General features: G+C 43.0%; 3 protein-coding genes across 6 annotated transcripts; 2 read left to right on the top strand and 1 right to left on the bottom strand.

The window, feature by feature from the left end:
• Window positions 1–49,664: 49,664 nt before the first annotated feature.
• ANGPTL5 (angiopoietin like 5) lies at window positions 49,665–66,955 on the bottom strand. Of its 2 annotated transcripts, none has more exons than XM_081002279.1 (8): window positions 66,031–66,955; window positions 62,851–62,998; window positions 61,022–61,125; window positions 60,171–60,264; window positions 59,378–59,478; window positions 54,424–54,544; window positions 52,987–53,172; window positions 49,665–51,415 (listed from the first exon to the last, which is right to left on the bottom strand). In XM_081002279.1, exons 1-8 carry the CDS (start codon window positions 66,118–66,120, stop codon window positions 51,105–51,107), a joined length of 1,155 nt encoding a protein of 384 aa, XP_080858405.1. In that variant the 5' UTR covers window positions 66,121–66,955; the 3' UTR covers window positions 49,665–51,104. The 2 variants fall into 2 exon arrangements, with proteins under 2 accessions (XP_080858405.1, XP_080858404.1); XM_081002278.1 differs by lacking the exon at window positions 66,031–66,955 and adding an exon at window positions 65,137–65,697.
• Window positions 66,956–67,590: 635 nt separating this feature from the next.
• Window positions 67,591–92,884, top strand: CEP126 (centrosomal protein 126). 3 transcript variants are annotated; one of them, XM_081001817.1, is made up of 12 exons: window positions 67,606–68,214; window positions 68,849–68,968; window positions 72,043–72,191; window positions 77,489–77,579; window positions 78,180–78,372; window positions 80,677–82,684; window positions 84,981–85,142; window positions 87,003–87,127; window positions 87,677–87,764; window positions 88,736–88,945; window positions 90,298–90,362; window positions 92,654–92,884. In XM_081001817.1, exons 1-12 carry the CDS (start codon window positions 67,982–67,984, stop codon window positions 92,747–92,749), a joined length of 3,540 nt encoding a protein of 1,179 aa, XP_080857943.1. In that variant the 5' UTR covers window positions 67,606–67,981; the 3' UTR covers window positions 92,750–92,884. The 3 variants fall into 3 exon arrangements, with proteins under 3 accessions (XP_080857945.1, XP_080857944.1, XP_080857943.1); XM_081001818.1 differs by lacking the exon at window positions 88,736–88,945 and having other exon boundaries at window positions 67,603–68,214; XM_081001819.1 differs by lacking the exons at window positions 78,180–78,372; window positions 84,981–85,142; window positions 87,003–87,127; ... (2 more) ...; window positions 90,298–90,362; window positions 92,654–92,884 and having other exon boundaries at window positions 67,591–68,214; window positions 80,677–80,875.
• Window positions 92,885–103,727: 10,843 nt separating this feature from the next.
• Window positions 103,728–115,619, top strand: CFAP300 (cilia and flagella associated protein 300). Its single transcript, XM_081002399.1, has 7 exons — window positions 103,728–103,885; window positions 104,240–104,321; window positions 105,407–105,479; window positions 106,778–106,944; window positions 109,308–109,480; window positions 110,262–110,328; window positions 115,444–115,619. Exons 1-7 carry the CDS (start codon window positions 103,773–103,775, stop codon window positions 115,573–115,575), a joined length of 807 nt encoding a protein of 268 aa, XP_080858525.1. The 5' UTR covers window positions 103,728–103,772; the 3' UTR covers window positions 115,576–115,619.
• The last annotated feature ends 835 nt before the right edge of the window (window positions 115,620–116,454 follow it).

Genomic DNA, 116,454 nt, shown 5'->3' on the forward strand with positions numbered 1-116,454 from the left:
AGGGCTTGTCCACACTTCTCCCTGTCCTAGAATCCTAAAATCATAGAATTGTAGAGTTGGAACTCTGAAGATCATCTAGTCCAACCCCCTGCAATGCAGGAATATGCAGTTGTCCTATACAGGAATCGAACCTGCAGCCTTGGCATTATCCAGCACCACACTCTAATCAACTGAGCTACCCAGCTTCTAGAAAGCAGGAGTCTGAGCAGTTTTCCACTTGCCCCATGCTTTCTAGGCATGGGTCTGAGCAGTTTTGCCTTTTCCCTACTGCTTCCTCCCCCCCCCCTGAAAAACCTACTCTTTAGTTCTAAATTGGAGCAAATGGCAATTTGCAGAAAACCCAATTGCCTTTTGTTCTGATTCAGCAGTAAACTGCGAGTTTTCCCAGGGGAAAGCAGCAGGGCAAATGGAGGTGTGGAAAAGCCCTGGCTGCTTCTCCCGGGTTTCAGGCGGGGGACATTCCCAGCCCTAGCTGGAGATGTCAAGACTAAACCAAGGAACTTCTGCATTGAAAACATGTGCTACCAGCAGTGGTGTAGCATGGGGTGGGTGGCCACGGGGCGGTTTCTCTAGGCGCAAAATTCTTAAGGGCGTAAAATTTAGACACCCGGTGCTACCTCAATACAGTAGAACACTTCCGTTGCTGGGCTTTATTGAAAACAGCTTCTCCATGCAGACCAGGAAGTGAAGTCTCCATAGAACAGAACATCTTTTCTTATCTCTGCAGCTGCGATCTCCTGAGGGAGGGAGGACAGCGGTTGTGTGTGCATGCTGCTGTGCTTGAGGGCAGCCATGAGGCCTATTAGGCAGAGCAGCCCCAGTTGTGGGGCCGCTTCTCAGGTGGTGGAGAGGTTTCCTCCTGGCCGCTCCTCTTAACACCTTCAAATGCAGCACATGGACCATGGGTTAGGGGATACAATACTTGCCTTGCCCTGGGCTCTGGCAACCCACGTTACACCACTGGCTACCAAAGAACTGCATCATTTCCCGAAATTTCTAGTCATTTTCTCTCTCTCTCTCTCCTAATCTCTCTCCCTCTTTTCTCCTCTTTCTTGCATTCTTCAGGACCATTCCCTGTTGCTATCATGCGATCCAAGGCCTCCGCTGCCTGCTCTTTTCCTAAGTCTCTGCTTGCTCTGCTCCTCTTTGCCCTGGTCCTTCTGCCTCTCCCTAAATTTTGCGGAGCTCCATTTGCGACAGAGACAGGGACCCTGTTGCTGGGGAACAGAAGCAACTGAGGGCTACTGTGCTCACGTCCTGCTTGTGGCCTTCTCAGAGATATTTGGCTGGCCACTGTGGGAAACAGGATTCTCGCCTGGGAAGTCCTTTGATCTGATCCAGATGGGCTCATCTTGTGAGACAGCTCAGCCAATGGAAGAGAGCAGCTCAGCTCAGTGGAATCCAGAGGCCTTCTGACTGACTGACTCCTTTGTGATAGGCAGGGTGCTAAGTCAATCAGTTCAATTCTCATCACTGCCGCTACAGCCGTTAGTGCATTGCAATACAGATTATTAATTTAGCATCACGGATACTCCCTTAGGGTGCGGAGGGATGAGAAAGCATGTCAAGTAATAGCCAGCATCTTGATTAAGCATGCATTTGATCTGTCAAACTGAACAATGGGCAGCATTGTACAGCGCTATGAATGACAATTAATTGCATGGCTTTAATTCCTAGATGTAACTATCCTGTAAATCACATTGACATTCACTCCCCAAAAAGCTTTTAATTTTCAAGAGTTACTTACATTATTTAAAGGGAAACCCGATATATGCCCAAAGGAGGGGGAAGTTTTCAAAGGCGGAATAAATTTACTTCTGAGCACCAGGCACTGTTAACAAGAACAAGCTTACAAAGGCACCACATTCATACCCAGTTTGTGGGAGTTTTGACTTTTGTGTCTCAGGAAAGCCTTTTTTTTTTTTTTTAATGCTGATAGGTCTTTGCCACTATTTATTTTTTTATTAGCCAGTCACCTTAACGATTATCTGTATTTTTGTACAGATATTTTGTGGTAGAGCATATAGAAATACTTTTAATAAATACTGCTAGGAGGGCAGGAGAGGAGGGAGCCCCCTTCTAATGGGAGGGTCCAGCATGGATTCAGTTCTGGGAATAGCCAGGCTAGCTTCCCGATGAGGTAATGGCTCTCTAAACACGGGCCATTAAGGTAACAAAGGAAGTGGTTCCGTGCCAGACAGCAAATGGGCAGGCCTCCCTCTCTCAACTTGCTGGCAGTTAGAAAGACAAAAGCCAGGGTGGATAATTATGTGAGCTAGAAGTTGGCAGCTGGCAAGGCTGTGGGCTGGGCAGCTGGGAGAGAGAGTCATGCCTGAGGAATGCAGTGGTGATTAGGTGACCTAGGTGAAAGAGGTTGCAGTCTGTTAAATGCGGCAAGCTGGAGCAGAGGGCCATGGCTGATTTCTGCTAGCATCTAAGCCTGTTGCTGTGAGAAAAGCAAGACCCTTCTGGGGTGTTAATGCTCTGAACCCCTCCACCATAGACTCAGGTTTCGATGTGTGCAAATAAACCATATATTCTGAAGAAACCACAGTCTCTGCTGTCCTTCATTCCAAAGGCAACATGAACCCTGGGTAAGCAGCTGGAACCCCTGAAATCTCGCACCATTTGGAGATTGGGGTGGCTCGCAACAATACAAACAAGCAAATGAACATTAGTCTAGGGTTCTGTTTGAAACAGAATAATGCTCTCATTACTGGAATCCAGCGCCAGCATCAGAGACTGGCATCTGCCAAGATCTCCTCTCCAACGTATCCACTTGGGACCTGGGCTCATAGACCCAAATTTGCCATTGCTGTTTTTTATTTATTTTATTCTTTTTGTATATAGATGCAAATTTAGAATTCAAATGTCACAGAAGGGAAGCCAAATAATTTCCAGTCCAAATCATTCCAGACAAATTAAATTCAATTTGTATCGCGCCCCAGATCACTCCAGATCAGTTCCTCCTTGATTTGTTTATGCACAATTTATTTCGCTGCAGATCTTGCTCCAGATCTATCCTGTCTCCCTTTAATTACTCCCATCCGTTACCCCCAAATCATCTCTAGATAAAGTCAGGGAGTTTTTGCTATTTGGAAGAACGTGTGCAGCAGGCTTTGGGCCAAATTCCTTTGCTACATACTCTTTGCAAGTTTGCCTTTGACAATTGTCTGGAAAACTGGTTCATCTATGCAAAAAAAACACCAAACAAAAAACCAGGGATCGAGGCGATTTTCCTAATTGCTTAGGAAAACAAAACTGCCTAGAACTGCTATATATTTTCTTGAAATGCTTAATATATTTTAAAACAGCTTCTTTAAAGAGGCTTTGTTGGTAGGACGAATAAAAATAAATTCTTTCTCATTTGGGTTTCCTGCCTGCCACTTTTTAAACAAAGAAGATGTGATGCCTTTATATGCAAGGCTGCTGATCAAAGTGTGTGTGTTTAAATCATGACCTAAGTATTTACTTAACTCCAAGGGAAACAATGGGTTCACCTTCATTCATAATCGACCCTATTATTGGGTTCTATAACTGGAATCATTTAGGACTACTTTCCTTTATGTTCCGCATCTGAAAAGTTAGGCCAATGTACAAAGACCTCCTTCCTTCGCTACTAAGTCCATATAATTATGACAAGGGGGGAAATGACTCAATTATATGGACAGGATTCAATCAATTTTTATTTTCTATCTTTCTCTGCCATGGCAGGTGGGTGATATTGATTTGTTCTCGGTCCCAGGGAACACCTTCCCATGCAATAGTGCCGAAATCCAGTGTACAAACTCACCGAGATACTAGAGCAATACCCAATTCTCAACAAAGGGGAACTGTTAGAGGGGAAGAATTTGCGAGCTGTTCTAACGCCCCAAATCTTTGTTACACGTCAGAGCAGGAAAGCCTACTATTTTCACAGCCGGCTTAAGTAAACGTTTTATTTGCTTTGGGGAAACGGCAGCTTCGGTCATGCAAGAATGCAGCAGGGACGTCCCCCTCACAAAACCCATTGAATCGGACCAAACTTGAGCAACCTGTACCGCTGTGCTCTTACGCAAGTCCCATTCATTTCAAAGGGTTTTGTGTAGGAGAGGTTGCCAGGGGAGTCTAGAAAGTGTTGCTCACTTTCTGAACTTGGACTTGAAATAGAACTTCGCTTGTCAGCCCACTTATTCTTTTGTGGTACCTTAAAACTTTGGCAAACTTTTTGGCATTTACACCTGACCCAGGGGTACCAACTTGAATAAAATATTGTGGAGGCTGAGGTAAGCCCTGCCCCACATAATAATAATAATAATAATAATAATAATAATAATAATAATAATAATTTATTTATATCCTGCCCTCCCCAGCCGAAGCCGGGCTCAGGGCAGCTAACAACAATAAAATAATACAACATTCTAAAATCATTTCATTATAAAATTAATTCAAATCAAATTGATGGCAACCATTGGGCTAGAGTTCTGTGAAGATTGCCAAAGGAGGGAGTCAGGCTGTGCCCTGGCCAAAGTCTTGGTGGAACAGCACTGTCTTGCAGGCCCTGCGGACAGATGTCAAGTCCCGCAGGGCCCTAGTCTCTTGTGACAGAGCGTTCCAGCAGATCGGGGCCACGGCCGAAAAAGCCCTGGCTCTAGTTGAGGCCAGCCTAACCTCTCTGTGGCCTGGGACCTCCAAGGAGTTTTTGTTTGAAGATTGTAAGTTCCTCTGTGGGACATACCAGGAGAGGTGGTCCCGTAGGTACGAGGGTCCTAGGCCGTATAGGGCTTTAAAGGTTAAAACCAGCACCTTAAACCTGATCCTGTACTCCACTGGGAGCCAGTGCAGCAGGTATAGCACCGGGTGAATGTGATCTCGCAGCGATAATCGATCACATCATGCAATGCACACACATCATTTGAATGGGAATGCCCATAAACTTTGGGAGGGGCCAGCTCCCTCAGATATTTTATTGTGGGAGCCAAAAACCCCACAGCCCCTAGGAGTTGGCTCCTATGACCTTCTATACATCACATTTCAAGTATACAGAACATTTCACATAAATCTTCTCATCCTTGCATCACTTACCTCTCATGGGCTTTGAGTCTGGAACAAGAAGATCCATTTGTATGGAAGTGGTAGCCTGTATTAGTTGGCCTGGGAAAGTTTGTATGGGTGGTCATATTAAAGAAGAACCATTTGTTTATCCAAGACAGTTGTTTACAATGGATGTCTTTCCCTCTTAATTTTTATATGCAAACTCAAAGCCCATGGGTGATTATCAGCTTGCTATTTTTCATTCTAGAGGCCCTGATCCGTTAGTGTTTTTAACTTTTACAAATCTGTCAGGTTTAGTGATGAAGACAGAATTTTTCCTGTTATGGATTTATTATTGGCGTGGTTGCATTCTATGATAATTATTTTGCTGTAACAGCAAATTATCATTTGTTTTATTCATTTTCCCATTTACTCTGGTTCGGGTTTAGTTTGGGACGCGGGTGGTGCTGTGGGTTAAACCACAGAGCCCAGGACTTGCTGATCAGAAGGTCGGTGGTTCGAATCCCCGCGATGGGGTGAGCTCCCGTTGCTCGGTCCCTGCTCCTGCCAACCTAGCAGTTCGAAAGCATGTCAAAGTGCAAGTAGATAAATAGGTACCACTCCAGTGGGAAGGTAAACGGCGTTTCTGTGGGCTGCTCTGGTTTGCCAGAAGTGACTTAGTCATGCTGGCAACATGACCCGGAAGCTGTACGCCGGCTCCCTCGGCCAATAAAGCGAGATGAGCGCAGCAACCCCAGAGTCGGCCATGACCGGACCTAATGGTCAGGGGTCCCTTTACCTTTACCTTTACCTTTAAGGTGAGATTGCTTAAAAATCATATAGATAGATACCCGAAAGCAAGAGTTCTAACTAAACAGTTAGGACTAACATTGAATATAACCCTTAGTGCCTGGCAGCCTATTTAATTTTGGTGTTTCAGGACCAGAGAGGAAGGCAGATAGCTAGATAGACAAATCAGATAGCAGTTGCAGCAAGGTATTTATTTGCCTTTTCTGCAGTGGCTCCCCCTTTGTGAAATGCTCTCCCCAGGGAGGCTCGCCAGGCACCTTCATTACAGTGGTACCTCGGGTTACATACACTGCAGTTTACATACGCTTCAGGTTACAGACTCTTCTAACCCAGAAATAGTACCTCAGGTTAAGAACTTTGCTTCAGGATGAGAACAGAAATTGTACTCCGGCGGTGCAGCAGCAGCGGGAGGTCCCGTTAGCTAAAGTGGTGCTTCAGGTTAAGAACAGTTTCAGGTTAAGAATGGGCCTCCGGAATGAATTAAGTACTTAACCCGAGGTACCACTGTACATATCTTTAGACACCAGGTAAAATGTTTCTCTTTAAAGTCACCTTTGGCTGATTAACACTCCATGTCCTTTTAAATATTTTTTGTGGGGGGGGGGGTTATTGGTTTGTTTTTGTTCTTGCTGTTGTTTTTATATATTTTGTGTTCCCATTTTGTATTATTACGTTATGAACCACCCTGTGATCTTCCGATGTAGGGTGATATACAAATTTAATTTAATTTAATTTAACTTAATACAACAACAACAACAGGTAGACAAAGTCAAAGGCAGGATTATGTCCAGATGGGATCAACCTTTATCAAGACTCACACAACCACCTGTGGAGGGGCATACATTTAAAGCACATTACTTTCCCCAAAGCATCCTGAGAATCATAGTTTGTTAAGGGTACTGGGAGTTGTAGCTCTTTGAGGGGGGGACTACACTTCCCAGGATTCTGTGTTGGATGTGCTTCAAAGGAACAGTGTGGATCTTCAGTTGCCGAAGCAAGTTGTACCCCCTTGAGGAGACCTGCCTTAGAATTTGAGAATCAGATGGACCAGGGGTTAATTGACTGCTTTCCATCATACAGATAAAGACTGCTATTATGTTTTGGGAACTGCAAAGTGTCAAAGGCTTTAAATCCTACTGATAGTTTGGCTCCAGATTACATTCCTTCCCCCCCCCCCCCGATGTGTTCTTTTTATATAGAAGTTTGATTTATCTAGAAGTCCAAAACTGTTCCTAAATTATTTTTAGCTCTGCTATCACAAAAAACAGTTGCTATATCGGTCATACCATATCTACTGTTAGTGAAATAAATCTTCCCTCCCTTACTCCATGTGGCTTTTGATGGATAGAAGTGGTCAGATTGTGCCTCTCTCACAGTTACTCCCTGAGATATATCTTTTGGCTACATACGGCAACTTCTGATGTGTTTATATATGAACAAGGTTTTAGAGCAATTCGTCTGATATTATTTCCCTGTTTATTTTTAAAACTGGGTGCTAACATTTTAAAAAACCCACATGGAATCAGAAAACATACCGGTATATGGTGTGATGGCAAGTTGATGCTACGGAGATGTCTTCTATGTATCAAGTCAAAGTGAAAGAATCTTAGACCATGATAAAATGATATTTAATTTTTAAAGTATTCAGGGTTGCACAAAGCACTAAATTAAAGTCACCTAGCAATGTGTGTGTTCTCCATTTTGTATGTTGCTGTGTGTTTAGAGAAGTGCTTAGTCGCAATCAATTGGGACTAATTTCTTTATAGAATAGTTCTAGTTGTTATGTAACCTAAGCCTGCCTTCAGGGATAGGTCTGTGAACCTGAATGAATCTGTGAGTAAACTACTTTTATATTAACGTTAATCAGATTCTTGGGTTTATTCTTTTTAAGAGGGATTAGAAGGGATTTTACCAGGAAGGAATCTTTAATAGTAAGACTCAGATGAGTCAGCAACAAGCTGATCGCTGTGTAATTTAAAAAGGGGGATGTTTGGAACTCTGTGAGAATATGGAACTTGCTAGCGCAAGTTAGGAAGGATATCATTAAATAATATATCCTCTCCTGCCTCCCTAATCATCCCCCCACAAATAAGCAAGTTGTGGGTGACTCCCCCCCCCCCCCCGCAATAGACGGTGGCCTCTGTTGCACAATGAATTCCTACTAAAGCAAATGTTGCGCTGGATCCCTCTGAACCAGTGTTTCTCAACCTGTGGGTCCCCAGATGTTGTTGGACTACAACTCCCATCATGCCTAGCCAGCATCATCCGTAGTCAGGGATGATGGGAGTTGTAGTCCAACAACATCTGGGGACCCACAGGTTGAGAACTGCTGCGTCTGAAGCATCAGATTCGGAACTGCACAATGGATCTCCCTGACCCCCTCCCCAACTGTTCCCTCCACCCTCATAAGTCCCCTAGATCTGTTCTAGGGGTCCCCCCCAACCCTCTGGAGCAGTTTGACAGTGGGCACAAAAGAAGAGGAGAAGGTTGGGAAATTCCATTTCGCAGCCAAAATACCTTTGTTTAGTTGGCACCACCTTTCATATGTTTTTTATGGTATTGTATGTTTTCTGAGTGCATGGCTGTACAGCGCCTTGCCATTTTGTAGGAGCAGGCAGTTTATCAATATCTTTATCAATAACAAATAAATGAACATCAAATAAAATGAGCACACGGGGAAGACCTGCTATTCATGGGCAAGACTCCAAGAAGGCTCACTGCCATGCGTGGAGAGTTCGCCTCCCCCTTCGGTAACTTCACAGATAAGAATTAAGGAGCGGTTTGTATTTTATAGTCCTTTTATTCAGGCATCAGGTTGCAAGCAAAAATCCACATCCCTCCCCAAGGAGAGCAGTTGACTACGCTATATCCTCCTCCTTCCATCTTTCACAGCAGCCGAGGTGCCAATGGGAAGTTCTTCGTCCTCTTCTCTGCATCCATTGTTCTCTAATAGAGAGCCAATGTGGTGTAGTGATTCAGAGCGGTGGACTCGTAATCTGGGGAACCGGGTTCGATTCCCCGCTCCTCCACATGCAGCTGCTGGGTGACCTTGGGCCAGTCACACTCAGCCCCACTCACCTCACAGAGTGTTTGTTGTGGCAGAGGAAGGGAAAGGAGATTGTTAGCCGCTTTGAGACTCCTTAGGGTAGTGATAAAGCGGGATATCAAATCCAAACTCTTCTTCTTCTTCTTCTTCTTCTAATATGGTGGGATCACCCCCTAGTTCATGAGGACAGAGGGTCCCCCACACCCTGTAATGACGTCTCTGCTATCTGCCCCCTTCCTTCTGTTTCCCTTGCCATTATCTCATAGGTAGGTAACTCCTGCCTAAGCTGTTCTGTGTCTGTCTCTGCTGAGACAGCTGTAGGCAATGGGACAAATCTTTCCTCTCCAGCTCCTCTTCTGAGAGAAGCTGCTCTGCCTGGGAATGCATTCCCCACTCCTCTGCTTCAGATCATTCCCTGGCACTCACTTACATTTCAGTCCAGTAGTGGTTGGCGTCTGTAAGTGGAGCCAAAGCCAGGGCCCAGCAGAGCCAACTAATCCTGGTTTTGTCCCCATCCTTCTTCCTGCTTAATTCAAAAAGGGCAACACTGAAACCAAAGAGGAGGAAGATGGCAAACAGTGCCAAAACCTCCCCCCCCCAGACTGGTTGTAGGTAAGATGGCAGGTGGGGCTGGCTGAGGACAGGCTGAGGTTGGTGGTAAAGGTAAAGGGACCCCTGACCGTTAGGTCCAGTCGCGGACGACTCTGGGGTTGCAGCACTCATTTCACTTTACTGGCCGAGGGAGTCGGTGTTTGTCCACAGACAGCTTCTGGGTCAGGTGGCCAGCATAGAATCATAGAATCATAGAATCATAGAGTTGGAAGAGACCACAAGGGCCATCGAGTCCAACCCCCTGCCAAGCAGGAAACACCATCAGAGCACTCCTGACATATGGTTGTCAAGCCTCTGCTTAAAGACCTGCTTAAAGACTAAGCCGCTTCTGGAGAACCAGAGCAGCACATGGAAACACCGTTTACCTTTCTGCGGGAGCGGTACCTATTTATCTACTTGCACTTTGACATGCTTTCGATCTGCTAGGTTGGCAGAAGCAGGGACCAAGCAATGGGAGCTCACCCCGTCGCAGGGATTCGAACCGCCGACCTTCGGATCGGGAAGCCCTAGGCTCTGTGGTTGGTGGGGCAAGCCCCTATTCACCCTAATGGAGCAGACTCCACTGTCTGAATCCCTGTGCTATATATTCAGGGAAATGTCAATATATAGACACGCTTATATATTTATTATATAATATTATATAATAATTATATATACACACACATCTATATATAATACATATAGAAATGTGAATATAACAGACACATCATGCCCAGAATGCAGTTTATTTTGAAAACAGGGCATCAGTCCTGCAAAAACAAGTCTCTGAAAACTCAATTAGAAAGCTAAATAGGAAGACATGTAATTTCTTGTTTCAGAGTTGTCACACAGTGCCACAGTTCTCTCTCTTTAAGAATAAATCAATCTGGCAGCATATTCCACGACAGAGTTTTCAAAAGCTTTCAGACAGAACGAGGAGAAATGAGTGGTGCAGTATCATTTATATAACATCTTCATATTATGGGTTTAGAGACCTGAAATCCCGACTTCCGCCATGATTCAGTAGAATTGCAACATCACAATAACCCAGACATACCTAAATTGTGGCATGGAAAGATTGAGCTCTGACGGTGACATATTGGCACTTGACATAACCCTCTCTATATTTCAGAAAGCGGAGGTTGCCTTGCACTTCCAAGAAGATGCATTCCGTCCCTGATTTCTGAGCAAGCGTGTGTGTGTCAAATATTATTGGTTATTAAAAAAAACCCCATCCAGGTTCGTTTCCTGGAATTCTCCTTCCCCAACGGAGAGTATGAAATGCTTGACATTGTAAAAGTTAATGAACAGCAGAGGACAGAAACAGGAAATTAATTTTGATCTTGTAATTTTTCAGTATGTCAGCAACCTAGATTCTGAGAAAAAATGGGGAGGGGGGGAAATCAATTCAAGTAATGCCACCTGTCTCAAACAATTTGTTATAGGAGATGGACATGGACGTAAGCACTTCACAATTTTTTTGAGGAGGGGGATGCGTTAGAGTCTGAAGATCTGCGTCACATACCCAACTCTCCACCAACGACCCAAAACAGCCACTTCATTCATTCCAATGAAGAAACGCAGACAGCTGCTTCATACTGACTCAAACCATTAGTCCTTCTAGCTCAATACTACACTGACCGGCAGTGTCTCTCCAGGATTTCAGGCAAGGTCTCATGGCTACTGGAGCTGCCAAGGATTGAACTTTCTGCATGTAGACATTGAATTCCCCCTGCTCTGGTGGAGAAGGAAGGAGATACAGTATCCCCCCTCTCCCCCCAGCATCTCCTGGTCATATGTCTATTTAGGGTTTTTAAAAATCCTAATTAAACATTAGCTCTGCCTCTCAAACTAACTTGGGACTGGATCTGACGTAGGGTGGGTGGTCCCCAGAGTGAGTCAGCATGATTTGGGAGGTCCAGATTGGAGCAGGAGTGTGCAGCCCTAATGCCCACAAGGGGTTAGTATTGTTTGGAAGAACAATACTTAAGGTGTATCTGCATAATATTTGGGTTAATCTGCATGCAAGGGGATCACAGTTTTAAATACTCCAACACCGTATCCACTACCACCCATGAGATACTCAGAGAAAGGTTCTCAGCACCCCAAGATGCTTTCTAAAGCTCAACACTTTGCTGAGTGCATCCCTCTGGGTGACTGAGCCTGGAAAACAACTAGAAAATATACGGAACGGGTGGGTGGGTGGACTCTAAACAAGCTGCAAAACTGAGAGCATGAGCTTTCCTCAAATCTGAAGTAGTGCTATGATGACAATCAGCCCTTGCCAGTTTATGATGCTCATTAGCAGACCAATTCACGGTCTTAACAATATAGATGGATTTTAGGCCAGAATAGCAGCGAGGATTTGAAGCTCATTTGGCCATCCGAGAATTGCCCATGTGGACACAATATACTCACGGGCAGAATGGTGACACCGGTATTTATAAAATGGGAATGCCAATAAACAATGAAGTAAAGAAAACAGTAAATATTTGTGATGTACTCCGCAAAGATTGTTAGTCTTTTTAGCTTGACATTAGTATCAGTTTGAGAACCAGTGTGGAATAGCATAGGCAGACATCACAGTCTCAGTTTCCTATCCACAATTAGAAGACAGCAAGCATGACATCGGCTGGGGGCCAAACATGGTATATAATAATAATAATAATAATAATAATAATAATTTATTATTTATACCCCGCCCATCTGGCTGAGTTTCCCCAGCCACTCTGGGCGGTTCCCAATCAAGTATTAAAAACAATACAGCGTTAAATGTTAAAAACTTCCCTGAACAGGGCTGCCTTCAGATGTCTTTTAAAGATAGGATAGCTACTTATTTCCTTCACATCTGAAGGGTGGGCGCCACTACCAAGAAGGCCCTCTGTCTGGTTCCCTGTAACTGCACTTCTCGCAATGAGGGAACCACCAGTAGGCCCTTGGAGCTGGACCTCAGTGTCCGGGCAGAACGATGGGGGTGGAGACGCTCCTTCAGGTATACTGGGCCGAGGCCGTTTAGGGCTTTAAAGGTCAGCACCAGCACTTTGAATTGTGCTCGGAAACGTACTGGGAGCCAATGTAGGTCTTTCAAGACCGGTGTTATGTGGTCTCAGTGGCCTCTCCCAGTCACCAGTCTAGCGGCCACATTCTGGATTAATTGTAGTATTCGGGTCACCTTCAAAGGTAGCCCCACGTAGAGCGCATTGCAGTAGTCCAAACGGGAGATAACTAGAGCATGCACCACTCTGGGAAGACAGTCCGCGGGCAGGTATAATAAGAATCAGAAAACATGGAAATGAGTGCTAGGCTTTCTCTGGTGACTGCTAGTTTTCCAGAAACGGCTTATGTGAAAGATCACACACATTGTGGAAATTATCAGAAATGGAAATTTTGGGGAAACAAAATAAAGTGTTGTCTGAATGCAGCCATTGTTTGTGGTGGCTGACTCATCCGTCTCATGTATCCAGCCTGTGATCCTATAAGGCAAAAACGTTCATGGAAGTTTGGCCAGAAGTGGCAATGGTTAGTATTATCTCTTTTCCTAACAGAGAGCTTAGCTGCTACCAACTCTCGGGGAGCAAGACAGTTCAGACAAGACATCCATTTGCACATAAAATAATTACCCGATTCAACCAGCCATTTTGAAAGCTTTATTACATTGTGCCTTTCTAATAAAGATCAGATTGACTATCATTTTGTACTAATTGTGAGCAATTATTGGATCTATTGAACGTGCTCTGCATATAAATCTACCATGGTATGTGGTTTGCTCAAAGTGTAGAAATTACCAGTAATGCACATAATAGTAGCAATCTGATTTTCATTAGACTCTAATATTTGGGTTGGGCTTTTTGGCTTTTTTAATGGAAAAGTACCCCAGCCTTGGGAAACTGAAAGCTTTCCCATGGAATCTCATTGAGTGCTACTGAAACCACACACCGTGCCGAACTGGAGAAAATCTGTTTTCTCCAGTAACTTCCCCAAATTTGTGAGCTGTATCCCCAGACCTTAAAACATCCTCCAGACTCTTGTGGTCACTAAAGTGTGTGTTTTGTAAGGTTTTCTGTTATTATTTAATTTTATAAAGTATATAATACAGAACAATTATAATAACAGACAAAAGTTAAAAGATGAAAAACAAACTATGAAATAGACAAGTAGACTGAGTACATAGTTGCACATGAGTTCAAATAACAAAGTCAAAGTAAAGACTATCAATGTGATCACATCATCAAGTATGGTTTCAGATCTGCCAGGGTTATCTCAAAAATGATGAAATAAATAAACAAATGAAAAAATTGTCCAACACAGCTACCTACTTGAATCGAAAACGATGGTTCTGCTGTATAGGTTATAAAGGAATGCCAAATCATTCAAAAAGTGTCAGGAGGTTGTAGTCCTTATTGAAATCTCAAATTATATGTGATTTCTCCATTATACCTCGGGTTACATACACTTCAGGTTACATACGCTTCAGGTTACAGACTCCGCTAACCCAGAAATATTACCTCGGGTTAAGAACTTTGCTTCAGGATGAGAACAGAAATTGCGCGGCGGTGGCAGTGGGAGGCCCCATTAGCTAAAGTGGTGCTTCGGGTTAAGAACAGTTTCAGGTTAAGAATGGACCTCCAGAACGAATTAAGTACTTAACCCGAAGTACCACTGTAGCTATATTCCAGAGTGAGTGATACTAAGCATCCAGTTTAAGATTTTGGGCTGTTTTCCATTGAGTTGCAATTATTATTCATGCATATATAAGACCAGTTCTTTTGTAATAAAATTGTGGGTGCCAGAGTTTGTGGGTGAAAAATACCCATAATCCCTGGATTTAGTAAATATTAGAATTTAATCAGTGCCCATCTGGCCCAGGGCAGGGCCTGACAGGCCTCATAAGGACTGTTGCCACTGCTGCTGCTACCCAAGAGGACTTCCTTGCTGTGAGTGCCTGCATGTCCTGTCCCTGCCTCTTACCATCTGGCCCAGGGCAGGGCCTGCCCAGGAGATCTCAGAACAGCGCAAAATCATTTTTGCAGATAAAGTCGCTCAGATTCTGGAAGAGGTAGATTCCATCAAAACAAGAACCATAGGGGAGGTGAAGAGCCATTAAGGAAGCCATTAAGAAGGCATCGGTTGTGCCAGACAGCAATGTGGTGAAGCCCCTCCTTCCACTGAGAGATTGTGGGCAGAGATAAGGCAGAGTCGGGTTTAGGATTGCAGTGGTGAATATGTGACCTAGGTAAAAGAGGTTGCAATCTGTTAAATGCGGCAAGCTGGAGCAGAGGGCCATGGCTGATTTCTGCTGGCATCCAAGCCTGTGGCTGTGAGGAAAGCAAGAACCTCTTGGGGTGTTAATGCTCTGAACCCCTCCATCATAGGCTCAGGTTGAATATATGTATAAATAAACCACATATCATAAAGACACCACAATCTCTACTGTGCCTCATTTCCAAAGGAAACATGAACCCTGGGTAAGCAGCTGGACCCCTGAGTGCACCTCTACACATTCTGTGATCAGAGATGCATTGCATCCCTCAGCTAAACATACACAGGATAGGAATCACCCAGAGCTAGGACTGGATGAGGACAGCCTTTGCTCTCATCCCAACAGAGTTTCCAAGTGTTGCAACATTAGCCTATAGGAGCCAGTGTCAACCATTCACTTATATGAATGGTTGCACTATGTGACACAATGTTTCCTGCTCCATATATTTCCTACCTCTGAGCATCAATCCTACATGGCCAGTCTAGAAAGCCTTAGCTCCTCATCCGCCTCACCCTACCCATAGTTCTGTTACTCAGAATCGCACCAGAATGTGACGCAGAGTTTTGAGTGATGCCTCTTAGAAAGACAGGGAGGCGATAAACATACTGCTTCTCTTGAGATGAATAGCTTCCTTTTCTGGCAGACATATTTGACAGCCCCCTTCTCCATCTGTTCCTCCTTCCATGTCCAATCTCAAGGTGCCAATCTTTGGGGCAGTTCGAGCCCAGATTTCAATTTCCAATTCAAATTAACCCATACGGTCATAAAGCCATTCGGTCTGTCGTGATTACACTAATTAAACTGGCAAACGAAAGGGGCCTTTTTGTAGTAGCGTTTGTAAGCTACCCTTTTCATCCACGGCGGCTCCAGGCTCTGCTCCTGCTAAACCTTTCTACTTGTGTATGCTACCTTTTTAATGACTTAGCTGTGAACTCTTCCCTGGGGAAAAATATCCCAGAGTCCTTTGCTTAGTGTGTACCTTGGACTCAGCTACATTAATCAAAAGAACAGTGATTGGATGCATTATAAACATGGAACACCAGATGGTGCCAGAGAGCAAAGAAAAATTATACGCAATTTTCCATAGTTGTTTTTTTAACTTTTGTTACAATGATCTAATTTCTGACTTATTTACCGTGTTTTTCCCCTGTGCGTAGATCTACCCCAAGTGCTCTGTGCCTACTTACACTCTTGCCCACTGGTCTTCAGATGGTGGGTTCCACAAAGTGGGTTGCCACAGGAACACTAGCACCATGCAATTATGTGGTAAAAGATCAAGAAATGGGTCCCCAAATGTACGCTGGTGGGTCCTGGGTTTGAAAAGGCCAAAGATACGTGCTCCAGCCTAATATCTTCCCATTCTAACTCCTATGGTAGTAAATGGATTATCTGCTGGAGGTTCCAAACATTCGTAAAGTTTTCAGACTCTCAGAAATATGTGCTGATTCACATGCACATACATTAATCGAGAGCAATTGATAATACGTCACTTGATGGCTCACAGCTGAATGCACAAATTGTCTCCATTTGAAAGTAGCTTCAATAAGCTACAGAGTTTTGTAGTTTCGTTCCCTAATGAGAGTCTGGTTCATCTCATCATTGGCAGCAGTCTGTCTTGGGAGACAACGGAGTATGCCTTCAGGAGTGAGGTCAAGCTGTTGGAAGGTTGCAGCGCCTGCTGAGGCTGTGGAGACCGATATGGGAGAGACATGTTTTGTTGCAACTGGAGCAGATGAAGGCGTCCAGTTGTGCTGCTGCAGATGCACCATGGCGTTCCTTCTCTCTGCGCTCCTCCCAGCGACCATTCCTCCTCTGTTCACTGCTACAAATGCACAACCTGACAGTCTGTCTCCAGGCACTGTGGTCGTCTGCAAGGAATTCCCACAAGGCAGGGTTGATGCCGCCAGCCTTCATGTCATGTTTGCAGGCAACTTTGGAATGCAGAGCCAATGGGCCTGCTGCCTAAAGTCAGCTCCCTGTGGCGCACATCCTTGGGGATCCTGCCGTCTTCCATTCTGCGGACGTGACCAAGCCAGTGTAGAGGTTTCCTGAGTCAGGAGTACGAACATGCTGGGAATGTAGGCTTGGGAGAGCACATCTTTGTTTGAAACTCTGTCCTGCCATGTGCTTTATGGAAGCGAGTCGTGGGCAACTGACAACTCGGCCTGTGTACTAGCCAGGAATTGTGAAAATAAAGACCTTTGGAGATCCGTTTATGGATCTTCCACGTAACATACAACTCAGCTCAGCTGAGTCATTCTCAGGTCGCTCTATTTCTCTAGAGAACTCTGTGTTCCACCAACTGCTGAATGGCAGAAATTGTTGTTCTGCTACTGGTGACTTAAATATTAACTCTGGAGCTGCTGTCCTAAATGTATTTACCAGATAAATCTAAGGCTGAACTGTGGAACTTGCTGCTTTCTTGGCATCAAGCGTAGGATAAGCAAAAGTCAGGAAGAGCAATCCAAACTATAGGAAGACAGGATAATTTACATTGGTGTAAATTACACCAGTGTAACTTACCCCGATTCCAAACTCCGTTCAGGAGTGGGGCTGCCCAAGCCTGGGAAAGGAAAAAGCAAGCCTTTAAAATATAGAGTTTGACTTACGCCACCTATTTTGCCAATGGAATGGCTTTTGGAACAGGAATAAGTCCACTCTACCCAATGACCCTCCTGCTACATCCCAGGCATGCCCCTTTTCCAGGACATTCTCCAGGTTCAACCAGCTGAAGCCCAGCTAATTATTTTTTTATTATTATTATTATTATTATTATTATTATTATTATTACTACTACTACTACTACTATTAATTATTTATACCCCACCCATCTGGCTGGGTTTCCCCAGCCGCACTGGGCGGCTTCCAACAAAATATTAAAATACAATAGTCTGTTAAACATTAAAAGCTTCCCTAAACAGGGCTGCCTTCAAATGTCTTCTAAAAGTCTGGTAGATGTTTTTCTCTTTGACATCTGGTGGGACGGCATTCCACAGGGCGGGCGCCACTACCGAGAAGGCCCTCTGCCTGTTTCCCTGTAACCTGGCTTCTTGCAGCGAGGGAACCGCCAGAAGGCCCTCGGTGCTAGACCTCAGTGTCCTGGCTGAATGATGAGGGTGGAGACGTTCCTTCAGGTATACTGAACCAAGGCCGTTTAGTTGGGATGGGGAACTTACGCTGTTGTAACTTTGATTGAGGTGGAATGAGGGACTTCAGCTGGAGATCTGCCAATTCCAGCTCCACTCATCCCCACAGATCTTGGGTTTGGGCTTCTCCCCAACTCTCCTGAAATTCTATTATTGTGGTTATTAATATTGCACATATGAAAGCAACAGGATGAATAAAAAGTGAATCCTCTTGGAAAAGAATTGTCCAGTCCAAAAAAATATGGTTCATAAGATTTACTAACAGAACTTGTTCCAAAACAGACACTCAAAACAATAATGCTACATCCAACTAGTTGCATAATACCTCTTCTGGAGAGAATCATTAGCACATACCCTTTCTTCTCTGGTGCTTCAAAGAGAGAACAAAGACTAACTCACACATGCCCTGCTTGGCAGGGGGTTGGACTCGATGGCCCTTGTGGTCTCTTCCAACTCTATGATTCTATGAAAATGGAGATTTGCAACTGAATACCTTTCTCATGTGATCTAAGTTAAACACCACATGAGAGCTAGTGGAGATACACCAACAGCTAATTATTAATCTGTTAGGCACTCTGACAGCTTTAGTATAACTCAATGGAATTTTTCAGCATTAAACCTCTAGCAATGCTCAGAGTTATTTTCCATTTCAATGTACAATTAAACATTTATACTTAACACCTATTTGGTTTAAAATATTGCCTGTTCAGAATCACAGCACCTAGCAGTTACATCACAAAACACAGCTATTGCAATTTTGTGCAGTTTGATGAAATCAGTGTCTTGGGGATTTCATTTCCATTTCATGGTGTAAGCACTAGGGTGATTTAATTAATCTATGGCTACCCACTTAACACTGAAGACATGGTATTGCAAAAGAGATTTGTTATTGTCTGCATTATCTCCTGGACAATCAGAACTGCATTTATACAACTTCCATGAGAAAGGAAAACACAGGCTTCTCTAAAACTGTCTTCAAGTCGTTACCACAGAAATTCTGATGGTAATCTCCTAAACCTAAAGGTCATTGTATGAGTATATCCTAATATAGTGTAACATTTCAAATATCCCCATGCAATTAAAATAATATTTTACAGGGTCTAAAAGGGTCTATCTTTGCCTCCTCCTGAATCACTGTCTAAAAACTGAGAGGATGGAAAGGCAACTGTTTACCTCAGGAAGAATCTCACCCTCCACAGTGTTCCTTCTCCTGTTGCAAATGTGTAAGAGAAAAAGGCTATTTCCCCTGATTTAGGAAAACTTTGGTGCCATCATGATTTTCTTTTTTTCAAAAAAAATAAATATTCATTTTATAACACAAATAAAAAAACACAAACAGAAAAGACAAACAATACAAAAAAATTATTGCCATATCCTTATTTTTCTAAACATTGTTAAGTGGGCTTCCCCAAGTCCCACCTATCTGATTTTCATTTTACTTCATCTTTAGCAGTTTACATATATCATAATTTCTAACCATCTTTTCTTTTTAATCACACTTAAAACAACTTCACATTTTATCACTTACAAATAATACTATTTTAAAATACCCTATCTTCGACTTCTATCCCTACAGCCTATATCCACTTCCAAAGCTATTCTAAGGTTTAAATATTAACATATTTTTTCAAATATTCCTTAAACTTCTTCCAGTCTTCTTCCACGGTCTCTTCTCTCTGGTCTCAGAGTCTCCCGGGCAGTTCAGCAAGTTCCATATAGTCTATCATTTTCATCTGCCATTCTTCGATAGTTGGTAAATCTTGTTTCTTCCAATTCTTCGCTAACAATATTCTCGCAGCTGTTGTGGCATACAGAAAAAAGTAACATCCTTTTTGGGGATTTCACCCCCCCCCCCACTATACCAAGTAAAAGGCTTCTGGTTTTTTAATAAATGTGTTTTTCAACACTTTTTTCAATTCATTATAAATCCTTTCCCAGAAGTCTTTTACCTTGGGGCACGTCCACCACATGTGATAAAAGGTTCCTTCTTTTTCTCTACATTACCATCATGATTTTCTTAATGGCTCATCTCCCAAGCAATTACCTGTCGCGGAGGCTAACCTGGCTTATATTTTAACACTTGCTGAACCCACGGGTTCAGTGTCTGGCACCCAGCTGAACACGACAAGCCTTGATAAGATTCTATCACTTCCTGGAATTATAGGTGCCTGGCACCCACCCCAAACACATAGCACTATTGTAAATCATGGGTAGGAAAGCTTTTCCACACTAAGGGCCACATTCCTTCACAGCCAGCCTTCTGGGGGCCACGTGCCACTGGTGGGTGGAGTTAAAAATAATAGCAGCCAGTGGGGTGAAGCGGAATTGCTCACCTGGCTTCCCAGTGCTGAAGAGGCAAACGGAGCAGGGAGTTTGTAGGCACAGTGCCAGGAGCATCGGACTGATTCCATCCGCACTGGGCCAACATCAATGATGCCCTGCTGCTCTCCCTGATAAGCAAAGGCTCCCCACTCTGCCTCACTCTGCCTCACTGCTATTGGCTGAAGGCCAGATTGGGAGCAGCAACAGGAGCAACTCTTCCTTCAGTAAAGTACATTGCAGCTGTGCAGAAATCAGATCTTTCTTCTTCTTTTTTGAAACCATTTTTATTTGTTCTTCCAAGTGTAAAGTTACAACAATACCAAATACAGTGGTACCTCGGGTTATATACGCTTCAGGTTACATACGCTTCAGGTTACAGACTCCGCTAACCCAGAAATAGTGCTTCAGGTTAAGAACTTTGCTTCAGGATGAGAACAGAAATGGTGCTCCGGCCGCGCAGCGGCAGCAGGAGGCCCCATTAGCTAAAGTGGTGCTTCAGGTTAAGAACAGTTTCAGGTTAAGAACGGACCTCCGAAACAAATTAAGTACTTAACCCGAGGTACCACTGTACATGCTCATGTTTAGGGAGTTGTCTGAATCTCTAGACTTCCCACCATCCCCTCCCTGGGTCCTATTGTCAACATTTTCAACTGCATAATATTTCATCATCCACATTTTATATCTCTCCATATTGTCTATAGTCAACAGTTACATGACAAGTATTATTAGAATCCTGCTGATTTTTTTCATCTGCTTACAGCGGTCTCCCAAATAAATTATAAATCTTTCCCATTCTTTCTTGAAGTTTTTGTCTTCTTGGTTCCTGAGCCTTCTGGTCAGTTTTGCCATGTCGGCGTATTCCAACAGCTTAATTTGCCATTTTTCTCTGGTAGGGACTTTATCTACATTCCATCTCTGGGCTAGTAACATCCGTGCATCAGTCGTTCCATACATGAAAAGTCTTTTCTGCTCCTTTGGGATCTTGGTACCTACAATTCCTTTTTTTAAAAAAAAGCTTCTAGTTTCTTCAGAAAAGTTATTTTAAACTTTATTTTCATTTCATTATATATCATTTCCCAGATCTTTCCACACACACACACACACACACACACACACACACACACCTGGATGGAGATTCTGGTAAGCAAGAGGCTTTATCACAGTCCAAGGACACGATCCAAGCAAGCAAAAGCATTTGAGAAAAACCATAGAGCAGGATCAGGGAGGAGGGTGCCCTAGAGAGGGGGCATGGCCTGAGGGCCAGGTAGCGTGTTCTCGAGGGCCACATTCGATCCCAAGACCTAAGGTCTCCCACCCTTCCTGTAAATGAACCAATATCTCTTTCTGGTTTTGTACATGAACTTTTTTTGTATTGTTTTTGGCCTTAGATGCTTACGTTAAAAAAACCCTCAGAATAATTGCTGACAGTATAAAAATAAATAATGTGCATCAAAAGGTTTTTCAAAGAAGTTGAAAAGGAGCCAGCGTGCAGAGCATTAAAAGGAATTTGGAATAGATCTCTGAGGAACACAGAAGAACAACCTTTCTCATTCCTTTAAGTTATCCATCACTATTAATACTGAAAAGAATACAACACATATCTTTACTTCCCTTTTGCAGTCCAGGCTGTTGCCTGCAAGGACTACCTTTTTCTCCCCCGTACTTTCAATTCATTGAGTGCAGCTGCATGCCTAATATACCTTTAAAGCATATTTGAAGCACATCCTGCTCCCCTCAAAGAATTCTGGGTACTGTAGTTTGTAAAGGGTTGCTGGGAATTGTAACTGTGTGAGGGGTGAACTAAGGTGCAGAGAATTCTTTGAGGGAAAGAATGTGTTTCAAAGGCATAGTGTTCATGCAGCTGTGGTGATGGCATATTTAAAACTCACATGGCATGTGTGTACATCAAAGAAGCCAAAATGAGCCCATGAGAAGCAAGATGGGAAGGTATGAGCACACAAAGGAAAGCCCAAAATTTACAGAACAAGAAAAGCCTAACAGGGGAATACTATACACATTTTAAAAGACAGTCTAATGGGAACTGGACAAAATTATTATTATTACTACTACTACTACTAAATTTATAACCCACCCTTTCTTCCAAAGAAGCCCAGGGTGGTAAACACATAAATAACAAAATCTTAAAAAACATTCTGAAAACAGTTTTAAAGCAGTTAAAAACAATCACATTATCTCGTTCAGTGATTTCACGTTTGCTAGGATCAGTATTTTTCAGACATGAAATGCCTGGATAAAGAGGAACGTTTTAAAATTCCACCTGAATGTCAATAATGAGGGAGACATATGCACCTCATGAGGTAAGGCATTCCACAAATGGGGAGCCACCAATGAGAAGGCCCTGTCACGAGTCAACACCAACCAGGCAGCTCCAAGTGGTGGCACCACCACCAAGGCCTCACCTGCTGATCACAGAGCCCAATATGTTTGATACTGAGGAAGGTGGTCTTTCAGAAACTCGAATGTGCTAACACCTTGAACTGGACCTGGTATTTTACTTGGAGCCAATGCAGCACTTTTGGAACAGAATTTTGGGAAGCGAAACAGGAAAGAACATATCTGTGTCATCAACTATTCTGATGACTGGATAGGAGCAATGTTAGAAGTCAGGATATGCTGTAACATTTTGTTGCTGGCCCATTTGCTGCTTTATTTTGTTTAATGCCATCTAGAGAGGCACATAACAACACGGAGAAAAAACATTGCACATGGTGCTGGGTGGGAAGGATGAAATCATCCCATTGTTTTCTTAGGAAACAAATGCGATCCTTTGAGCAATTAAGCCACACTTTCCTACTCTGCCTCCTAACCATAACAATTTTCTCAAATGCACTAGCACTGACATTAGTTACTGAACTGGTCATTTGCAAATTTCAGGACTGGGACCCTAGTGAGTTTGCATGCAGTGTATAAAAACCACTGCCTTAAGTCTTTGTGGACTGCAGCCAAGGAGCGAGGAACTCATGAGGAGACTGAGCAGCGAAGGTTTCCATTTTCAAAAGAAAATGAGTGAATAAGGCTTAACACATCCCGAATTTGGCACACAAACAATCAAACCATTTGGCAGAGGTGAGACAGCGCAGGACCAAAAACTGCTCGAGGAATTCTCTCCTTGTAAGGTAGCTGGTTAATGGCCTTCAACGCAGAAACTGTTAGAGAGGCTAGTAAATCGCTCCGAGAATCACAAGACCGTTCTCTGGAGATGAAATCTTCAACCCCTGGGCTGTTCTACTGATGTTTAATAGGACCAACTGTAAGTAAACAAGTTGTGGATTTCAGTATAATAACATTGAAGGGAGCAGGGGGGTGGAGGCAGAACCAATAATTGGAAGGATGAACCCTTATATGAGGCAGATAATTCTTGATTGGTCTAATAATTCATTTTTAAAACCTTTTGAAGTCTTTTATCTGTAGTCTCAGGGGCAACTGAGTTACCTTAAGGACTTCCAGAGTCCTTCTATCCAAGAACGATCACTGAGATCATCCAGAGGAGTGCTGTTAGTTGTTCCCCATGTCACAGAGACCCAATTGACCTCCACCACAAGCCAGGCATTAAGTGTTGACAGTCACACATTGTGGGCTCTCTCTTCTAGCAGAGATTTGGCAGGCGTGCTTTAATTTGTCTCTGGAAGATCTTTTTATGTAGGCAGGCCTAGCCAGTTGTTTAAACTTTCCTTGAGTAGCTAGTCATTTTAATGACTGCTCTGTACTGCTTTTAACAGTGCTTTGTGATTTAACAGACCCTCCAAGTTTCCCACTTTACCAGGGCTAGACCCAGATTTACCTAAACCATCCCAGTTTCTGATTTGATCCCGGAATGTCCCACTTCTCCTTATGATGTCCCTATTTTCATCGGAGAAATGTTGGAGGGTATGGGGTTATGTTAGAGGGACGCGGGTGGTGCTGTGGGTTAAACCTGAGCCTAGGACTTGCTGATCAGAAGGTCGGCAGTTCGAATCCCCACAACGGGGTGAGCTCCCGTTGCTTAGTCCCTGCTCCTGCCAACCTAGCAGTTCGAAAGCACCTCAAAGTGCAAGTAGATAAATAGGTACTGCTCCGGCGGGAAGGTAAACGGCATTTCCGTGTGTTGCTCTGGTTCGCCAGAAGCGGCTTAGTCATGCTGGCCACATGACCCGGAAGCTGTACGCCGCTGCCTCGGCCAATAAAGCGAGATGAGCGCCGCAACCCCAGAGTCGGACCTAATGGTCCGATTGGACCTAATGGTCAGGGGTCCCTTTACCTTTACCTTATGGAGTTATGTGACACCCCCCCCCCCGAGCTGAGGATTTCAGTAACTATTCAACCTTTAGAAGACATCCAAAGACATGTACAGGGAAGGTTTTTTTAATGTTTCATTGTGTTTTTATGGGGTATAAATATTATTATTGCTATTATTAAATTGGATGTCCCTATTTTCATCAGAGAAATGTTGGAGACTTGCTTCCGAGTAGACATGCACAGGGAAGAGACGGCAGTAGGGCTGTTTCATTATATTTCTCCAAACTGAATTGCCATCTTTATGTGTCATCCTTTAATGTGGCTTCTGCAGCTGAGCACTTTGCCTTCGACAGGAATCCAATTTTGACCGAGTATTGAGAAGAAGCTGTCCTGCACCTGCTTTATCAATTCTGAGGAGAGATCCAAGACGCTTTTCATATTCTCTCAAGGTCAGCTCAGATTTATTTTCCTATCTTCAGTAGAAACTTTGTAAAGAAATGGTTTAAAAAGCAGGATATGTTTGGTCCTGTCAGCAGTGGACATATCTTCCTATATACATAAAAAAGGAGGGCTGTCATCACGCTGTAATTAGTGTGGCTGCCAACAGGTGACCATGCCAACTCCAGAAGACTGAACAGCAGCCAGGGAGGTGAGCAAGCAAGCAGTGCGAGTGGAAGGCATCCTAAGTCAGCTGCTTAAGGAAAGGGAAGTTCTGTGAGCCTCTTCCCCCTCTCCGTTAAATGTGCCCGCAGTGAGGCTAAATGGAGTGGGAGAGGTGGATGACATAGATACAAAGAGCTAGAAAAAGTTCAGAAAAGGGCAACCTGTTCTGCCAGGCCTTTGGGCAGGATGCAGTTTGACTTCTTTTCCTTTGTATAAAACAAGCCCGAAGGAGGCCCCCAACCTGCTCATAGGTCCTTGTATGATCAGTGGAAACAGTTGGTCCTGGCAATTATCAACCACTCTCAGTTCCACTCTGATAATTGCCACCTGCCCGGATTTTAACTTGTCTGAATTTTAAGATGTATTTTAATTAATTGATGTCTGTTTTCATGCTTATTGTGTTGTTTTTACGATGTTAACCGCTCGGAGCCTAGCATTGGCTGGGGAGGGCGAGATACAAATAAAATGATGTTGTTGTTGTTGTTGTTGTTGTTAACCTACCTATCTTTCCAAATGGCAGGAAAATGGTGTCATTAGCATCCATGTTGGTATCTAAATTCCTGTTTGAGTCAGGCAGGATCTTGCAACACCAGTTAAAACACGGATGGAAAAAGCAGTGACATACACCCCCAATGCATTTGTACTATACCTGTTACCAGCACTAGCCACAACGGCCAGTGATTGAGGGGAACTGAAGTACAACGAATTCTGGAAGTCATGACCTTTGAATTCAAAAAGTGGTTTTAAGAGATAGTTTGGTTACTTGTAAAGAGCATTAAAGGAGTCACGGGTCATTGTATTCCACTGTGAACTTTAGTTAGTACATTGAAGTACCACAGTATTTACATTTCCTTTGGTTTCCAGGACTTATTTACACGGTGAGAAAGTGCAACAGGATTATGAAGAATCCCTTTAGATCTTAATTTGTTGAATACAATGAATAAAAGCAGTTTCATGTATTCCTCCCTCTACTATGATAGTTTTGAAGTGGAATCATTGCTTATTAATGAGATGTTATTCAAGTACTATTTTTTGGCTTTGGGTTATGTGCCCCTTACGTATTTGCTGTATGGGAAATGATGTTCTTAGACTGTAACCCTATAAAAACTCGCATGGGAGTTAGTCTCATTAAGCTCAATGGGACTACTTCTGAGTATACATGTATAGGGTTGCATTGGTAAGAAACTGTAGTCCTGTTACTTTTTCCTACCAAACAAATTTACATTATACTTTTTTTTTAACTGCAACCGTTGGGAGCAAAATCATTTTTCCCTTTGCTAGAACATAGCACAGAATTGCATTTTTCTAGTACAGATGTCTCCCTCTATTTTCAAAAATTAATAATGCATTCAATGCAATTAATAACACTTCCCCTAATTTAATGCGTTCAATTCCCTTGTTCTTTGCATCTCCAATACGGTCTTCGATCTTCATGCCCATAATTCTGTGTAGGTTACAAGCCTCAGAACTCGTGACTATAGTGAAACAAAGTAAAATGAAGACTGAAGTCAGAGTCTGCTCAGTTGGTCAAGGCCTGGTGTCAGCACCAGACTGGCAGTCAAAATGTCCTGCAACACTGCTTGATGGGGCAGCATCTTCCACTATGCAGTGTAGGAATCTCAACCAAAGTATCCAGGACAGATGACCATCCAACCTCTGCTTAAAAGCCTCCTAGAAAGTAGTGCCAGAGCAAGCCGATCGGGCGCCTGTAGAAAGTAACCAAACAAACAAACCCCTGTGTTGCAAACAGAACGTCAGCAATGTCTAGGCAACACGATGACCATATACATATGTAATAGACAATCTTTATAGAACTCCTTCAAACCATAACAAGTACAAAATGAAATCTTTAGTGTCAAAGTCTCTGAAAATCTTTAAATGAAGCGAGGTACCAAACTTTGTACGACGAAAGACAAGCTGTGAAGCTTTGTGTATTCAGCAAATATGATGTCCAACACTGAACAGTGACTCTGGATATTGACTACTGTTTCGTAGAATTCTTTGTCAGCGTGGTGAGAGGATATAGAATTGCTTCACAAACTGAAAATAAAATTTTACAGACGATGACCTGAATGACGTATCACTTTACAAAAATTATAAACTATAATACAAACAGTAATGAAAAAGAGTACATACCCCAACAAATGCGGGCACCTGGGGCAGAGCACATACCCTGCGCCCAGGGGCAGGGCCAGCCACCCGTGGCGGGGGGGGGCGAGCTGGGGCAGAACGCTCCGTGGGGCCTCCAAGGAGTCTGCCTGCCTCCTCCCACTCAGCCGCCCTACAGCTGAGGAGGAGGTGGCGGGTGGACCGTTTGGGGCAGCGCAGAGCCTGCGGGCACCCCAGCCACCACGTCACCCCCAGGAGAGATGTGTGGCTCAGGCGCGCTGCAGGCCCTGCGGTAAGTGCCGCCCGGCATTTTGTCACCCCCTCAGTAGTGACACCCAGGGCATCCGCCCCCACCACATACCCCTTCCTCTGCCCCTGCTAGGAAGGAGAGTCCACAGTCTCCCCAGGGAGTCCATCTCACCGTTCAACAGCTCTTACTGTCAGAAAGTTCTTTGTGATCTTTAGTCGGAATCTCCTCTCTTGTAACTTGAAGCCGTTGGTTGAAGCCCTACCCTCCAGAGCAGGAGAAAACAAGCTTGCTCCATCTTCCATGGGACAGCCCTTGAGATACTGAGCCTCTTCTACTGAGCTACTGCCCTTACAAGAGATTGGATCCTAAAATAAGCCCGCCCACTGAAAGGGTGTTTCAGAGGTGTGGTGGGAGCAGGAGCATAGGGGAGGAGATGACGACTTGGGCCGGATCCTAAGCCCGCTCAGTCAATAGTGAAGGGATGGGGTGGCTTTACACCACCTTCTTAGAAGCATAGAATCGTAGAATTGGAAAGGACCTTGAGGATCATCTAGTTCTAGTGTCACGGTCCGGTTCACAGACGATCGATGTCCCGGCAGGGGACGTCAGGACCGGGGGCAAGATGGCGGGGTGGGAGCAGGAACGGGGGTCCAGAAGTCAGGAGTCAGAAAGCCAGGAGTCCGAGGGTCAGAGAGCCGGGAGTCAAGAAGCGAAGGGTCCGAGGGTCAGGAAGCAAGGAGTCACGAAGTCAAAGGTCCGAGGATCAAGAAGCAAGGAGTCATGAAGGCAGGGGTCCGAGGATCAAGAAGCAGGGAGTCAAGAAGCCAAGGTTCAAGGATCAGGAAGCAAGAAGCCAAACACAGCAAGGCAGGGAGCATGTTGCTATCAGAGCCGAAGTGAAATGCTGACCTTATATCCCTTCCCGGCTCTTGCCACCAGGTGCTGTGAGTTACCAATCGGCCTTGCCTCTTCAGAACAAACTTAGGAAGGCCCCAGTCCTGCAAAGTCCTATTGGTCACAGGGCCTGGCTCCTACATCCACGCCTGACATCTAGTCCAACTCCCTGCAGTGCAGGAATCTGCCGCTGTCCCTTATGGGGCTCGAACCTGCAGCCTTGGCGATATCAGCACCATGCTCTAACCAACTGTGCTATTGGGGGGGGGGGGAGAGAGAGAGAGAGAGAGAGAGAGAGAGAGAGAGAGAGAGAGAGAGAAGCTCCCTAAGAGTAATACCTGATACCAGTTACATTGAGACTAGGGAAAGAAGCCTTCTTGGTAGTTTCCTCTAGGCTCCCCTGGGAGTAGATCACCTCCCCCCCCCCTCTCTCCCTGTCTTTTGTTGTCTGCTGAACTCCTCTTTTAAAAGAGCATTGGAATAAGCCCTGCTTCAAGCCGCCTGTTAATTATCCTGCTACTCTTCTTGCTGCCGTTGCTTTTATGGAATAGTGGATATGCCCACAGCGCAATGTGATTCTACCTCTCTGTTTTAGGGCCTTTAAAATGAGCTTTGAATTTTAATTCCCTTTTATTGCCGCTGCGTTTTTTTTAATATATATATATAATTTTGTGTTGTAAAGCTGTCTCGCCTTGGGAGCATTTTTCAGGAAAGGCGGGATGCAGTTTCTATGTAAAGCTGCAGAATAGGCTTGGTGTTCATGCTTAGCCACCCAGACATGCAAAGAAGTCAGAAATAGGCTCGGTAACATGGAAGCTTTTTAATGGTTGGTGTTCTATTGCATTTATCATATTTTGTTGGGAGCTGTCCAGAGTGGCTGGGGCAATCCAGTCAGATCGGTGGCATATACAGTAATTATTATTATTATTATTATTATTATTATTCTATTTTGTCGAGGCAAGGAAAATTCCCAACAGGTAACAAATGGTTTGGAATTTCTTTGGATAATTCCCCAAATGGCAATATGAATGTACAATTGAAAGGAGGGGGGACACAGGAGACTGGGCAAGTGGGAGCTGTAACAAAATGTTGCAGTATAGAGTGCTCCTGTTCAGGATTCCATTCGCCCTTGACTTTGCATTCCATGGCCACTGAGCATGCTCAGTCTTCCTTGGGCTTTTTTTTTTTTGAGGGGAGTGCTCATTTATTTATTTTTTGTACTTCTGCCAACCTATGAGGATCCCCAAACTGTTGGAATTCTGCCTGGGTCAGAGGAATGTGCCACAGCGTAGGCACCGGCAGATATTCCTGTCGACCTCCCCGCGTCTCCACTCTGCTGATAAGCAGGCGAGGTCCGGCGATTCTTCTCAGATGTATGAGAGGAACACACCGTTCTTCCTCTCTCCCCTTTGGTGTCCCCAGGGAGGGGAAAGAAGCAGACAGAAAACTATTTACATCATTTATTTCTGCCTCTTACATCAGTACAGAGAATCATGTCTGCACTCAACAACAGCAAGAAGAAACTCCTCCCAAGTACATCCAGTACGGGTCATATGACACACACACACTGAGCTAACATCCGGTGCTCAGTACAGAATGGACTGCCCCTTTGTTCCCATGGCAACAGTCACAAACATCCTGTCTGGCTTTCCAGCCACAAGCAGCTGGCTGAGCTGCTAGAGCCTTTGCTTGCTGCAGCATTGGTGCTTTATGGTAACATACTCCCCCTAAAGTATCAATGTGTGCTGCGAGCAAAGCGTCATCCAGAGAAGAAAACAAACAGTTGTTATATTTATAACATTCCCCTGTTGTTTCAGTTCCACCCTTGGAACTACCCGCCACTGGTTTAACCAATGTACCTCTCTGGTTGTGTGACTTCGCATTACCTCGGTTAACAACTCTCTGTTGTGCCTTTGTCTCTGACTCAGACACAGCTTCAATCTGTCCTTGGTCGTTCACAACAGCAACATATGCAAGGTTAGCAAACTCCTTTGAATACCTCTTGGGTGGTACACCCTTTGTAACTCTCTCGGACCTGCGTATGAGGTTCTGATCCTCTGTGCTCACTGGTTCAACCTCTGGACTCTGTTGAGAACCAGTAGCAATCAGTGGTTCTTCCTTCACCTGTGAAGGTCTATCCATTGTGTGAGATTTCCTCTCAATGACTATTACAACTGAACTCTCTGAGCTATCACTGTCATCGTCAGTACCACTGTAATCTGTGACATCAGAAAAATCATCATCATCATCTGAATCGTTTCCTGTGGGAAATGTCTGTACTATCCGCTCTTGCTTTGGAGCACTCTCTAGGAACTTTGTGAGAATCACCTGACCAGATTCAGACAAAAGTACTCTGTAGAGACCTTTTTCATATCCCACAAAAATGCCTCTGGCATTCTTTACTCCACCTGGAGCTTCTGTTCTCACATGAGACCCGAAAACCTTGAAATAGGCAACAGAAGGTTTTCTATTGAACAGCTTCTCAAAAGGAGAACATCCCAACTCTGTTGAGACTTTTCTCAGCCACACATGAAGATAGGACGCTAACGATTCGGCCCAATATTCATGTGGTAAATGTGAACTCAGCAATTGCGCATTCATCCCCTTTTGCAATTCTTTGTTCACCCTCACACAGACCCCCCTGTTCCACGCTTCTTGCGAAACTGCAACTTTGTGGTCTATCCCTTTTCCATCCAGGAACTTCTGAAACTTCTGTAACAGAAAAACTTGTTTGTCATCTGTGAAAAGACAATCAATGTTAGCATCATGCATAATTTTAACCTTGTCACAAAACTCCTGAAACTTTTCTAAAGTTTCTTGCGGTTTCTCCATCAAATAAACCCAAGAATAATTAGTGAAACAATCCACACACACAAGGTAAAACTTTGCACCGCCTCTAGATGGTTCTAGAGGACCAATCACATCAGCATACACCCGCTGAAATGCTCTGTCGACCTTCTTGGTCTTGGTGCTCACACTGGTCACACCTGCAAGAGAGATTTTGTTAGAAACAGAAGAATTACATTTCATGTAATCACTTTGATCAAAAGTCAACAAATACAGTCCATCTTTCTCTTTGGCAGTAAGAAACAGTTCTCCATCTTTGTAGATCTTGCAGCTTTTAGCATCATAGGACAGTTTCAGTCCTTTCTTTGCAATCTGCGACACGCTCAGCAGATTAAATCTCAGTTCTGGAACCAGGTAAACATCATTTATAGTCAAGTTCAGACTCTCAAGATACACAGTCCCAATTCCGGTTGCTTCCAACTCTTGACCGTTGGCCTGTTTCACAGTGAAGCTTTGCTTCTTCAACGTCGAAAACAGTCCTCTGTGCGGGCACAAATGTTTTGTACAGCCCGTGTCGATTATGAATGCGTTCCCAACATCTGGCGTGGTTCCTTTCGCCATCATAGCCTTTGCAGGTTTCACTTGGCACTTGGTACGGCTTTTGCCTGACGCCTGAGGCTTCGTAGAGCTGCTCTTTGCTCCTCTTGACTGGCGCGGCTTCTTACAGTTTCGCTGTAGATGCCCAGTCTGTCCACAATTGTAGCATCGGACAGCACTCAATGCTACACCATGCTCCCCAGTAGCATCAGCAGTGGGGGAATTAGAACTCTGTTCTTCCCTCCCCCTGTCTTTTTCTTCCAGTGCAGCAAGTCTGTCGTGTTCATTCAGGACCACAGCACAAACTCTCTCCGCGGTCAGCTGCGCGGCCGGTAGGGAACCAAGCTGACTGGCAACAACCTTGTAGGTGCGGCTAAGGCTGTTTATCATCATGAAGCAAAACACTTCCTCCTGAAGACGGAAATTGCGTTCCACCATCTGTTGACGCAGAAACTTCATTTCTGTCAGGTGCGCTTGAACATCTCCATCAGGCACAAGTCTCAGATTGGTCAATTTCTCAAAATACAGCAACGCTGAAGAACCAGCATCTCTCTGATGCGTTGTACGCAGCGTGTCCCAAACCTCTTTCGCATTTTCTAAATGCTGAACATGCACCAACTGATCATCTGAGACACACAGAATTATAGCAGTCCTGGCCCTTACATTCTGTGACTCCCAACCTCTGGTTGGTGCTGCAGGGATGGGGTTTCAATTACATCAAAAAGCCTCTGGTTCTGCAGCAGGGCCTTCATCTTTACAGACCAAGATGAATAATTGTCATTGGTTAAGGGAGGTGGGCAAGGCAAACCTCCCCCTTTCTTGGCATCCATCTTGAAGCCAAGCCTCCAGCTCACAATGTCAAACAAACTGTAAAATCCAACAGTTGTTTTTTCCTTTCTCACGCAGCAAAACTGCAAGTTGTTTGTGCTTTTTGCACCTGGCAGCTAAACTCAGGCTGCTATTGAAAAGTCCCTTCGAAGAGCTCGTAAACCTTGTAGCCAAAACATTCTCTGGTTTTGTTTCGCTTTCCCAGGCTTACACGCAGAGTCCAGCCCCTTTGCCAGTAACTTTCCAGGACCGTTACCTAGCAACAATGCATTTCAATAAGACATCTTATCTACCACAAAAATTTGTGGAATGCAGGCTTCAGCCTTCAAGCTGCAGGCCTCTTCTCCCGGAGCTCTTGTTTTCTTTGAAACGCAGCTCCGTGAACCAGGGAATTAATCTTCCTGCGTTCACACTTTTAGCCCGAAATGCAGCATACCTTGAACTTTGTTGCTCTGGAAAACACCTCTTCTTTCCATCAGCTGTCTGTGGAGCCTCTGGCTTCTTTCAGACGCTTCTCTTCCTCCTTGGAGCAGAGGAGGACAATCCACCAGCCTCTCATGCAGATGTCCGATGAATCGCAACCATCCGAAGGCTGCCACTGTTGGAATTCTGCCTGGGTCAGAGGAATGTGCCACAGCGTAGGCACCGGCAGATATTCCTGTCGACCTCCCCGCGTCTCCACTCTGCTGATAAGCAGGCGAGGTCCGGCGATTCTTCTCAGATGTATGAGAGGAACACACCGTTCTTCCTCTCTCCCCTTTGGTGTCCCCAGGGAGGGGAAAGAAGCAGACAGAAAACTATTTACATCATTTATTTCTGCCTCTTACATCAGTACAGAGAATCATGTCTGCACTCAACAACAGCAAGAAGAAACTCCTCCCAAGTACATCCAGTACGGGTCATATGACACACACACACTGAGCTAACATCCGGTGCTCAGTACAGAATGGACTGCCCCTTTGTTCCCATGGCAACAGTCACAAACATCCTGTCTGGCTTTCCAGCCACAAGCAGCTGGCTGAGCTGCTAGAGCCTTTGCTTGCTGCAGCATTGGTGCTTTGTTGATCCCTCGTTTCTTTGATAAACATTTTGGTTCACCTTATTTGAATAGGAGCCCATTATTTTAATACGAGCCTGTATTTTAATAGGAGCCCATTATTCAAACACAAAATATTGCTTTACTATGATATGAAGATTTTGAAACCAGGTTGTGTCCATGGCATACATTTAAAGCAAATGGCTTTCCCCCAAATTATCCTGGGAACTCTTATTTTGTCAAGCGTGCTGGAAATTGTAGCTCTGTGAGTGGGGAAAACTACAGTTCCCATGATTGTTTTTTTGGGGGGGAGGGGAGCCATGTGGTTTAAATTTATGGTAAATATGTGACTGAAAATACAACAAAAAATTTTATCAAGAATGGTGAGCAGGAACCCAGACATCTCTTTTATTTTCTGGCAATCGGCCCAAAAGGAATTCATCCAGACTTTGTGTTGAGGTGAGGGGAGAGTTAGTTAGCAATCCTCTCTAATACTACTGCCAAGGGTGCTGTGCAGACCAGGGAACTGGAGGGAGAGCAGCTGGGAGTGTCTTGCTTTGCTCCAGGCACCGTTGAACATGCTTCAGGAGCAGCTGAGACAAGGCAGCAATGCACTGTTGACAGAGAGGAGAGCCCTGTGCTCTAATAGAGTCGTTCTTTTGCTGCCTGGAACTATTGCTTTTCCTGCACGGTAGTTGCCACTGGAGCTTTAAGCCCTTCCTTTTCCTTGCAGACAGCAGAGGAGGACAGACACGGAGGAGGAGATCCTAATGGCTTGACAGATCCCAATGCTTGACTCTCTCCTTCTGTCTCTTCCTGCAACTCTTCCTCCCTCCCCTCTGTCATCCCCGCCTCTTCCTCTTCCCCCAGCCCCTGTGGATACCACAGACACTCGCCCCTTCCTCTCCAGCCTCCTTGCCTCCTCTACACAACCCTCAGAGTCCTGCCTGTCCTCAACATTGGGGTAGCTTTCCACCTCATACCACTTCTTCTGTGGATCCCAAGGCACGCTGGATGCCTTCCTTGTCCCCACAGCCTGTTCTGACTGTCCCTCTATGACTTGCCTGGACAGCCCATCCACCGCCTCTCATTGCACTGCAGCTTGCAGCGCCATCTTTCTGTGGTCACGCAAACTGCAGGATGACGACACTCTTATATGCTTATTATATATGTAAGAAAAACAGTTTGGAATAGCCAAACTTTTAATGCCTGTTTGATCCCAACCAGAGAAGAAGCTGGACATACCTCGTGTGAACAAATACTTTCTTTTGTCTGCCAGTCAAGCTCCATTTGCTTGATGGTTACAGCAAGTGAAGCACATTTCTCAATGCTTCCCGAGTTTGGTTTATTTTAATAGCATGTTGATATTTTCAAAGCATGTACAGTACAGATATTTCCCACAGCATGCTTCCCTGTTTCCTGTTTCAAAACCTGTGACCTTTATTCCTGAGAACCTCTTTAAATAGATTCCAGAGAAGGGTCTGAGCTGATGTTTTATCATCAAGGGAAATATGTGAAGACAGCCCACACATGACATAGGAACTGGCAGTGGAGGAGGAATGTTCCCATTACCCCAACATGATAAACAATTGCGGCATTTTCTTTTAAAGTTTGCACAGTGTTAGCTTTCATGTGAAAAGGAAGCAAATTCCTCGTTTTCACAACACTGTACGCTGCTGCATCATCTGACGTCAGTCTGCTAATATCCAGAACTAGCGTGTGTCTTTCTGGTATGCACTCATCCTCGGAGCAAAGAGCTTTCAGAAATAGATGTCAGCAGGTTAATCAAACATCACCTAGAACCAGTTGGTTTCAATCCCAGCAATGCCAGGGCTCCTAAACCACTGGACATTCCTTACTCATTGATGGAGACCATAAGTCAGGCTGGTATTTATTCTATGAAAGATGAGTCAGTGCCGGGAACTACTGGGTTCTTTTTTAAAGCACATTTATTCGTTGAGTATATCTGGAAAAACCAAGCCGGGGTGATCAATAAAGCCCCAAAGGGATAGACCGGTGAACCAAATAAACAATTCAACCAGTAAAGCAGCCCGTGGGCCTTCCCTCGCTCACTTCCAGGCAGCAGCCCCAAGCAAGGGAAGGCCAATCAATTTATTTATTTACTTCACGGTGAAGAAGAAGAAAAAGAAGAGTTTGGATTTGATATCCCGCCTTTCACTCCCCTTCAGGAGTCTCAAAGCGGCTAACAATCTCCTTTCGCTTCCTCCCCCACAACAAACACTCTGTGAGGTGAGTGGGGCTGAGAGACTTCAAAGAAGTGTGACTGGCCCAAGGTCACCCAGCAGCTGCATGTGGAGGAGCGGAGACGCGAACCCAGTTCCCCAGATTACGAGACTACCGCTCTTAACCACTACACCACACTGGTGATCCACATAAATGCAGTCACGCACGAGTGGAATGTGCATAAGGCAGGGTTGCTCGTACAGTGGTACCTCAGGTTACAGACACTTCAGGTTACAGACTCCACTAACCCAGAAATAGTACCTCGGGTTAAGAACTTTGCTTCAGGATGAGAACAGAAATTGTGCTGCGGCAGCAGGAGGCCCCATTAGCTAAAGTGGTACCTCAGGTTAAGTACAGTTTCAGGTTAAGAACGGAACTCCAGAACAAATTAAGTTCTTAACCTGAGGTACCACTGTATTGGACATAGGAGCTATCCTCGTAGTGTTTGTTGGCATCCGTCTTTCTTGGGAGATAATGGAAGAGTCCGCCTTTGGGGTGCGGTAGTTCGGTCCGCTTGTCAAGTGATACAGTGGTACCTTGGTTGTTGAACTTAATCCGTTCCAGGAGTCCGTTCAAAAACCAAGGCGCTGCTTCCGGTTGGTTGCAGAAGCTTCCTGCACTCAATTGGAAGCCGCAGAAGCCGCGTCGGACGTTTGGCTTCTGAAAAACGTTTGCAAACCGGAACACTCACTTCTGGGTTTGCGGCGTTCAGGAGCCGATTTGTTCAGAAGCCAAGCCGTTTGACAACCAAGGTACCACTGTACTCTAGTTCCAAGCACCCATTGAAGCAGGCAGACAGCGGTTCATTGACCACCAGTTGCCCAGCTTAAGGCGGGCGGTAGCTGACCAGGGAGACACAATGAACTCTCCCACCAAGGAAGGCAAACCATAGCGCTCGTACCTGATGCCGATCAGGTTGAGTGCATAACTCATAACTGCTGGCCCCCTCGTGCTGTTTTTGCTGTGTTAGCATCACCAAAGTGACCTCTCTGGGGCGCAAGCCTAGTCAGTGTGTATGGAGGTCCTGGGCTGCCCAGACGACAAGACTCCCCTCTGGGCCACGCTGATGTGGTCCAAAGGAAAGGAAAGCAGCACGTGTCGTGTATTTTTATTTATTTATACCCCATCTTTCCACAGAGGAGTTTTGAGATGGCATACATGGTTCTTCCCCTCCTCAATTTATCCCTGCAACAACCATGTGTGGTAGGTTAGGTTGAGATATAACTGCTGGCCAAAGTTCACCCAGTAAGCTTCAAAGGTCTTAGTCCAATACTCTAACCACTACACCATACTGTTTCTCCTTATCTCTAGTCCTAGCGTAAAGGGTATATAGGTTCTGTGAATCTCATGGGCGGCCATTTTGATAAGAGCATTAATCTCTTATTCATTCTTGTGCTTCTAAGTTTTTCCTAAGAGTTTTTCTTCTTGATTCTCATGATCTACCCTTTGCTTAAGAAAAATAAATCGTTAAACTACACGTATTCACCCTTACAACAGAAAGCTAGAGGAAAGGGTCAAGCAAAGCCCTTGGGTTTACACAGGAAACTTCTCCTTAGCTGCCCAGATCTAAATAAGAAACATGAATTTTCCCAGCATGGATAATTTTAGACATGGCAATCTCCACTTAAGAAAACCAAATGTGATTGAAATCTTTCAGCATGCAAAACTGTACACTTGGCATGCTACGGATCTGGATAAGCTCTGTTTATCAGGGACATACATTTTTCATTGCTTGTGATAATGAGTTTTCCACTTGGCACTCCCAAGAAAAAAAGATGCCTTCTCAATCTGCTTAATAATAATAATAATAATATTCAGCAATATTCCTTTTGAGTCAAAACATTGCATTCCCCATAGAATGAACAGGACCTGGCCTTGCTTGCTGACAAAGTTATGCAGCTCTTTTTAAAAGGGGAGCCATGGGGGTTTTAAAACAATGTTGTTATGATGTCTGTGCTTTGTACACTACCTTGTGAGAGCAATTGCCTTGTAAGGCGGTTTATAAATCTTTTCAGAAATAAACAAGCTGCCCTGAGCTCTTTCGAAGGAAGGGCAGGAGATAAATGTACTAGGATATAATAAATAACAATAGTAAATTTTCTTTTCTTCCTCCTGCTCCTCCCTCTTGTTTTCCCCTCCTACCTACAGCTTTTTAGCTTTTTTTCTCAAGAGGTTTCCTCCACACACATCCCCCAGTTAGGGTTGTTGTTTGTTATGCACACATATTTATTTTTTTAAAAAGCTTTAAAGCTTTCCTTCATATTCTGGAGAAAGAAGACTGCTGTGGAGTTGGCCTCAAGTGCAATCAATCCACACATTTATTCTTTTCCTTTGCCTGAGCAGTTATTTTGGTTTTCGATGACGGTGTGCGTGTTAGACTGGCCTTCATGAAACCCCACTTGATATATGTGCTTGTCTTTCATAAAACGCCTAAACTCCACAAATTGTCTTGTCAAAACTTATATGCTGCCTGTCATACCTTCGACTGATTAATGTCCCAGAGACACTGCATTCATAAACCTATTCAAGGTCTTTGTGTGTGTGTGTGTGTGTGTGTGTGTGTGTGTGCGCAACATTCTGGGAAGGTGGTTTCAACACGTTGTCAACCTGCAGGCTTTGGGCTGTCTGTCTCTCGGGTTTATATCTTGCAGAGGAGGGGAAAGAAGAAAAGTCTGGCTGGAAGATGCTATGACTTCATTTCCATAGGCAATTAGGGGAAGAAAATAACGGGGACATCTCTGGCTTAAGGCTTATCACTGGCAAGTACTGCAAGGAAAAGATGTTCCTTCACTTGTTCATCCATTGAGGGCATGAAGATAATGTTATGAGAACTGAGCTTCTCATAGCCAAAGGAATTTATAAAGTCTTTTTTAAAAAAGAAAAAAACAGGTGGGTTTTATTAATTTTTTTAATGCTGTCCTAAGCCAGGTATGGGGGAATCTATGGTCATCCAGATATTATTCAACCACATGGAACAGGGGCCCTGAGCTAGGCCAAAATTTGGCAGGCTCTCTCTCTCAGACACACACACACCAATCCTTGCGCTATGCTGGGCTTTGAGAAGGAGGCATGAGGGCTTTGACAGGGTCCTACACCCATTCTACCTCCTTCCCAAGACTGGACAAGTGCTAACTAGGCTTTTGGAAGGAGGAGGGAAGACTCTAGGGCCCTGTCAGAGCCCTCACGCCTCCTTCCTGTAGCTGGGTACCTGCTCCACTTCGTGCCCAGTGAAAATGGTTGCGCTGCCCTCAAATTGCCTCTGCACAGAACAGTTCTGCCAGAGGTCTCCCTGAAGATGCAATGGAGGCAGTGAAGTAGGATCTCTTCTCTGCCCTCACCGCCATGCGGTAGGCCCAGTTATGAGCCGGAACATGTACTCATTCAGCTCCTGAGCAAGGTATACACCACTTATGTCCCAGTCCTTGCCCAGTCCATCGACCACAGATTCTCAGTACAGTGGTACCTCTGGTTAAGAACTTAATTCGTTCTGGAGGTCCGTTCTTAACCTGAAACCGTTCTTAACCTGAAGCACCACTTTAGCTAATGGGGCCTCCCACTGCCGCCGCACGATTTCTGTTCTCATCCTGAAGCAAAGTTCTTAACCCGAGGTACAATTTCTGGGTTAGCGGAGTCTGAAACCTGAAGCATCTGTAACCTGAAGCGTATGTAACCCAACGTACCATTGTATACCAAGGAGCGAAATGGACTCCACAGCACTGGAGTGATCGTGTCAATGGCCCTATGAGTTCCACAGTCCCATAGTGAACCTGGGGCCTCAACAGGATCACTTGCTTCATCCACTGGAAACTCCCCCAGAGCAGTTAGGGATCCATCTGATTCCAGTCTCCAGAATATGATGACCATCCTAGCTGGTCTCTCAGCCTTTCAAGGGAGAATCATCACTACAAGTCCAAACCTCACCAGGAAGTGGTTGGACCATGCTCATGGGGTGATAGTCAACCCCACCCCTCATTTACAGACCACCGTCTCCTTTAGGGATGCGGGTGGCACTGTGGGTTAAACCACAGAGCCTAGGACTTGCCGATCAGAAGGTCGGCGGTTCGAATCCCCACGACGGGCTGAGCTCCCATTGTTCGGTCCCTGCTCCTGCCAACCTAGCAGTTTGAAAGCACGTCAAAGTGCAAGTAGATAAATAGGTACCGCTCCAGCAGGAAGGTAAACAGCGTTTTCGTGCGCTGCTCTGGTTCTCCAGATGTGGCTTAATCATGCTGGACATATGACCTGGAAGCTGTACACCGGCTCCCTCGGCCAATAAAGCGAGATGAGTGCCACAATCCCAGAGTCGGCCACGACTGGACCTAATGGTCAGGGGTCCCTTTACCTTTACCTTTTACCCCTCCTTGCAAGGAGCAAAAGCTATATCCTGCTCTAACTATTTGAGACAGGCCCACAGTTGCCACGGAGGCCATGAACTCTTGAGCCAGACCTGAGACATCCTTGGCATGTATGTTGAAGTAACTCCAAACGACAATTCTGGGTCCCTCCAACATCACACTTGAGACAACCGGGTACCCAGGTGGGCAGAGATGAGTCAAATCTGACCCGCTCTGTGATGCTTGTACTTCTGCAAAATTGTCTTAGGCTGCTTTTTACTACATATTAAGCAAGATGACTCGCAGCCTGAAGTTAGGAAACTGAACACTTGAGTGCTTATGCACATAAGGTATTTGGCTTAGCCTGCTATAAAGTCAAATCACGTTTAAAGTTTTGCTTTGGCCCTTAGAATAAAATCTAAGTGCAATCAATTTTTTTCTTCCTGTCCTTTTCAACCTTGCAGAATAAAAATATCTACACTTGTGACTCAGATTAAGATGTAAAGATTTCCACTACTTGACATAATCCAAAATGGCAAATTGCAAAACACATTTCTATTTTTAGTGTACCATAAATAGCTTCTGAATATTATCGTTTTTAAAAATGTCTTTATATTCATTCTGGATCCCTTGCTACATTCCTCAGCTAGAAGTGCACCTCAAATAAACTCCCTAGAACATATGTCCTGCTGAACGCAAAGAGACTAACTTTCTAGCAAACATGAAGTGAATTACACTGTAAAAGTTAAACCCTGAATTGCTGAGACTCGGCTGGAAACAAACCTACCTAAATTTGCATTTCCTGAAACAACACACAAACCAAAACACCACCATCCTTTGAAATTTGCTGTTACAGTAAAAAAACAACAACTTGTCAATGCCTTAAATGAGACTTTTTGAGGAATAAACACTCAGGATTATTAAGGCTACAATCATAGCTTCACCTACCTGGGAGTAAAGGACCGACTTTTGAGTAGGGATGGGTGAATCTATCCATTACGGTTTCTCTCAGCTTCTAATTTTTTCTATCTTAAGTCCAGTCCTGTGCATTTCCACATCAGCTTGTGATTTTGATATATATATATATCTTTAAGGTACTTGTGAAAACTCATCTGCATTTTAGTGCAAATATCTCTTAATATACACATGTCTGTTTGCATTCTGGCCTAATATACATAATTTTGCAAAATAGTTATTCCACAATATAATGCATTTTGTACATTATTGTCGCCAATATTTGCATTTTTATCGATACTTTGCCCCAGTATATGCATTTTCGTACACATTACTTGGTGGGAGAACTGCACATTTCTCAGCACTGTAATGGGAGGACAGGACATCTTTTGACATTTTTTAACTCACTCAACTGAAATTAATTCTGATGGCTTGCAATCCCCTTTAAACAAACCAGAACGACAAGGCTTTGTCCGGGGACTTTGTGCTGGGATCGTTGTGGGGAGGATGGAGAGAATTCTAGAATTGCAGAGTCAGAAGAAACTCTAAGGGTCATTCAGTCCAACCCTTTGCAAGGCAGGAATTTCAACTAAAGGAATCTACCCCTCTGTTGGCCTTGCCCCTTTCCCCCGGGGAAACTTTAGAGCTGAATGAGAACGAACAGCAACTGGGTTTTCTGCAGGTTGCAATTTGTTCAATATTAGCGCTAAAGAGTGGGTTTTCTGGGGGGAAGCAGTGGGGCAAAGGCTTGGGCCCGTGTCTAGAAAGCACAGATCAAGTGGGAAACTTCCTAGACTCATGCTTTCTAGCCACAGGGCAAGGGGAAGTGGGGACGAGATCCTAATTTCATATGCATGAGAAGCCATCTGTATGGATATCAGCTGGTTGTTGTATTTGCTAATGGGACGTGGGTGGCGTTGTGGTCTAAACCACTGAGCCTCTTGGGCTTGCCAATAAGAAGGCCAGCGGTTCAAATCCCCACAAGGAGTGAGCTCCCGTTGCTCTGTCCCAGCTCCTGCCCACTTAGCAGTTAGAAAGCACACCAGTGTACCGCTGCAGCAGGAATGTAAACGGCGTTTCTGTGCACTCTGGTTTCCGTCACAGTGTTCTGTTGTGCCAGAAGTGGTTTAGTCATGCTGGCCACACGACCTGGAAAGCTGTCTGTGGACAAACGCCGGCTCCCTCGGCCTGAAATTGAGATGAGCGCCGCAACCCCAGAGTCACCTTTGACTGACCTTAACTGTCCAGTGGTCCTTCACCTTTACCCGCTTCACTCGATACTGAAATATGCATGTGATGGTTGGAGTGACTGTTATGTGGCTCTGAAAATCTAGTGGGCAAGAACTTCAGGATACAAATATCAGAAGTGATATTGATACACACGACAGTAATAGGATAGGGACTCCAGTGCCAGAGGGAAGAACATTCTGGCCTCTGTCACTGAGCAGAGTCACCGGGATGTTGCACTCACTGACTCCCTGGAAGAAGGTTATGCCAAGGGGAAGACCAATCTGGGCCTCATACATTGGCCAGAGAAGAAGGAGCAGCTGGGTGAAGTGGCAGACCAGACCAGCTTCATTCATCAGCTGAAGAAGAAGGAGCAGCTGCAGGAAAGGAGAGACCAGGCTGGCCTCATCTATCAGAGGAGGAGAAGCTGCACAAAGCTGGAGACCAGGCTGATCTCATTTGAAATATACTCGGAGTCAAGAGTGGATTTCATGCTCTTTATTCAGCTCATAGTAGTGAGGAGGAATGGAAGTTCCCCCAGAATGTCTGCTTTATATACATTATTTATACAATGGGCCCCACGTGATTGGCTAATTCCGGGATTCTCCTGTAGGCCAATCAGGTTGCGGATTCACTTCCACCTGGAGCTGGATTGGGTGGCTCCTGTGGACCAATCAGACTGCTGCATTCTGAATCCTGTTGTTCTAGGACCAATCAGACTGCTGCCTTTTGGATCCTATTCAACTCAGTACATAACATCATTCATCAGCCAAGATGCTCCCATTCCACACACACAGCCCTAAACAGGGGGCAAACCTCTCAGGTTCCAACGGGATGGAAAGTTTTTTTTTCAAGGAAAAAAAAATCACGTCCCCCACCCCACCTTCTTCCTGTCAGCACAAGCCATGATTTTTGGATTTCACAAGAAGGTAGAATTGTTTGCTTTTGGGGGTTTTTTTAATGTTCTTTCAGGCACAGCGATATCCTACATATTACAGTCTGGGAGCCAGTCCTTCTGAGCAGCTCAGTGCAGCTTATGAAATGTTCCCACCATCAAAGTATTAACAGACTCCCATCCGCAAAGCTTAAGCAAAGCGGCTGCAACGTACGCCCGCAAAGCCCTCGGCCACCGAAAACTTTGAAATCAATCCCCGTGTGCCGCGCTAGATGCAAATCGCCCGAACATAGGGATGCTAACCATCAAAACTTCGATATTTCATGTTTAGTGTTATTGGGAACAGCCAATTATGGTTTCCATCCAAACACCTAAAGAGCCGCAATGATCCAGAACTCTCTGCATTGCATTTACAAAGGGCCCCACCCTGCACACTAATAAGAACTCAGGTGTGTAGATCCCTATCCAAAGCAGCCCAATCTCTATGCAAAAGGGGTGTTTGGGAAGCCGCAAGGGTAACCCCAAAGTTTGCAGCGCTGCAATAAGACCTCAACTTGCTTGGTAGTTCTGCCAGCTTCAGAAGTGCATGGAAGGGCAGCTGGACCAGGAGAGGGGTTTCTCAGCAGCAGCCCCTAAATTGTGAGCTCTCCACACAGGTGTATCTTGCATCTCCATTGTCTGGCTTTCGGTGCGATGCTGAATTTGCATCTCTTTACCCTAGCAGTTGAGAGTCCAGTTGACCTGTGATCAATTCGTATAAAGCACTTGGTTTCTTTGCTTGGGCTGCCACCTGGTGGCTCAAATTATTACAAGCGTTTGGCAGACAACTAGAGAGGGAAGCCACAAACTCTAACTGAGATGTTAAAAGCTTGCTTCTCATATGAGGCGATTAAACCCCCAGATTTAACCCCCAAACCAGGCTTGGGAGAACTTTGCCCGGTTCTCTGGTTTATCTGTTGTAGCTGAAATGGCTGTCTGGTGGCAGCTTAAAGCTAACCAGCCTGCAGAGCTCAGTTGGTTAGACTAGCATAGTGCTACTGATGCCAAGGTTGCAGGTTTGATCCCCATATGGGACAACTGCATATTCCTGCATTGCAGGGGGTTGGACTAGATGATCCTCGGGGTCCCCTTCCAACTCTATGATATAGATGGAGACAATTTATTTTGCCGTAACTGGGCAAAACTTAGTTTGGCAGCTATGGCACATTGAACTTCAGGCTTAAGACAACATTTGAAATTGTTCAGACATCTTACTTTCTTATGTTTTTAAAATTCCCAAGACTTTAAAATATTGCCAGCTTTAATGAATTGGTGAAGAATCTATCCACATGATGCTGACACAAAAACCCTGCACATACACTACGTAAATGAATGGAAGTTTTCTATTCTCCTTCGTTTTTCTCCCCCATTCTCTCCCCCCACCTCTCTTCTGCCCCAGCCTCATGCTGCCTATAACAGGGGTGTCTCCTACTGAATGTACAGTGGTACCTTGGGTTACAGACTTCAGGTTACAGACGCTTCAGGTTACAGACTCCGCTAACCGAGAAATAGTACCTCGGGTTAAGAACTTTGCTTCAGGATGAGAACAGAAATCGTGCTCCAGCAGCGCAGCAGCAGCGGGAGGCCCCATTAGCTAAAATGGTGCTTCGGGTTAAGAACAGTTTCAGGTTAAGAACGGACCTTCAGAACAAATTAAGTTCTTAACCCGAGGTACCACTGTAACTGATCTGTAGAAAGGACTCTATGAATTGAAAACGGAGGTGTCCTGTGTACTTTTGTACACTGTTATGTACCATAGCTGTCAACTTACAGATTTGAAAATAAGGGACCAGCTGCCTCGAAAATAAGGGATCAGCAGCCAAAATAAGGGATTTTAGTCAACCAGCTGAAATGCGAAGTTAAAAGGGACAAGATAATTTTGGAGAGCAGCATCGGTTTTTAGCCCTTCGTTTCCAGAGGTTGCTGCTCAAGACACCAGCTGATGAAACACTGCAATTAAATAAGTACAAGCAGCAACCACTTTTCGCACAAAACGAAGTCCAAGCTACGAAGATGCTGCTGCAGTTCTGTATCTTTTCTCTCGTGCTCCATCTGCAGCTCTCAGTTCCATCAGGCGGGGCGGGAGGAAGGGGGGGAAATAGCGCCCGAATTAAACCCACAGATCAGACCATCTATGCTAGTCTACCACTACAAATCTATGGGAGAAGCGCTTGTGGTCCTTCCTCCGCTTTCCCCCTCTATGGTTAGCCCTTGGAACACCTGCCCGCGCCTCCGCCTCCTCCTCCTCTCTCTGAACTGCTTTCTCTATGGTTGCCCTCGCTCTCCTCTCAAGGCTCCTCAGCAATTCATAGGCCGCGCCAGGCTGCCCATCTCATCTGGGTCCTTTGGCGGTGCAGCCGCACTACAACCTAGCAGTGGCGGCAGTGGCGGCAGCGGGCAGACGGGAGGCCCCAGGCAGTGATGCTCAGTTCAGCGTCCGCGAGGAGGATAGCGGCGGAAGGGCCCGAGGCTCCCGCCAGTCCTATGGGGGAGGGGATCCTGGGGGCTGAGGCTGGTGAGAGGAGGCTGGAGCAACACAATTGGAGCCTCCCTCCTCCCTGGCCGGCAGGGAGGGAGGGAGGGAGAGGAGCTGCTTCCTTTGAAACCCGGAAAATTTAAGGGACATCATCAATAAGGGACAGCAGTGGGACACGGCGCTGGGATAAGGGAGTTTCCCCCCAAATAAGGGACGGTTGACAGCTATGTTATGTACTTGGCTTGGATCCTAGAACAATAAGCAGGTAGGATCCTAGAATGCAGCAACCTGATTGGTCTGCAGGAGCCGCCCGATCCAGCTCCAGGAGGAAGTGAATCAGCCTATTACTAGAACAATAGGCAGAAGGCAGCAACCTGATTGGCCGGCAGGAGCAGCCCAATAAGGCTCCAGGAGGGGAGTTGAATCAGCCAATCACGTGGGACCCATTGTGTAAATAATGTATATATCTCCAGAGGTTTGGGGGGGGGGATTCATTCGCTGTTTACTATGAGCTGAAATAAAGAGCATGAAATCAATATTCTACTCCAAATATATTTCATACATGCAAGCTCTTACTGCTGTGTGGCTGGAACATGTCCCACTGAACAAAGGTAAGAGTCTCATCCCTTTTGCGCGTAAGGGAATGTGACTCTCTGGCTGAAAAACGTTCTTCCATTCCTGCAGCATAGGTTTGACTAATGCTGATATTCCCAGAGCACATGCCTCTCTGCTTCTGGAGCAGGAATATCCCAAGGAAGCCTATAGACCGCTGTCCTCAAGGATACTTTCTCACTCCCTGGTTATGTGCTGATTCTGGATTTGGGGGAGCCAGGGGTGCCAACTTGAATAAAATAGGGCGGGAGGGAAGTCCCATCCTGCATAATTGATCACAAGATGCAGTGCACACACACCATTTGGGATCCCACAGCTAATTCTCCCCTGGTCTCCTAGCTGGCCCAAAAAGGACTAATTTAGCCAGCTAGCCCTGGTGATCATCTAATGTTTATTGGATAGATTTCCCCCCTAAATTGATTTTTGAATTCTGAATTTATTGTTAGTCACGTTTTATACTGTATTTTATGCTGTTTTTTGATGCATCAATTAAGTGTTTTAAATTTGTTGTTAGCCACTCTGAGCCTGGTTTTCTGAACCAGGAAGGGTGGGGTATAAATAAATATTTATTATTATTATTATTATGGCAATTCCCATCAACTTTACAGAGGGTTTCCCCCTCAAAATATTTTTATGGAGGGGGAGTCAAAGGACTTCAGCCCCTAGGAGTTGGCTCCTATGGGGGGAGCATCCGTTTCTTCTTTTTCTTCCAGAATTAAAATTCACCATAATGTCTAATCGTCTCAGGGTCATGGGTTCGAGACACACATTGGGCAAAAGACTACTGCATTGCAGGGGGTTGGACTAGATGACCCACGAGGTTCCTTCCAACTCAACAACTCTGTGATCTTTGATATCAAGTATCCGCTCCTTAACCTGGTACAGTGCAAATGCACGAACAATTAAGTGTACGTCAATACATTTTACAGGGAGGAATTCAGCTAACTCTATTTATAACGCAGATGGGCACAAACACGAGTCCTTTTGAGTACATTTGCAGAGACTGTGCAGCCCAGACAAAAGAGTTTTCGGAGCAAAAAGGAAACTCCTTGGACGAAAAGACTCTGTTCTTTCCAGATGTTTAACACATTGAGTGTCTGCTGCCACGTCGGATGGAGTCTGGCTGCACACTTTCCCACTTGCTTCAGAAACATTTTTTTCCGCTGCTCAGTGACACTAAAAGACATCTTGTATCCGAGACTTTTCACATGCAAAGTTTCCAGTCTAGCATGTGTTAGGACTGAGAAAAGGCACTCGTGAAGGAGGCTGCAGGAATGGAAGATTTTCATTATATTTCATAGTTGCAGTCCTTCTGTCGCCCATTACCCACTTCTGATCCTGTGCTCACTCTACTCCAGCTACTGATGCAGGAATATATATATATTTTTACAAGAAAATACCAATTTTCACTTTCAAAAATGACTTGTGACCCCCATATGCAGCCATCCTTCAAAATCTCCACTTCCGAAATCTGACTTTTGTGATGCACGTCTCCTAGCAAATCCACAAAAATGCGTATGTTATGGGAAATAGTGTCTAGAAATGCATATATTCCTGAAAATAAAATAGTATTCTACCAAGGAAAATGTGTGTATGGGGGAGGCACAAAAATGCTGGTGAACTTTCGTTAGGACCTTTTACAATACAGTGGTAACTCAGGTTACATACGCTTCAGGTTACAGACTCCACTAACCCAGAAATAGTACCTCGGGTTAAGAACTTTGCTTCAGGATGAGAACAGAAATCATGCTCCGGCAGTGCGGCAGCAGCGGGAGGCCCCATTAGCTAAAGTGGTGCTTCAGGTTAAGAACACTTTCAGGTTAAGAACAGACCTCCGGAATGAATTAAGTACTTAACCCGAGGTACTACTGTAATAATAAGCACAAACTGATGTGGAAATGTGGAGAACTAAAACGATTAGAAAGATGAGAAACTGCAACAGGTAGATTTATCTGTTCTTACATCCAGTCATCTTTCTTCTCAGTCTTCCTCTATTCCATGAAAGAAGTGGTAATTTTGATGTGTTTAGTATTTTGACTTTTGTGTGTTTTAAAATACAGCTGTGAATTTTTCTAGGTTTTACTGTTTTATCTTATTGTAACCCACTTTGAGAGGGTGTGTGTGTAATCAAGCAGCATATAAATTTCTCCAGCTAAGTCATACTCAGAGTAGAACTAATGATATAAATGGGCTTAAGTTATGACTAATGTGGGATATTACACACAGTTCCTGCTAACAATCAAGTGATTAAGCAAGAAAACAGATCCTGCTCTCCCTAAACAAGAAAGCCAGGATACCCACCACTGTGATGGTAGCAAATTACACTGGTGGCTACACCTATGCAGGTTGTTGGCATCCGTCTGATTTGAGAGACAATGAAGTGCACCTCCGGGTGTGAAGTTAAACCGCTAGAGAATCACAGTACCTGCAGCTGCAGAGACTGGTACCTTGTAACTGCTACCTCCTGCGTTGTTTTTGCTGCACTTGCAGCACCCAAGTGACCTCTCTGGGGTGCAAGCCTAGTCAGTGTGTATGAAGGGCCTGGGCTGCCCAGACGAAAATAACCTGCTCTCTGCCTTGCTGATGTGGTCCAACGGAAAGCAGAGCAATACGTTTGGCACCAGCTTGGCTGGAGTTGCCAGAAGGAGGCATACATGGCGCCATCCAACTGTGAGGGAATGCACTCTGGAATTGTGTAGGGTTTACTCCTTAGCCTTTTCTTCTTCCAAAGATGTCCAGCAAGGCAGAGGGTACATATTTACCCCATAGCCTTTTCTTCTCCAGAAGATATATCCCACAAGGCAGCAGAGGTTGAGGATCAGAGTTTTCTTCTCCTAGATGGGATACCTTCCCAGGTTGAAGAGCCCCATCTGCCTCTCATTTCTCTCTACAGAATGTGCAGAAACTGCCTTCTTGACCATTGGACCCACTATTGACTATGTCCGCTCAATTCACCTGTCTTTGCATGCAGGGGAAGTCCCTAACTCATGGAGGGTTTGAGACCCATCTGCTACCCTCACCTGGTTTAGCCGGCCAGCCAAAGCCATTTCAGAGGGTGTGTCCACTGTCTCATGCTGACAGCTTCTAAGAGCCACAGGTGAGAGGTGAGTGGCAGGATGGGGACCAAGGGTGGACAAGCTACCCCTGAAGGAGCACAATGTGTTCCCCACCAGAGGTACTACCCCTCTGTTAACACCCCATACCCACAGAGAAATTTCCCCACAAATTTTGGTCAAACGTGGGTTATGTGACTCAACACTGCCCAGAGAGTGGGGGAAGAGAAGAAACAGGAACATATGCTATATTACTTTATTATTATTGTTAAGATTTTCACAAAACAGAAGTTTCAAACACAAAAAACCATTTATTTTTTTAAAGAAAGACATTGGGAACAATGTTAATATGCCTTCCTGCTGGAAAACATTCAATCAAACCCCAGCAAGTTGTTTTATACTTCAGAAAATAATGATGTGAAAAGCAAGCCCTATCATTTTGCATAATTATATAAAATAACAGCGTGGTGGCTTAGCACTGTGTATGAACCCTATCAGTGCTCCTAACTTCAATTATTATTTTTTTTAAAAACCACCATCTGATTTATTCATATATCTCAGGGGCAAAAATCCTAAACAAATTGGTGGTACCTTTTGGAAGATAAGAGACATAATTTTATGGATATAAGCGAGTACCTGATCATTTTAAACAATGAACTAATATTCATGTTCTGTCAATACTCAGAAAAAGTGTGCCCATTTTAGCCGTATATCTTTGAAAAGTGCTTCAGAAATCTTTGCGAAGGAAATTTTATGATGCAGAATAAAAAAATACCCTCCACCACCCCTTAAGTGATTCCTTTTTATTTTCTTTCCAGAAGAAATAGCCTTATTGGTTTCCTTTCCCGGGGCTGAAATTAGCCCCAAAGGGGCCAATTAAGGCACATTTCCTATTATCTGAGTCTATCTGGCACAATGGTAAAACAAGTGTGGTACCAGCAAACAGATTTCTTTTCTGTGAATAAATATGCATGTACCTGATATGCCATCTCAGAAGAAAAGCGGCTTCTTCCCAACTCACACCTCATTCTCCCTGCTGCCTCACTGCCTGAGGAAAACAGGCACATATCACTCTTCAGTGGGTAAGATTCCCTTCCAAATCAGATCCCTAAATGCCAGCAGTCAGGTTTGGATATACCAAGAAGACAGGAAGCTGCATTATAACCCAGTCTGAGCACTGGTCCATGCCGTTCAGTATTGTCTAAACTTCCTGGCAGTAGCTCTCCAGGGTTTCAGGCAGAGAGGCTTTTCCAGTCCCACCTGAGATGACAAGGATTGAACAGGGGACCTTCTGCATGCAAAGCAGATGCTCTCCTTCTGCCTCCCCCTTTCTTCCAAACTTTTCCCCTTAGGATGACATCCCAGATGTTAAGTTATGTTGACTCATTTTAAAGATAAAGAAGGCTCAATTGGCAACACCGACCAAGATGGAATTGTAGAGATTGATGCTTAAGGCATTGGCTTAAGCCAATAATGGCATCCAGGTTAGTGAAAATATTAGAAATGAAGCTACAACATAGTGGGATTATAATTATGTTGTGCTGGAAAGTGCTGTTGCAAAGTAAGGTGTGCAAAATGCCTCTAACATTTCTAGAAATGGACTGCTAAACTAAAACTTTGCCTGCTACAGTCTGAAATGAGCTACCAGACAGCCTAATTTCAGAAAGTCATGCATTGTTCCGTTATTTGAAATATGTTCTTCTGATTTTCATTGAAACCGATCTAATTTTGACTGGTTTGTCATTCACTGTCCAGGTTTCCCACCGAATCCCCGTTGCCAGCATCCTCCTTGTGACCCGGTGAACACCATTGAGATTTGCAAGACCGCACTGGCTGAACCACCAGCCTGTTTTCTCACTAAAGTTACTGCAGCTCTTCACGGGCTGCTCCTGGAGAGAGCAGGCTGGATTGCAGCCATCATTGTCCATATCAAATGTACTAAAAGGTAACGTGTTCTGGTTGTCTTGTTTTCTGTATCCCCGAAATGCATCACCTAAATTATAGGAACAAAAAAATAGGGGAAAGTAATTAAACACATCTGAATTAAGAATTTAACAGTGCAGGTCCTGACTAACTTGGGCCCTACATACTTACTAGCTAGTAACCATGAAGGCAGTAATGCTTCTGAATACCAATTGCTGGAAACTGCAGATGGGCAGAGTGCTGTTGCGCCCAGGTCCTGCTTGTGGGCTTCCCCTAGGCATCTTGGCCACTGTGAGAGCAGGATGCTGGACTAGATGGGCCATTGGCCCAGTCCAGAACACTCTTATGATGATCTTGAGTTATGCTCCTACATAAATTGTCATTCTCCTGCACTTCTTCTGCACGTCACAGATTCAGGCAGAGGATGAGAAACAGTCTCTGCTAATTATATTACACGTAAATAGACACAACAGGAAGTGCTTCATTCATGAATTGCTCCTAGCAGCAATATCTGGAAGCAGATTTATAGGGCAACTTTCTTTTCTGTGGCCTGTTGAATTATCTAACACTGACTTTTACTTCTGCTGTGAGCAAAGTATGTGTGATGTCACCGAAAAGAAACATCTACCTAATACTCTTCTACTGAAGGACTCCCACAGCCTAAGCAGGAACTTCTTCCAGAATTCACACACTACCCTTGTAGTATGAGCTGGCTTTCTGTGGCTAAGTATCAAAATATACACAGCTTGACTTTGACTGCCTTGTCATGTTTGCTCTAGTCTCCCAGCAACACCTATGGCTTCTAGACTGGCCCAAAAACATCATCAGTGGAGTCTTTAACGAAGACTTTAAGTAAACTCTTCACTTGCCTTGAAATCATTCTGCCTATTAACCAAACTGTGTGTAAGGTTTTGACTTAGATTATTCTGAAATAGCTGGCCTAATACATTGCCTTACCACCTAGCTCCGTGCTATCAGTAAAATCTCAGTTATCTTTTCCTCTAAGAAACAAACAAGGGATTAGTAATGGTGGCTGAATCCTAGTTTTAGCAATTGCTTGCAACACAGCTTGCCCCAATTCTTGGTCTATATTAGTTTTCCACAACCTGGCACCCTTTAAATGCTAACTCCCATCAGCCCCAGCCACGTGGCCAATGATCAGCAGGAATGATGAAAGCTGTAGTCCAAAACATCTGGATAACGTCAGGCTGGCAAAGGCTGTCCTACATTATGGATGCTCACAATTGTGTATATACACATGTAGTCTTAGATTACTAGAAAGACATACAGTAAACTGTGTGGGGGTTCTCATGCAATCCCTTCCAGTGTCTCTAGTGTCGATTAAATTACTCCCTTTACAGATTTACACACCATCTCTCAGCAAAAGGTTCCCAAGGCAGTTCACATAAGCAGCCATAACGTGTAATATGGAGCTGAGTACCTTGGCCATGACAACGTCGGTGATCTCAGAGCTTGGAAAATATGCCTCTGAAATCATGATACTTGCTCCAGCCAAGACACAGGAGCTCCTGGCAGATGTTCTATAGTTTATTGTCTATATTTGTTGACTTGCCACCCTATTTTCACATTTGCAGAGCCTATCATTTTAAAGCTAGACTGCTGTTCCCGTCTGAGTCTTACCGGCATTTCCAGAGTAACGTCCTAAATGTATTTTAAAAGAGCACGCTTCATCCTCTAACCAAAAACTGTCATACGATGCGTATGCATACGTGTCATCTTCAGCCTCCAAGCCCACATAAAGCATGAAGCTGGCTGTTTTCTGGTTTGCTATGTGGAAAATATTTCGGAGGCCGAGCCAAAATTCCCCTGTAAACAGAATTAAAATAAAACTCTAAAAGAACAGAAGTGAATATTTATCCCTCCCCCCCCCCACACCTTCAATCTGTTTGCTATTAATCCTGAACCAGTTAAAGGAAGCTATGTTTAATTATTGATTTATACCCTGGCTTTTTCCTCTGACACACACACACACAAGGCAGCTTACTGATAAAAATGGGAACCGTTAAAAACACAGAAAAAACTATTATTAAAACAATCATTAAAAACAATTATATATTGATAGAATTAAACTAGCTACATAATCAATCTGATCCATTTAGTTTTTCTACCATAACAAAACAATGATCTGAAACTTCACGTATAGGTTCAGCTGAACAACAATCTGCTCCCTCAGTCACCCCAGAAGTAGGAAATGCTCAGTACACGCAGTGGTAAATATCAGTGTATTGTGCTTGATATGGTTCCATTAGGATGCTCTGCCCTTGGAGGCCAGTGGATCCATTGAGTTTCAAAGCAGCTTGGGGGGGGGGGGATTTTCCAGGTGATATGACAGGCGTTCCTGTCGGAGCCCTGGCTCCCGCCCATTATAAATTATACCCCACTTCCCACAGGTATACAGCTCAGGACCTCCACTCTTATTAACTCTCAGACGTGTTGGGTTTCTATTCATCTCACTGTGCAGATATTGTGTAGGATTGGTTCATCACATGTCTGTGTTATGCATTCCAGCACCGACTGTTGGAATCACGGGAGTGGGTGTTTACTGTACTCTGTTTCCGTTTGTTGTTGCTTTCATTTCTGACTTCTCTCCGAGGAAGATCAGAGAGAGGAGACATGTTTTCTTTGGTTCTGCCTTATGCTTAATAAAGGAGCTTCGTGTTCACAACCCCAGCCTAGCTCTGACTGTGTTTTATCTCTGCTGGACTCTGGATGTGTGCTCAGTGTCTCCAAGACGTGAGTCACTATAAATTGTCGGGGAAGGCTGTCGGAACTCCCTAGAGCTGCACGCTGATGGGAGGGACAGGCTGGAAACGTTCCTGTTGTTCGCGTGGGGGTCGTCCATGCCCCTAGCCGACCCAATAAGAAGAATCTACCTCACAGGGTTGTTGAAAGGATAAAATGGGAAGGGGACAACCATGTGTGTCACCTTGAGCTCCTTGGAGGAAAGGGAGGGATATAAATATAATAACAAAAACAAACATGGACGCACCAAATTTGTATGTCCCTAGCTGGGCTGGAGTAACCAGAAAAAAGTCCTAACAAATAACAAATTGCTACCTTCAAGGTCACCAAATCCATTCAAATAGTCAGACCATGTCCTTTGAAATTCAACGAGCCCCTCAGTTCTCTTCTGGATCACTGTCCAGCCCCCTCCTCGAAAATCCATCTCACACAATACCTGAAACGTATATAGATGATGGTGGTGAAATCTTTTTGTAAAGAAGCTGGCAAATTCCCACCGCACGCACACACACACCCTGGCCAAATTAAGGAAACACTAACATTTGTACACAATATGGATTTCTACAAAGATTGGCTTTCAGTTTTTCACAGTGAGTTCACTAATTCTTCTCATTTTCCCTTCCCTTTAAAGAGGTCTTGGAAAAATTCTTGGAAATAATTTGTTCAAGCTAGGTGCAGCAATGTTATCAACACAGGACACACACACACACACGTATTTATATGTATGTATATGTATATGTATATGCATATGTATGAAAGAAAATAGTTTTTCTGAAGCTTGCAGGGATTACACCTTTGGCATGCATACCTGGGTCCTAGAGCCAAATTATTAGTCAATGAGTGTATAGATTCAAAGCTAAATTCTTTATTTTCCTTTTTAGATGTCCTCTGTCGATAACATTGCTATAGTTATATATAAATGGAGCAAGGGTATTTTAACAGTGTGTGAGAGAAAGAGAAAGAGAGAGATGTTTGGACCAAATCCAGCCCTCTCCCAAACAGCTTAGTGGGTGGATATCAGCTTTTGCAAAGGTACACAGTCCTGATAACTAGACCAACCAGAAATGAGGGACATACATGTGGCACCCATTTGTGTATGCTGTTTCCAATTGAATTAGGTGTGCTTTCCATGTGAATGGACTCTAGCAGGCAACTGCTTTTCCTTTTTTGCAATTTAAGTTCTATTCAAGAGTGAGCCGTCAGACTTTTCTGCACCTCTCCCTTCTCTGTTCTGAAGTGTCTTCATCTGGCCCCCTCTGAAATTCAAAATCCTAATTTTATTTTCAGTTTTAACCTCCTCCTTAGTTGCTACACATCCTATAACCATGTTTTTCCATTAGTTCTTGATCTCTGGCCAGTGTCATAAGCAAACATTTTTACTTATTTGATGACTTCAACTTCTGTAGACATTGGCAGTCATTCCTAAACACTGGAAAGGTTTTTATTTTTTTAAAAAAGGAAATATGGAAGTTAATTATCTTAGTTATTTCAAAAGTATCCTCCAGTGCATGCTAAACTATTTCATGATTTATATATTTAACTCCTGCAAGCACAAAATTGGAGTAAGGATTTAAAAAAACAAAACACCATGGGAATGATACTGTCAATGTTATGCATTTTCTTTTCAGGCCACAATGTTAGACTGAATTGGGGGTGAGGAACCAAGCCTGGGGGCCAGATGTGGGACTCCTCTTAGACTAAACCCTCTCCTTACCCACACCCGCTCTTCTCAGGCCATGCCCTTTATCATCTCTGTTCACACCCTCCTTGAATGTTTTTCCTGGCTGTAATGTGTCCTTGAAGCCCAATACTGCCTCTTGCTTCCCTGGATGGAAGATAAAGATATGTGTGTGTATATATGTGTGTGTAAAACTAGTCTACTGTACCAAAGTAAAATTTATATTTGTCGCTCTGTCCACTTTTGCTTCCTGAGTGCAATACGCCTACAAAGTTGGGAGGGAGTAGAATTGATGCTTTTGAATTATGGTGCTGGAGGAGACTCTTGAGAGTCCCATGGACTGCAAGAAGATCAAACGTATCCATTCTTAAGGAAATCAGCCCTGAGTGCTCACTGGAAGGACAGATCGTGAAGCTGAGGCTCCAATACTTTGGCCACCTCATGAGAAGAGAAGACTCCCTGGAAAAGACCCTGATGTTGGGAAAGATGGAGGGCACAAGGAGAAGGGGACGACAGAGGATGAGATGGTTGGATGGTGTTCTTGAAGCTACCAGCATGAGTTTGATCAAACTGCGGGAGGCAGTGGAGGACAGAAGTGCCTGGCGTGCTCTGGTCCATGGGGTCACGAAGAGTCGGACACGACTAAATGACTAAACAACAACAACAAAGACTGGTTTGACAACCTGTTGCTCACTCAATATGTCCTGACTACAGCCTAGGTGGCAAAGCAAGAGGTGTGGGGGTGAGCTCCCCGCTTCTCCCCACCTTGCTTGCTTCCAGGACACCCACAATGGCAACTTCACCAACATCAGGGCACCATAATTTGCCCTAGGATGCAGTTGTGAGAGAAGAACTCTGCCCCCCCCCAAGCTCCTAGAGGACTATCTTAGTATCTGCTTCAAAAAGCTTTAGATTGGTTGTGACTAGGGATGGAGGAGAAATTTGATTCAGTGTGCATTTAAACCCAAATCTACCAAATTTGCACTTTCTGGAATAATATGTGAATCAAAACACAGCTATCATTCAAAATTTGCACTTATCCGAATTTTGCAATTCAACCTAGCAATGTGAACAAAAAACATATATGGATATTTTAACTATAGTGTGCATTTGATTGGCATCCTATGCTCTTTTAAAATGAGCTTTGGGGGTATTGGGTTGTTGTTTTTATTTTGATTATGTATTTTGTGGTTTTATATTTTGATTTTATTCCGTGAACCACCCTGAGACCTCTGGGTATAGGGCGGTATATAAATTCAATAAATAATAGAATATCACTGAAAATAACATACTAAAATACATTGCTTGCAAAAATATGTACATTAGTCAAAACTGAATATAAAACAGAAACAGAAACAGAGAGAACCAGAACTGACAGAACCTTCCATCCCTGATTGTGACACTGCCACTAGAATGGCCAAGGGAAAGAGACCACCCCCGTTCTTGTGGCAGGACTTTCTTTTCAGCCTGCCCTTTATAGTGCCAGGTTTATACCAATGAGAAGTTAGCTAGAGTTTCTGAAAAGAGACCTTTTAAAAGTTCAGTTAATTGTGAGTTCTGAATAATAGTTGTAACTCTGCAGGTACTCCTTTAGCCTGTAAACACTTGCCCACCTTTTATTCCTTGTGTTCTCGCTACACAGTCCTCTGATTAAAGATCTGGAGTGCACAATCAAAAGCACATTTTCTTAAGTCTTTATTAGTCACACAAGGCTGATCTGGCAAAAGCAACAATCCCAAGACTGATCCCAAGAGGGAGCGTTTGTTTGGCAGGTCAGTTCAGATCTCTGGAACAGCATTCTGTGCACTGCTGTGACTACATTCTTAGTTTTCAAAATCATAGTGCAGCTAAGAAGCAAAGCCCCATGTTAAACCCTTTTTTCTCTCTCCCATAGGGGTTGAGGAGAAATTCAATTCTGTTAATTCGCACTTTCCAAAACGCTATGAGAAGTAAAACACGGTTATCCTTCAAAATCTGCACTTCTTAGAATTTTGCAATGCAGTTCTCCTGCCAAGTAATCTGTACAAAAATTCATATGTGCATATAAATGCATATATAAGTGAAAACAAAATACAAAAACACATATTAAGGGAAATTGCTTTGCAAAAATGTGTGTATTAGGCAAAGCTGCAGATAAAAATGTGCATATCAGCAGAAATCCACACTAAAAATGCTGGTGAATTTCCATGAGAACTTTTTTTGGGGGAGGGGGATCAAAAAACTGATGTGTAAATGTGGAGAAGCAAATTTAAGAATGGAAAAATGAGAAACCAAAACTGACATGTTTATCCATCCTGGGGATGTGAACGCAGCCTTTGCAGCCACTTTATCTTTACTGTTAAAGTGTCATATAAAAAATATGTCACATTGGTATTTATGATCTTTCTTGTCGACTACACAAAAGGAGAGACAGAGCTTCGCGCTGTGACAAATGGATGTTCTGTCTTGTTGGCATTTGTAAATGAAATCAGCGTTTTCTTACAAGCATCACTAGTATTTCATTTACTGTTATTCTGCAATTCAGTGAAAGATCAGCAAGCTTATATCATAGTTAAATAATTAAGCCCCCTCAATTTCGAAGAGACTAATTTACACAATGCATTTCTTGCTCCCATAAGCAGACCTAGTCTTCCCCTATATTTGTGTGGGCAAATGAGATAGGGTCATACAGTAAAAGGCTGGAGTTCTGTGGCAGAACACCTGCTTTGCATGCAAAAGTTCAATCCTGCACATCTCCTGGAAGGACCTGGAAAGACTCCTGTCTGAAACCCTGCAGAACCAATACCAACTGGGTAGTCACTCAGGACTAAACTACATGGACAAATGATTCAGTATAAGTCAGTTAGTGAACGTAGAGGAAGTCAAAGACTGCTCCTTGGGGTAGTTGTGTGTTACTCCTAGGTATTCCTGGGACCCCTATATCTGTTCTTCCACCTACTGCTAGTGATAGCTCTGAGCCCTTGGAATACTGCTCAAAGAAAAACAAGTTGGCATAGCTAATGAGCTGTCAGTCTCACAAGGTAAGCTTTTCATCTGTAGGAAAGCGGCAGTTCTCCCTTCACCCAGGCTAAACCATGATGCTCAAATGGTACAGCCATCTATGCTTCCCAAGAGCCGTAGTCTCTCGGGGTGTTTGCTAGCTGGGAAAAATTACAAGCAAGAGGATTGACTAAGACTTTGAGGACTGCTGACATGCTATAAAAATTTTTATACTTAGTGCCAACATTGCTATTCTTTCCTATGGGAGCTGAACCACACTATGGGAGTTGAACCACACCTGCTAGTTTTTAGTTTTTGGGGGAAAGGGTACTTGAAATGCCTATGAAAAATAGTGAATCAGCCGCATTGTACTCATCTGCTTTCCAATGTTTCATGCTACAGTCAGTACATTTCAGTGACTATGTTTCCTCTCCTCTAAGTTACAGTACTTCCAGTTGAACAAACTGACCCCCCATATCAGATTTAAAAGTGTTAAAAAGTGTTGGAAAGTGTTAAAACTACTGCTAAAGTGACAGGGACTGCTTTAATGCAGCCATAAGAAGAGGGGGAAAACAATCTAAGCAAACAGTAAAAATGAAAAATCTGTATTACCTCAAAGGGATAACTTGATCCTTCTGGATGGATTATGTAGAGACCGCTTGGAGTTTTTGTAACAGAGCCAATGGTATCTTTAATATCGCTGCAATCCAAACCTGGCAGACAACATTACCAGAGGAAGTTCAGGTTCAACTTTGTAAAAAGGAAACAGAGTTAACCTTTTCTCTGACAGTCACTTTCCCCCTGAACTGCCTCCCCCTGGCTTTGACTCTCTGCCAAGGTTTCGGACCCATGTGAATATAAACAAGAACATGGAACGCAGGCTTCTAGGCAAAGTGACTGGTAGGTAAAGGTTAAGCATGCACACACATTAGTTGCACCTGATTGTAGTGCAACATGTCTTTTTACCCATAGATTATTGTACCATTCCAAAGAATTAGTTTACCCACATTTGAGCATAATGTAGCTGTTAATCTGCATTTTCCCATTTGCATTAGATTTGAGTAGTCCACATTGGCATGTATTTGAATACAAGGAGCGACTTCTGTCTTTCCCTTTCATATCCAATCAGATGGATGGCAAAGAAAAATAATTTATTACTTCTGATTAATTATTATTGCTATTATTTCATAAAATTTATATACCGTTTATTTAAAAAAACTCTCAAAGCAACTTACAAAAAGAATACAACAATGAAATGATCAATAAACACTTTTGTTTTTGCAAAATTAGTAATGGCAAACCACTCCCCCACCCCCAATCTTTCTTATTTGTACCACTGCCGTACCAGGAGGAGATACGGAGCAAGAAGAGAAATGGGAAAAGTCAGAAAGCAAAAAGTATTTACCGTGAGACTGAACAGCTCGATGAGGAAATACATCAATTGGTTTTCTAGATAGTTCTGTGTTTAAAATCATAACCCGACTCATCAGTTCATTGACCTGTGTGATCACAAGAAAAACCTTAAACCATTCTTAATGTTCAGGGGAGCCCAGCATTGCCTCTTTTCTTTTCTTTTATTCATAACCTTGAAACAAACATTAACATGGGATGTAATTCAGCCCAAATTAGGTGCTTCTACAATCCCAAGAAAAATTACTAAATGGGGCTTAATTCTGAATAAATATACTGAATATACTGAATATACATCTGGTGGCACACCCCATTGATTTTGGTCGATTAAGCATGTTTTATGTAGAGCAATCCTAAGAAAAACTTCTCAGAAGGAAGTAACACTGAGCTCAGCAGGAGTTAGAAATTAAGCTGAAGACAATAACCTAAGTATCTCCTAGTAAAATCAATATGACTGAAGAATGCTTAACTTCGGCTAGCTCATACACACGGATTATAATTCATATTTTTAAGAATACAGCTGCCATTTCCCACTTATTCACTGACTCATACAGAATAAATCTGAGGAGGGTCCTACATAAAAAGCTAACAATATATTTGCTGACCTTAATGGCTCCCTCATGTCTACCCAAAATGGTGTTTGTGGCACTGTAAGAAATCAGTAGTTTCTTTCCAATGCAGAAAACAATAACCAAATACTTCCTGTTGCAAGACAAACTGTTTTTATGAAATGCGCTCGCTGTGTTTGTAAACTGGATTTTGACATTTAGTTCAGCTGAATTAAGATCATTCAGTAGAATTAGTCCTGTACAGAAAGAAATGCATTCTGCAAATAATAACTGATACCTGATCGGAAAGATAATCGAGAGAAGACTGGTGATCATCCATCATGTTCCGTATCATCTTCTTGGTACTTCTTGCATATTCAACTAGAGAATTCTGCAAGTTCCCTTTAAGCAAACAGACCGTCAGTCATTTAAAAAGTTACTGAAATAATGCAATGATACATAACAGAGCTTTCTTCAGCAATTAGCGTTGTGTGGTAATATTTCAAGCAGGGGAAAAGCCTGACTACGTGTGATGCTAACAATTGTGATGCTAACTATCTGTGTGATTAGCAATCAGGTTGTTGGTTTCTTTTTAATTAAATGCCAGGAACAGGGGACAAACAGCAATCAGCACTGCAGAGCTGGGGCAGGTTTAAACCTTCCTTCCCCAGCTGTGGACTTCCTCAAACTCGCTGCCATAGTAATTGACAGTAGGTTGGAACTCTCATTCACATCAGTGGGAACTTTCCTCTTTCTAATGATAATGGTGGTATGAGGATATTTACTGAGATCACAGCTGGGGAGAGAAACCTCAAACCACCTCTCCTTGCACATTGTGAAGTTGAAAACAATCTCTGCTTCTCCATGTTTGTTTCTTTGTTTTCTAAGCCAACGTGATTACTCAGCACTTTGTTAGCGTCACACGCAGTTAGGCCCTAAATCGGCTTCTTTGTAAAAGTGGGATTTGGATGATTTGTGGGTTTGAATCAAATTGCTTAGTGTCTTAAGGTGCTGGGGGTGGCACATCAAGATGATGATACCTCAGTCCCTCGTATCTCCAGTTCAAAGGATTGCAATAAGCAGGCTAAGAAAGACATCTGTCAGGATAACGTGAATAACTAATGCCAGTCAGAGCAGACAAGACTGAGCTGGGTGGATCAACAACCGGAATAAGGCAAGTTTTGCATGTTCATACCACTTAACATCAATGTCTGCATTTGTAGATGCAGAAAATTCCTGAAACAAACCAGTTGCAGCAGGAAATGAAGTATTTATATTACGAATGTGGAAATGTTCAGCCTACTAGGATTAGAACTGTTTCACCCTGTGCTCATCCAACCCCACAGAGCTTTAGATATATTACACCTGTGTTGAGTGAATGAGCTGCACTAGCTGCCTATCGACAACCAAATCAAGTTCTGGGTTTTGCTACTGATATTTAAATCCTAAACAACCTGGGATCAGGATACCTAGCAGTCCCAGTATGGACCAAGGCAATCGTTAAGAACAGGCATTGGCAAACTCGGCCCTCCAGATGTTTTGGGACTACAACTCCCATCATCCCTGACCACTGGTCCTGTTAGCTAGGGATGGTGGGAGTTGTAGTCCCAAAACATCTGGAGGGCCGAGTTTGCCTATGCCTGGTTAAGAATGTTCAAAGATCCATAACCAGTGGATTGCCACTTAGCAACAACATGGAAGTAGGCATTCTCAGTGCAGCACCCCCCTCTGAAATGCTTTCCCTCAGGTTACTCATGAGGTGGAGATAGTAATGATCTTTAACCAATGCTTTAAAATGTGTATGTTCACAGTTTCCCTTGGTTTTAAATTTTTAGTTTTGAACTCTGCTCAGTTTTAATTGTGATTTACACTTATGATGTATTTTTATCTTATTTTTATCTACTTTTTAGGAAGCTTTGCTGAGTGTTGTTGCATTTTAGTTGCATTTATGTAAATTTCTTAATATAGTGAAAATAGGTAAGTAGTATATTTATTTTTAATAAATAAACTTAACATACTGTGAGCGAAATACAAATAAGTTCAATATCGTTTCATTTTAGCAATATCCCAAGTTAGCTTGCAACAGTGAATGAAAGGAAAGAGTTTCTAAAATACAAAAGTACATACTACACATGTAATGTTTTTCTTCTCTTAACACTTTAGCTTGAAAATCACAGGGCCCATGGCATTTTTTCTTCTCCTGTGGATTTTCTGAAGATTTATTTTTTGTTCCTGGACCGGCTGCCTCTTCCACAGTGGTTGTGGCAAAAGTACCCTGGAATACCAAACAGAAGGGGGGAAAGATCTGTACCGAATGTAGATAAAACAGGCTCTTGATTATCAAGAATTTAAAAAGATGGCAAACATTTTCATCTCAGAATAAGATGGTTCAGAAGATGTGAAATCTAGGCTGTTAAGTGAGGCAGCGTAGAGGAGCACATGGCGCCAAAAAGCTGCACTGGCTGCCAGTGTTACCAAACCAAATTCAGGGTGATATATACTGACTAAAGTACTGTCACATTTATGCTTATTTTATATGTGATCAGCTTAGAAAAGAGCCAGCAAATCTCTGCAGCAGTTATATAATTGGGTATTACCCAGTTTGACCCAAGTGATTTCCAGGAATATGTAACCCAGCCACAGAGCACAAGGCGTAATACAGTGCCCCTTGACAAAGTAAAAAAAGGGGCTTTTTCCTCCTCACTGAATGATGAGAAAAACCACAACCAACCCTCAGATGTTGAATTAAGGGTACAGAGCTTAAAAGCACAGGGTGTGACTTTTCAGTCACAGGGCTGTATGGCCAATACCTTCCAGTTTACAAATTAAATGCTGATGTTTTAATGCTCCCATTTTAGCATAAAAATGAGAAGTTAAGAGAGAGGTTTTAAAAATGGAAATATTGAACTGTTGAACTTCCTGAAGCAATGAAGAAAATGCCATTCGCTTTCCAAATATTTCCTTCAAATTCCTCTCCTTCCCCATATAAAGAAATATTCTGTTAGCACAGCTCATAGTTTTGATTAGACTGTATCCTTTGCAGCTCTCCTGCAGCCCCAACAAAATATACTTATTTATTGCTTTAAGGCCACAATCCTAAACACTCTAGGGAGTAAAACCTATAAAGTTGCCTTATACTGAGTTAGCCCATTGTTCTACATAGCTTAGTATTGTCTACACCAGGGGTCAGCAAACTTTTTCAGCAGGTTGGCCGGTCCACTGTCCCTCAGACCTTGTGGGGAGCCAGACTATATTTCAGAAGGGGGGGGAGAGCAAATTCCTATGCCCCACAAATAACCCAGAAATGCATTTTAAATAAAAGCACACATTCTACTCATGTAAAAACAGGCTGATTCCCAGACCGTCAGTGGGCTGGATTTAGAAGGTGATTGGGCCAGATCCGGCCCCAGGGCCTTAGTTTGCCTACACTATTCAGCTCTCCAGAATTTCAGGCTTGTTTTTCCCCCTCAGTGCTACTTAGAGGTGACAGGGACCTTTTGAGACCTTTTGTATACAAGGTATGAACAAACTGAGCTACAGCTCTTTCCCACAGTATCTTCCCCTTCTGGCAGGAGCAACATCATAAGAATAAAGCAATTACTAAGGGCAAAGAACTGTAAGCAGCCAACTACGTATGCAGATTTTAAACAGTGTTAAGTAATTAGAGAACTGAGGGGAGAATGAAGCTCAAGAAATTGCCTTACATGCAATCTTATTATACATGTATACGCAGAAGTAACTCACATTAAGTGAAATGGGACTTACTCCCTGGTAAGTGGGTATATGATTTTAGCATCAATTACAAACTGACCCTCGACAAAATAGCAATAACATAACCAGATGTTGGTTAAGTAACCTAGAGCTTTAGGGTTTTACATACATACACACACACACACACACACGGCCAGAAACATTATAACACTGAAATGTAATCCTCACTTAAAAATGTTTTTCAAAACTTTCTACACAAACCCATTGAGAACCTCTAGATGTATTGCAATAAAGGATCAGAATGCCCCATGACACAAGTAAAATAAAAACAAATGATGTTATTTTGTATTTACAGTAGAGTATGTGTGTTTAGAAGACGATCCAAAAATTGCAAAGGCCATTTACTATTTGTGAAGAGGTATGCCTCCAAGTTCAACTTTTATAAATGACCTGATAAAAAGCCATGCCTTCACAGATGTTAATGAAAAAACTCTCAGTAACTTTAGTGGGGACTTCAGTCTATCTTTTCAACTAGGCAAGCAACTGCATTTACTATGTTAGTTGCATTAATACAGTTTCAGCAGGGTCTTTTCAGTAGAAATACAACTGCACTCTATAGACACACAATAGCCCTCAGAAGCAAAAACATGTTGAAAGCAGGATTTCCTTAATCTTATCAAGGCAATACATTGCAAACCTTACCATTGCAGAACATGGCTTGGCATTACCAAACACAGTATCAGCCCCAATGAAAAATATGATATTTAGGAAGATCAGTGAGGATGCACTGAGATGGAGCATCTCTGAGTTGAAGAAAGGAAAAGCTTTTGAAGAATTTCAAACTGCCTTGGAAAAGACTGTCCACTAACTGATGAAGTCTTGAGTTAAGAATTCAGGAATGTGTACAGCATAAACATTAGCCAGAAAGCCAACCCTTTTATGCCCGGACTTCAGAAAACTTACACAAAATTTTATGTAACCCATGTCTGCTTTAATCCCCCAAGCAATTGTAAAGCATAAAATCATTTGATCCTAAAAGCAAATATTGCTGACATAAAGCAGTTGCTAATTAAGATCTGAAAATAACTGTTCTGGGAGGGTTGGATCAGTGCCAATGTTCTGCAGGATGAAGTGCAGGGCTCCTTTTTTATATGGCTTGCCAGTGTCATCAGATCTTTGCCCAGGCCATAGCATCTAGCCACCTGGAGCAGACCACATTGAAGGGGTTTCTGGAGACCCCCCATCCCCAAAATGGCTTAGCAGAAAGCCCACCCTCCCCCTCCACAATTCCTCTCTTCATCTCTTCTTCACACTATCTGAAATGCGACGGATCTTCCTCCCCTCTACCTTCTCTACGTTCCATCCTCGCACATGCTCAGGTCTTCCTCTTTCCCTTTCTCCATGCTGTTTCAAGAAGTGTAGAGAGAAAGAGAAGGCTGCCAGGGAAAATTCAGCCCACAGGATGCCAGCTGCCAATCCCTGTTCTTGGGGAGAAAACAGCACAAAATCCTAACTACTGATTTCAGACTCTGACCATCTGGAAATAATATACAGATCAGCTTGCACTAACTCACAGGAACAAAAAACACCACTGACCTCAATAAGAAATGGCTTAGGTCCATGGTACCTCAGGGCAGCCTTCACCAACTTGACGCGCTCCAGATGTCTTGGGACTGCAGCGCCCATCAGCCAGCACCAGCGCTCATGCTGGCAGGGGCTGATGGGAGTTGTAGTCCAAAACTTCTGGAGGGCTCCAGGCTGATGAAGGCTGCCTTAGCGGAGCACTTCTGTATATCAGAGGCTCAATGAGGGTGGGGACATCTTGCCCACCCACAGTCACACCTGAGAGCCAGTGTGTCATAGTGGTTAGTCTTAAACTAAGACCTGGGAGAGACCAGGGTTCAAATCCCCACTCCTCCATGGAGCTCACTGGGTGAACCTTGGTCCAGTCACTGCCTCCCAGCCTAACCACCTAACAGGGTTGCTGTTGGGATTAAATGAGCAGGGAGAATAATAGAATTGAAGGGACCGGAAGCCCAACTCCCTCCAGGGCAAGAATCTCAGCAAACAACTGCCCCCTTTTGTTTAGGCAGGTTTTTGCCTTTCTGAGTTGGAGACTATTACTATATTAAACCCCCCCCCACACACACACTCCTTTTGATAATATTGTATTTCTGGAATACGTATTACTGTATCTTGCAGGTTTTCACTTAGAATCACAGAATTGTAGAGTTGCAAGAGACCCCGGAGGGTCATCTAGTCCAACGCACAGGTAAGCTGCCCTGGAGTACTAGAAGTACTATAAATATATAGTATAAATAGTACTATAAATATAAAAACGTGGTGGCATAGCCAAAAAAAATCAAGACAAATACTTAACTGACGTTCTGCCCCCCTAACATGAAGCCTGCCCCTCCCCAACATAAATCGTGGTTACGCCCATGCCTATGTGACAATGATATATGGATATGTATTTATTTATTTTTACACACACACACAAAAGAAGGGTAGGGGCCAGTCAAGCCTTACCTGATTTCCACAGCTGATTGATTACATTTATATATCCCGCCCTTCTCTAAGGAGCGCAAGGTAGCACACCAGGTTTCTCTCCCTGTTCTTTTAATCCCCACAGCAACCCTATATATCAGCCTAACCTCGCGTGAGGTGGTTAGGCTCATTGCTTTTTTCTTCTCTGGGGGGACGCAGGGGTACTCATACCCCTAAACATTTTGTGAATCTTTGTACTTTTGTCCATTTACTGTATTTGTTTTCCCTGATTTGAACTATAAAATGGTGATTTTCTTGAGTCAAAATGAGAGTGCCCCTAAACAACTTTTTTAAAGACAAAAAAGCACTGGTTAGGCTTATATATACATATGTATGTATGTGTGAATATACACAAACACATATACATATGTATATGCAGTATATATATGTATGTGTGTGTGTGTGTGTGTGCGCGCATTTTTTGCCTATATATATGGGCACAAACCCACAACATCCCCCCCCCCGCAAAAATGATAAAATATTCGAGATAGATATATATATAGATAGATAGATAGATAGATATATTTCGAGGGCGGGTAAGAGACTAAACGGCCAGCAGTATATATACATGTACACATATTATATACATGTACACATGTTCGACGGCGTGGAAGAGCCTAACGGCCAGCCCGAAAAGGCCTCTCCCCCTCAGAGTCTCCGCCTCGACGCGGCCCTTGTCTCGGAGCCGGCCCCTGCGCATGGCGCTCCGCCCCTTCTCCTCCTCCGTCTCCCTTGGTTTCCGTTGCGAAGGAAGCGGCGTCGCCGGTTGCTAAGATGGCGGCTGGGCGGCGGCGCCCTGGAGCCGGGCGAGGGGCTTCGGCGGGCGCTTCTGAGGCGGCGGGGAGGGCTCGCTGGAGCCCCCCCGCTGGGCGCTGACGGGGATCCCGCGAGCGAGACGAAGGGCGGAGAGCGAGGGCGAGAGACGGAGAGAAAAGCCAGAGAGCCGCTGGGTGTGAAGATGGCGGCGGCGGAGGGCGGCTGAAGGTTCGGGGGCGCGTGGATGGAGCCTGGCGGAGGCGCCAACGGCAACGTGATCGGCGGCAACGGCAGCTTCTACTACTACTCCAGCTACGGGCGGGCGCCGGCGGCAGCGGGCGGGAGCCAGGCCGCCTCGGCGTGGGAGGCCGAAGGCGCCGCCGAGCCCGCTGCCCCCGGCGCGAGGAGGGGCGTCTCGGAAAGCGCCCTGCCGCGGGGCCTCGGCCGCCGGGCCCTGAGCGCCTTGGGCCCCTCCACGTATCCTCCTCTCAGGGATGGAGAGGCCGGGGCTCCTGTGGGGCAGGAGGCGAGAGGGCGGGAAAGAGGCGATTGTTGAGGGAACAGGTGTGGCGCTCAGGCCAGGGAGGACAAAATTTGGCCAGCCGGCCCCCTAAATTGTTCTTATTTTCACAATAATTCATTTTGGTACAGTTGCCTCTCAGGGGTCTTCTCAATAGGCTCGCTGAAACTTCACTGAAATGCCATAACAACAACAACAACAACAACAATAATAATACCCATCTCCAGGTACAGGGTGGTATATAAAGGCAATAAATAATAAAATTAAAAAACAAGTTGGTTTTTTATTATAATTATTATAACAAAAACAGAAGTTGATTTTGTTGTTGTTGTTATCATCATCATCATCGGGGCTTTTTTCCAGAAAAATAGATGCCAGTACTCAACACCATTAAGTTGTCACAGTAAGTACCATACTTTTTAACAAGAAGAAGAAGAAGAAGAGATGACGGTACTGTGTACCCTTGAGCACCGGGGGGGGGGGGGGGAGCACTGAAATGAAAAATAAAAAAAGCACCTTCAAGAAATTCAATGTGGGCTGGGTGTCTAGGGTTTTCACTACAATTTCTGTTATCTTTAACGTCATGATCAGAAATCTAAAGATTCTCCTTGAAAGAGACTTATCAAAAGAGCGTCACGAGTTGCTAAAGGATCAAAGACTGTTTCGTAATCGAGCACGAAAACATTTTCTAGAAACAAATAAAAGGAGGAGGTATGTAAATGTAAGGCATGCTTCATATTTTAGTTGTAGTGGTAAATAATTGTTTGTGGGACGGAGTGGTTCAAGTTATTTTGAAAGGGCAATTGGTACAGCCCCTCAAGAAACCCTTTTGCGACAGCTACCTGCTTGGAGCAAGGTACTTGAGAGGGTCATGGCAGATGGGCTTCAGGTGTATTTGGGGAGACATACTATTTAGACCCATTTCAATCAGGCTTCAGGTCCGTTTGGGGCATTGGTTGGTTCTTTTCATTGATCAGCTGTGTCAGAAGATATACAGAGGGAGCATAGTCTTGTTAGTCCTACTGAATCAGCAGGTTTTGATAGTTGGACCACAGTTTCCTCCTTCATTGGCTCTGGTGGGCTGACATAAGAGACACTGTGAAATTCTTGATTCTGCTTCTGGCTGAAAGACTGCTTCCAGGTAGAGGCTTCAGCTTAGCCTGATGGCAATTAGGTTGTGGGAGCCTGCAGGGCTCTGTTCTGTCCCCCATCTTGTTTAACATATACGTAATGCTGCTGAGTGAGCTCATCAGGCGATATGGAGCATACATAAGTATGCTAAGGATACTCACCTAGTGTCTCTTCCTACCATCTAAATCTGGAGAGGTTCTGCTGGTGTTAGATCAATGACTGGAGGCAGTAATGGGCTTGATAAGGGCCCATAAACTGAAAGTGAATCATAACAAGTCAGAGGTCAGTATTTACACCATTTAAACTGTCTGCAGACAAACGTCAGCTCCCTTGGCCAGTAAAGCAAGATGAGTGCCTCAACCCCAGAGTCGTTCGCAACTGGACTTAACTGTAAGGGTCCTTTACCTTTACCTTTAATGTCCAGTAATTGAGTAGATGGCCTATTCTGGCTGGGGTTACATTTGTTCTGAGGAAACAGGTGCACATTCTGGAGTTGCTGTAAAATTAATCTCTGTCACTGGAAGCCCAAGTGGCTTGGAGCTCTGATACCAGCTATGGTCATTCCTGGACAGGGATAGTGTGGCTACAGTGATCACGCTCTGATAACCTACGGAAAGAGCAATGACAGATTTGCCAGCAGAGCACCCAGTTCCGAAGAGTCTACATTGCCTGCCTGTGTGCTATTAAGTTAATTTCAAGTGTTTAATGTTGACTTGAATGAAGTAGGAAGGATCCAGTTACCACAGTGCCTCCCTCTGTATCCCCCTACCCAGGCCTTACGATCAGCTGAAGAAGCCCTGCTGCTTGTTTCATTGCTGTGTGTGATTCATGCCTCTGTGACTTAGGAAAAGGCCTATTTGATGGTGGCTCCCTGGCTGTGGAATGCTCTTTCACTTAAAATTTGACTGGTGCCTATATTGACTGAATTTTGTTGAAAAGTAAAAACTACCTCTTTAGCCAGGCTTTTAATGAGGTAGGATATGTTAGGCCACAGATACATGGAGGAAAAGTAGTAGTTGTAACATTTATGGATTTTATATCATTTGAATGTTTTATTGCTATTTGTTTTATTTGCTACTTGTTTTATAATTGCAATACCCTGCCCTGGGATCATTTGGTTTGCTAGAGTAGAATAAAAATGAAGCAAATGAATAAAATACGGTAATGTTCAAATGATACTCTTTAAACTTATAATTTATAAAATGCTGCAGATTAACTGAGGTCCTAATCTAACTATGAGTTTCCAGTGTGGCCATGAAAATCTAAGAAGTAGGAAACCATGGCTTAAAGTTTAAATTAAATATAAATTTCTTTCAGGATAGGCAGTGTGGCTAGAATAAAGGTATTGTAATCATGCCTAACACTTAAAGTGGTGGCCTTCTGAGATAAGTGCTAAACTAAATCATACCTGGAAGATTGAGTATCTTGTTTACTTCTTGTTACACTCCTCCTTTGCCCTGCTGCAGTCAAGAAATGTTCAGAGTTCATTAGTTTGCACAATGTGAAATAGTATACATTCATGTAACAATAGATTCCTTGAGTCAGTGTCTGTGTTATGAACTGCTGCTAGTATTACTTTCTGACATGATACTCTTCTTAGTACAAGAGGCACTTGGTACAGATTTCAACAAGCAGGAACTTGCAATAAATCACAGATTTAGAGAGGGAGTTAAAGAATAGGGGCAATGCAGTGGACTTATTTTTATTAATTAAAATAGTTATATCCTGCCTTTCCTCAAGGGAGCTAAAGGTGGCTAACAACAATAAATTAAAATGATAAATACACAAGAACAATAACACCCCCCAAAAACAGTAATGAATCCCACCCTGGGAGCACTTGATTTAATGAAAAAAGTTGTAGCTTATCCTCAACACAGACCCTATGTCCAAACAGTCACCAAGAAGCTGAAGAATAGGGAGGCACATTCTACCTGATAGGAGGTTGATGGAAAACTCGTCTCCACTTTGTTGGAATTATTTGTACATAGAATAATTTATAGTTTTCAGGTATTATATTCTTTCACTGTTAGAAATCAAGCTTCTATGCCAAACAAAGAAGTAAATCTCCCCTGGATTCACAAAGCCCCGAAGGAACAGAATATACACTTTAAAGTATATATGTTATCTCTTGCTTGGTGTGCCAAGAAATTGAATAAATCTTTCTAAGAGTACTTTTTATTATAACAGTAAATCTTTATACGTTTTGAATGCAGCTTTTCACTCATTAATACAGACTTTTCTGCTAAAAATCTGAAAGATTATTTGTTCTTTATCCTGGGGGTGCCACATATGCTAGCAATCAGATCTAGTTACTCCAAGGTAGCTTATTACTTCATTTCCCAGTGCTCAAAGGTGAGCTTGCGGATACCAAGAGGGAAATCAGTGATTGTCATGTCAGGGAATGGGTATTTAAGAGTATGTGTGTGGAGACAGAGATGGGGCGGCAAGGTCTGTGCATTCAAACATGCAAGTGGAGCCAATCCACACTCTTCCTGGCACATGCCAGGAGAGAGGTCAGGACATGACAGAGTTTGAAACATGCTTCTTAATATGAATCACTGATGTATTTGGACAAAGAAGGATTTAAGCAAAATGGTGTGAGCCACTTACCATGGTGATTATTTTTATTGAAAGCTGTAGTTGTTTTTACACAGAGCACTTGAAGAAAAATGGAAGGACGTTGAAGAAAAAGAACAAAAATTCAGAGAACAAATTTTGCTGCAGAGGAAACTGAAACATCAGGAAGCAACTGAAAGGTTCCAGCGTGGTCATATTCCACTTTCACAACGGAAGAAAGTAGAAGGTTTGCATATTGCAAATGCAGCTATATCTATAATTCTTGCATTATAATGCGTGTTAGAAATAGTTTTCATTCCAGATTAGTATCTGTCAAAAAAACCAAATATTGCAATACCTAGGGGCCATTCCATAAGTGTATATTAAATGAACAAATTATCTTTTCCTTTTAAAAAATAGTTTAAAAAGTGAAATAATGTTATAAAAAAAAAAAAAACCACCATGCCCACAATTATGTTGATCCTGCAGAATGCGTTATTGTAAGCTTAACTTAGCCATCTGAATAGCCAAAAAGACCAGGAACAATATGTGCTAGACAATGAGAAATATATATAAACAGGAGGAAGTCTATAATTTTCATAATACTGTTTTAGTGTGCTGACTGACCCTTGGATTGTTGGGGTTTTGAGTAGTGGCCTCCTTACTGCTACTTCTGTTTAATCCCATGTATGCTCTTGGTGGAGCCAATGCAATGCTTTTCATACTGTGCCCACCAGCAATGCGTGGTGTTGGGTAGCCAGGAAAACAAAGCGGCTGCATCTTATCAGCTCCTTCTGCCTACCATTATGCACTTGCCTAACCAGGTCTTGGTCTCTGCTCCAGCAGTGTAGCAACCCCCACCTGGGGCAGACCAAAGTTGTTGAGTTTGGTTTTTTTAGGAAAGTTGTTGAGCTTTCAGGGGAAAGGTGGCAGAAAGAAGTAAGAAGTGCTCTGGCCATTTTTAGCTCTGGCCACAGCCTCTGCTTTCTGGTGGGGTTTTCCCATAGATCATTGGATGCAAAACAGCTGGCAATCCCTGATCTAGTAACACAGTTGTGAGCACAGAAATAGGTTTCCAAAGGCAGATCTACACTACTGACAGTGTAAAAGGCTGCTGTGCTTTGGGAGCACTGCATCTGTGATGCAAGTTTGGCTCTCTAGCCTAAGATTAGCTGTGTCAAAACTGACAATTTTGACTGAGCTTTAATTTTGGGAGAGTGCAGTGCCTCTTCAATGTTAACTGCAGCAAAGAGCAGTAATTTTAGGGGTGAAGAGACTGTGCAATGTGGAAGACTTTGAATCTTGTGATAATATAACCACTGGCACATGTATTACATAATGCTGACTTTGATTCCATGATTCAGCCTGCAATCGATTTCATTTCAGTTTTTCTGCATTTTTGTATGTGATTCTTTGCCTTAGAAACCTGGGTGTCCTTAGGTAGGGGGGTGTGTAGAATGATGCTGAGCCTTTACTGTTAGTGACCAGGATTGCAAACTGTTTAAACTCATTAATTTCAAATTACTTTATGTATCATTGAAGTTGGTTTCATACGTGAACAAACTTCATACTTCATTACTGGGCAGTCCTATGAGATGTAATACAGTAATTTTGTATATTTCAGGGGTTTTTTAGTATTTAAATACAGGATCCCTATTTCAAACTTGTTTTTGATGACACAGCATAACTGTTGTGAACAATTCACAAACACACGTTTGGTTTTGCTCCAGTCTTTATAATTCTCATGAATTATAAAGTACTCTCTCAGGGGCATCTAACAGTTGTAAGCACAGACAGTCTGATGTCTCAGTCAACTTTCCAAGGTTGAAACTATGTGATATGGTATTTCACTTAAATATTCTTCTCCACTCAGGAAGTCATGAGTGCATCACCTCCGATTCTCAGTGGATGTTTCCTATCCACTGATCAAATGAAAGACAAAAAAACAGCATTGGTAACTTTTGATGGTTAACAAATTAATTTCATTGTGTGTGCCTGTTTCATCATAATTAATTATTGAATTAAAGGAAGCCACCCATGAATAATATTATTGATATAAATATCAATCAATACCAGGCCATAGCTCTGTGGCAGAATGTCTGCTTTGATTCCTTTTGGTGTACCAACCTCCCCACTGCACCAAGGATTCCCTGCCCGAGCTGCTTCAGGTCGTGGCGGATGTTCTCCTGGAGCCACCTAGCTTGGTCGTCCTAGGGGATGTTAACATCCATGCCGACACAACCTTACAAGGGGCCGCTCGGGACTTCGTGGAAAGCATGGCCTCCATGGGGCTGTCCCTGAATAAGTCTGGCCCAACCCATAGCCGCGGACATGCCTTGGACCTGGTGTTTACCTCTATGGATGTTGGTGATCTGACACTAAGTAAAAGTGAAACGAAAGAAGTGCCATGGTCAGATCACTTCCTGGTGCAACTGGACTTCTCTGCGACCCATCCCCTCTACAGGGAGGTGGGACCAATTCGGATGGTCCGCCCCCGCCACTTAATGGATCCAAATGGTTTCCAGAGAGTGGTAGGGGATGCTTTATCCCATGTTGATGGCCTTTCAGCTGATTCCCTGGTGGCCCGCTGGAATGTGGAGTTAACCAGGGCTATTGACTGTTTGGCTCCGAAGCGCCCTCTCCGATTGCATGGAGCCCGGACAGCCCCGTGTTTTTCCACGGATCTGAGGGCAATGAAACAATCGTTGAGACGGCTAGAGCGCCGGTGGCGGATAACTCATTCCGAATCTGACTGGACACAGGTTAGAGTTCAACGTCGAGCCTACCAAGTGGCGATAGCGACGGCGAAGAAGAATTTCTTCACCGCCTCTATTGCATCTGCAGAAAACAACAGCAGGAGACTTTTTCAGGTGGTTCACAATTTAGCGGAACCACCTGCAACATCAGGGCCCAGTACGGGCCACATGTTCTCCTGCAATGATTTTGCAAAGTTTTTTGCAGATAAAATCGCTCAGATTCGGGAAGAAGTAGACTCCACTGTGGGAGCAGGGCCGGGGCAGGAGAGTGTTAGAGTTTTGTCTAGTCAAGTTGAGTGGGATCAATTCCAATCTGTTACCTCCGAGGATGTGGACAGGCTGCTTGGATGAGTGAAACCAACCACCTGTCTCCTGGATCCTTGCCCATCCTGGCTTATAAAAGCTAGCTGGGAAGGACTGGGTGATGGGCTTCGTGGGGTGGTGAATGCTTCCCTCCGTGAGGGAGCCTTCCCAGACCCACTGAAAGAGGCGGTTATTAAACCGCTTCTTAAAAAACCATCTTTAGATGCGGCCACAATGGCCAACTATCGCCCAGTCTCAAATCTTCCATTCTTGGGCAAGGTGATTGAGCGAGCGGTTGCTGAACAACTCCAGGCACGCCTGGAAGAAGCGGACCATTTGGATCCCTTCCAGTCGGGATTCAGGCCTCATCATGGGACTGAAACTGCCTTGGTTGCACTGGTTGATGATCTCCGGCGGGCTAGGGACAAGGGTGAGAGCTGTTTCCTAGTTCTGCTGGATCTCTCAGCGGCGTTTGATACCATCAACCATAACATCCTTCTGGACCGTCTTGAGGGGCTGGGAGCTGGGGGCACTGTCATACAGTGGTTCCGCTCCTTCCTCCTGGGCCGTGTTCAGAAAGTGGTGGTGGGGGATGAGTGTTCAGACCCCTGGGCTCTCACTTGTGGGGTGCCTCAGGGTTTTGTCCTCTTCCCCCATGCTTTTCAACATTTACATGCAGCCGCTGGGAGAGATCATCAGGAGGTTTGGGCTGGGTGTTCATCAGTATGCAGATGATACCCAGCTCTACCTCTCTTTTAAATCAGAACCAGTGAAGGCGGTGAAGGTCCTGTGTGAGTGTCTGGAGGCGGTTGGAGGATGGATGGCGGCTAACAGATTGAGGTTGAATCCTGACAAGACAGAAGTACTGTTTTTGGGTGACAGGAGGCGGGCAGGTGTGGAGGAGTCCCTGGTCCTGAATGGGGTAACTGCCCCTGAAGGACCAGGTGTGCAGCCTGGGAGTCATTTTGGACTCACAGCTGTCCATGGAGGCACAGGTCAAATCTGTGTCCAGGGCAGCTGTTTACCAGCTCCATCTGGTATGTAGGCTGAGACCCTATCTGCCTGCGGACTTCTCACCAGAGTGGTGCATGCTCTGGTTATCTCCCGCTTGGACTACTGCAATGCACTCTACGTGGGGCTACCTTTGAAGGTGACTCGGAAACTACAACTAATCCAGAATGCGGCAGCTAGACTGGTGACTGGTGGCGGCCGCCGAGACCATATAACACCGGTCTTGAAAGACCTAAATTGGCTCCCAGTACGTTTCCGAGCACAATTCAAAGTCTTGGTGCTGACCTTTAAAGCCCTAAACGGCCTCGGTCCAGTATACCTCAAGGAGTGTCTCCACCCCCATCATTCTGCCCGGACGCTGAGGTCCAGCGCCGAGGGCCTTCTGGCGGTTCCCTCATTGCGAGAAGCAAAGCTACAGGGAACTAGGCAGAGGGCCTTCTCGGTAGTGGCACCCGCCCTGTGGAACGCCCTTCCAGCAGATGTCAAAGCGATAAACAACTACCTGACATTCAGAAGACATCTTAAGGCAGCCCTGTTCAGGGAAGTTTTTAACGTGTGATATTTTACTGTATTTTTGGTTTCTATGGAAGCTGCCCAGAGTAGCTGGGGAGGCCCAGCCAGATGGGCGGGGTATAAATAATAAATTATTATTATTATTATTATTATTATTATTATTTGAGTGCAGAAATGAACTGGGAGCCAGAGATTTTCTCCTTTGCATGGCCTGTTGGGTGCAGAAATTATTTAACTGCTGCATTTTATTTATATTACTTTTCAAAACAAGGGTGTACTTTCATATATATATTTTCTGCTTTTTATTTCATTACTAATATTTTTATGAATTGTTAAGCCACCTTTAATGTCATTTATGGCAGAAAGATAGCAAGCAATCTAGAAAATAATAATTTTGACCAGACATTTCTTATAGTCACTGCCCTCCTGTCCTATCTTTATCAGGGCTTTCTATTTCCACCTACCAAAAAACATCTACTGGCACAATCTACCAGGAAGTTTTTTTATATGGACCCCATTAAAATGAACTGGACTGAAATAAATAGCACAAGAAGGCTATCGTGGATTGTGCTCTTTTTTTGTCCCTTATATTGAATACTCATTGTTGCAATCACATATGCTTAATTCAGGGTCCAGTATCATTTGTAAATTTAGCCTTAGTTGTAAATACACTATCATTATCGGATGCCTCAAAAATTAAAAAAAAACTGTTTAGGAATTGCAGTAATTGTTGGTGCATTTAAATAAGTCAAGAGTGTGCGGAGTTTGCAAAGCCATGCTGTATGGGAACAACAAGGCAGAAGAAGTAGTTAAGGTCTGTAGTAGTAGAGGGCTGATGTGGACACAGTTTTAGAATTGTAGGAACTTTCTAGGGGTGGGGAACTATTCCTGAGTTTTTGTGTTTAAAAGCTTGACATTTTATTCAATATTTCTAAATGCCGTCCTTCTTTTTAATTCCTAGTGCAGAGAAAACCAGAACCTAAATTAGATGAGGCTTTTAAGAAAATTCAAGTAACAGGATTACATTTGTCACCATCCAAAGTCATTGGAAGGTAGATATTTTATTTGTTTAATTCAATCATAAAATTGCTGCAGTACTTGTGGGCGGAAGCTAAATGCAAGATCATATAAAATATGCTTTTCCTCATTCCCTAGTGAACAGTGTTGGGTGAGGGGAGGTCATGGGAAACTTCCCTTCCATTAATATCTGTAAATTAACGTATTAGAATCCAGGCCCAATTTTGGGTGAGCCTTCCTTCATTCAGCAACTGCCACATCAAATCCCATGTTGTCCAAGGTCCCCACAACTCTCCTAAGAAGCTTTTCAGAGGTGCAGGTAGCTGCAGGAAGGGGCAGAAAACTTGCTTTCTATGAAGAGGACACATATTTCCCCCAGAAAGCAAAGTAAGAACTTAATGGAGTATATAGAATGCAGCTAAATGCAACACCAGCAGAATCACTTTATTCCTAGTTTGGGGCAAATTTTTACTGAAATATGTTTTTCACAAGTACCTTCTATAGTACCTTGTAGCTACTAAATTAATTTTAGTGTGCAGAATGTTTCACTTTAGATGTAATTTTTTATTGTGAAACTTTTTGTGAAAGTAGTAAAAATGTAGCTGGAAGTGACTATAATGTTTCTTCTCTGCAAGAGCTGCTGACACAACTTCCTCAGCTACTAGAAATGATCCCTTTTCCTGGAAACAGAGCTCAGTGAAAGCTGGCTGTGATAGGATAATGCAGGAAAACAGTGGTTCAAACCCGGACAATTCCCAGCTTCTCTTCCAACAAAATCTGAATGAAATGCAGCAGCAACTACAAGAACAACATTTCAGCAACCTTCAGGTATGATGTCCTGGCAGTTATTTACATCCTCTTAAAGGTGCAATTCATAAACCATCTAAATAGGAGTACCTAATGTACCAACTTTTTAGACCCATTGCACCTGGTTCAGTGCCAGTTTAAGGATCTAGAAGCCCAGGACTTCTACCACCTTGAAAGGTAAAATAGCATGATAACCCCCCACACAAGTAGAACTTCACATGAAAAGACCTGCTTGGCAGGGGGTTGGACTCGATGGCCCTTGTGGTCTCTTCCAACTCTATAATTCTATGATTCTATGACATTAAGGTGTTAACGGAGTCTTCCTTATCCTAGGCATGTCACCCCTGTGAAGGTGCACATCACTGCTGAGCCAGGTGTGTTGCAGTATCCTCAGTTGAAGTTGCTGTTGCAGTTGCTCTATCAGTCAAAGAGCATCAAAATCCATTCACTGCTTATGTTTAGGTTTCTTTCAAGCAACTGTATTCAGTTTGGTCTTCTGCTTGAATTGCAAAGCAATACTATAAACAACTTATTTTTCTTTTGCATCGTTAAATTGCCACTAGGGGCCGCTGGGGGTTTTCTGGCAAAGCAGATACAATTTCCCAACTGTTGAAGATAATTAGCAGAAAGGGGAGTTGCTTATACAGTCAAACCTCAATTGTCGAACGTAATTCATTCAGAAAGCCCGTTTGGCTTCCGAAATGTCTGACGACCGAGGCGCGGCTTCCAGTTGGTTGCAGGAGCTTCCTGCACTCAAGTGGAAGCCGCGTTGGATGTTTGACTTCCAAAAAAGTTTGAAAACTGGAGCATTTGCTTCTGGGTTTTTGGCATTTGGGAGCTGAAACATTCCAAAACAGAGGCGTTCGGGAGCCGAGGTTTGACTGTAAATATGTAAGAGTTTAAACATACAGACAAATAAATGCTACAGAGTAACTACTGACATTGTTTCACTGTGGTGCTTTGCTTTGAAACTCACGTTTAATAAGCAAGGGTGAGTGGAAAGCAATAGTTGAATAGGCTGCTGTAGTCAGTCAAAATCATTGCAATCGACTGTACACCATATCTGTATACATTGTGGTCATTTGAAGTCTCACTTTGCGGTTTTACAAGTGTGGTAGGATTACAAAGATTCCTAAAATCCCCCCTTTTAGGGCATATAAAAAGGTCACTATGTCAGTATGAATATTGTTTCCTATTAATATATCCCTTTAAAATCAAACAAAATTTCAGTTCTAAACCTAATTCATTTCTAAACCAGAATATTGCTGTAATATAGTCACCACAGGGTTTATATGTACTTTTTTTGTGATTTTTGAGTTATAGCGCCTGCTTTCAAATAAAATTCAAGGGCCTGCAATAAAAATTACTGGGCTGATATCCAGTAATATTTTTTATCCCAAAGAAACAAGCTTCACTGGTTCTTAATTATAAGCAAGGAAGAGATAAGGTAAACTATTTTTATAAGACTTAAGCTGAAAACAATGAAGCAAAATCATCATTAGTTTGGATGCTATTGTGGTTTCCAACTATCTGATTCATTTCTCAAAGTGGTTCACAACAAATTTTAAAATACCTTTAAAATACCTTTAAAATACCTTAAAGCAGCAAATGCAGCACCGTACAGAAACCAGGGCAAATACAACAAGATGGTATTAATGGCTAGCAAAAGCCTGGAAAAACAAGTGGGCTTTTAACAAGCACACATTAGCACTGGCGCTTAACTTATTTTATTCCTGCCAGGTTGTGTATCCCAGGGGCTTTCATAGGTAATTTCTGTCTAAACTTGCAGCACCAGACATTTGAAAAAACATTCAGCTAAATAGACTGAAATTAGAGCTAGAAAAATCTCTGGCATGTGGCTGCCTATAAATTCGATATACAACTGAAATGAGTTCATCCCTGTGCAGAAGTGGCACCCAAAATGTGCGGTGTATGAGAACTTGCAATATTTTTCTAGCACTGAAAATCAGTGACCAAATAGAAGCTCCAATTAAGAATACTGGCTGTTTGTGACATTTTTAGAACACTTCATCCTGTGTGCATAATGATATTCTTACTTGCAGAGATGACTTGAAAAAAGATCTTTGAAATTTATCCTTGAAAAATTCTACAGTTTATCAAATTATTCCCAACTTTTTCCTTTTTGATTTGGTAGAGTGTCCACAAGGACATATCAATGTTTATTTGAAATGCAAACCTGAAAATCTTACTACTTTTCACACACAAAAACATAAGAACCTCCCTGATTTCCCTAATTTTCTCTTAAACTTTACCAGGAAGATGTGTCTTAGTGATATTTATAAGCTGTTTGCTTTTCTGTCTTAGGATTTTCATCAAGAAGTGAATGAAATAGCCCATACAGAAAGTGTTTGCAGTGTGGACAGTCTTGAGGCTGCAGATCCAAATGAAGGTTGCACAACACCCAGTGAAACATCTTCTTTATCTGCACAGTTGGATTCCTCAGTACACAATTCAGAGGAATTACAGACTAGAAATAAAAGTTTCTCTGATGAAACTGACATGACTTTTTCTAAAAATCAGCATGTAAATAATTGGCTTACAAATTTAAATACCTCAAATTTCCAGACAACCTCCCCCTTTCGTGATATTTTAATAAAATACAATGTCATACCTTCTGACGAGGACACATGCAGTCCTGATCAGAAATCATTTGTTCAAAGTAGTTCTGAACAAAGAGAGACTGCAAGAGATGCTTCTGATGAGAATCTAACCTTTGCACAAAATGAAAGAGAAGAGAAAAGTTTTCTGTCAAAACGTCCGTCTTCAGGCACAGAGGGTCCTGTAGCTACTGACAGCCCGGTACACGAAATAAACAAAGCTTGGGCTGTCCCTGATCCTTCAGTTGTTTCACTACAAGAGAGAAATTCTCAGCTTCCCCAGAACAGAACCTCATCAGCACACGTCTCCTGTCAACAAACAGCAACCCCTTCGGTCTTTCCTACTGCCCCTTACAATAACAGCTTCTCAATTAATTGCATGGAGAAGGGAAATGATCATTCAGCAAGATGTACTGAAGATATAGACTGTGTGGCAAATGCTAAACATGAAAAGGTTGTAGCATCTTTGTTTGAAGAGATGTGTAAAGGCTGTATAAATCAACAGAACGCTAATGGAGATAATGAAATGACTAAAAATAGTTTATCTATGTCTCATGAAGATTCCACTGCTAATTTATCTGATCTTGACCAACAAGGGAACAACTCCAATGAAGAAAAAGTAGTGAAATTTCCAAAAAGCATATTGAAAAAAGAATCTAAGTATGAACTTAGCAATTTCAAGGCAGTGGTTGTCAACAGGGGGGTCAGATTTGGGACTCAGCCTGTGATTCCTAGAGACAGTGTTGAATTGGCAAAAATGAAAGGGAAAGATGCAGAGCAAAAGAACTGTAAAAAACTTAGGTGGTTTGATGAAATTAACAGAGCAGTGGGTGATGAAAAGCATTCAGAACAAAATATCATTGAAATACCTCATGCACAGCCCAGATCACCTGGTTCTCAAATTAGAGCTGCCACTTCTAGAACTAATGTTAGAAGCATTCCCGCTTGCACTCTCAATTCTGTTTTTCCAGAATATCTCCAGGAGAATTCTCAGGCATCTGCAAAAATTGCTACTGTTAAAGACTCAGATAATGGGATGCAGAATGCTTTTGTATCTAAAGGATATCATGTTGCTAGACAAGCATGGATGGCGCCAAGAGGTGAAGAAATACCCCTAATATATAATTGTGAACTAAAAAATCCCAAAAGCAATCCATGTAAAAGTAGAACGAAATTGATCAAAAGACCAAAATCTGCCAAAGCCACATCAACTTTCACAACTAAAAACCGAAAGGGCACCATTATCCGACCACAGTCTGCTAGCGAAGCCACAAAGGTTATGAAAACTCAGGGCAAAATCATGGCACCTCACCCACCAAGTAAGCCCATACCAGGCAAAAAAATGGATGAAAATCCAGCAGACAGCGTGTGTCAGTCAGGAAATCTTTGGAAAGCTCACACAGATACTGAAAACAGTCATTTCTTGCCTGAAGGCCAAGATTTATGTTCAGATACTACAGATTCTCCATCTTCAGGTACTGCTTGCAATTCACAGGTGGCCACTATGCGACCTTCGTATAGCATATTTACCTATGAGCTGTTGAGGAAGAAAAAGGCTACTGGTCAAGCAGTTGCCCGGTGCAACAGCTTTCCAAAAGGAAACTGTGTGTACTCAGAAAATGGATTATGTCGAGATCGCACACCAACCGATGAAGAAATCACAGTTTTGTGGCAAGGAGTGCATCGTGCACTGGCTCAAAAGGATGGTGCTGCTGGTAAGATTTATGTGTTTTCACTGAATTAGAATGATTTATAAGATTGTATATTTGATAAAATCAGAACTAATAACAGAGGGCCCATTCAGAGGGACTTTGAAAGACGTTTAATTTCAGGCATATTGTGCCAATCTCACATTATCGTCAGAAATAACAAAAGGGCAGGAGTGTACTGAAAGAGAAAGACCAGACTGGACATACTTCCTTTCAAAACCAAGACAAAAATTGTTTCTAACAAGTAGTATTCTGCCCATTACTGGTTTTAGTCAGTCCCTGACCATGACATTTACAAATAGGTGTGACTAGCTCAGCCCTGATGTATGTGGATAAAACCACAGTGGATAAAACCACGGTGCCTTTTCTGACTGGAGGATAAAAGCTCCTTTAGAATTTTTAGTAGAGCTGAATCAAGCCATCTCCGATGCATCTTCATATATAAACAAGCCCAGCTCTGGGTTTGGAGGAGCCATGAGCAGGCTGCCCTCACCCAACCCAGCACCTCCCACTGTTTGGGCTCCCTGATGTTAACAATACTTCAGCCACCTCCTTCCCCCTCACAAGCAGGCTTATTTGGCAGTGGGCCTGCAGCCAAGTAGGTTATCTCTTCTCGACACCTGGTGGCTGCCATATTTATCTCCCAGTGTTGCTGACCTTGACTTGCCAAATGGAAGGAAGTAGCCATTTCCTCCCAGTACTTTTTAGCGCCAACATCACCAGATTAGCCCACTTGCAAGGGGAAGGAGAGGCTGACAACTACAGGAGTTCTCAGTGGCAGCAGGTACTAGAGGCAGTCCAGGCAGGATCAGTGGCGGAGCTTCATGCTCCGGCACCGGGGGAGGGCAGAGAGCAGGCAGGGCGGGGCTGGCGCGTATCCTGGGTGGGGTGCGCCTCCCGCAGGGGCATGGCACCCAGCACGGGTGGGGGGGCAGCTGCAATGGCACCCCACTAGGATCGCTCTGCCAGGGCTGTGCACTCCCCCCGCTCCCCTCTTCCTGGGCTGTGCACTCCCCCCGCTCCCCTCTTCCTCCGCCAGTGGGCAGGATATCAGCCCTGGTAACGCAAGCAGATTTCCCAGTATGTTGTAAATCTCAGCTCATCTGTAATTTCAAGGTTGGATTACTGCAATGAACTCTTTGTGGGGATGTTGAGGGTGGTCCCGAGGCTCCAGCTAGCATGCAACATGATGCCTAGGTTGCTTATGGGAGCAAACTGCCACCAGCATATAACACATTGCCTGTGGGATCTGCACAGGCTACCAGTCTGCTACAGAGCCAAGTTCAAGGTTTTGGTATGAACTTACTGTACAGTGGTACCTTGGTTTGCAACCATTTTGGATTACAACCACGGCAAACCCGGGTGTGTCCCTTTTTTGGAGATTACAACCCCCCCCCCTTTTATTGGGGGAGAGGCCCCATTGGTGAAAGCACACCTTGGGTTACAACCTGTTTTGTTTTACAACCGGACCTCCGGAACGGATTATTGTTGTAAACCAAGGTACCACTGTATAAGGCCCTATGCAGCTTAGGACTAGGTTACTTGAGAGACTGCCTTACTTACTACATACCTAGTAGCCACTGCATTTTGCAGGAGGATCTCTCCCTGAAGTTCCTAAAATATCAGAATCCCACTACACAGTAATTTGAAGCAGGTGTAGCTGTCACTGTTAAGTGAAAAGCATCGCTATTGAGATACAACAGGTGCCCACTATCTGGAGTTTCCAGAAACAACTGAATATGCTTTTGCTTCACTTTGCCTTTCCAGCTGGATGGCGGGGGGAACGTGTCTCTGCCTTGTGTGTTGTATTGTATTGTATTTAAATTTATTTTTACTTGTTTCACTTGTTTTATTTTATATTTGTAAATTGCCTGTAAATTTATCTGAAAGGTGATTTATTAATTCAACAACAATAATAATATTAGTAGCTGTTATCTGATATAACAGTTTGCTACTAATGAAATGTAAGTTCATTTTTGTTAATGACTGAGTCCTTTGGCTGTAATCTAACAGAGTCCTGGACAGTGTGCTTAAACCTGTGGTGCTTCAGTGATGAAGGGAGATTGGATGCGCCTTGAGTGAATGTTTAACTTACACATTCATACATTGATTTGGTCTAATCATCTGCTGGTAAATTAGGTCTTGCTGCAACTTCACCACACATGCCTTAAAGCAATTGGGTGAAATAATACAGTTGGTTGTAAAACACACACACATTCCTGACTAATTTCTGAACTGCTGAGTGAAGTTAGCCTGACAATATAATTTTTAAATCTTCTTGTGTGTTTTTCTTTTCTTTCAGGAGATTCACAACATGGTGTTACACTCTGTAATAATTCAAATAATGGTGACTTGCAACCCACTAGACCTAATGTGACTCACATCACAATTGATGGTGGCAATCTGATGGGCAGTATTAAATCAGGTGTCAGAGTGAATCCAATATTTGCTTCTCCACCAAGCAGTAAGGTTCCTCCTTTATCAAATTTTGTTGGGGGGGGGAGAGAAAACGAGAATATATATAGGCCAAATTTAATGAATCTTGAATAATAAAGCTTATACAGTTATATATGTATAGTTAAGGAATATCTTTAATCAATGAGCCATGTGTGAAGTTTGGATTGAGTCTGTACCCTAGTTTCAATTCTGCATTTTCCGCACTGGCAACTTTTTGAGAGTAAATACAGTCATACCTCATGCTACGTCCACTTCATGTAACGTTCTTTCAGGTTACGTCCCGCGGCAACTTGGAAGTACTGGAAAGGGTTACTTCCGGGTTTCGCCGCATGCGCAGAAGCACAAAATGATGTCATGCGCAGACGTGGCGAATCGCAACCCGCGTATGTGCAGACGCACCGCTGCAGGTTGCTTTCTTTTCATGTTGCGAACGGGCCTCCGGAACGGATCCCGTTCGCAACCAGAGGTACCACTGTAATGTAGAAGGGTACCTGGGATAGGCATGTATGGTTGTGGAACTTTCCTAAGTACTGAGAGTTCATATTGATAAATTAGAGTATGCTGGTATATTCTGAAGTGGTTTCTTCTATAGCTCACATGCTAATCGAGGGCTTTATTCATGAAAATTCTTTTGCACTTGTCTTTTCCAAACATTCCTTTATAGTACTATCAGCACTAGTATAATTTTTAGTATTTTTACCGCAAGAGGAAAATTAGAGAATTTGAAAATAAGCTAAATTAACAAATATATCTCTTATGTTTCCAAGGGGTTGCTCGGGAGCAAGCAGGCAAATATCTCCCTACTTGGCTGTAAAGATTGGCTTAGCTACCAAAATAAACTTGTATCAGTCCGGAGCACCACTCTCCCGTGGCTGACTCAATCGCTGGCAGAATCCGTGAGTGGGCGGTTCTTAAACTTCTTCCAACAAAGCAGCTCCTTGATGCCCAGTTGGCGCCTCCCCTCTCTGCGTGAATGCTTTCTGCGCAAAGAGGGCGTGGGCAGCGGAGGATCCCTTCCCTCCCCGCTTCTCCCAGGCAAGGAGTCCTGGGACCGCCTCGCCACTTCCGACTCCTGCACCTCCTCTCCACTGGAGCCACGTTTATTCTCTTCCGTTGAAGAGGAGCTACTTCCCACGATCCCTGGAGGCTTTCTATAATCCATCTGGCTTTTGCTCTCTCCATCCTGCACTGATGGCAGTTCCCTGACAATATCCTTAACTTTTAACTTCATTGATTTGAATTTGCTCCCATCAGTAAACTAAAGCTCTATTTAATTAATCTACCAATTAAAGTTTGCAGCTCTAGTTATAAACTAGCCCAAATGTTGACCCATAGCTAAGTGGTAGAGCACATTCTTGCCTGCTAAAGATTCCAGGTTCAGTCCCCATCATCTCATGCTAAAGGAATCTCAGATAGTTGGACTAGGAAAGCCCTCTGCTGGAAACCTAAGGCCCAAACTAGATGCAATGGTGGGAGATCTATAAATGGATTGTTGTTTTGTAAAGAGTAAATAGAAGTGGTTTGGAATAGAGCCATGGTACAGGAGGAAGTTTTTGTTGTTTTCCTCACAAGGTTCCTCAAACAACACACACCCAGAATTGTACATTTGTTCCATGAGGCGAAGCATATATGTACCATACAAGCAGGTTTGCCATCTATCTTGCTCAACATTACTGATATAATCCAAAAGTAAACTCAAGTTAACCATAACTTTTTCTGCATATTTATTTATTTGTTACTATGTTCTCCCTATATGTGTTCGAAGTGGCTTATAAACAAAAGATAACATTGAAACTAGAATTATAATTTAAGTATAAAACAATATAACAAGGGTGTGTTTTTTGTGGTGCTTTTTTATCCTTTTCAGCTACTTTTGCCATGACAAGACGAAAACAAAGTATTGAAAATAATGAAAATAAACGCAAGGCTCTTTTAGAACAGAGGAGACAAAAGGCAGCCTCTGCAGTATGGAAGCCCACTAGTGTCATACAGGTATATCTGATAAATTTTTGACTGAAAAATACCAAAAATTGCTGTCCTAGGGAAATGGATTCTGTATCGTGCAGTTAGAAAATTAAAGAAAATTAAAGAAAATTAAAATGTTCCTTCCAATAGAAAATAGATTCTACAGTTATCTCTAGACCTCTTGCTTCCACTTCTCTGATAAGGCAGAATGTAGAGAGAAGGTATTTTGTACGTTATAAAGGAAACTCTCTGGTGGAGTCATTTCACAAATAACTGTTCAGGTTTACTATATCCTAAATATACTTGCATATGTAACCTGTTCATGGGTTATCACAGAGCACTATGTGGGAATTGCAATCTATTAAATTTTTCTGCTGTAGTTCAGTATCACCACTATCACAGGTTAATGTCCTCCATAATACAGCGGCATATGTTATAGATCTGTGTGTGTGTGTGTTTTAAGGCTTTTTCATTATTTGATTTTCATTTCAGAGTAACGTTAGCACTTCTGGACCATGAAATGCCAGGATTTATTTTTTCAAGCAGTTTGATAATAAAATTCTTTTTTTTTTATAGAATACGACACAAGCTGTGAAGCGAGCACCACCTCATTGTGCAAATGATATAGTGCAAGCCATGGGTGGCATCAGTAATTCTGATGAAGGTAATACAGCATGTTTCAATCTGACTGTTGCTATGAATTATTATTTTAAGGTTTTTATTATAAACCTATTCGTTGCTAAGTATCATGTCCTTCCCAGTTAAGGAATATCTTTGAATTTTGCATATAAACTCCCATTTGTAGCTTGTAACAAGAAGGTGTTGTACATAAGTAAAAAAAAAAGACACAGCCTTAACACACAAGAGGGTTCCGGGTAGTGAGAAATGGTAAAAGGTTTAAGAGCAGTTGAAGAAAACCACAGAAAAAAGGCAATTTTTAAAAAGATCGGGTATCTGTCACGTGTCCATTTCTCACAGAAACATTATAGGAAAGTGATGATAGTCTTATGTCATTTACTTTCTGAATCAAAAGTGGGGGAAATATTTGGATGCACAGAAAAGGTGTATAAAAAAAGGTAAAGGACCCCTGACAGTTAAGTCCAGTCGTGAACGACTCTAGGGTTGCAACGCTCATCTCGCTTTACTGGCTGAGGGAGCCAACGTTCATCCGCAGACAGCTTTTCCGGGTCATGTGGCCAGCATGACTAAGCCGCTTCTGGCGAAACCAGAGCACGGAAACGCCGTTTACCTTCCCGCCGAAGCTGTACCTATTGATCTACTATTTGATGTACTTTCGAACTGCTAGGTTAGCAGGAGCTGGGACCAAGCAACGGGAGCTTACCCCATCATGGGGATTCAAACCACCAACCTTCCAGTCAACAAGCCCAAGAGGCTCAGTGGTTTAGACCACAGGGCGTCCTCAAACACAATTCTAATGTTGCTCGGATAGGGTCATGATGCTCTGTGGGAACAAATATAAATAAAATAATTTGTGAAAGATGCACAAATACATGTTGTTAGTGATGGAGAAAGGCTGTAAAAGGTGGATATTAAAACAAATTGACCCCAGGAGCAAATCCAGTTTTTTGTTTGTTTTCTTCCTAACCTTTTCTACAATACACATTTCTGTATTAGTTTCAGACAGTACTACACAGTTTATGCTGGCAGAAAACTTAGCAAACACATCAGCTACAGAAAGTGACATCTTGATTGATTTGGACACAGTTCAACCATACAAACAGACTACAGTGCTAAACAGACCTGCACGGCAAGGAATGAGTGCATTGTCATTTGAAGAGCACAAAGTTCTTCAGTCACTCGACCGCATTAATCAAAAGCTACTTAGTAAGTAGTCAGCAGATCATGCTATGAAATTCACCAGGGTAGTCAACTCTATCAATGCAACTCTCTGCCTTTCTTCTTGGTAGTAGGTTCCACTGAGATCAGTAGGTCTTCTAGTAAGTGCACATAGGTTTGCAGTTTAAATGTAAATAAGCAATACTGCCAGAATAATCATTTCAGCTTTCAGCTGTGTTGTCTCCCAGTTTTCTAACAAATATACCATGCAGTGGCATAATAATTATTTAGTTACAAGGTTATGCGATAGTGGAACTGCTGTTCCTAGATGCTTTATTTAGCTTACAGTACAGAAGATGGGAATGTGACAAGCTACCTTTCATTTCCCTAGTCAAATAGTTGCCCCCATTTGCAGCCATATGGTATGTATGGAAGAATCGCATGGCAAGGCCGGTTTTTGCACATAAGCACTTTAAAGCAGATTGGAGCCTCTGTGAAGATGGTAGATATAGGGGAGTTCTCTAGACATGAGGACTCCCATACAACTATAATTGGGGCATTTGTTTGGTCAAGCAAAAGTCCATTCTTTTCAAAGACAGAGAACATCCAAAGTTGCTTCAAACCTTACAAATTATCCAATAACAGGTATGAGCTCAACAATTTTCTATCCTTCTTGCCTCTCTCTCATGCTTTAGGACCAGAATGTTTTGCTACTCACACTCTATTTCAAACTCTGTTTTGATTTATGACAGATCTGAGATTAGGCAGGGGATATTGATGGAAGGAGGAGATAAGAAGTTCAGAATCCTTTGTCACTTGCTTTTGAACCCACCCCTTTCATAGGACAAGCTACCTCATTCCACAGGGTAGCCCATCAAATGATGGCCGCCAGACTTAATTCTGAAAGGGGTGCCTACCAAGTGGAATTGGTGGAAGAGTGCCCCTGGCTACAGTGCCACCTTGTTCGTGGATCCAAAAGTACTACATGCCTGCAAACTGAATAGCCCGAAAAAGCTGAGCTGAACGCTTGAGAACATAAAAGAGCTTTGTACCAGAAGAGTTCATATCTCATTTCCCACAGTGGCCATTCAAGTGGCTTTTGGAAGCCCCCAAGCAGGGGTTATTGCTGTGCAGCAACTAGCACTTAATGCCCCACCACTTCTGAGGATAGTTTCATATACCGCCATGAATTGTAGACATTTATAGACCTCCTCTCTACAAATTTGAAATTAAAAAATAAATATGAAATAAAATTAGTGCTTCTGCAGCCCTGCAAAGGGAGCAAAAACTGTAGGTAACATAGAGTCTGTATTATTTACAATCTGAAGGGAGAATAAATTATTGTACACCTTGTTTTTCCCCACCATAAACTTGAAATTTCTTATTTTATACCATTTTAGATGTCCATGAGACCATGAAAAAAATCCCATCCTCCACAAATGTTTTACAGACTCTTTCCCCTTTGGTAAGCATACCCATTTGCTCTTCCATTGTAAAATGCATATGAACAATATGTTGTTTGTTTATGATAAAGATGCAGCAGAGATCATCATCCACTTGCACTCTTTCAAAGACATATGGTTGCCTGCTGTCTGAACCAAAATTCTGGACTACATGGATTTTAATCTGATCCAGCAAGATGTGTTCATCTAATATCCTGTAATAACTGTGTGCTAATGCATGTAACAGTGTCCTGGATGCCTTTTTTAAAAAAGAAAAAGAAAAGAAACAAAGCTGCTTCAGGATGGTATGCGAGAATTTAAGGCAGAGAATAGACAGGAGAGATTACTTAATACTTTTCCCATCTGCCATTTCCCCATTCCAATTTCCCCCCAGCTTAGTGGCTCCTCTGCAAAGGAGGCAACTGGAGAGCCATCTCAGACTTGCAATATTTGAACAGACCCAAACCTGGTCTCTGTACCTCAAGACTGAGTCCCTGTAAATCTTAGCAGAATCTCAACCCAACTGCCTATTTCTTTAGCTATTAATGAAACCCCAGAGAGTGATGCTTGTCTCAGCCAACATTCAACATCCTCCAGTAGCACTTCAGCACCTCTATCCTAGAACTATTTGCTACCCCTCTGAATGTAAAGTACTCCATGCCAAGGTTCATTTTGAACAGGGTGGAGGAATTCGATCCAGCCCACTTGCCCTAGATGAAAGGCTTCCTTTAATTAAGCCTTTCCTCTTGTCCCTCTCCATTCAAGACTCTTGAGAAGGATAAATGGGGAAGAAGCCTCAGTCATCCTCATAGCCTCTCAATGGAATGGACTCCCTCGGGAGGTTGTGGACTCCCCTTCATTGGAGGTTTTCAAGCAGAGGTTGGATGGCTATCTGTCATGGATGCGTCTCCACCGCCATTATTCAGCCCAGACACTGAGGTCCAGCTCTGAGGGCCTTCTGGTGGTTCCCTCATTGCAATAAGTGAAGCTACTGGGAACCAGGCAGAGGGCCTTCTCAGTAGTGGTGCCTGCCCTGTGGAACACCCTCCCATCAGATGTCAAGGAAATAAACAACTATCTGACTTTTAGAAGACATCTGAAGGCAGCCCTGTTTAGGGAAGTTTTTAATGTTTGAAGTTTTATTCTGTTTTTAGCGTTCTGTTGGGAGCTGCCCTGAGTGGCTGGGGAAACAGCCAGATGGGTGGGGTATAAAAAATAAAATAAAATAATTATTGTTGTTATTACTATTATTATTATTATTATTACTATTACTATTGCTATTATTATTATTATTATTATTATTACTACTACTACTACTATTATTTTATTATTATTACTATTACTATTATTATTATTAGTTGAGATTCCTGCATTACAGGAGGTTGGACTAGATGACCCTCAAGATCCCTTCCAGCCCTCCAGTTCTATGATTCAGTGGTCCAGAAGATAGGTTGGCCACTTGTCAAATCTCAAAGACCCACTAAGAGCCTAGTCCCTTAGTCTACCAGACATTTTGTCTCTAGGTCTGTTGCACCCAGATTCTGTTTGGCTACACTAACCCACTTGGTGACTGAATAACTGGCTGTACTCAAACAAGGTGCCTGCTACAGTATTTTCATCCAGGAAACCTTAATGTTGCTTCAGGTCTATCTGTACTTGGGCTTGAAACCTAGTTCCCTATGTCACCGGGTCTTGGCTCTGGTATCCAGCATCTCAAAAAAAGAACATACACTGCTTGGAACCTATCCTTACCTCCATCAGTTCCAGAGTGGAGCCACCATCCTTAGCCTCTTCAACTGTAAGCTGCAATTATGAAGACCATGAAGATCACTGTTAAGGATAAATAACAGTCTTAGTGGTTCTTCTTTCAGTGGCTATAAAAGGGTGAGGCGGTGAGAGCCTTGAGAACTCTACATACCGTATTTATTCCAGAACAGAGAACCTGTGCCTCATCAGCAAGCTAAGGTGGAGATAAGGATAGGTTCGCAGGAGCTATCAATGCTTTTTTATATGGTTAAGAGTCACTACACAGAGATCTAACCTTCGTTCAGAAATCAAACTCAGTCTCATATCCATCACAGCAAGATAGTCTATTAGGCTGATTAATATCCTACAGTCTTTTAAATATGTCTGTAGGGAGAGGAGGTTGTTTTGTTGTTTTGTTTTGTTTTGATTTGATTTAATTATTTACTTGTGTTTTATTTTGTATTTTTTTATCCCTGATACCTTTTGATGAATGGTGGTATATAATAATAATAATATATTGTCAGAATACTTTAAGCTGCTTGTGTTGTGTTTTCTCTTGGTCTTCCAGGTTTCATCTCCCTCATACATGGACATCATCCCTACCATGCAGAGATACAAGAGCACATCAGGTGACCCTCGAAACCTAACGCAGAGAAGATACTGATTTGGTCTAACAGAGGCTATTGCACTGGGATCTATTTTAATATATTCTCAGCTGCTATCTTTGTAACATAATTATTTGCAACATGCCTTAAATGCTATTAAAAACAACTCAAACAAAATAAAAGATGTAACGCAAGTATTGATTGCTTGTTACCTAGTTTACCTTTAGGGCAAAATATAATTTTTTTTATATGCACTTTATTGTAAAATATATTGTATTTTTTTAAAAGAATGGAATACCTCACTTTTAAATGAGTGCTGTTGTTTATAAATTTACTGTACATTTTTAATTAAAAAGAAAAGAAATTATTTTGCTATTGATTAAAAATTATGTATAAGTTCATCTCCCAACTTTATTGCTTTCATTAACTGCTAATAAATTTCTACTACATTTGTAAAAGGTATGTTGTAGAAAATGATAATCAATTATCTGCAGAGCTAACCAGGTTAATAGTTTCATAATGGTTCTACTCCTAGATTCAGAAAACAATACTTTAAAGTCATAACAATGATAGTTTGCTCAAGCGGCTACTTACTGCATCTCTCTACTCAGTGTCCTAAAAGAAAAATGATATGGCTCACTGAATAACTTGAAGATAACTGAACAATGGTGAAAGGTTTTGGAACATCACTTGTTTCAACTCCCATAAGTTTTACTGTTGAAATTTACCCTACATTTTCAATCACTTTTTAAAACTTGTTTTTATTTCAACATGTCATTTTTTACATGTAGGTATATTCCTGAATGAAGCAAACATATATTGTAGAGTCAGAATAGATGTACCAGTGTGTGAGAGGTTTTATCCCAATACAGGAAAGGATTGCAATTGGGAATCCAGGACTCTGCATGACAAAGTGAGAAGCCCTGAAGGCTTAAGGGTTTTCATGAAAGTACTGGCATTTTTGTGGCAATTGAAGACTATGGAGAGACTGATGGTAATCTTCAAAGATACAAGGGTTTCCTAAGAGGGAATGTGGATTGGTTGTCCTGGTCTTCTGTAAACAATGTGAGAAATAATTAGAACAAATGGAACCACACCCATTTAGGATTTGTGTGTGTTTAAACTTTAGACTAAGTAAATCCCATTTTATAGCCCTGAGAGGCTCCCAAAATGACTTACAAATTGGGAGGATATTTCTAGCTTTCCAAGAAAGATTTGAGGAGACCCTGGACAAAGTGCCCTCTTGTGGAGCTCCTAATCTATTGGTGAGCCCTGGCAGCAGTGTCATGTAACAATGCTTCAAACACCACCTGACAGCTGCCATCTCAGTTTTCTACAATGTTGCAGGCTGATGATACATTGGGGAAAATTAAAATGGTAACTGGACCCAGCCGCTCAGAGCACTAGACCAGGAAAACAAATTCAAGGATACCATAGGTCAGGCAACCCCCTGCAGCTGCCCAAGAATGTCTGGTGCTGTTGCCAACAGTGTGTCCGAGCAAAATAAGGAGGCAGATAGACTGCAAGTATGACATTATAGTTTACAGCATAATGTAAGAGCAAACATACGTTCCAAATACAACACAGTTCTGTAGAATTGTTGTCTCCTAGTAGGAAAAACAGGGACGCGGGTGGCGCTGTGGGTAAAACCTCAGTGCCTAGGACTTGCTGATCGCAAGGTTGGCGGTTCGAATCCCCGCGGCGGGGTGAGCTCCCGTCGTTCGGTCCCAGCTCCTCCCCACCTAGCAGTTCAAAAGCACTCTTAAGTGCAAGTAGATAAATAGGTACCACTTTATAGCGGGAAGGTAAACGGCGTTTCCGTGTGCGGCGCTGGTGCTGGCTCGCCAGATGCCGCTTAGTCACGCTGGCCACGTGACCCGGAAGTGTCTCCGGACAGCGCTGGCTCCCGGCCTCTTGAGCAAGATGAGCGCGCAACCCTAGAGTCGGACACGAATGGCCCATACGGGCAGGGGTACCTTTACCTTTACCTTTAGGAGGAAAAACAGATATCTTCGCAGATGATCCATTCCTATCCTTTCTCCAGTCTGCAACTCCAAAGAGTGAGAAACCATAGCTCCCTTCCAAAACACATCCTCTAGATCTAACATACAGAATAAACGTTTCCCCTTTTCTCAAGAAAAAATCTCATAATTGTCTTTTTTTGCCATATAAGTCAATTTTGACAAAACCCGCAAGTCTACCACACTTCCAGCATCTTCACTGAATAGTTCTTACTGCTTTTTTTTTGTATTCTGCAACCTACTTGTGCTTTTTTCCTAAAAATAATATTTAGGGGTACTCTTCTTTTGACTCAAGAAAATCACCATTTTAGAGTTCAGATCGGGGAAAATAAATGCAAAAAATGGACCAAAGTACAAAGATTCACAAAATGTTTAGGAGTATGCGCACCACCGTGTCCCCCCAGAAAAAAGCACTGCACCTACTCACCAATTTATAACACTTTTTTTCTTACTGTCATATTCAGTGAAGAGACCTTATAGTTTGCTCTCAGAGAAAATTGTCTGAGACGTGAAAAATGTTACAGCTTTTTGTTTCTTCAACATTTCTGGACTTTCCTCTGCTAATGCCATTATTTCATGTTCTTGTATTTCATCAGTTTTCTGAGGAGAAAATAGATTGAAAGCTTATCATTTATTTTGTTGTTGGTTTTACAATGCAACATTCGCTGCATAGGTTTTAGTTTTGCTCCAGAAAAAAAATGCTTCATGTCTGGGCAGATTATAATTCTTTCCGAGGTATATCTCTCAAATAAAAGCTTTGTCCCCATTGTTTTTCTTATGTTGGCTTCTCAGCTTACATTTTGTATTGGTGATTAAATTGACACAGAACTCAAGTTTATGCTTCTTCAATGTGATGCAGTACCTTCTAGCCCAATTCTAAACCTTCTTTATTGCAAACTGACTTGATAATCATCAAGCTTATTTGTTGCTTTACACAAGCTTATCTACTTACAAATAACAGCAAAATAATAGAATCTTAGAATTGTAGAGTTAGAAGGGACCCTGAGAATCATCTAGTCCAGGGGTGTCCAAACTTTTTTCAAAGAGGGCCAGAGTTGATGAAGTGAACATGCATGAGGGCCGACCAAAGTTGAGGTTTTTTTAGGATTGAAGTTGCTGAGCTTTTTTTTAGAATTTTACCCCAGGACATATAGATTTAGATTTAGATTTAGATTTAGATAAATTTATTGTCATTGTCCGTATATACACAGTATACACAACAACGAAAATCAAACACCCACCCAAGGACCGGGTTCACATACACATTTGCACGTATCTCCAACACTCTCATCCTATTCAGACATAATCTATAAAAACATATCATACTCCAGAATGTAACATAACCTATTAAAGGCATAACATAACCTAAAAACCTGTCTCATTCCTTCCTACTCCCTGCTTGCTATTTCTTGCAACTGGCCCTGAGATCATTATTTAGTGCAATCAGAGCTCTTGGATAGAAACTATTCAGAAGGCGTGTGGTTCGTGTTTTCATTGTCCTATACATATACTGCCACAGGGGCCGGATTAAATTGAACGGTGGGCCGGATTAGGCTCCCAGAATGGACTTTGGACATGCCTGATCTAGTCAAATATGCAGCTGTCCCATTCAGAGATCAAACCTGCAACGTTGGCATTATCAGCACCACACTCTAACCAAATGAGCTATTCTAGGGTTTTACCAATTTCCGCCCGGACACTGCAGTATTTCGGATATGTATGGCAACCCTAAAGGCATTCAGTACAAAGGCACAATACAGTGGTACCTCGGGTTAAGTACTTAATTCGTTCCGGAGGTCCTTTCTTAACCTGAAACTGTGCTTAACCTGAGGTACCACTTTAGCTAACGGGGCCTCCTGCTGCTGCCGCACAGCTGGAGCCCAATTTCGGTTCTTATCCTGAAACAAAGTTCTTAACCTGAAGCACTATTTCTGGGTTAGCAGAGTCTGTAACCTGAAGCGTATGTAACCTGAAGCGTATGTAACCCGAGGTACCACTGTACAACATAAGAAAATCAAAATAATTCAAGGCAAAGCACAATGCAAGGTAACCAAGCATGACTTAGGCCCATTAATTTTAGTGGAAGTAATAATAATAATAATAATTTTTATTTATCCCCCGCCCTCCCCAGCCAAGGCCGGGCTCAGGGCGGCTAACAAGCAATAATAAAAACAAGTTGAATGAATACAACTTAAAAACAAAATTAAAATACAACATTAAAATATTGAAACATTAAAATATTAAAATGTAGCCTCATCATAGGAGGAGAAAGGAAAAAAAGAAAGAAAGAGGGGGAGGGAATCAAATTGGCTCCAAGCCAAAGGCCAGGCAGTATAAGTATAAGCCAGTAAGCTTGTGAATACCAGTTGCTAGAAACTGCAGGATGAGAAAGTGCTGTTTGCTCAAGTCCTGCTTACATCCTTCCCATTGGTATGATCTGATTGGCCAATGTGAGAACCAGATGCAGAATCAGATGGACCACTGGCCTTATCCAGCAGGCTCTTTTTATGTTCTTACTACTTTTGCATCAGGGTTATTCAGAATCCTCGGGTTATTCCTAGGTTCCTAGATTTCAGAGTTTTTAATCTCTCATCTGATTGTGATATGAATCTTTCAGTCAACACTTTTGTCACTTTCAGGGCATCAATCTAATGCCTTTTAAATGGAATAGCAGAGGAAGAATAAATCAGTCATGAGCTAGAGCATATATTTTTAGCTGATGTCTGCACTGAGATTCTGATACCTGATTGGAGCATATTATTTATTACACCTTCATTCATTCCAAGGGCCTAAATGGCTGCCAACTTGCTTGAGGGTTTATTTTTAAATGGTTCAATTAAATCTCTTTGCACTCTCCGCATTTCAAGGTCTTATCCTGGGTTAAATGGAGGGAACTGGGTAAAAGGCCTTTCTTAAAACACACACACACACACACACATATATAAAACATATATTGGTCCTAAGTATCTTGCAAAACCCGATTCTCAAAGACTGACTTTGGAACAAGAGAAGCTTCCAGAAGGAAGGTGTGTCATTTACCTGGTATTCAACTGGCTCCAGGGAAAATCCTTACTCTGCAAGGAATGATATTTTTTTCTCATTAGAAAAATATAAAGAATTTCAAAGGGTTTTCTTACTATTCCTTCAACAGCCTCTTAGAACAGGGATAGCTAAGTCTCTTTAGCCTGAGGGCTGCATTCACTTTTGACCAACCCTGGGGTGGAGGGCAACACATACCAGTGGTAAAGGTAAAGGGACCCCTGACCATTAGTTCCAGTCGCGGACAACTCTGGGGTTGCGGTGCTCATCTCGCTTTATTGGCCAAGGGAGCCAACGTACAGCTTCCGGGTCATGTGGCCAGCATGACTAAGCCACTTCTGGCAAACCAGAGCAGAGTACGGAAACACCGTTTACCTTCCCGCTGGAGTGGTACCTATTTATCCACTTGCACTTTGAGGTGCTTTCGAACTGCTAGGTTGGCAGGAGCTGGGACGGAGAAACGGGAGCTCACCCCGTTGCGGGGATTCGAACCACCGACCTTCTGATTGGCAAGTCCTAGGCTCTGTGGTTTAACCCACAGCGCCACCCAGAGCTATAGCTCCTCCCTAAAAAGCCTGTGGAGCTGAGAAGACCTAGCAGGCTGAGCAGAGGATGACATTTGGTTCCCTCTGTTTTATAACACTTCATAAACTTTATTTGAACCAGTGTAAACAACAGACAAAGAAAACAGGATTTTGCAATAAAAGCTATTTTTGGAAAAGCTGGACAAAGAAACTGCAGGGCTTCCTGCTCAGCAGTTAAAAGAAGCAGTAGGAACACGCTTTGGAACATAGGAACGTAGAAGGCCTCTGTGTACTAAGTCAGGCCATTGGCTCATCTAGTTCAGTATCATCTACACTGACTGGCAGCAGCTCAGAGTTCCAAGCATGGGACTTTCTCAGCAGTAGCTGGAGACGCCAGGGATTAAATCTGGGGCCTTCTGCATGCATTTACCATTAGACCATGTCCCTCCCCTTTGCTTGCAGGATCCTCTTATCCCCATAGTTCAGGTGACCCAATCCATCCCAATTCCCCACTAGTCCAAAGGGTTAGCTGTGAAATCTGCAAGTAAGTGTGAGTGTAAGAAGAGTATTATTCTTATTATCATTATTATTTCACCCTATTCTTCCTTCCACAGAAGCCCAGGGTGGCAAAGCAGCCAAACAATGGAATTAACAATAAAACAAATAAAAACAGTTAAAAATCATTAAGAGCATCTAAAAACATTTTAATACAGCCGCATATCCGCACAGATAATACTGTCGAGGTTGCTGGAAACAGTCTCTTCCAGCCATCACCTTTTGAGTAAACATGTTTGAATTCCTCCTGAATGTTAATAACGAGGGAGATAGGTGCACATTACTAGGGAGGACAGTTTATAAATGGGGGGCCACCTCTGAGAAGGCCCTGCCATGGGTCAGCACCAAGCAGGCAGTGACCAGAAGCGGCAAAGTGTCCTCCACCACCAGTGGCGTAGCGTGGGTTGTCAGCACCCGGGGCAAGGCAAGTAATTTGCGCCCCCTAACCCGTGAGCCAGGTAGGGGCAGAGAGCTGCAAGTGTGAGCGTGCCCCCCCAGGTGTTGTGCCCGGTGCGGCCGGCCCCCCCTGCACCCCCAACGCTACGCCACTGTCCACCACAGCTGCAGAAGACGCACAACAGGGAAGCAACAGAGCCCTGGTGTTAACAAGGTCAAGGATAGCTTTGAAGTCATGGAGATCTGAATGACCCAGGACCCTTCTGTGGAAGAGCACCCACATGCATGCATTAAGGCTGGCGGTGTGTGTGGTTAGAATGCATATCAGATGTGGGGGGGGGGCCTACTTAATGCCATCCCTTGACTCTCACTTGTAATTTTAAGGTGTAAGTGGGGGTTGCCTAACCCCCATGACTAGGTGGAGTAGCTAATTATGGGGGCAATTTGGGAAGGGAAGGAGCCAAAAGGCAGTTGGTCCCAGCCAATAAGGCGTAGGGGACCTTTCTGTGCCAACCTTCTGTCTGACAAAGCAAGGTATAATAGCCACTGATGGAAACTCGGGGTTGGCATATCTGAAAGTAAGTGATGGAGGACGGAAACCCAGGTGAGTTTTGAAGTGTACAGATTGAGCAGCTTTTGCAGGAAGAAGACAACGTTTTAATTTATTTCATTCATTTCTCAACCACCCTTCCCAAGACAGTTTACAACAATTATAATAAAACCAAATAAATAAAGGTAAAGGGACCCCTGATCATTAGGTCCAGTCGCGGACAACTCTGGGGTTGCGGCGCTCATCTTGCTTTACTGGCCAAGGGAGCCGGCGTGCAGCTTCCGGGTCATGTGGCCAGCATGACTAAGCTGCTTCTGGCGAACCAGAGCAGTGCACGGAAGCGCCGTTTACCTTCCCACCGGAGCAGTACCTATTTATCTACTTGCACTTCGTGCTTTCGAACGGCTAGGTTGGCAGGAGCAGGGACTGAGCAACAGGAGCTCACCGCGTCACAGGGATTCAAACTGCCAACCTTCTGATCAGCAAGCCCTAGGCTCTGTGGTTTAACCCATAGCGCCACCTGCATCCCTATTAAAAACTGATTTCCTGTTTCCTTGAATCCCACCTGAGGGCGGGGACCATGCAAAGTCTCTCCTGCAAGAACAGGTGTTGTCTCACCTGTGCTTCCTGCCAACATCCTACACGTGCCCTTCCTTGGCCTTTCGCCTCCTAAGGATATGGAACAACCAGCTGGAGAAGTGAACACACCCTGACTCAATGGCTGATCAGGCAGCTGACACAATGACTTGAGTGGGCGAAGCCTCTTGCATCTGATCTGTATCTCCAAAGCTCTACAATATCTGTTCCCGCACATTATTCTTATAGAACACAATGTTCCAACTCCTTTCTGTGCAAGAAAGTAACTGCTGGAAGCCAGTTGCAGCTGCAACTGCTTCCAGTGCCACTCTGATGATGCCCGAATCCATGATGACCATACTTATATGGGATGAGCAGATTGATGGCCATAACTATACCAGCAACCTCACAGGAAAAAACTGAAATCCTAATCAATCTGTTCCTAACTGTGCTTAACGTTTATACCACCAGATCATCCCACTACCTATTGCTCAGAAGTAAAAGGTAAAGGACGCCAGGACAGTTAAGTCCAGTCAAAGGCGGCTATGGGGTTGTGGCACTCATCTCGCTTTCAGGCCGAGGGAGCCGGCATTTATCTACAGACAGCCTTCTGGGTCATGTGGCCAGCATGACTAAACCCAGGCATAGCCAAACTCGGCCCTCCAGATGTTTTGGGACTACAGCTCCCATCATCCCTAGCTAACAGGACCAGTGGTCAGGGATGATGGGAGTTGTAGTCCCAAAACATCTGGAGGGCCAAGTTTGCCTATGCCTAACTAAACCACTTCTGGCACAACTGGACGCCGTGACAGAAACCAGAGCACACGGAAATACCATTTACCTTCCCGCCGCAGCGATACCTATTTATCTACTTGCACTGGTGTGCTTTCAAACTGCTAGGTTGGCAGGAGCTGGGGCAGAGTAACGGGAGCTCACCCCGTCACGGGGATTCGAACTGCTGACCTTCCAATCAGCAAGCCCAAGAGGCTCAGTGGTTTAGACTACAGGGCCACCCGCATCCCTACATTGAGGCATGCTTTCAAAGAAGCATGCATTGGATTGCTGCCTTAAAAAACCCTTAGTCATGCTGGCATTTTGCTTACTTTGCTAGCATGACCGATACCACTGAGCATCAGCCCAAATCAATCCAATTAAAATGTTACCAATCCCTTGGAAGGAGGAGGAGATGGGGAGAGAGAAATACTGAGTCAGGCTGTATGTGTCAGTCAAACAAAACTGGAGTACATACAAAGAAACCAACAAAGTTTGTTGCCTCATTCAGAACAGGTTATGAATGACAGGGATGAGCGCAGTGGGCTTGGTAGAGGGCGGTGGCATACACCCTCAGTAGTAATGATCAGGAACAGGTTGGGGGGTGGAATAGGCCACAGGTGATGGTGTATGCAGAAAGTGCTGAAACACTTCCACATTGATGACTCTGCATATAATAATGATTCTACTGCCACTGTTTACTAACACTCATCAGGAAGACTCGTACGATAGTTATTTAATTTGTGCATGCTGAATTGTTTTCATAGTGTGTGCAGTGGCGTAGCGTGGGTTGTCAGCACCCGGGGCAAGGCAAGTAATTTGTGCCCCCAACCCGTGGATTTGCACCCCCTAACCCGTGGATTTGCGCCCCCTAACCTTAACCCCCAGATGTTGCGCCCGGTGCGGCCGGCCCCCCCCTGCACCCCCCATGCTACGCCACTGAGTGTGTGTGATTTTCATAGTGACGAATCGTTATATATATTATTTTGTTTGTTTCATAAAACGGATATACCACTTGATTGTAAAGACAATAAACAACCTCAAAGCGGTTTACAAAAGATGGAACAGTAAAATCAAGGGGGGGGGAAACCATAGAATCTTAGAAGTGTCCCATGGGTCATTGAGACCACCCCCCTGCAATGCAGGACTCTCACATATGACTGACAGATGGATACCCAACCTCAGCTTTAAAACCTCCAAGAAAGCAGAGTTCACCACTTTTGGAGGGAATCCATTCCACTGTCGAACAGCTCTTACTGTCAAAAAGTTCTTCCTGATGTTTAGCCGGAATCTTCTTTCTGGTAACTTGGAGTCATTGGTTTGGGTTGTACCCTCCAGAGCAGGAGCAAACAAGCTTGCTCCATCTTCCATGTGATGGCCCTTTAGATGTTTCAAAATAGCTGTCATATCTCTTCTCAGTCTCCTCTTTTCCAGGCTAAACATACCCAACTCCCTAAACTGTTCTTTCTTCTGACAACTCTCTGATTTTTTTGCTTCAAAACATACAAAAGGTAAAACACTCATGCAGATTAAAATTGCCTCAACTTTCTAAGCACCTGGGTAAAAGGTAAAGGGACCCCTGACCATTAGGTCCGGTCGCGGACGACTCTGGGGTTGTGGCGCTCATCTCGCTTTATTGGCCAAGGGAGCCGGCGTACAGCTTCCGGGTCATGTGGCCAGCATGACTAAGCCGCTTCTGGCAAACCAGAGCAGTGCATGGAAGCGCCGGTTACCTTCCCACTGGAGCGGTACCTATTTATCTACTTGTACTTTGAAGTGCTTTCGAACTGCTAGGTTGGCAGGAGGAGGTAGCACCTGGGTAGGCTTGTCTAAGCAGGAATGTTTTTAGCAGGTGCCGAACAGAGTACAGTGAAGGCGCCTGCTTGGTCTCAATAGGCAGGGAGTTCCCAAGTGCAGGCGCTGCCACACTAAACTTACAAATGTGTGTGTGTGGCAATACTTTTATTAAGACCAACTAGAATGCCACAAAACAGTGAGCAAAAAGCTGGCTTGATGTTCAAGTCATAAAGTCAAGATGGAGTATCAGCTAAGGATTAGCCGCGAAGCTAAAAAAAATGAAAAAGTCAAAGAAGTCCACAATATTTTGCAAACAGATCCCCAGTAAAGATATGCTCACTGATTTCTGAGGTTTCTAAACTTACAAATAGGTGTCACACTTGTAGCAGCGCTAATTCCACCAATGGAAGTGGCCTAGTGCGCCCATCATGTGCTATTGTGAACATAATAGACATACACAGACATAATAAATGTGTTTGTTAGTCGCTGTGTAAAACATATATAACAATGACGAACCAAAACAGGCGTGTGTATATATATCTTAAAGACTAGTGAGAACACAGCAACACACAAATACACACACGCATATACATTGAGAGAGAGCGACCAAAACTTCCTGAAAGGCGAAGTATATCCATCCACTTAAATATGGAGAAAATAGCTCAGCCGCCCCGCTCCCTACGACCCCCCCCCAGCTGATTGCAGATGTTAAATCTCCTGCGTTGCAGAAGCGGAACCGTTGTCACCGGGCTGCTTGTTTCCTGGGGGGACTAAAAAAAAGGTGCAACGCAAGGCTGAGCGGCCAGCGAGAGCGCGTTGCCATAGGAACTGTCCGCGTCCTGCAGAAACGGCGATGGCCGCCTACGGGGAGGAAGGCGGGGAGCCCCGCTACGCTTTCCATCACCTCCCGCAAAAAAGCTTCCCAGTACTGGAGAGCAGGGACACCCGAGACAGCCTCCTCAAGTGGTGGGGAGAAGCGGCCATTCCTCCTGCGGTTTCTCAGGCAGGGGGAGGGGAGGAAAGGGGGAGGGAAAAGTGGGGTGAAATGCAAAATGGGGGTCAGTCTTCTGGGTAGAGGCTGCCCTCAGGACTGTGGGAGGGCAGGTTGCGTTTCAGCATCAGGATTTAATCGAGAGGCTTCACTGCTGTAATTGGAAATCTGCTCCAGAACTTAAATCACTTTTCAAAAAATAAAATAAAATAAAATGCCCCATTAAAGGTTCTTTTATCATTATTTTTTCCAGTGCAGAATCTCCTCATGCCTATTATTATTACTCGAAGAATACAAGCCTGACGGACTTCTTTTTCTACATTCCGCAGGTCCATGGATGGCAGAATCGCTGCACAGGCATTCAGCTTTGATCAGAACTTCAAAGGCTACCAGAGGGATGATTTCATTATGGTAGTTAACCTAATCTGGTTAGTTAGTTTAAAAGTGGGTTTCCTACAGTTGGGAGGGACACCGAAGGGTCATCTAGGCTGACTCCAGGAATCGCATCCAAGACAGAGAGTCATCCAACCTCTTGTTTAAAAACCTCCAGTGAATGAGCGAGTCCACCAGCTTTTGAGGTAGTCTGTAGATTTATAGGCCACTTTGGAATTTTGATTAAAATGTTCAAAGTGGTGTGTAATAAATATTACTAAGACGGAAGCAACATTAAAATATCAAATGGCTCAAAGCACAACAGCAGCATGCATTATTTTAAATACAACCCTGTTTCCAACCTTGGTTTTGTATGATATACAGTTGCATTTTTAAAATTTTAGTTTTTAGGATTGAATGTGGTTGTGTTTTTCTTGTTTTTATGTATGCTACTTAGTGATTTCTATTATATTAAGTAAAACAACATGTTTATTTGTTTGTTTATTTATTTATTTATTTATTAAAAACTTGTTTCTCATTTCCCACAATACTTTTTTGTTTTGTTCACAAGAGTGCTTCTACAGGTCATTCCCATAGTGTGTGTGTGTTTTAAGGGGAAGAATTATACCCCTGTGTGAACTTGTGATTGTGTTTGCTCAGAAGCAGCTGGGCAGACCTGTCTTATTTATAAATAGACATGGGTATAAATCGTTCTCACGTTCCAGACTTTTATCAGTGGAGTGACTTGCAGCAGTAGTTCCCTGAATGAAAACCCTAATTTGGTCAGCAGTCTTGAATTTCAGACATTTGGAGAGGATTAGACAAATTTACGAAGGATGAAGCTGTCAATGGTTACTAGTTATTATGACTATGTAGCACCTGATGGGTCAGAAGGCAGCATGTCACTGATGAACAACAACAGGAAGGGGCTGTTGTCCTCATGTCCTACTTGGGGGCTTCCTATAGACATATGTTTGGCTAGTGGGAAATATAGGACTGGTGGACCTCTGGTGCAGGGTCCCTTTATGGTCTTAAATCAAGCCAAGGCCACCTTACTTGATGCATGTATCAAATCAGATAATAGAATCTGTTTAACTGCCAATTGTTATTGACTCTACTTCCAGGCCTTTTTTAATCATCCAGATGTTAACAGCAATTTGAAATTGATTTCCCCTTCTGGACAATGGACTACATTAGGTAAAAATAACAACTTTGGGACAACTTCTCTTTTAAATCCGTTTTCAGTGTGATAATTCCTTTTCCTCTGCAAAATGACTTGCTGATTCTAATGATGGTGTGATTGGTAGTGGTTATTTATATATTGCTTTTCAGGATACAGATCCTTCCAACACAGCTTATACCAAAGTAGCATGAAGCTACATTCATAAAATGACAATGAACAATATGAAAAGATTGTTAAATATTAAGTAACAATATTCAAACTTTTATTTAAATCCCTACTGTTGCTTGTGGTCTGTTAAAACATTTCTAGGTCAGTTTACCATTGAAAGGTGATGTAAAATGTATTAAATTTATATGATGAACATTATCGCCTGCATTTGCAGACATTAATGCATTGTCAGCTGTTTCTCTTTCATCTTAGTCTCTTCAAAAGAGTTCCTGATCTATTTATTTTTAAGATAGCCTTTAAGTTGTTTTTTTTGAGACTGAGTAAAAGTACCTCCTTCTGCACTGACATCTTTATTGCTTGCTTTTTGTGGTTTCCTCAGCTTTGATACTACTGAATAAATAATTTTATATGAGCTGTTCATAATTATTTCATAATTGAAAATTAGGCAAGAGAACACTTGCATATTTCCTGCTCATTCCAGTCCAGTGAACAGAAGTTCTAAGACGTTCTAAGCTGATCATGCCCAATGTGTGCTTGTTACATTTGCATACTGCTCTTCCTCAGGGCAACATTTTAGCCTGTGGTTAGACTGAGAGATAAGTGACCTACAAAGGCCACCGTACTGGGAATGGAACTACAGTACTTACAAAGAACATGGGAATGCTGTTGAAAATGTTGTATCCATGTAACCCCCCTTCCATCCCAAAGTGTCTAGTTCCACCTACCCTGTGTCCTCACATCACAACATTTCGCATTTCCTCATGCCTGCACCATTTCATTGGCTTCTTCACATTAAAATATCTTCACATGTGCTGGACTAGACATTAGGGAAGAGGGAAGAATTCTACACCAAGTTGGGGGTTTTGCCAACTTTTGTATGCTTTGTGACCTGTTTGTAATTGTGTTGGAATTTATCTTGCTTTCTCTTAACCAAACTCTATCCCTATTCCACCACACTGGGTCTAAAGGTAGTCATATTTTTCATACGTAGTAAGTTGGGAAACATTTCAACAGGTTTAAAATGTTCCAAATTAAAATGTAACCTTGATAGTATTAAACCACTTTGTTCAGATATGAAAATATAATCTTGCAGATATGTAAATGCTATTGTGATTGTTCGTTTGATTTCTGCCATATGTTTCAGATACCAGTGTGAGAAAAACTGATGTCAAGAATATTCTGTGCAAGCAAGTTTCCATGTCATTTTTTGACCGATTATACTGTAAAGGTGTTGTTCGAGAAAGTGGAAGTATTGTAAAGTGTTTTGATGAATATCACGATGATATTCTCATTGCTGATGAGTTAAGAAAGGTTAGTACAAGTGTAGTTAACACCTGTCTTCTGTCTATTATTATTTTATAGTTTAATTATCATTTATTAAATTTATTAGTCACTTTTTCTTGCCAGGGCAACCACATAGTTATCACATCTAATATTAATATTATATTGATAGCCTCCATATGGATCTTGTGTTCATTGTTGTTGTTTAGTCGTTTAGTTGTGTCTGACTCTTTGTGACCCCATGGACCACAGCACACCAGGCACTCCTGTCTTCCACTGCCTCCTGCAATTTGGTCAAACTCATGTTCGTAGCTTCAAGAACACTGTCCAACCATCTCGTCCTCTGTCGTCCCCTTCTCCTTGTGCCCTCAATCTTTCCCAACATCAGGGTCTTTTCCAGGGAGTCTTCTCTTCTCATGAGGTAACCAAAGTATTGGAGCCTCAGCTTCAGGATCTGTCCTTCCCGTGAGCACTCAGGGCTGATTTCCTTAAGAATGGATAGGTTTGATCTTCTTGCAGTCCATGGGACTCTCAAGAGTCTCCTCCAGCACCATAATTCAAAAGCATCAATTCTTCGGCGATCAGCCTTCTTTATGGTCCAGCTCTCACTTCCATACATCACTATTGGGAAAACCATAGCTTTAACTATAGGTGATGTCTCTGCTTCTTAAGATGCTGTCTAGGTTTGTCATTGCTTTTCTCCCAAGAGGCAGGCGTCTCTTAATTTCGTGACTGCTGTCACCATCTGCAGTGATCATGGAACCCAAGAAAATAAAATCTCTCACTGCCTCCATTTCTTCCCCTTCTATTTGCCAGGAGGTGATGGGACCAGAGGTCATGATCTTAGTTTTTTTGATGTTGAGCTTCAGACCATATTTTGCGCTCTCCTCTTTCACCCTCATTAAATGATTCTTTAATTCCTCCTCACTTTCTGCCATCAAGGTTGTGTTCATAAACAGGACTAAATCCCAAAGTGTTTTTTCTCAATTTCCTTTCAATTTTGCTATCATCTGATGGTGTCAGCATGTAGTTTCATAGAACTGCATTTTGCAGCCAGTTTTATTACAAATTGCGAAATATACAAGCCTTTTATGCCTGGAGTGTACTCCTACTCCTCCCTTTGACCAATTGTGGTGCAGAACAAGAAATTCACTTGCTCAGTTCCTTTTTGTCTCCGCAGAGTCAAAACCTGCTTGAGGTTCAGGAAGTGTTTCTATGTCCAAAAAAAGCTCATCGTGATAAAATTAGGATGTGCTACTGCATCTTGACTGATGGTGACCTCCCTTGGTTTTGTGGGCTGGTTTATAGAGACATTGCCCTTGAGAAAGACTGATAACTTAAAATGTGCTAGAGCAGTGAATAGCCTGTGGCTCTCTAGATGTTGCTGGACTTAAGCCAGTGGCAGATTTTGGGCCCTGTGGAATGCTAAAATTCAGCACCCCCCACCTCTCATGTTCCATTCTATAGCGTTGTTTTGGCACCCCTTGCAGCGCAGTGCCTAGTGCAACCACACCAGTCACGCCACCTGTCCGGACCCGATGTCAGTGATGTTAACTCTTTATTCAGAGAAACAAAACAGCTCAGTCCTAGCGGTCACAGCAATGCTTTCCAGTCTTGCCCTAATGAAGCCACTGAGAGGATTGCTTCCCACCACTCTCTAAGGCTCCTTCCCTTGTTCCGTCCCCAGCAAACTGATGCTCCGTCGCCTTTTATCTCATTGCTCCACACTTTTCATTTCTCTGCGTGTTCTGGGAGACGGGAGAGGGGAACTGGTCGCAGCAGGAGGGGGAGACTCCCTGGATTCTTCAGCAGTCTGCCTCATCTCTGTCTGCCTCCCTACCTCCCTCCTCCTGCCTCAATGAGTGTGGACTGCCCTCTGCCACAGCCTCTCCCTGCCCACTAAAGCCTGTTGCCTCTTCAGCTTCCAACACCTCCTCTTCCCACTCTTCTCTCTCTTCTCCCTCTGACCACACATCGTCCCACCACCAATCCCCTGGCTGCTGCCTCCCACTACTACTCTGCATCCAGCCAGTCCATGACACCACCCTAGAACCACCTCTGTTTAATCGTGGCGGAGGACACTGAATTTCCAGGGGGGGGGAATGTTTTCTAGCAACTGGTGACTTTTTTGATGGGGCTATTTCCTGTTGACATATGTTTCAAAGGTGATGGCAGCTGTGCAGTTTGGTCAGTGATTGGGCCAGGTTGTGGTCCGGATTCCCTGCTGCAGCACTGCATACTTTTTTAAAATAACTATACTCAAATTAATTACCAAATTTAATGCATGTATATATAAACAGAAACCACTGGGAATACAAAATAGTGTCTTTTTGTAATATAATTTATAAATCATTATCCATATTACATTGTCTTTCCTCCTTGTCTCATGATAGGTACTTCTACTGGAAGATTCAGACCACTATGACTTATTTAGCCATTTAGACCGGGAGGAATTTCTCTTCTGTCTTTTTAAGCATCTTTGCCTTGGAGGAGCTCTTTGTCAATATGAAGATGAACTTGGTCCATACTTAGAAACCGCAAAGGCTTTATATAAAGAACTTGTGAGGTGAATATGTTTTTTGCTTTTTTAATGTGAATCTGATTTACTTACTTGTTTTACTTGTTGGTGTGTTCATGGAAGATGCTCTGGGGCAGATTTCAGCTTTGCAATGGCATCATATATATGATCTAAGCAGGGCTGGGCAGGAAACAAGTTTGCAATGCTAGTATAAATGCCTTGTCATCTTATAAGGAACAACCTTGTCCACAGAAGATATGGGTAGAAGCTGGCTTCCAGGTAGAAAGCATGCCCAATAAGGTTTATGAGTGTGATCCTATTCTAGCAACCTGCAAATTGAGCAGCAACATACAGAATTCCACTCCCACCCTTGCCATGGCTAGTTGGAGCACCAGTCCAAAAAGAAGCTTGGAAATAAGGGGTTCACAACATACTCTAAAAATCTTCTGGAGTCGTTTTCCTCCCTTTCCTTTTCATTTCTTAATTCCACCTTTTTCTCCATTTTTCCACTCAGATCTCCCAACACAGCTTAAAGCCATAACACCCTTAGCAAGACAGTGTTCACTCTTGGCTGCCATGACATTTTTCAATATTTTCCCACCCACTTACTAGCCACTCTCTTCTGGAAGCTTTCCTTTCTCTTTTTCTATTATGTTTCATGTTTTTACTTGTTGTTGTTCTACTGCTCCTTCTTCGATCCTGAAGGTCTCATATGATCTTGTGTTCTATTAACTCTTTAGCTGCCAATCCAAACAGTCTGTCTTGGACTGTAAGTTCTGACTGTCCCAGATGTCATTATTAAAACAGTTTATACTTCTTTGAATTTCAGTGTTCAAAAGGATCCTGAAACTAAGGAAATAAAAATAATATCTACCATTTTTAAAGTCTGCGCTTATGTAAGTATTTCATTAGGAGGAGGGGTACTAATCATGTAACCAAAAATATTTTCAAATATAAATTTCAAGCAAATTATGAATAAAGACAGTCAAGCAAAACAAAAAAATTCCTTCCAGTAGCACCTTAAAGACCAACTAAGTTAGTTCTTGGTATGAGCTTTCGTGTGCAAGCACACTTCTTCAGATACAAGCAAACACTGTTTGGGCATGATCAAGCCACAGCAAAGTACTTTTACATCCTATTGATTTTGATGGGTGAAATTGTTGTTATAACACTAAGCACTTAAGAACAAAAATTCACAGGAAATGTTATACACAAAAAAATGCAACTTTCAGTAACCATAATCTTTCAAAGACCTGTTGAAGATAAAATAATAAACAAAAATCTTTACAAATAGCTAAGAAGTCATCCAACAAAATTCTGCATCTATTGACTACTTTAGTTCAAATTTTTAAAACATTTCAAAACCATAATTTGACTTGGGTGACAAACCATGTTTCTTCTAATTGTCAAAAAAAGACATAAAATTTATTAGAAATTATTGTTGTATTGTTCTTTCTCCTTTAAATATTGTTAACATGTTAGTTTAGACATTGAAACAAACTTCTTATGGCCAAAATGGGAGAGGTAAACATGTGCTAGGATCACTCCCATCAAAACCAATGAGACATAAAAGTGCATAACTTTTGCTGAACCATGAGGATTTTCCTGCAAGATTTTACAATTATTTTTTCCTCAGTTTTTACATAACACTTTAAGAATGAGAACTACGATGGGTATTTGTACTTTTAGCTATGTTGGCATCCAATATATTACAGCACTTGATTGCATCCATTACTACAACTTACTTTTGTAAATCTGAGGACCCTCTTGATGTGATTGTATAAATGGTTGTTGCAGATTTGGACGTAACCTTTTCTATTTACACAAAAATCTTTCAAGTTAAACTGGGTATTGTGCTTATGATCAGAAAATCTATTTAAGGATACAGTTGCATTTCTGTCCTGCCTCTGTTTTGGAGTTGTTCTTCGATAAATTTCTTTTCAATGTCATCAAGTGCTTGTGGGAACCCGGCCATGAGTCATTGTATCTAAGTCTGCATCCGAAAATAAGAAATAGGAAATAACAAATATTCTAGTCGTAAGACACAGGTGAAAGAAAGCTGTCTTGGTCACTCTTGCTATGTGATTTTTTAACAACAGCTGAGAATCTAACCTTAGTCCCAGAGTGCAAATCATGTAACAAATGTTTGACCACCCACCTGCAGACAAAGAGGATGATAAAAGGTTTTCTGTTTAAAACGATAGATTCTTTTATAATTCATTGGAAACTTTGCTGAAGAGGACTGTATAATAGCTATATAATGATGTTTGGCTCATCATTCTGTTAATCATCAACCTAACCCATTTCTCAAGATTTCAATCCACTGTGAACATTATTATCATTTATAGTAGTGTGAGCCTTAAGTACATATGATGCTGCTTTATACCAATGCAGACCATCAATCCATCTAGTTCAATATTGTCTATAGTGCCGGGCAGTGGCTTTCTAGAGAGAGGGGGGTCTTTCCTAGCTGTGCCTACAGATGCCGGGGATTAAAGTTGGTACCTGTTGCATGCCAGTGAGCCAGTGTGGTGTAGTGGTTAAGAGCGGTAGTCTCGTAATCTGGTGAACCGGGTTCGCTTCCCCACTCCTCCACATGCAGCTGCTGGGTGACCTTGGGCTAGTCACACTTCTTTGAAGTCTCTCAGCCCCACTCACCTCACAGAGTGTTTGTTGTGGGGGAGGAAGGGAAAGGAGAATGTTAGCCGCTTTGAGACTCCCGAAGGGGAGTGAAAGGCGGGGTATCAAATCCAAAAACTCTCTCTTCTCATGCAGAGCACTCCATTCCCTCACAAAGCTACAATTCCCAGGGTGGTTGAACCATCAATATCTCTTCCCAGAGAACTCGGAAATTATAGCTCCGTGAGGGGAGTAGAGGTCTAACAATTATCAGCAACCTTAACTATAGTTCCCAGTATTTTTTGGAGGAAGCCATGACTCTTTAAAGTGGTATAATACTGCATTAAATGTATTGTGCAGATGGTGCCTCCTTTTAAATTATATTGGGCGTCTTCAATTATAGCCCTAGTCAGAGCAGACGTATTGAAAATAATTTCAGTGGGTCTGCTCTGAGTAGAATTAGATGGACCCAACCCAATATTTCTAACTGCATTTATACATATTAATTAGAATATGCAAATTTTGTGCACACCTGTTTCCAATTTTTGCGCTCTTTCTTCCTTGGGCAATAGACAATGCAGTAAGTGGGGGGGGGGTTCTGTTTTGCCTGGCCACAAACATCTTCAGATATCAGAATTTCAAGGACTTTACATAGACTGAACACATTTCTCAAAAAGGAAAATCAGACAACGAATTTCATTTTAACCTATGGTTTTAAAAGTATTCTGCTATAGGGAAAAGGAAGGTATTTTTATGACTTCCATGTCAAACTGGATTTCAATATAGGTAGCCTCAAATAAAATGCAGGCCTATAGAATTTTAAATGCTGCCAATCAGATAAAGGAAGCCCATTCAATGAAACAACTTCTCCTTTTTTAAGGACTAGCATTTGCCTTTCTAAGTAGCATGTGAAAATGCCCTTAGTTTACTTCCCTAAGGAAAGAGAATGATAGTCACTTATTTGTAGTTTGCATGTCAATGAGATAAGAAAATGGAGTTGCATACCTTAATGGTTATACATCTAAGAAAAACTTAAGAACACCTTCAGAACAACTTTAGAAATTGTGAGACACTGTAAAACTCTTAAGTTAGATTCAGTAAGAGATAATAGTGATAATGATAATAATAATAATAATAATAATAATAATAATAATAATAATAAATATATTTATTTATACCCCACCCATCTGGCTGGGTTTCCAGATTCAGTTGATATGAGGGTTAGAAGATAACACTAGAATTTGAGGTTTGGTTTTGTGAAAACAGAGTACCTCTACAGCGATAGATTTTGCATTTCCCTAAGCAAAACTTTGATTTAGATACTGCTAAAGTCAGCACCCAGCGTGCCTGAAGAACCAGCATTTTCGATGTGGACAGCTTGCAGATTTGAAGTTCAGAGTTAATTTATTTTACTCTGTCTCTACCAAAAGGTCCAATGCAGCTAGCAAACTTGATAATAAGATATCAAAACCTTCTATTGCAAAATGTATAAAAGGTATAAAAGCCATGAGATAAAACATAAGCTAGAATAATAGGACAAGGCCATGAAAATAGCAGCCGCATTGTTAATCAAAATGGCAACAGATGAGTATCCTTAATAGAGCTACCGAAAGAGTTGTAGAAAGGCATCTCTAAAGAGAATGACCTTTGCCATCCAGCAAAACACCATAAGAGGGATCAGTAGTATTTCTACTATACTATTATTTCTCATGACAGAATGTCCTTACCCAACGCTGCACCCTCCACTTATTTTTATGCTACTGTATTTAATATAATATGGTGTAGCCATTTCTATTTTAAAGTGTGTGTGTGCGCGCGCGCGCCTGCATGGGGGCGGGAGGCGGGGAAATAAGAAACTGATGTAAATAGCAGCAGTTTTGTTCCAAATAATCAGGAATAATTATAGTATGTAGCAAAAACTTACTCAGATTTGTTAGCATAGTAATAGAGTTAGATTCAGGAAACCCATAATTAGGAGCAACCTAGCAATCTGTTTAGAATATTCCTTTGACCAATCGGGCCTAAAATGACTTGCGTGACACTCAAAGAGGCACTGCATCCTTCTTGGTCTTACCTGCAAAGTCAAGAAACCCAGATCAGCAGTGTTGCTCTTTGGCCCAAATATAAGCCACACCCGAATATAAGCTACTCCATTCCTCACTGCTCCTGGCTGCATACTGTGTGTGTGTTAGGATTCATTCCCTGTGCTTGCAGTCATGGGATTGTTTTTATCACATGACGGTGTATGTTTTCATTCCACATAGTGGGAAGTGACGGAGACAGGATGTTTGTATTACTGTGTTCCGTGATATAGAACGCTTGTCTTTGTCTCTCTCTTTCCTGTTTGATGCTGATGAGGAAGGAGTTAGAATGCTCCGAGCGTATTATATGTAAATAAAGTAGTTTAGCCAAAATGCTGCGCTCCTGAGTCTGTTACGCTGACTGCCCATACTCTGCTGTTCCTGAAGTGTGCTGATGCCTATGAGGCATCAGTCGCTGTGATGTTTGGGCTGGAGAAAGTCTTTGAAACTCTCGAACAACCGACCAGGAGGGAGAGAACATGCCAGCCGGGCATGTGTCTCTGCCAGATTCCTACTCGTGTGTAGCGCCTCCTGACAGGGGGAGCCACGCTGTGCGCTCTCTCCCTTCCTGGCTATGGGGGAGAGGACGGGGAACAACGCGCAGGGTGGGCGCCGCTTTGCCGCGCTCCTGGCGCTGTTTGCCCCATGCTCCTGTTTGCAACCCGTAAGCTGCACTTTACCTTTTCACGGTCGGAATTTGGGGAGAAAGTGAGGCTTATATTCATACCAATTTGGTATTTTTGCCCCTGCTGTTGAAAGACATTAATCAGTGCTGTAGTAGTGCTCCTTGTAGTCCCACAACTGACAGTACAGCACCTTCACTTGCAATATTTCTGGCTCTCCACTGGGTGATATTTGCCTGGAAAGGATGCTTCCATGGTCCCTTTTCATGCAGCAGTTCTTGTTAAGAGATGGAGACAGCTCTGGCTTTGGACTTAGTTCTGCCAGCACCCTCCCATTAACTGCAGTCTCTTGTCTCCTCTCTTTCCTCCTCAGCTGCCTCTGCTCCCTATGTAGCAGAAATGAGGGCAGGGGAAATGTGAGACAACTGACCACTACCAGTCCAAGCCACTTCCAGCCTGGTTGTGCTGATAATCTTTTCAGGTTACCTGCAGTGCAGAGCTGATGTGATGAGCCCCAATAGTATCTGATCTCCCGCATGTGGTTTGCTGAAACAAGCCAAATTCAAACAGAACAGAGCCAAAGAGCTGTGCATGCTTAATCCCATTTAAGTCAGGTTTTGTAGTGTTCAGGATGAATTCGTATCACACTTTAGTACCTTATATTAATGCTAAATATTTTGTCTTCTAGGATACTCATGGCCTTTGTTACCCTTCATCCAACATCCATGAACAGAATTTTGCCTATTTGATTGTGAATCCTTTGAAACGACACATCTATGTTTTGTACCACTCTTTTGGTGAAGCTTGTTTTTATAATTGACTCTCTTCTCAGATATATTTGATTATTAGAGGGGTGTTGTTGTTTTTTTAAAAGTGTAACTTTAATAAATTATATTAATATTTAATAAATAATAATAACTTGTCAAGATTCTGTTATTTACAGTGAAATCTATTTTACCTAGACATTGGGCACACATGCTATTTGTATTATTGTTGAAAACTGTAAGGCAATACCAATACTTACAGAATATATTCTCTAAAAAGTTTTGGAGCTCCTGTATTGACTAATATTCTGCTGTTACAAAGTTTCCTTTTTAAAACTAGGTTGTTGCATTGATACATTTTAACTTTATTTATTTTATATTAAAAAAAACTAGCTTAATAAATTACTGATTGAAAAACAGAGCCTGTATTATTTCCTAAACATGTTTTGGAGTATGAAATATCCTTCTATATTTTTCTAACTATTAACATTTCCAAACTCGTATTCCTGTGAGAAAGAAGTCTCTTATATTGAGATGAAAGGATGCACTTTGAAAGAGATATTGTGATTCTGTCAGTCCAATTTGCAAGCTCTGATGACTTTTCTTGACTACTCTTAACGCACCCTTGAAGACAGTATGGAAACTGCAGCTAGCACAAAATGGTGGTACGAGGGTACTGATTGGCACAGCCATTTAAAACCTGTTCTACAGGATCTGCACTGGCTGCCTATATTGTAGTATGTCCAATTCAAGGTATAGATGTTAAAATACAAAGCCGAGAATGACTTGGTACTTAGGCATTCGATGGAGCATCTCTTTCCATACCAGTCGGCCCAGGCTCTGAGTTTGGAAGAGGAGTGCCTTCTCACTATCCCATGGAGTGCTGCTCCATGTGGAGATGAAGGTTAGGGCCTTCTCTGTGGTTGGCCCCAGAT

Source organism: Podarcis pityusensis (assembly GCF_964106645.2).
Source record: "Podarcis pityusensis genome assembly, chromosome: 4".
Taxonomy (NCBI): Eukaryota; Metazoa; Chordata; class Lepidosauria; order Squamata; family Lacertidae; genus Podarcis; species Podarcis pityusensis.

Bases quoted from the DNA above. Each gene is read 5' to 3' on its own strand.
- CEP126 (XM_081001817.1), top strand. From the start codon at position 67,982: ATGGAGCCTGGCGGAGGCGCCAACGGCAACGTGATCGGCGGCAACGGC. The intron at 72,192-77,488 runs GTTTGCATATTG...TTTAATTCCTAG, and splicing joins ACAACGGAAGAAAGTAGAAG to TGCAGAGAAAACCAGAACCT. The intron at 87,128-87,676 runs GTATATCTGATA...TTTTTTTTATAG, and splicing joins AGCCCACTAGTGTCATACAG to AATACGACACAAGCTGTGAA.
- CFAP300 (XM_081002399.1), top strand. From the start codon at position 103,773: ATGGCCGCCTACGGGGAGGAAGGCGGGGAGCCCCGCTACGCTTTCCAT. The intron at 104,322-105,406 runs GTAGTTAACCTA...CTCTACTTCCAG, and splicing joins AGAGGGATGATTTCATTATG to GCCTTTTTTAATCATCCAGA. The intron at 109,481-110,261 runs GTGAATATGTTT...TTTGAATTTCAG, and splicing joins TTATATAAAGAACTTGTGAG to TGTTCAAAAGGATCCTGAAA.
- ANGPTL5 (XM_081002278.1), bottom strand. From the start codon at position 65,235: ATGCTCCATCTCAGTGCATCCTCACTGATCTTCCTAAATATCATATTT. The intron at 60,265-61,021 runs GTATCAGTTATT...GTGATCACACAG, and splicing joins TCGATTATCTTTCCGATCAG to GTCAATGAACTGATGAGTCG. The intron at 54,545-59,377 runs GTAATACAGATT...TATACGTTTCAG, and splicing joins GATCAAGTTATCCCTTTGAG to GTATTGTGTGAGATGGATTT.